Source organism: Macrobrachium rosenbergii, chromosome 3 (genome assembly GCF_040412425.1).
Source record: "Macrobrachium rosenbergii isolate ZJJX-2024 chromosome 3, ASM4041242v1, whole genome shotgun sequence".
Taxonomy (NCBI): domain Eukaryota; kingdom Metazoa; phylum Arthropoda; class Malacostraca; order Decapoda; family Palaemonidae; genus Macrobrachium; species Macrobrachium rosenbergii.
Genome location: NC_089743.1, coordinates 42,217,416 through 42,361,594, shown reverse-complemented (window position 1 = coordinate 42,361,594; position 144,179 = coordinate 42,217,416). Strand labels below are relative to the sequence as shown.

Genomic DNA, 144,179 nt, shown 5'->3' with positions numbered 1-144,179 from the left:
GATGTAAAATGGGTAAAATACATACAAGATGAAGATGGGGAAATTTGATCTGAAGAAAAAAAGATATTGGAATGATGGAGGTAGTGTTTAAAACACCTGAATGAAGAAAATGAGCATGAACTGGAGGATATGAGCACAACAGAGGGACCATAATGTTACATCGGCCCCATGGATGATGAAAAATAAAGCCCAAGGACTATCTGCAATAACAAGTAACTTAATAAAAGCATGAGCTTGCTAAAATATAATAATGAAAACCTAATAAAGGAATAAATAGGACCAGAAGAGTGGGGAAGAGAGCCTTAGTATAATGGTAAATAATGTGGAAATCATACAGGATTTTACTACTTGAGAATGCTAAGTAAAGACTGAAAAATGTGCTGGGAGAAAGATTGAAAACAATTCTTATGATCAACAGCTCTTAGTTTGGTTTCATGCCAGAGGCTGACAACAGAAGCAGTCTTTATAATGGCACAAATACATGGAATGTAATACACAAAGAGAAAGATATTTTACCAATAATGTGTTTTAAAATGGCATTTGATAGAGTAAAAAGCTAAATAATCAAATGTGCATTTCAAAGACAGAGGGTGCCAGAAAGATTCTGGCTAGTTACCTTTAGTTACCTTACTCTAACACAACACCAGATCTAGAGTGAAGGCAGTGGCAAGTGTATCAGAACCGGCTACAGAATAATGATCCCCTGGAAGTTGCTTTATGTAGACGGCTTAATGCTAGTTGAAGAATCTGAGGAAAAGTTAGCAGAGAGATTTAAAAGGTGGGAAAGTGGAATAGATATGAATGAAAATCAATATACACAAAATAAAACTTATAAGACTGGCAGAGAAGCAGAGGTAAAAAGTACAATACTGTAAATAAAAAAAACCACATCATGGTTTTGAGAATGATATAGGGAGAACTCAGAACTATGTACCAAATGTAACAAATGGTGGTCAGAATTGCAAAACTATATGGATTACAAGATTTTCAGTAAGTGAAACACATTACAAGACAAATGGGAGAGAGTGGGGAGTTGCAGACACTGCTGTGACAGATGGGGACACACTGGAATGTGGAGCCAGATTTGAGAGAACAGTGGCTAAGAAAGCAGCGGCAGCATAAACAGAAAAAGATAGCTCTATTACTGAGAAATAAAAATCTTCCATTAATAGAGTGAAAAAACTTACAAAGAGTACATAAGACAGCAGAAACTGAGAACTGACAAGGAAAATGGGGAAGATTTTGAAAAGATTTTGAACAGATGCAACCAAAGGCTGTCAAGATCCGTGGCCGAAGGAGTGGAAAGACTGTAAAACAAATGATGGATTTGTGGAGATGTGGTACCGAGAGGCTGGAAAAATACTGAAATCTGGACACGTCATAAGAAGGGCTGAGAAACAGTTGGTCAAAAAAGTAGTACACATGGAAGTACCTGAATGAGGACCCGTATTAAGAACCAAACAAATTCTTCTCACCTGTCTCCTCCTATTCTTCATTCTCCTTCCCTTCCTATATCTCCATATCACCTTCTTCTTCCACCTTAGCTTTTTTTCTTTCTTCTCTTCCTCTGAATCTTTCTCTCTTCCTCTGAATCTTTCTCCTCCTTTTCTTCTCTGATAAGGAAGTAAATTTCAATCTATTTCTTTAAATACCCTGATTATCTATAGAGAACAGATGCTACTTTTTATGATGTTTTTGTGGTTATAACTGTAAAGCATGCTTTTACCATCCCCAGGCCTATTCCGTACATTAAATCTCATCTATTTATGTAGGAACTTTGTAAATGATATTCTGCATTTTGAATTACTGCATTAGCATGAGTAAATCTGACAGGGAACAAGTGGCCCTCTTCAAACTGAGGTACTAAATAGGTTTCTCTAGCCCCTCAATTGGTAACTCTAGCTATGCCATTGGATTATGGTGACTAGAGAGGCAACAGGAGAATGTACAATCCAGGAAGTGACCATGTGGATGCAGTGGGAAAGTGTAGGAGTGAACTCAGAACGTATGGAATGTAACAGATGGTGTCCAATGGAATGCTACAGACTACAAAATATAAAGTGGAATAAGGGATTTTCAGTGGCCAAGACAAGTGAGTGGATAACTATGTTAATATGGAAGAACTGGTCTTAGAAGAGGTAGAACATTTCTATTACTTTACAGACATACCAGGCTGTGAAGTAAATACGGAGAGGCTAGTAAAAAATTTCACTGCAGCCTGAATAAAAGTGGAAGAGTCAAATGGAGCAGAAACATGGACACTTGAAAATGAAAGTTTTTAAGTAGTGTGACTACAAAATGCTAAGATTCATTCTAAAGTGTGGTGAGAAGATCATATTAAAAATGAGGAAGTTGCAGAAAGATGTGCGTGGTGTTCAGTGCCTAAAAATCAGAGCCAGAGCTACAAGACTGAGATGGTCTAGACAAGAAATGAGGTGTATGAAGAACAGTTAACCAGACAAATATTAAATATATCAGTAAAAGTATGAATAGCCACCAAGAGAGCTCTCCAAGATCATGGAGAAATGATAAACATGAAAACCCAAACCAGATGGAAATTCAAACATGAAGTACATTTGACATACAATGCAGAGGACCCATTTCACAAGTACTGTATCCCCACAATGTGAAAATCGCACTAGTTGTTGATGACTGTTGTCCATTACATTTTTCTCTGTACAAATGTAATAATCTCTTCAAACTCCTTGTGTCTCACCTCCTATTAAATGTTTCCATACACACTGGTCAACTCTTCAATGGTGGGATCCCTGCTGCTGCTTAACAGATCACATGTTCTCTTGGTGGTTCCGCAGGAGTACCGTCAATCAGCAATATTATCTGCAAATAATATCATGAAAAGTTTACCCCCATCACATAATTTCTCAATTTAAACAACTCACAACAGACTATAGCAGCTATTTGGAATAAAAAATTTTAAAATTGTGTATGACAAATTATGCAGTCATGTTGTAAAGTTATATGACAAACATAATTGCTAAAATACACTGGACTTTTGCAAACATAGGTAAAGAAAAGTAGAATGATGACAAAGAAAAACTGGGTTTGCTGTGACCAAAATTTTTTAATTATACAGTTAAAAAATTACATTTTTATGATAAAATAAAGTTTTATATATACTTACCAAGTAATTACATTGCTATAAGTTTCACTCACTCGGCAGCTAAAATTTTTGAAATTTGTGGGTTGCACTATTTTGTTTTGGGTAGGTGACTAGACCCCGCCCACTTTCAGGGAAAGAGAGGAACTAGCAAAAGAGCTTCAATTTGTTTATGTCCTTACGTTCATGAGAGGGGAGGAGGGCGGGCTCCAATCATGTAATTACTTGGTAAGTATATAAAAAACCTTATCATAAAAATGTCATTTTTATGTAACTTACCAAGTAATTACATTGCTGATTCCCACAATGACAGGAGGTGGGATGCATGTGCATATCTACCACAAAACATTAGGAATGGTAATGAATTTGAGAACAGAAAAAATTGCTAGCATTAATATAATGTGTGTTGTTTTCTTACCTGATAAGAAAGCTACTGCAGGAAGACACTGCCTCTGGTTGGTGCTCATCTTATCGTATAGTGGCGCGGCGGTATAGCCGTGGGTCACCTACTATTTCAGTGGATACCGTACTTTGCAGCAAAGGACAATTCTGATTGCTAACAAAGATTAAAATGTTGCCCCTGCCATGGGTGCAATACAGAAAATACAACCAAAAAAGACGTCACCTTAACCACAAAAAGATTAAAACCACCACCCAACCATAACAGAACTGGAGGGTACTCTGGGTACACAGTATCCCCAGGCTCTCCCCTAAAAAACTCAACACCCTTATTTCAAGGCAAAGAAACAAAAGGAAGGAATGCTTCCTACGCTTCCTCCCCCAACACACCGCCAGCCACCGAAAACAGACCCAATGTACTGCAATTGTCATATATTGTCTCAATCTCCTTTAAATAATGTGATGCAAACACAGACTTGCACTTCCAAAAAGTAGCTTGTAATATAGAATGCCAATGAAGTGGCTAAAGCTCTTATCTCATGAGCTTCCAGCATCATCTCCAATCAAGGAATGAGCTTCCAACATGAGGTCTCTGAGGAAGAATGCCAGGGCATTCTTTGACAGTGGACGTGAGGGTTCTTAACCAAGCACCATAAGGCACTAGACCGTCCAAGCACTCCCTCTGTTCTGTGAAGGTAATACTTCAGAGCCCTCACAGGACACAAACCCCTCTCTTTTTCACCTGGACCTAGAACTTCTGACAAACTTTTAATGATAAAAGAACGAGGCCAAGACTTAGACAGTGACTCATTTTTGGCTAGAAAGCCCAAGGAAAAGGAGCAGACAGCATTTCCTTGGGAGAAGCCCAATCTTCTATCTACAGTGTGGGTCTCACTAACCCATTTTGCTGTTGCCAAGGCTACTAGAAAAAGGGTCTTTCTAGTCAAGTGCCTTAACGAAATTGAGTGCATGGGCTCAAATCGAGGGCCAGACAGCCATTTAAGAACCACATCTAGGTTCCAAGGTACTACTGCTACCTCCTTCTTTCTCATGGTGTCACACAATCTAATGAGATCCAACAAGTCCTGATTAGAGGAAAGATCCACTCCCCTGTGTCGGAAGACAGAGCTTAACATAGCCCACTAACTCTTGATAGTCGAAGTAGATAGGCTCCTATCGGTTTTCAGATACGGCAGAAAATACACTATATTTCCACTACAGATGTCTTAGAAGACGAAATTTTGTGCCTTCTGCACCATGCTCGAAATATCGCCCACTTAGCCTGATGTACTCTGTCAGAGGACTGCCATCTGAACTTGGCAATAGCTTGTGAAGCTGATCTTGAAAACCCTTTCTTTCTAAGGAATTTCCTGATAGTTTGTATCCTGTCAGGGCCAGAGTACACAACCCCTGATGAAACTGCCAGAAGTGGGACTGTTTGAGTAGATGAGGTTTCTGAGGTAGCAGTCTTGGAAAGTCTGCCAGAAGGTCAAGAAGGTTTGGAAACCTCCTTTGTTGGCAAAAACAGAGCTACTAATATCACTGACACATTCTGATGAACTTGAAATTTGTTTTTTACCTGCCTCACCATATTAAGAGGTGGGAAGGCATAGAGGTGCTTGTCCGACCAGTCCTGAAAAGTTAAGTATACCTTAGTTTAACCAGACCACTGAGCTGATTAACAGCTCTCCTAGGACTGGCCTGAAGGATTAGACTTATTTTACGTGGTTAACAACCAACTGGTTACCTAGCAACAGGACCTACAGCTTATTGTGGGATCCGAACCACATTATACCGAGAAATGAATTTCTGTCACCAGAAATAAATTCCTCTAATTCTTCGCTGGCCGGCTGGAGACTTAAACTCGGGCCCAGCAGAGTGTTAGCCAAGAACTCTACCGACTCATCCAACGAGGAACTACCCATGGCATCTGTTGCCCATGCCAACGGATCTGGGACTGGCAAACAAAACAGCGAAAGGTTCCTGGAAGTAGCAAACAGATCTAAGAAAAGGTTCCTGGAAGTAGCGAACAGATCTAAGGTTGGTGTCCCCCACAACTTCCATAGATCCAAGCATACCTGAGGATTAAGGGTCCACTCCATGGGTAACACCTGCTTCTGACGGCTCAATTCATCCGCCAGAACTTTGGCCTTCCCTTGAATGAAATGTGTCAGAAGTTTGGTGTGATTGTGGGTCGCCCAAAGAAGAAGTTCTCTTGCCATTTCATAAAGGGAGAACGAGTGCATTCCCCCTTGATTCTTGATTTATGACAGGGCAGTTGTGCTGTACGAATGGACTACAACTGTCTTGTTGCACATTTCTGACTTGAAAAACTGCAGACCTAGATGGACCACTTTCAGCTCTTTGGCATTTACATGCCAATTCCTTTGCTCTGGGGACCATGTCCCGGAGACTTCCTTGCTCCCTAGCAAACTAGATCCGACGTGTCTGAGTAGAAGTCTAGGTTGGGGCTCAGAGGAAGGAGGGACTTCCCTTCCGACAATCTTTCTTCTAAGCTCCACCAGAGCAGGTCTTCCTTTATCTCATGGGTCACGTGGAACACGAATGTTTCTGGTTGAATCTTCCTGTCCCAGCTGATCCTTAAGGAAAACTGTAGCAGTCTCATATAAAGTCTGCCTAGGAGAATGAACTGTTCTACGGATGATAACATCCCCAGAAGGCTCATCCATTCGTTGGCGGAGCAGTGATCGAAAAGAAGAAACTTGTTCACTGTCCTCAGACAAGACTCTACTCTTTTCGGGGATGGAGAAACCCAAAAACTCCTTGAGTCTATCATCATCCCTAAATAGAGAATCCATTGAGAAGGATTCAGCTGGGATTTCTGTAAGTTGATCATCAAGCCCAGATCCTGGGCCAAGAGAAGGGTCCTTTGAAGGTCCTCTGAACACTTTTCCCTCGATTGGGCCTGAAGGAGCCAATTGTCTAGTTAGAGGGAGATCTTGATTCCCATCAGATGGAGCCATTTCGTGAGAGAAGGGAGAATTCTGGTAAAAACTTGCAGTGCCGTCAAGAGACCGAAGCACAGGGCACAGAAATGGAACACCCTGTTCCCGTATACAAACCTTAAAAATTTCCTTGAGTCTAGATGTATAGGGACATGGAAGTATGCATCCTGCATATATATGGATGTCATCCAGTCTCCCTGGCGAATGGTGACAGGATGGTTCGGTTTGTCTCCATCCTGAACTTTGTCTTCTGTACAAAGACATTCAGGGCGCTGACATCCAGGACGGGCCTCCAGCCGCCTGACACCTTGGGCACCACAAACAAAAGGTTGTAGAATCCTGGGGAGTAAACATTCTTGACTAATTCTATGCACATTCTTGACTAATTCTATCGTACCCTTCCTGAGCAGGGACAAAACTTCCTCTGAGAGGGCCAAAGACCTCTTTGAGCCTTCAGAGTAGGCTGTCAATACTACTGGCATGCTGACCAAAGGAGGCTTTTCTTTGAAAGGGATGGTGTAACCCTCCCTCAGGATGCTGACAATCCAAGGCTCTGCCCCTTTCTCTCTCCATCTCTCCCAGATGAGAAGGAGTCTGGCTCCTACTGGAATTCGGAGAATGTAGTTCTCACTTGTGGGAGGAAGTTCTTGTTGAAGGTTTCTTGATGGATATTGAGACGAACCTGCCACTAGATTGGGATCTAGAGTGAGATCTCTGCCTGCTGCCACGAAAGGGACGCATCTACAATTTTCAGTGGTGAGACTGTCCTGGAGGCAAGAATGGACGTCTCTTTAGGTCGCCTAGAGGACTGGGTTAAAAGATCCAGTGTGCTCTTCTTCTGAAGATCTGATGATATCTCCAGAACTGCGGCCTGTGGGAACAAATGGTGATGGTCCAGAGGGGAAAATAGAAGTGCTGACTTCTGCGAGGGAGTAACTCCCTTAGAGGTGTAAGAACACCACAGTTCCCTCTCCTTAAGAACTCCCATTGTATAATGGAAAGCCAACTCTTGGGAGCCATCCCTGATCCCTTTATCAATACATGAGAGTACCCCCAGCCAGTCAGATGCACTATCTGTATTGGAGGCCAAGTCTACACCTTTATGCTTGAAGACTGATCCCAGCATAGCTCTATAGCCCTTAATAGTCAATGGAGAGTGTCCTTTGGAAGTCTTGAGAAAGAGAAGGAAGTCCTCTGTTTGGCTTACAGTGGTTTTAGCAGACAAGATGTTATTGCTGCTGCACCACCTGCGAAAGATAGCCCACTTGGCCTGGTAGACTCGGCTGGTAGACTTACGTCTACATCTAGAAATAGCTTCCACAGCTTGCTTTGAAAAGCCCTTCGCTCTGACGAGTCTCTGAATAGTCTGAAGCCTGTCAGAGTTAGAGCAGATAGTCCTTGATGGAACTTCCAAAGATGAGGCTGTTGGAGAAGATGTGGACTTTGAGGCAGTAACCTTGGGAAGTCCACAAGAAGCTTGAGAAGGTCAGAGAACCATTCTTTGGGAGGCCAAAAGGGCGCCATCAGGGTCATCGATACATTTCTGTGACTCCTCAATTTGTTGAGAACCCCCCACCCCCAACCCCCACCATGTTGAATGGCAGAGAGGTGCAGAGGTCCAGGTTCGACCAGTCTATCAGCATTGTGTCTGTTGTCCATGCCTGAGGATCCAGGACTGGCAAACAAAATAGAGGAAGACAGTAATTCTTCAATGTGGCGAACAGGTCCACTGGTAGCCTGCCCCACAACTTCCAGAGGCTGTCGCAGACACTGGAGTGCAAGGTCCACTTTGTCGGAAGGACCTAGCCCCGTTGATTTAATCCATCTGGTGAGACGTTCATCTTCCTGTGGATGAATCTGGTGATAAGTCTGACCTGATTCTGATCTGCTAAAATTAGCAGCTCCTTTGCTCTCTGACAAAGGGAGAACAAGTGGGTTCCGTCCTGATTCTTGATACAGGACAGAGCCGTGGTGTTGTCGGAATGCACCACCATGGTTCTGTTTGCTACTTCTTTTGCAAAGTGCTTCAGGCCAAGGTGAATGGCAAATACAGTAAAGCCACCATATTCATGGGGAATGCATACCACAACCCCCCACGAATAGCTAAAATCCGTGAATACTTAAAACCCTTCTAAAAACACTTAGAACTGCCTATTTTGATAGTTCAAAAAAAAAAAAACTCTAAAAATGCTTATACAGGTATTATCTTACGATGGGGGTTAGGTTCCAAAAAACCCATAGTTTGTTGGAAAAAATGTATCTCGAATATAGCCTAGCCTACACTAGGGTATTCAGTACCATGTACTGTATACATTTTATGGTAGCCTAGCCCACACTATAAAGTATACTTTATACATTGGCCTATACGGTATAGTAATTATTAATATCAGCTAATTCTGGACGTTCATGCAGATTGACTTATGATAATTCAGTACAAAGAGAAATTGAATAACAAACAAGAATTAGCTTAGCCTACGGTATGGTACATCGTATCCATACAGTATATGACAGCCTAGCCTACATTATACTGTACTCTATACAGTATTCATATATTAATATCGTATTATACAAACATCAACATAACGAATATGCATCTTTTCCATGGATCTTTTAAATTGTTATGCTTTACTTCACTGTATCCAATAATACTGTATATACAGTAATACCCTGAACTTGCGCAATTCGAGTTTCGTGAATTCACAGACACACAAACTTTTCATTGGAACCTAACTAATTATCATATACAAGTTTTTCACAGACATGCGAACATTTGCAAATACTGTACTGAGAAACCCTGCAAAAGTGTTTATGTTTAATTCTTTATGTAATTTATAAGTTTTCCAGCTTTAATGTGTAAATTAAATAACATTACTGAGATGAGAGAATTTTTATGGTACATGTATATGTTTATTTGTTTTGTATGATAAATAAAGTTTTTACCTAATAATAGGTACTAATTTTCAAATATCAATAAGATTAAATAATAATAATAATAATAATAATAATAATAATAATAATAATAATAATAATAATAACAATAATAATATAACTGTAATTACAAAATTCGTATGTGATACGTATTTTAAACAAACAAATACTTTTCCCTCATCTTCTGTAAGAAGCTTGAAGGCAAAAGTTGTCAGACATGTCACTTTAACATGACAAGAAGGGGTAGTGTTGCTGATTAGTGGTCAAAGGTTTCTTGTAATTCTCTCTCTCTCTCTCTCTCTCTCTCTCTCTCTCTCTCTCTCTCTCTCTCTCTCTCTCTCTCTCTCTCTCTCTCTCTCTCTCTCTGTGTCCATAATAATTCATAAAAAATTTCACTCTCTTAAGTAAGGACAACTGTCAGATCTTAAAAACTATTGAGGCTAGAGGGCTGCAAATTGGTACGTTGATCATCCACCATCCAATCATCAAACATACCAAACTGCAGCCCTCTAGCCTCCGTGGTTTTTATTTTATTTAAGGTTAAAGTTAGTCATCCCTCCCCGTCTCTCTCTCGTTCATAGTTAGCGCAACCTACTTATTACTGTTTCTCTGTATGTCTTTAACTGTACAGTAGATAATTTTAAATTGATCTGATTTTACCTGTACTGTTTACAAACTGTAAATGCACCGTTCTATAACATAGAGCATTTCAGAACAAAGAGAAAGAGACAGAATAAAGAAGTTTTTAAAAACGAGGTTGATAAGACTTCTAAAAATAGATCGGTGGAATGAGAGGAGAGAGAAACAGTCTACTAATCTTCACACTCCTATATTCTTATGTTAACCATTTATTTCTTTTTTTAAGGGTAATGTATTAAGCTAACTTTTAAATGAAATTACAGTAACTTTAATTTCACTTAAAAGTTAGTTTAATACTGAATTTCCATCTTTTGATATCTAACATAAGAGTGACTTTCTCTCTCTCTCTCTCCCTGCCTCAGTAATAATTCATAAATAATTCAACTTGATATTTCAAGTAAGGACAATATCTCTATCTCTCTCTCTCTCTCTTGTGTTATTCTCTCAGTCTCTGTAATAAATGATAAATAATTTCACTCTCTTAAGTAAGGACAACCCTTATCTCTCTCTCTCTCTCTCTCTCTCTCTCTCTCTCTCTCTCTCTCTCTCTCTCTCTCTCTCTCTCTCTCTCTCTCTCTCTCTCTCTCTCTCACAGTTAGCACTCACACATTTTACAACTTATTATTTCTCTGTACGTCTTTACCTGTACAGTAGATAGTTTAAATTAAGCTAACTGTTAAATGAAATTAGAGTAACTTTAATTTCATTTAAAAGTTAGTTTAATACTGGACTTCCAACTTTTGATATCTAACATAAGAATAACTTCTCGCTCTCTCTCTCTCTCTCCCTCATGTTGTTCGCTCTTTCTCCGTAATAATTCATAAATAATTTAACTTGATATTTCAAGTAAGGACAATATCTCTCTCTCTCTCTCTCTCTCTCTCTCTCTCTCTCTCTCTCTCTCTCTCTCTCTCTCTCTCTCTCTCTCTCTCTCATGTTATTCGCTGTCTCCGTAATAACAGATACATATTTCACTCTCTTAAGTAAGGACAACCTCTCTCTCTCTCTCTCTCTCTCTCTCTCTCTCTCTCTCTCTCTCTCTCTCTCTCTCTCTCTTTTGTTCATGGTTAGCGCTCACACATTTTTACAACTTATTATTTCTCTGTACTCTTTACCTGTACAGTAGATAGTTTAAATTGATCTAATTTTACCTGTACCGTCTACAAAGTGTAAATGCGCTAGTGTGGCAAATATGTTCTAAAATATAGTTACAATAACTAATAGTTGTATTAGTCAAAATAAAAAACACTGTTTGTTCATGAAAAAGCATTTCAGAACAAAGAGAAAGAGATGCAGAATAAAGAAGTTATTAAAAAGAGGTTGAGGAGACTTCTAAAAATAGGTAAAGAAAGGTCAGTCAGAAGGGGAGAGTGACTGAAATTCTCTTCCAACTCTATTTTTACGTCAACCATTTATTTCTTTTTTTAAGGGTAATTTATTAAGCTAACTTTTAAATGAAATTACAGTAACTTTAATTTCATTAAAAGTTAACTTAATAATTTTGGAGCAAGATTAGGGTCATATTTAGTGTTTAAACTTTAGAAATAAGCATTTATTAGCATTTTTATAGACCATGCCAAACTTACGTGAAAATTCACTTTGCACAAGGGGTTCTGGACCCTAACCTCGCGTAAGTTCGGGGTATGGCTGTATTCTTATATTGTTTTTGTACTATCAATTGCGATCATAGCGATCAATGTTTTGGTTTGGAAATCCATTACGCGGTAAGTTTACTTCGCCGTTGCTTCTAGTTAGTGTAAATGAATCTCTAGATATATAACTTAAATATGTCTCGTTGTGAAATTAATTTAGCTATTTTTTTCTTTAATAGATGACGTTGGCTGTTTGGGGACACGTTTGTTTCGTGTAAAAAAAATCAAGATTCCATTTGCTACTTTCACTTGATTTCATCATAATACAAGCTTTACGTATTTATCTTTTATCGGCATGAAAACAGCAGTAATATGTGCTCTTTCATGCCCAGTAGTTTTGATTAAAAAACTTTCTCTCCAATTTTATTTATAGTACAGTTCCATCCATGTTGCTGATGCATGATAATTTATAGTCATTAGCAGCTTGAACATTGTTTTCTCAGCTTCAGCTACAACTTGCATGCTTAAATTTAGCAGTATATTTCCTTGCCAATCTTTTATCCATAGCAAATAAGGGTACTGTATAATGTAAAAATATATCAGTCCTATTCTACTTAACATCATTTGTAACATAACTACGGTAACTGTTAATTGCCGTACAAAGGTTGAAATAGAAAGCAAAACAGCTGTTGTTATCCGATTCGGTTATCAGCAAAACAACAGTTTCTCATTCGGTTGTTTACGGCTGTATGCATTTACACAAGAATATAACATTACTAACAATACTTTTATCATTCTCTTTTACTTTTTTTAACTAGAATATGGGATAAAGAGATGGAGGAAAAGAAGTGGGTCTATTGCAATTTGATCTCTCTCTTGCTACCTGATTATGCTCTGCTGCCTGCGCCAGCGGGAAATTTAAAAATATTTTCTAAATATTGTCGTATCGGTATAATTGCTTAGCCCATCACAAAATCGAATTATTGTAAGGCGAATTATCGTAACTCAAGCACTACCTGGGTACTAGAGTATTTTAATAGTTTTATCACAGAAAGTGCATTTAGTCAAGAAAATTATATGAAAATACAATAACTAGTGAATATTTCTCAGTGACAAATACCGCGAATGGGCGAATTTTCCACGAATATTGTGTATATACATTCCATAGAGAAATCCGCGAGTCGGTGAGTCAGTGAATCATGAGAGCGCGAATACAGGGGGGGGGGGTTTATGAGTGCTGGGAAAGGGAACAGGTTGTAAAGCTGAATGACTCGGATTAGGAGACACGACAGAAATTACAGGAACATCAGATGAAGATTTAGAAGAATGCTGACTAGCTAAAGATTTGTCACTCCTAGCATTGGCTTTCCTAATTCTGTCTTTTTCCAATCCTCCACTGTATGGTCCCAGTCAACGTATTCAGCACAAGTAAGATCTATTGGGCACACTTGGCCCTTACTACTAGCACACACAGAATGTAAATCGTATTTGGCAGAAGTCAATCTTGTACTGCAGTCTTTGCTGCAATAACGAGTGCTCAAAGTACTAGCATCAGACACTGTCAAAGTAAGCGACAACAAAGTCCAAACAAGAGTCAGAATTTGGTAAACTGTCCAAATTAAACCAACCTGACTAAATAAATGACGAAAGGCAATCAAAAGAATCCAAAATACTCCACCAATCTTCTTGGGAAAATAACTAGTAAAGCCTATGAAAATCCAAATTACTATAGCTGCTGCTCACAACCTTCGTCAAAAGCCAGCAAAAATAAATTGAACTTTCTTGCTATGTTGTTCCTCTTCTTACCCGAAAGTGGGCGGGGCTAGCTACTTACACCAAAATAAACAAAAGAATCACTACTGCGAATTTTTAAATTTTTGCTGCTGGTTATTAGAAATTATTAGCTGTGTAATTACTTGGTAAGTTACTTACAGTATATAAAAATAAAGCATTTCAAAATTTCAACAGTATCCAGTGATAACAAAGATATGCAATTTACAGCATTTTTTTATAGCCTAACCCATCAAAAGTGGCCTAGTATTAACTTACCAAAGCCTAAACAGCATGCCTATGTCTAACTAAACTACTACAGATAATATCCTAAACTATGAGCCTTGGATTGGTGTACAATGATACAGCAATAGTCTAATTATTGTTCCCTACAACTTGAGTGACTTTGGGACTGGATAATGTAAAATGAAGGCATAGGCTTAGTATAAGTTAAGGTTAGGCTACGCTCAATCAGTTAGTTTAGTTTTTTATATCCAGGTATTGTAAAAATGACAAACATCTATTTTAATGAATTTATAGCTGTTTCTTCTTGAAGGAAATTGCTGCAGATGCTCACTAACAGTTTACCATTTCTTTTTTAGCCCTTCTTACTCCAGAATGGCATCTTCAACACTGCTGAGACATCAGAGGATAATTGCACATGCTTGATGTGACTTTCTATCAAAGATGAAATGTTATAGCATAGTTGAAACTATGAATTATCCTGAATATCAAAAATGACATTTTTATAATAAAATAAAGTTTAATATATACTTACCAAATAATTACATAGCCATAGTTTCTACTTTACGCGGCAGCTCAAAATTCAAAATTTGCGGTAGCGCTCTTTTGTTTTGGGTGTAGGTATAATGCCCCGCCCATTTTCGGGGAAGAATAGGTACAACGTAGCTAAAGAGCTCAGTTTGTTTATGCTCTATGTCCATGAGAGTGGAGGAGGGAGGGCTCTGATCATGTAATTATTTGTTAAGTATATATAAAACTTTATTTTATTAATAAAAATCACAATTTTTTAAAGTAAATTGTATTTTTCCTAACTATACTGGATAAAATTAACCTACACCACCATAAAATTTTAACCAAAACCATAAAATATTGATTGGTGACACTCGCAACTCAGTGTTCACCAGACTTCCCAAGAAGTGCAACTATCCTTATTCAAGGAGAGCGGATAGAGGAAAAAGAAGGCAATCCTCCTATCCTTCATCCCCCAGTACCATGCCAGCCGAGAAGAACATACAAAAAGTACTGCATTTTTTGTATACCATTTCAGTATCCTTTAGGTAGAGCATGGCAAACACTGACTTGCACCTCCAATATGTTGTTTGCAAGATTGAACAGAGAGACAGATTACGTCTGAAAGCCAAGGACATTGCCACTACTCTTATTTCATGAGCCTTTACTTTACATAAGGGTGGTAAATCATCTTGAATTCCTGAATGTGCTTCCGAAATCACGGATCTTAAAAAGAATGTTAATGCATTCTTGGACAAAGGATGGCTGGGGTCTTTCACAGAACACCAACGATTTGAGGCAGAACCTCTAAGGCTTTTGGTTCTTTCAAGGTATACTCTCAAGGTTCTTACAGGACAGAGGGCTTTCTCTTGATTGGATGGACCGAGTACTTCGGACAGGCTCTTGATTGAAAAGGAATGAGGCCAAGGGTTAGTCGGGTCCTCATTCTCGACCAAAAACTCCAAATTCAGCGAGTATATAGCGTTGCCTTGGGAAAAGCCTACCCTTTTATCGATGGCATGTAGCTCACTAGCTTTCCTGGCTGTAGCTAGTGCCATCAAGAGTAAGGTCTTCTTTGTCAGATTCCTAAGTGACGATGATTCCCAAGGTTCAAACGGAGGTCCTGACAGCCATTAAAGGACCACGTCCAAGTTCCAAGCGACTTCCGAAGGTTTTGCTTGCTTACTAGTATTAAAATGCTTCATTAAATCATTGGTTTGAAGACAGGTCTACACCTCTATATTTAAATACAGTACTAAACTAAACATCACTCTGTAACCCTTGATGGTAGATGTTGCAAGTCCTTTCGAGGTTCTAAGATGTAACAGAAAATCTGCGATCAGGGCTACAAATGTCTGAGAAGAGGAGATATTTTGCTCCCGGCACCACTTCAAAAAAACTGTCCACTTGGCTTGGTAGACTGCAGCAGAAGATAGTTGCCTACACTTAGCAATAGCCTCTACAGCCTTCCTTGAAAATCCTTTCGCTCTGACAAGCTCCATGACAGTCTGAAGCCTGTTAGAGTGAGAGTGGATAACCCTCGATGGAATCAGTGAAAGTGTGGCTGTTTGAGAAGATTTCTTTTGGGAAGTCTGTCAGAGGACTTAGGAGATGGGGGAACCACTCTCTGTGTGGCCAAAAGGGAGAGACTAAGGTCATCGACACATTGGTGTGTGTGTTGAACTTCTTCAATACGTCCCTCACCACGCTGAAGGGAGGGAAGGCGTAAAGGCGGAGATCGGACCAGTCCTGCAGCATGGCATCCGTCGTCCAAGCTTGTGGATCCAGAGCCATGAACAATACAGAGGAAGACAATGGTACCTCGACATCGCAAACAGGTCTATCGACTGCCTTTCCCCATGGCTTCCACAGGTTGGTGCACACCTGTGGATTGAGTGTCCACTCCATCGGTAGAGCCTGTTTGCCACAACTCAATTCATCTGCCAGGACGTTCATTCTCCCCTGAATGAAGCGGGTCACCAATTGGGTCTCATTGCTTCGTGCCCATAGAAGAAATTCCTTGGTCGCTTCGTAGAGCGAAAAAGAATGAGTCCCTCCTTGGTTCTTGATATAAGCCAGGGCAGTCATGCTGTATGAATGGACCACCACTGTCTTGTTGAAGGTCTATGTTGCAAATGTTGAAGGGCAAGATGAATCGCCTTTAATTCTTTTACACTGATGTGGAGGTTTCTTTCAGTTGGAGACCACTTTCCTGAAACCTCCATACCGTTGAGAAGGGCTCCCCAGCCCAGATCCGAAGCGCCTAAGTATAACATTAGGTAGGGGCTCATTGGAGCCAGAGATTGTCCTGCCGCAAATCTGTCCTTCACTAGCTACCACCAAAGGTCCTCTTTGATCTGGGGAGTGATGTTGAAGACGAACGAATCCGGGAACGACTTCCTTTGCCAATTGGCCTTGAGGTAAAATTGCAGTACTCTTGTGCATAGCCTGCCTAATGGAACAAACTTCTCTATGGAAGAGAGGGTTCCCAGGAGACTCATCCATTTGTTGGCTGAGCAGGAGGGGCAAGTTACGAAGTCTTGGACTTTTCTGAGACAATTTAGGATCCTTTGTTGGGACAGAAAAGCCTGAAAAATCAGAGAATCTATCACTATCCCCAAATATAGAATAGACTGAGTCGGGACTAGCTGAGACTTCTTGAAGTTTATTAAAAGACCTAGATCTTGAGCAAGACGAAGTGTTTTCTGCAGATCCTCCATGCACTGAGATCTCGAGGGGGAGCATAGGAGCCAGTCGTCCAGGTACAGATGTTTTTCCCCATGAGATGTAGCCATTTTGCTTGGAGAGCGAGTACCCCAGTGAAAACTTGAGGGGCCATGGGTAGTCCGAAGCACAGTACCTGAAACTGGAAGACTGTCCTGGAACATGAATCTCAGATACTGTACTTCCTGGAATCTGGGTGAAGTGAAACGTGGAAGTACACATCTTATATGATCGATCGTAACCATCCAGTCTCCCTGGTGGATGGCTGACAATACCGACTGACTTGTCTCCATTTTGAACTTCATTGTTTGAACGAAGAGGTTCAAGGCACTGACATCCAGGACAGGTCTCCATCTTCCCAATGATTTGGGAACCACAAAGAGGCGGTTGTAAAACCCTCTGTGTTTACATCTATGACTACTTCCACGGCTTTCTTCTCTATAGGGCTGACACTTCCCAAGATAGGGCTGAAAACCTCTCTGAGCCTACCGAGTGGGCTGTTAAGCTGATGGGAGAGGTTACTAAGTGAATTTTCTCCCTGAAAGGGATTGCATAGCCCTCTTTCAAGACCTTCAGCACCCACAGCTCCACAATCCTGTTCTTCCACTCAGTCCAGAAATGAAAAAATCTTGCTCCCACTGGAACACAGAGGACAGACGACTCACTTACGAGGTGCTGGCTTGTTAACATGTTTCTTGGCTGGTCTGGAAGTTCGGAGGTTGGCTCTAGGTCAGGACTGGAAATGACCTCTAGGACTTCGAAAGGCTTGTTGTTGCAGAGGCGACAACGTCCTCGCAGACGTGGTAGTTGCAGTGGCTCATGCAGGGAACCTAGGCCTTTTGGTGGATTGAGCGAGAGGGTCCTGCATCGATTTCTTCTGAAGCTCTACTGAAACATGTTCCAGGGTGTCCTGTGGGAATAAACTGTTCTTGTCCAGGGGGACATAAAGAAGAGAAGAACACTGAGATGGGGGTGACGCCCTTTGCCATAAACAAGCACCACAGGTCTCGTTTCTTAAGGACTCCTGTTGCAAAGATGGTTGCCAGCTCTAGTGCGCCATCTTTTACAGCTCTATCAGCACAAGCCAGAACTACCAGCCAATCCGATGCGAAGTTTTCTTGAAGAGTTGTACAGTCTTCTATTTTCTTAGCTAGAGCCCCAACCATCCAATTCAGAAAACTGAAGACTTCAAAGACTTTAAAGATGTCTTTAATTAGATGGCCAACTCCGAAGCAGTGAAGGAATTCTGGCCAAAGAGAAAGTGGAACGACACAAAGCATCTATGATATTGGAAAAGTCCCCTTGGGAGGAGGCAGAAACTCCCAAGGACAGAGCTTATCCAGTTGCATATGACAGATACTTCTGCCCTATCAAGTGAGAGGGCGGCGAACAGAAAACCGCTTTCCCAGCATCTCTCTTTTCTGCTAACCATGCATCCCTATGGGCATATGCTTTCTTTGAAGATGAAGAGAGAACCATACGTGGAAGTCTGGCAGTACCTGGAGGTTGTCGCATCAAGAAAGCCGACCCTGGAGACAAAGGTACGGCCGGAGAGAAGAACGAGGGGTAGCAGATCAGGAAATATCTGAGCAGCGCCGAGTAGTTCGATGTAGGTTTCTCCTCTTCTACTGGTTCCTCGACGAGGAAGCAGGTGATCCTGGAGGGTCCGTGTGCACTTGCACTACCAGGGAGCTGGCTCTTGAAGAAGACTCAAAACTTTGTCAAGTCTGAGCTGAAAGGGCGCCAACGAAGGATCTTGGGCAACTGAAGGAAATTCACCTGAAGAATCAGGTACTGGAAGCTCCCCTTGCGGGACCCTGTAGATGCTGGAAGTTGTGTGAACTTCAAGGGGAGTGCCCACAGACACTGGACGCATGGACACTGGGTGCCCACTCGCTGTCAGAGCAGATCCTGAGTCTTTCGAGGCCACTGCGCTCTTAGTGGACACTTGGCGCCCAAATGATGGGCGCTCGGCAATTTGACATTCAAACACAGAGTGATCATATACGGGATCTTCCAAGTCGGAATGATTGGATACTGGGCGCCCACGAATTGGAAAAGCAGACACTGAACGCTCATGCGATGGGCACTCGGACGAAGTGCACTCATACGATGGGCGCTCAAGGGATGAGAGCTCGGACATTAAACGATCTTCTAGTTGGCGCTTACACACAACACTATCAGACTCTGGGTGCTGGGACACTTTGCGCCGACGAACTGGGCTTGCAAACACTCTTTTGAGGTTGGAATGCACTTTCACCACTGAATGGGTGTGAGAATCTTTCACTGGCGACTCCCAAAAACCACACGATGGGAGAGGGCTACGTTCCCTCTCTAAAGCTCGCTTACGAGACGGGGGCAAATCTGTTTCCAAGGAAGCGCCCGGCATTTTCAATGGCCTAGAAACTTTTGTAAAATGACCACTGCGCTTCTTGGTTGTGGGAGGGTCTGAATCACTAGATGATAGGGCAAGTACATCCATTCGTATGCCTTTCCAATGGCGATCCTCCGCAGCCTGGGATTGGCGGACAACAGGCTTGGATGAGGTGATGACTGCTCGTGAGCAAACCCCACCGACCTCCCTTGGAATGCCAGTTTGCTTCCTCCCAGATGAGCAAAGGGAGTTTAGCAGGGACCTTGGTCTAGGAGCATCGGTGGGACGAACTGCACTCAACACTACACTGTTAAATTTGTCCATCGGGACCTTCACAGAATTCCCAACCTGGGAAACAGTATTCACAAGCAAATTACATTTTTGATCTACCCGTGCTTCTAGGTTGGCAATGGCATTGGATTCAGCAGAATGGGAGCTAGGTAACGGAAAGACAGGAAAAGCTGGAGGACTGGACATGGGAGAAAAGGCCGTCACAGGTGTTGAAGGGATAGGCAGAACAGCAATATCAACTCCTGGAGAATGCACGGTACTAGCGGAAGCCTTAGCTTGAGCCTTAGTTGTAGCTTTCCTCAGTCGGTCATGCTGTGATTTATCTAAGTGTGTCTGTAAGGTTTTCCACTTCCCCTTATCCCAGTCCTTACATTCCTCACAATTAAGCTCCGGAGAGCAAATTTGCTCCCTGAAAGAACTACATACGGTATGAGAGTCATATTCTGCAGAAGTGAGTCTAGTTTTGCAGCAATACCTAATGCTAGACAAACTAGAGTCAGGCATAACAAGTCTAAAGTTGAATCGGGAAGGTCACAATCGAAAAAATATTCCAGAATTCTAGCTAAGCTAAATAGCTGCGCTACCAAAAGCAAAGAGTACTTCACCAAAAGACGATCTCCAACATCCGATGAAAACAAATCAAGAGCTGCTAATAACCAGTGTTAAGTCATTAGCCGGCAGAAACGAATTGAGCTCTTTAACTACAGTGTACCTATTCTTCCCCGAAAGTGGGCGGGGCAGTATATCTACACCCAAAACAAAAGAGCACTACCATGAATTCTGCATTCTGAGCTGCTGCGTAAAGTAGAAACTATAGCTATGTAATTATTTGGTATGTTACTTATATAAAAACAGTAGACTATATCTGAATGTATGCAGACCCAAAACTCTTAAGACTATCATTCTTAGGAGGCATGAATTATTATTATTATATTTAGATGAATCCTATTCATATGGAACAAGCTCACAGGGGCCATTGACTTGAAATTCAAGCTTCCAAAGAATATGATGTTTATTTCAAAAAGTATACCTTAGTTTAACCAGACCACTGAGCTGATTAACAGCTCTCCTAGGGCTGGCCCGAAGGATTAGACTAAGAATTCACAGAAGATAATAGGAAATACAAAGGAGATCAATACCTAGATAAAAATGTAATCTTAAATATCAAACTTAACAGGGTTTTTCTGTATTTGGACGTGTTTAGAAAACAAAGATTACTTAGAAAACAATTTCAAATGTGTTACAAGGTATTTAAGTAAGCATATACTATTTTTTTATGAATTATGGCATCATAGGTCTGGTTAGCTTGGGGGGGAGGCTGTGGCTAGTGCATCCCTAGTCAGGTAGAACCCAGGGTCCCTAGGTTAGGTCAGGTAAGGTTAGGATGCATCCTTGTCTTTCACCAAAGGAATTACAGACTGGGTGGGTCAGGTACGACCCAGAATCCTGGACAAGGTTTGGTTACGGAGTTTTTGTATTCCCTAACCCCAGGGGAAAACTGAAGACTACTACTGTGGCCTAGTTCCCTCTATACTGGACCCACGACGAGAGACCTCTCTGGCGTGGCGTTTAAAGATCTGCCCTGTTGCCAATTTTACAAAACAACAACTTGACAGGTGCGTGACAGACCTTTGAATGTCTTCGAGACAAACCCTGGGGCTATAATTATAAGATTATAGGGGTTTTTTCATTTCCAGGTTTTTTAATCTCCTTCCTATTCTGCCCTGCTTAGGATTTGTCTTCAGTACATTTCTTCTCCACAGCCTATGCACGATAACATATCTTTCTTATTATTTGCAAAGATTTGCCGTTCTATGTATAGCCCATTTATAAATATTTAAAGATGGTGTCTATCCATAGCTGTGAGATGACCACGAATGACTTGTAAGTCAGTGTCAAGGTCACTCTACACTTCAGTCAGGCCAAAACTTTGTTCCCATATCATATTCAAGCAATATTCAGTCATTGTTTCCAATCAATTATTTTGTCAATTTTATATACAGTATATGTATATGTATATATATATATATATATATATATATATATATATATATATATATATATATATATATATATATATATATATATATATATATATATATATATATATAGTTATTATTGCAAAAACAACTTTTCTAAATACTGATAATTAATGTTAAAGAGGACATGAGAGATATCTTATTTACTTTGTAAAATGGTTAGGTGGCATATGATATTTTGTTCTTCCAACAAAGAGGGAGAGAGAGATCTGTTTGTATACGATTGTTTATTTTCTCACTCGTCCAACTTACCCAGTCTCATGCTTTATTTCATATATCCTTGCATAATAATTTATTCTTTACCTATGAAATTAAGAAATCAAGATAACTGTAGAAAGGGGAAATGCCTCCAAACATACTGTGACCACTGAAAGTGGCCCCTGGAGACAGTCTTAAGCTACTTATCCGTGGATTTAAACGCACGTGGAGCTGTTTGAAATATTGGCAACAGCACCAAAATGAAATGCCACGTTGACAGAAAATCTGATTCCGTTTCTTGTCATTGCATAAAAAAATGTTATCAATCGTAAACCTATGTAACTGACTTAGAATTCTGAGTAACGAAAAAGATATTTGATATCTGTAATGGGAGAAATGGTTGTTGTTAGAGACTTGGTAGATATGCGGAGATTAAACACACGTGGAGAGGACCCTAACAGCCCCACCCAAGAACTCATTTCATTTTGGTTTTAGTGGCCTGTAGTTGCCGACCAGAATATTTAGCACCTTTAGCTTATGATTTTGTTTATTTTTGTCTTTTGTTTAGCCTGTGTTAATGATATTTACCATGTTTCATTTATGCCTTTAGCCTACATTCATCCCCATGGGACTGGTACTAATCATGGCATCCATTTTTCATGTAAAATGAGCTACTGAACCAGAGGAGCATAGTAGTTGTCTTCAGTTTCAGCCCAAAATTTCCCAATTCCCCATTATGGTACCCCATTAGGATAGGCCTATAGTTAGACTATGGTGGGGTAGGCCTAGTAAGGGGTTAACCATCCATTTCTGGGGATAATACACGCCAAATTCGACATAATCACAACAACAGAGTAAAAGGAAAATCAAATTATACATCCGAACTTGATTACAGAATAGGCCTACCATCAATTTTAATGCTCAGCCTTAAGCCTACTGTTACAAAACTGTGTTTCTGTTGAAATCAATTATGCCAGTTTATTTAATAACCTAGGTCTAATTAAATTACTATACCGACCTAAGCGCGTTAATCAAAATCAAATGAACCGTATCAAGCTGGAGCACCTTAACAATGAGATGTAAACATAGGCCTAGCCTATTCGTATAGCAAAAACATATGGCTCCTACATAGGCCTATTTACCCTAAATAATTATATTAACATAACTTAGAACACATCTTTATCCTTAATAATAAATGTTCTCAATGTTCACAAAAGCTGACATGATAAAATATTTACCTTAGTCGAGCCGACAAGTCAACTCCACTTTAAGCTGTCAAATGATAAACATAAAAGTTTAAAACGTGGTTAAGTGTTTAACCGTAAAACAGAAACAGTTCTGGAGATGCGTTTCTTGTGGATATTTTTTAAGATTGTCGTCATTAAATATGCTTTTACGTCTAATGTCGAAGTAAAATTTCATTAATTTTATTAAAAATATATTATTTTGCTTATTTTATATCTTAAATGCCCGGTAATTATGATTATTCAGTACATCAGCACTGTTTTACCTGATGAGATAACATAGGACTACACTAAACAGTTCTCTATTCATACTGCAGAGTTAATTCCTTGTGTTTATTTCTATCAGTTCGTTAAATATATATGTCCCCTACACCAGTTTTATGAACAATTTATAGCCAAACTTTCCGTCAGGTTGTCTTCTTTCTTTTCAGCGATACTTAGTTACGGGAATACAACTGCATAATAATTATCATAACAAACAGTTTCTTCTTTTTTTCCTCCAATTCTACCAGGAAGGTCACTGAGAGTATCAGTCACTGAGGGATTTAACTTCATATTTGATGGGATTACACTAGTATTCTTTTGTTAGCTAAGTTTACGATCCACCTCTGTCCTTAAACACATGCAGGCCGTCATGTTTAGTTGGAGATTAGTCAAACCGTCCAAAAAGTGAAAAAATATGTAAGCTACTGAACAGCTCAGACACTAATATACAGTAATATATTTTGACTTTAAACTATAGTTATAGTGAAAGAGAAACGCAACCTAGTTTTAATGCAGGGTTTTACATGAACCTGAAAAGGGAGAGAGGGCGTCATGGGTTGTATTAGAACGATAAGAAAATGTCCATAATGTAAACGATGAGGAATAACATAAACCAACAAATTAATATTAACAACTTCCTTAACTATTTTTATATTTAATATCTTTTTTATATAAATTCTGGTATTTCCATACTCAAAACTTACTCGTTTGTCGTTCATTACATGCAAGGTTTTAAATCGGTGGTATTTCGTCTGCTTACCTTCAGTCATGATTTTATCTCATTCATTTTTATTTTCTCTATATCATTCATAACGATTTTTCCCAGTTAGTGCATTGAGCAGGACCCACAATTTTATCACCTTTTAAGTATCTACTCGTTCACGGCGAGAGGAATATCCATACTTACAAAATGAGGTCAAAACTTTGGTCAAAGTGAAAAGACTGTCTTGAAAACACCTAAATAACACCTACCAAAGTTTAAGCTTTCATGTGGATCGCAAATTGTATTGAGGAGTTATGTTTCGTTTCAATGGTCAGATACTCTAAGCAGATTTAATTGGGCACTAGATAACGTGAGTCTATTGCAAAGGTCATGGAACCTAGATCAAATTGACCGTATCTTTTTGGTTGCTATTTTCAAAAAGAATAGTCCTTATCCTTTACGGTTGGTAGGAACCTAACGAACTCTATTCCATTTGCCTGTATACAAGGGCTTTATGTACATTCTCTTAATATTTAATAATGACAGATATCGAAAACAAAAATAGGTTTATTATATGTTGAAACTTTAACTATGATTATTAACTGTTAGCATTAGACCTACGCACAGTGAACTATAAGCCTACTCAAAATTACAAAAAAAAAAAAAAATCCAGCATCACATCACAAAGATCTCAACAGTAATAAACACTCATTCATGGATACTCGTACACAAGATCATTAACGACAGTCTTAGCTCAATTACTCAGCAACATTAAAATGAACCACCGGTCTAGGTTCCATTAATACTTTCAGCACCTCGTTTTGATTTTTTTCCTAATTAATGATTAAAATAATTTTTGAAAATCTTTCAGAAGAAATCTGGTTACAAGATGAACTTGTATGACTGGTACCTGTGGGACATCAGCATTCTGTAGTCTGTGATGCAGATGATAATTTTTCTGAAAATGAAGTTGGATGCACCTTAGTTCTCGTCCAAGTACTTTTTCATGGTTTCCGGGTTCCATTTGTTTTAGTCAGAGGATAAAGATACACAGAGAATGTACGCGCGCGCGTGCGTGTGTGTGTGTTTTCGCAGAGTGTATTTTGATAGAGCTTGATTTCAGCCACTCATTTTCAGTGACGTGAAAAAAAAGTTAAGGGACAATATTGAACAATAAGAGCTATAGTGTTCACCACTCATATAAAATCCTTACAAAATTTTCTTAAAGCTTCCAACCCTCCCCCTAACCAACAAATATACAGTATTTAAAAACTGCCAAGAGAATCTAGTTTGTTTACAATGCTCACCGGAACTTGATAATTTTCCTTTGAAATAAGAGTATAATGTTACTTTCTTCTTATTACCATATTCAGCTTACAACAGTCGCTAGCTCAAGATGGGATGATACGATAAAATCATAGAAATATATATTTATACTACAAGCAGACTGAAAAGGCCTTTTGTTTAGATTCTACCAAAGACTTTGGGTGAAGTAAACACGTATGCAAAGAATTCTCTTATATTTTAATATAAAACAAGCACTGTGTTCACAGGCAGAGAAATGTTATCTCCCAAATATTAAGTTTCTCTTGAACATACATTTGTAATACAATCACTGTATGAAAACTCTTTAAATTTTCATTTCATAAAGTCTTAAGACAGCTATCACAAACAATGGTCATGCACAGGCACAGACACACAATCATAACAGCACTTTTTTGAAATCCTAAAAATACTTAATTCTTAAATAACAGCAAATAACCAATCTGTTTCTTTCTATTTTCTTTTTTGTTAAATCACGGCTCAGATTGACTTACACCAACACAGATTTTTTTTTTTAAAATAAGGTTGCCTTAACCTAAGAACCTTAGCAACAGTACACGTGGTTGATTTCATGCTTTTAACATCTAAACAAGCCAAGAGAATAATGAAATTAAGAGAAATTAATAAATCTTTCTGCCTTTTGTTTCCTCCAGTACAGTATCGTAGTTCAGTGGACTGGGTGACTGCTCAGTCTCCCTAATTATGGCTTATTTTGCAGCATTTTTCATCCCCATAACCAAATGCTACTTTTTGCTAGTCGACCTCACACTCCGGCCTTAAACTGAAGGAATCGTCAGGACTTTCGTCGACGCTTATCCCTTCCTCTTCAAACATCAGGATCTCGGGGACAGTAAGGCGGTAGTGGTATGGGTTGATGCAGACCTCGCCCTCTGCAGGCGTGCACTCTTCAAGAGGCTGCAGCTGTTTGGGATCACTCAAGTACGGCCAGCGAAATATCTTGCACGAGACGACGTGAAGAGGCCACCCTTGGCCTAGGATTCGAACGCAGCCTGAATGTCTCTGTGGAGTGACGATGCAATTGGACTGTAGCTTGGCATTTAAGTTGTTCGTTCTCACCAGCCTGAGCAAGGCTTCGGCAGTTGCCTTCGTCTTCACCAGGCTCTTGATACCATAAGTGGCCCAAGATTCGCTCACTTCGTCTTGGGTATAAGTCAGGAGTTCCCGTTTCACCGAAGAGAAACAGGAGGACAACGATGCTTGGAAACGTGACATTTTCTGAAGGATTTCTGAGTAACTCGGCAGGTTAATGGCACCAGCGCTCTACTATTAAGACGGCCAAATGAGGCTGACGGGCAGACGTTGACAGAAATAACTATCGAGGCAAATCGCACGTTTTACGAGTTTCTTGCTTTTTTGTGGACCCAACGATTCACTATACCAACAACTTAATCCAAAACTATCATTGGAAACTAGTTGTTCAGTTCCTCCAGTAGCTTGCTAAAAGACTGAATTTTCACATTAAATTAGCGAAGAAGAACTATCACTCTAACACAGTGGTTCTTAAACTTTTTTGCCTTGCGCCCCCCTCTGCATTACGTATAGATCCCACCCCCACCCCTGAAATTTTTGCCAAATATAAACTATAAACAATATGTTGCCTGTTTGCTTATATGAGTATATGGATGAATGGTAGATTTTTGTTTCACTGCTGTTAAATTTTTTATAAGTATGCACTGTATTATATTTCAATTCATAAATAAAATTTGAATTGGAAATTTACTTATATTTTGAATTTTTGGCATGTTTTGAGATAATAATTATAAAACTTATGGAAGCAGCGATAATGTTTTTGGCAATTTTGCAATTAACATCACAAATTAAAAAAATAATAGGCACCTTCTGGTAACCCTGCTTGCGCCCCCCAGTTTAAGAATCACTGCTCTAACAGATCTTTAAAGTGCAACGAAAGCTAAATCTGACTCAAGAACTTTGCCATGAGGAGTACTACAAACCGATGTTCTTAGGCCAGCACCATTTCGTATATAGAAACCATAGAATGAAACAAAACATGAAGTAAAGTTTTAAGTTTTCCCTTAGATGATATATCACAGTTTTACCTAGTTGTGGACAATGGTGGAGGTAATGAAGTACATAAAGAATTGAATGAACAAAAAGACTGAAGGTAAATGAAGATTAAACAGAATGCAGTAGAAAAAACTAAATGAAGATTGATATTAAACATTAAAAGTAAATGACATAGGGTTGCAAATACTAAAAACATTGAGAAATAGATCACATATTAAATGTAGTGAAAGCAGTACATTGTCACTTAAGAAATGTAAAGAAATGCAGAATAAATATACATAGGTTAAAAATGTTTGTGTACATAATTAAGAAATTATAAGACTATACTACTGTACTACTCAAGAAACTGCAGGGTTTAATTAACAAAGCAGCCTAATTATTAATTAATTCCCACAGGATGTAATTATGCTAGAACATAACTCTTTTGGTTAACCAATAAAGCGAGAACTGAATATAAAATGCTCATTATTTGAATAACAACGAATATCGTAATAAAGAAGAGAGAATATATGCAATATAACTGACGTATAACAGAATATCATAGACACAAACAGTAGATACCTCCAAAAAAAAAAAAAATGAATAAAAAAATTTAGTACACAAAGCATCGCCCATTTGAATCGCGAACATGCGGAGGTCGACTATGCTATCGTGTCCACAATGAATGACAACAGACAGAACACGGCCATTGAAACGAATTATTCCTCAAGTGGTCTGTAACGGTCTTTCGCCAATTGTGAAAAGAATTTATCTTTTAAGGTTATAACGAAGTAGAAACGCTTTGGCTGGCTTTTTGTTTTTTTGTTTTTGTTGGGTGCAGAGTACTTATATTAGGATAAAGACTGTAGTACTATAGATTTTCGCTTTTATTTTTTTCATTCAGAAACTGTTTTTAGCAATTTTTTTTTACCAGGGATTTGACAATAACCAGAGTGGAGTCGTACCTAGTAGGAAGTAGTAGTAATAATAATAATAATAATAATAATAATAATAATAATAATAATAATAATAATAATAATAATAATAATAATAATAATATGCATCTTTAATTTTTAGCCTTATATTTTAAAATTATAATAATTATATTTCACACTTTCATTTTTCGTTTTGTGATTTTGGAGGAAATCAGTTTTTATGTTGTTTCTCAATTTTTTTATTTATAACTGAAATGCAACAGATAGAGGCGAACTACAAATGCTAAATCTGAGCAGTGAAATGAATAATAATAATAATAGAGTTATGTATCCTTAATATGACCATATTACATACATAGATACATGTATAAATATATATATATATATATATATATATATATATATATATATATATATATATATATATATATATATATATACATATATATATCTAATAATAGGAGCCCATAAAAACCTTAAAAGGTAGAAAGTTATTGCTGTATTTCAGAGACCAAACTGTCTCCTCTACTGGCAAGTACTTGCCAGTAGAGGGAGACAGTTTGGTCTCTGAAATATAGCAATAACTTTCTACCTTTTGGCGTTTTTATGGGTTCTTATTATTAGATGGATTTCTGTTTTAACAGAAAATATTTAATATATATATATATATATATATATATATATATATATATATATATATATATATATATTAAGAAGGGATGAAGCAGTGAAAAATATGAGGTAAAGTAATTATTTTAAATAAAATAATCTAAGGTAAATGATCTTTAGAAAGTAGGCTAAAAATATAATAAAAGGTGTAAAACAAAAAAGATAACAGGAGCAAAAACCTACAAACCACAGGCGATTGCACGTACTCCTGGTCTTTGGACCAGGTCGCAGTTTAAAATCAATTTTAACTTGTGTGTGTATTTGTTCGTATGTACAAGCAAGTATTAAAACATGATATAAAATATAAACTAAGTTTACTCTAAGGCATTCTCAGGCAAAGTACATGCAGCAGAAAACGATTACAAAGACGACTCAGATTTACAAAAATCCCATCTGCAAGGTTAAAGGAATTTGAAACATTATTTTACACATACAAAGGCCATCACACTTTGGGCTGACCCTTTCCAGATGAGGAACAGCCGTCCTGAATTAACCAAGGTACTGGATTAACTAAGGAGTGGCCAGGGGAATTAGCAAGAATCACTTATAATCTTTAGTTTCTCTTTCAAATCTCCTTGGGCAAGCTAAGGGTATCAGGGCAAAGAAGGGTATATAGACCTAGGCTTAGAGCAATATTTTCTTTGTAAGCAGTATTAGGGTGTGTGCACAAATGCTCAAACACACACACACCCATATAAGCGAATACCAAGGGAAAATGACAGGCAGAATTTCAGTACCAAGCTCTTTCACCTGTTTATTCACAAATGAGACAGTTGAAAAGACGGTTACGAGGTAAACAAAAAGAACAAGAATGCCAGATGGTTAATTCTCAAAGGGTAATAAACAAAAAGATAATAAAGGATAATCCGGGATCAAGCGGTCGCAAACTAAAATCATAGACCTAACAGTAAGAGATACGGAAGCTTAGCCATACGGAATCCAAAAACATGTATAAAACTGAATACCAGGTGGTTAATTGTCAAAGGGTTATAAGCAAAAAGATAACATACACACATTATGTATATATATATATATAAAAACAAAATCCACGAAGGAAAGAGAAACACTGGAGTGCGGCGAGGCCTTTCGAGTGGCGTCCTTTACTTACCAGTCTAAAGAAATATAAAAGTAAGTTTACAATACAATCCACATCACGAAAGCTGATAAGTCGAACAGTTTTGTAATTTTAGATAAAGCTGACTACATACCACGTATGCAAGCCCTACTGGATGATGATACGACTTACAAAAAACTAACAAAAAATCCCCTTGATCAAGTCATAAAAAATTTCAATAGCAGAGAAAAAAGTCCTTAAAGATATAAAAGAACTAATAGGTCATTTGTCAGTAAAATTTCTCTCGTTACCTTACTTGTACGGATTAGTAAAAACACAAAGAAAATAATCCTATGCGGTCTATTATCAGTACTGTTGGCTCAATATCATATAAACTTTCGAAATAAATTACCAAGCTCTTGTCCCCGTTACTTGGAACGATCTCCGATTCTCACGTATATAATTGTCTAGATTTAGTTGATAAATTAAACAAAATCACTTTTTGCCCCACTGATAAATTCGTTAGTTTTGATGTTTGTTCTCTTTTTACTAAAGTCCCTATAGATTCTATTTTAGAGTATCTTAGTAATGAACTAATCCATCATGAACTACCTCTACCTGTAAGTCATATTATTTCACTCACTAGGTTGTGTATTTGTAATTGTAAGTTTATATTCAATGGTAAATTTTACCAACAAATATTTGATATGGCAATGGGCAACCCTTTATCCCCACTCCTCTTAAACTTGTATATGGGATTCTTTGAAAAACGATGTTTACCTAATATCATTTATACTCCTTTAAAGTGGTATAGATGTGTTGACGATATTTTAGCTGTTTTTGCTGGTATTGATGTAAATAATTTACTCTCTAATTTGAATAACCAGGTACCAGCCATTAAGTTTACTTTAGAATTAGAAAAAGACAATTGCCTCCCTTTCTTAGATGTTTTAATACATAGAGAACCATTTCAATGCAAATTCAGTATTTATAGGAAACCAACCAACTACTTAACTTATATTCATTTTTATTCAGGCCATCACCTTAACATCAAAATTTTAATTTTTTCTTCCATGTTTTTATGAGCTTTGCTCATTATCAGTCCCCAGTATTTGGATCAAGAAATTAAATACATAAGAAAAATAGGGACAGATTTATGTTATCCTTCACATATAATAATAATAATAATAATAGATATCTGTTATAATAAAGTCTACAAAAAGCTTAACAGTGAAAGTAACATGATGAAAGAAACCCCTAAGAACATTCTTAGCTTGCCTTATTTTAGTGGTTTTGAAAAGAAATTCATAGTTAAAATCTTTCAATGTCAACCTCGATTTTTCCTATAATAACACGCTAAAAGGAATGTTAATAAAAAAAATAGCCATAAAGAAAGCAAATAACATATAATATATAAAATTCCATGTTTGGACTGCCCCTCTTTTTATATTGGTCAATCTAGCAAAGTTTTAGATGTATGTATTAAGCAACATAAATATTCAGTCAAAACTGAACAAACATCCAATGCTATATTCATTCATTCAAGTGAAAACTCTCACAGGATAAATTGGACTGAAAGTTCAGTGATTGCCAGATTGAAAGACTTCTCTTCAAGCAATCTTTTGGAGTCTGCTATCATACAGCTTATTTCCAGCTGTAATTTTAACCTTAGCCCTGACATGTACAGTATTATTTGGACCCCTGTATTAGAAAAATGTTCAAGAATGACCTAAAAGATAAAATCACTGACTTAATTACAAATTAGTTACCTTATATATATATTCTATGCATTCGTATGTTTAATATAATTTTTTATTTGTAAAAATGTTCATCTTGTGAAAACTTATTATTTACAAAAAAGAGAATTATTTTGTTGTACTAACATTTTTTGGTGGTCAGTCACCCCCGTGTATAATAATCTTTTAGTTGTCCTTTCCCTGCTTCTGAGCGGTTGATCCTAATCCTTTGTAAAATCTCTTAAATATTTAACTGTGTTTTGATAGTTCTGCTAATTCTTCAATTGTGTTGGATTCCAGGTACATATCTTTCTCTTTGTAATCCCCATCTGTCATTTGCATGAGCTTTCTTTGTAAACTTATTTTTATATTTATTCAGTCTGCTCAGTAAAGGACGCCAGTCGAAAGGCCTCACAGCTCCAGTGTTTCTCTTTTCTTTGTGGATTTGGTCTTTATTCATATATTCATCACGTTCCATAGTTTCGTGATTCAGTTATACAGACATACACACACACACACACACACACATATATATATATATATATATATATATATATATATATATATATATATATATATCAGTCAACTGGGTATTAAATTGTTTATTACTTGAGCGTAGGTATACATGGCAGAGTGGACAGAAACGTATGTTCGACCTTGAACGCTGTGACCCGCACTCTGAGCTATTCATGTTTGTTGACGGACAAACAAATGCACAATGATGAAATATATATCGGCGGAAAGGCCAGAAAATTCTACACATGACTATTTACATGAGAGTCTTGACATATTAAGAAATGCAGTACATGACGTGATTGATGAGAAAATGAAGAGACATCTGACGTCTTTACAAGTACTCCTCCCCAAAGACAATAATTACAAAGGTAATGATTGGAAGACACCTGAAAAAAAAAATCAATCACAGAATCGTTTTGGGAGCAGGAGCCAGCCCCGAGTTCTTGATACTGGCAGACGTGGGGCGGTTTTGACTGCTGAGTCGCCCGGAGGCTTAGCCGAGCGGATGACTTCCTTAGTGCGGCCCTTGGGACATCCTCGACCCCGTTTCAGGATGGCGACGGGATCATCTGCGGCCATGTTTTGTGGAGGAATTCTGGGGCACCTGCCGGTTCCCTCCCGAGTTTCACTGTCTAACAGGAAAGCTGGTTTCAGCTGGTCAACAGAAACCCAGTCTTCACGCCTGTGGACGTTGATGAGATAGGCCTTGGATGATCTGCTGATGACATGGTATGGGCCCCTGTATGGTCTGGTCAAGGGTGGGCAGTGGGCGTCGATCCTGATGAAGAAGTGGGTGCAGGCATCCAGACCCCCAGGGCTGTAGACTTGGGTCCTGTCCGTGAAAGTCTTTCGGCAGGGTGAGAACTTCTGTGCCACTTCCCTCAGCCTTGGAAGGGAAGTATCTTCGTCGTTTGGCGCCATGGGGAAGAACTCTCCTAGAATGGCTAGTGTTTCGCCGTAGACTTTCTCTGTGGGAGATACGCCGCCATCTGCCCTTGGTGCAGTGCGGAGACCCAGCAGGACCCAGGGGAGCTGGGTCTTTCAATTGTTGTTGATACAGCGTGCCATCAGAGCTGCCTTCAACGAATGGTGGGTCCTTTCCACCATGCCGTTGGCTGCGGGGTTATATGCTGTCATACTGTGGAGAGTTGTCCCTATCAGGCATGCCAGGGTGACCCAGAGCTCCGACAAGAATGCCGGGCCCCTGTCTGTAGTTATGTTGTCAGACACACCGAAGCAGCTGATCCAACTCGACAGGAGGGTCTCTGCACAGGCACTCACTGATGCTTCCGTCATTGGGGTTGCTTCCGGCCACCGTGTGGAACGGTCTATGACTGTCAGGAGTCATCTGGTGTCCCCTGATTGCGGCAGAGGACCTGTAAGGTGTCAAAGAAACGAGCAGGTAAAAGTTACTGCTACTTTATTACAGATCCAGGCAGTTTATATAGCGGCCGACTGACGCCGCCCGCGAGAGACAATGGAATTGACTGTGACCTGAGGTCGAAACAATAAACAATAATATGCAGTGAACGAGTACAAATTACAATACAAAACATACAGAACTACAATATGGATACAGTCTTGATGCCTGTGAATGAAGAAACATGTGATACACAATGTGTGACATTTGTATAAATACGCATAAAGTAAAAATGATTAAAAATGCGTGACCTGGCACGTTTTAGGCGTGACTAATTGAGCTTGAAGAAAATGGGAAGTCACCAAAGAAAACATGCTCAGCGGAGACTTAATTAATGGCGCCGCCGAAACACTACGCTGGCACCGATGTGGTGACTTTACAGACCTATGATGTCTATATGGATGTGAATGAAGCACCGACGTGGTTGAGGGAATTCTCTGATGCCTGATTCCGTGAGCCAGGTGACTTTACTTGTTTGGCACGGTATGCAGTTCTTTGCCCACTGCCAAACATCCTTTTTGATACCCTGCCACATGAACTTCTCTGTCATCAGACGTGCCGTTGTTCGGCCTGATGGGTGGGACAGACCGTGGATGACATGGAACGCTTGCTTTCTCCTGGATGCGGGGATCAGGGGACGTGGGCAGCTCATGCTGGTGTCACAGAGAAGTGTTGAACTAGATCCTCCTATTGGCACGTCTTCCCATTTCAGTGTGGTGAGTGCTGTGCAGTAGGCTGCTGTTTCCGGGTCTGTCGCCTGTTCCTTCGCCAGGTCCTCATAGTCTATGCTGAGGTGGATGGAATTTATTTTGACCCCTGATAGGGAGTCGGCTACTGGGTTCTTCCTGCCGGGGACGTAGCTAATGGTGCAGCCGAACTTGGAGATAGTGGCCAAGTGCCGCTGCTGCCTTGCAGACCATGCGTCTCCTGCCTTCGTGAATGCATGTACTAAAGGCGTGTGGTCTGTGAAGATGGTAAAAGGGGTGCCGTCCAAGAGGTACTTGAAGTGCTGCATGGCTTGGTAGATTGCCAGCAGCTCCCTGTTGGAAGTGCTGTAGCAGGTCTCCTGCTGTGTTAACTTGTGACTGAAGAAGGCCAACAGGCTTGGGGAGCCTTCTAACACCTGCTCCAGCACTGCCCCGCAAGCGATGTTGCTGGCGTCTGTGGTAAGTCTCAGGGAGGTGGTGGGGTCATGATGTGTCAATGTGGTAGCTTTGGCGAGGGCTGCCTTTGTCTGCTTGAATGCCTGTTGTTGCGGAGCTGCCCACGCCAGTGCTTTCGGCTTCCCCTTCAGGACTGCAGTCAGGGGATACATGATGCGGGCGATGTTTGGTATGAAGCGGCGGTAGTAGCTGACCATGCTGAGGAACTCCTGTAGGGACTTGATGGTTTTTGGCATTGGGAACTTCTTTACTGCGTCCACCTTGGAGGCCATGGGGTGGACACCTGCCGGGGAGATCTCATGGCACAGAAAGTCCACCTTTTCTGCTCTAAAGGTACACTTGTTGAACCTGATGACCAAACTGTTCTCCTGCAGGCGTTTCAGCATGGCCAGGACGTGGCGCAGGTGTTCCTCCAGGGACCTGGAGAAAATCAGGATATTGTCTACGTAGCAAACGCAGAAAGGTAGGTCCCCCAAGATGGTGTCCATAAGGTGTTGGAATGTAGCCCTGGCGTTCCTGAGGCCTAAGGTGGAGTAGGAGAAGGTATACGTTCTGAACAGCGTGATGATGGCTGTCTTTGGAACGTTGTCGGGGTGCACTGGTACCTGAAAATAAGACTTGAGTAAATCCATTTTTGTAAATACTTTGGCCCCATGCAGGGCGCCTGTTAGGTCCTGCATGTTCAGCAAGGGATAGTGGTCCGGTGTCGTTGCTAGGTTCAGCCGACGACAGTCCCCACAGGGCCTCCAGGAACCATCTGGTTTCTTTACTATGTGGATGGGAGATGCCCACGGGCTCGATGCCTTCCTGCAGATACCCATACGTTCCATCTCGGCTAAGGCCTGTTTAGTGTCTTGGAGTTTTTTGGGTGGCAAGCGCCGGAATTTTGCTTGTGTTGGCGGGCCTGTCGTGGTGATATGGTGATGGATGCCGTGTTTGGCCTGGGCTCCCGGCAACTGACGCAGCTCTGGCTGGGATCGGCAGGTTCCGGTATCCAGCAGGCGTTTTCAGCGGACATCTACCAGAAGTCCGTGGTGTGCGAGGAAATCAGCGCCCAGGAGAGGGAACTTGACGTCCGCGATGACGAAGGGCCAATCATATTTACGGCCCAGGATGGATATTCTGCAGGTCACAGTTCCGTAGCAGTGGGTGATGGGGCTTCCATTTGCGGGCACCAGTGCAGTTGCGGCACTGGATATGGGTTGTAGTCCTCTCTCGACGGCGGAAACACCTATTACATCGCCCCGGTGTCTACCAGCATCTGTCGCTTTGATATGGTGTCATGGATGAAGAATCCTACTGGTCGGGAGTCTTTAAGGTTTGCGGCCACTGCTGTTACTTGTGGCCGCTTTTCTCGTTTTTTTGTGAAAGAACAGGGGGCTCTGCAACTTCTGGTGGCACTTCCAAACCTCCGATGGAAGTAACACCAGGCTGGATTCGTTCACGTCCTCTGCTGCTGTGGCAGCGCTTTCTTCCTGTACACCATGTTCATGTCCTTTGCCTTGTCTTCTTCTGTTACCAGGTTACGGGATGCAGGTGTTGCGGCATGTTTGGAGGCCTTGTGGAATCTGTGTGCGACGTTCACAAATTCGCCCATTGAAAGGGCATCCGCATCCATGATTTGCCCCCTCACCTCCTGCGGAAGACGCCTCAGGAATATTTCTCTCGACATGCTGATCTCCTTCCTCCAACCGTCTGCATTGACGCCCGCCAGCATCAGGAGACCCCGGGGTTCATCCCAGGTGTCCCTGGGTGATGCGTCCCCCTAGGGCTGGGTGTCGAGGGCGCGTTGGGCTCTCTCTGGGACGGGCATGGATTATGTTTCGATGAGCGTGTCTCGCAGGTCTCTGTACTTGACTTTGCCTAGCTGCGAGTCCAACCATGGGGTGATTTTGTTGAAGACCTCCTCCAGAAGCATTGTCATGGTTATGTCCGCCTTGGTCTCCTCGTCTGTAATAATTGCCACCCGGAAATGGACATCTGCCTGCAGAAACTAGGATGCCATGTTTTGTTGCGAGAACGGAGGGAGTTTTATTGCCTGGCTTATTGCTGCCTTCAAAGGCGAGAGAGGGATGCAGAGGCACTGTGCACCCTCGGAATGACTTTCTACCTCAGTGTCTGACATTCTTCCTCACACCTAAACATCAAGTATGCACCGTATTTAGTCCGTTAATGGTGTTTGGGGCTCGTCAGAAGTCAAAACTATACGCTGTGTGGTTCTGTTAATGACTTCTGAGTATGGTCAACGTGAATCGTAAATGGTGGGGCCATACCGTTTGAGCACGCCAGAATGTACCTGAAGGGGTACGCCGTAATTAGTCTGTTAGTGGCGTGGGTGTTCTCAGAGGGAGGAGCTCTCAGAGGCCTAGACTTTCAGAGGCCTAGCTTTCAGAGGTGGTTCTGTTAAAGGCTCTCTGAAGGTAAAGCAGCCGTAGTAGGTCCATTGATGGTGAAGCCAAAACCGCTGTGTATACATGGCAGAGTGCGGGCGGGAAAGTGGTGTTCGACCTCCAAACGCCGTGACCCACACTCTGAGCAATACGTGTTTGTTGACAGACAAACAAATGGCAATTTTGAGAGACATAATAAATGTACAGTGATGAAATACATATTGGCAGAAAGGCCAGAAAATTCTACACGTGACTATTTACATGAGAGTCTTGACATATTAAGAAATGCAATACATGACGTGATTGATGCGAAAATGAAGAGACGTCTTTACAATATATATATATATATATATATATATATATATATATATATATATATATATATATATATATATATAATTTATATATATACATATATATATATTATATATATATATATATATATATATATATATATATATATATATATATATATATATATATATTTATATATATTATATATATATATATATATATATATATATATATATATATATATATGTATATATATATATATATATATATATATATATATATATATATATATATATATATATCTCAAAGGAATTGCACGGTGAACGTTAACCTCATTGTTCTGATTGTAAGTTATTCCCAAGGTATAGTGTAATTCGATATGAGGGCATTGTGGTATAATTAATATCTGCGAGATATAAAAGACATTTGCGTAGGTGAAATGACATATACTGTATATAATAAAATTCATATTCATCATACGAAAACTAATCTATCACAGTTAAAACCAGCTGGGTTAAATGAGCGCACGCAGACAGGAAAGATTGTCTGATATTAATGACAACCAGACTTTTAATCCCGAGTTTTATATCTCGTGCACGAGTTTTAAAACTTGACACTCCAACCGCGGCATCATATGTCATGTCTCATGACTTTGGAATGTACCGGTAAAGTCAAATGGACCCCGGCTGGGTGTGGGAGAGGCACTAATCCTTGCCAAGCTTGCCAGAAATGAAACTATTTCCAGTGAAAGTATGAATCTGGTTTTAGGTAGCATTTAAGTAATTAACTTATATTAAAGTTTAATGTGTTATGTGATGTTATAAGTTTGGATTATTGCATCGAGGGATAGAGTAATTAACAATAAGTAGAAAAAGCTTGTGGTAACTTGAGTCTAGCTATTCGTTGGTCCGTTGGGACGAACCAACCTTAGGCAGCTTTTAAGTAACTTCTATCAACTTTAAGAGAACTATGAGTGTTACATGATGTCATAAGTTTAGATTAATGGGTAGAAGTATAAAGTAATTAAAATAAATAGAAAAAAGACCCATGGTAACTGCAGTCTAGACGTCCGTTGATTGGGTGGGACGAACCAACCAGGAACTCGTACCCCGTGAGGCGCGTCAGTTCAAAAACGTAAACAAACCATCCCCTAACATCACAGCATCCTCATGGCGGGTAACTTCACCAAAAGCTGGTCCTTTTTCGGCCCCAGGAGACCGCGCAGCGACGAATACCTCGGCCAGCACTATCAGCCAGGCACGCCCTCGAGTCGCATCAACCTACAGCAGCGTTTCGGCGACCAGGGCGTCCAAAATCGGCCTTGGAGGAGAGGACCTTTACCACCTCCGCCCACACGACCCAACGGGTGCGTCAGCTATCGGAAACGAGTTATAAAGCCGTGCATGACGTCAGATTGATAGTAGTTTCGTAGTAGTGGGGTTTAAATGGTGACGCTATGGTTAAATATAGGGATGACTTTGTACGTCGATCTTATTCATTCAGGAATTGTTCTGTAGGGAAGGGAAGTGGTTAGGGAGTGCTGTAGGACTGAAATGGGGTTTGATTAGGACATCGTACTGGTTGTAACCCATAGGCTAGTGATGTCCTTCACATACAGTACTGTTATACTCTATCCTATAGGAAAGTATTCCTAAAAGCACGTGTACTTTAAACTGATCCGTATTTAAGCTAGGTAACAACCCTATTAATGTTAGCTACATGCTAAGGTTGCATATTAGGACATAATTCATAGGCTAGTGGACTACATTCAAGGTAGGCTATGCTGTTAGGTTAACCATGGCATATTTTGGCAGTGATTTAAATTACCCTAGTGTCTTTTTTTTTTTACAACCAACTTGTACCCTGTTCAGATACCAGGAAAGTGTGATGAATTTCATTTCAACTACATCAATAAAATTTGAAAGCTGTTGACAATGCCTAAAGGTTAATTAATATTTTTTGTTTATTCAATTTTATTAGCTGTAGGCTAGATCTTGAAATCTGCTCAGTCTAAAGCATGGTCCCCCATTATTGAAATTGTGAATGAAGACGATTAAAAATCAAAATGAATATGTTCCCAAATTACTGTAAACTATTTCTATTTGAAAGTACCGATTTCTTTAACACTTTTTTGAATTGACTAAAATGTACATGAAATTTAACATTCATGAACAGATATAAACCTTCATAAGCTGCACCTTTCAATTTGTGTCTTGGAGAGACTGATAGTTGGTGTAATTGACATCTTCAACTGACTAAGGCTTTCCAGTGGACTCATTTCTTGAATTAGCAAGGGTTTGCCAGGTGTGTGAGAGAGGAATTTATAATAATTTTTTTTTCAAATAAGGATTTTGTAAATTTCAATTAAATCTAATTTGCTGAAGTGTTATTAGTCTTAAGCCGGGTACGCACATGCGCACAAAACCACGTAATGCAAGAGATTCTTGTTGCAAATTCACCAGTGTGGACGAGACCTCAAGCCTGAGCAACGAGCAGGAGGTGTGCGTTGAGCGCGTTTCACTCTGTTCCACCAATTGTCGGTTTTTGTCCGTCGCATCAAAGGACTGTTACACAACACGCTACGAAATATGTGTACGGGACCCGTTTTGGACGTGTATCAACTGGCTACACAGTCTGCTTAACTCGCTGACACCTCTGAAATTCGGAAGTAATGATCACGCATTAGTCTGATCCCTTCTGTGAAACTATGTGAAGCCCACCAATGGCTGAGTGGAGTGACGAAGAAGTCCTTCAGTTTATAAATTATTATGAAGAGGTGACTGTACTGTGGTATGCAAAACACCCATGCCATTTTAATAAAATATGTCACAATGATACATGGATACAGATAGCCCAGAAAACAGGGAAATCAGTGGAGGAACACAAGAGAAAGATGACCTCCTTGTTATCTTCTATGAGAAGGGAGAAGGCCAAGATGAAGAAGAGTATTGGAACAGGGAAAGGCAGCTACTTGTATGTTATTGGCCATTGTCAGTAAAACAGACTGACTGACTGCTCACGGTGGAACAAAGTAAAATTACATGCTTGACGCGTTGCAGTTACCTCCTCAACATGTTGACACCATGCAACAATTATTTACGTAACACTGTTATGATACAGTTGCCCTGCTCACAAGTGTGTACCCGGCTTTATACTTTTCACACTTGACTCCATAATCAAGCTCTTTTAGTTTGGGAACAAGCTTAATTGTATGCCTCTGGACTGTGTACTCTGTGCGTGTTGTAACAAGGGAACGTTATTAGGTGAGGCAGGTTCCAAATCAGTTTCTGGGAATTTTGCTTGATCAGGCGAGCATTTGATTTTCTCAAGAACTTACATTATAAAATGGTTTTGGGTCTGGTGTCCCTTCTCTTAAATCTGAGTCTCTGAATAATGCCCCCTTGGTATTATAAACAACTTAAGGAATTTGTGACTTGTATGCATGTTTTGTTAAATGTTAAGAGGAAAGCAAGGCATTCCAGATCATTTATTTAGTCTGGGAACAAGACAGGACCCAGAGCAGACCCCTGTGGCACTCTTGATGTAACCCTCATTCAGTCTGATTTGCCTCTCCTTATCTTTGCAAACTTCACCCTCCCTGTTATGAAAGCCTTAATCCATTGGAAAGTTTTACCTCTCACTCTGTAAGCTTGTAATTTTTTCATTAGTCTTTCATGTAATGTATCAAAGCCTTTTGGCAGTTAAAGTAGTTCACATCAACAGTTGTTGGTTGGTCCATAGCTAAGTCTTTGTGTGTGTAAATTTATAAAATAATAATTTTTTATTGCAGCTAATTGTTTTTGGCTCTGATGAACCTAGTTATACATTGTATTTCATTTATTTACAGGCATTCAAGCTCTGTATATGACAGATTAGGAGAAAGACAAATCCCCCGCTTTGCTAGTTTTGATTTCAATCGACTAGGGGGGATTCATAGTCACTATGCCAATGTTGAGGAGTGTAAACCAACTAGTGATGGCAACATAAAAGATGGCAAATCTCCACGTGCCTCCACGCTTCCCAGGCGCCCCCTCAGAGATTTGTCTTTCTTGAACAGTCTGCAAGATAACGTTTCGCAATTGAAGCCACAGACGAGTAAATTGCTTCAAGAGAGCGGGAAGAAGATGAACCGAGCAATTCAGGGCGTTAGGACTTCCTTATCTTCTTTTACCCAGGTTAGAGGTTGTAAACATATCATTTGAATGTTTATTTGTGCTTTCTGAACTATAAGCACAAATTTTTGAAGAATATTCTGTTCTATGTAATTCCCAGTTAGTTATTCTTTTCATGCATGATCAGTTTACTTTTTGCTCTTTCACAATCATCATGGCGATGGCTATTAATGTGTCAGCCTGTAAGTACTGTAAAAGTTTTTTCACTGAAATTTTGCTTTATTTATTTTCATTGGAGTACTGTACCTTGAACAGACTGACTGTAGAGAAAAAGCTCATGCTGTATATGTTATAGGGCACTATTTATGGAAAAAGCTTCTTGGGTTCTTGTAAACATGTTTTTGAAGCTTCCATGTGTATTTCATGGTAGTGTGTTTGCCTAGTATTTTTTGGTACAGCACTGCAAGACTTAGTTTTGATATTGCATACTGTGATAAATTCTGTTAGAAGTGTGCTTATTTAAAAATTTTAAATCTGAATATTTTTGGGTCATTACCTTTTGGGTTGTTATGGAAAATATTCTTTGAGAATTTCCTTTTGTAGGTGATAGATATGCATGGTTTGTGGGATATTTTGACAGCATCAGTACCATGACTTATTTTAAGATGTAGAATTTTTCCATGATATAATGAGATTTGGTGTCTGTTCTTTCTTTAAATCTTCAGCTGAAAACCTTTATGGATAGAGTCAACAGACTATAAACCCAAGAGGGCACCAAAGAGAAAATTAATGTTAACAGAGAATGTTTGAGGACTAGTCTAGGGTAGGTCTTCTGTGATACCATCCATGAGTAGATTTAAGGCTTAAAGTTTTAAATACCAAAGCTACAGCCATGAAGCACATGTAAGACGAACATACAATACAAAGAAAAACTTTCTATCTCCTAACAGATACAACATAGCCTGATTTTCTTATCCAGGTCAGTCAGTCAGGGGTATCACCATGGCCAGTGCCTGATTAGCCATGTAGTTAAAAATTAGAGTGCTAAATTAGAATTTCATGCATTCCTGCAAGCCACATGTTCTTTGCATGAGGAAACGGAACTGTATTTTGACTTTCTTCATGTGTGTATTGCATTTGTAAAGTATTTTTTTATACTTCCTGACAGCTGTTCCGCAGTTCAACACGACGTCGTTACAAACTGGATGGGGGAACGCCAACACGCACTCCTCGGCGTACCCCAAATCATCCTCAAAGACAAACTCCTGGTAAACTGTATTCTCCCTTTGATGTCAGTACACCACGGACACCTCACAGCTATCACAGAGGACCAAAGCGTTTACAAGGAGCAACTCCCCGCAGGTAAGATTATTATTTCATTGACAGTTGTCAGCTATATGTGTCTTGATGTTGAAATACTCTTCATGTAACTAAAATTGTTTGGTAAGATACAGTATTTATGGAAGAATACTAGTTATAATTTTACATACACTTACACAAGTAAATGTTTAATTTTTGGGTTCTTTTGGACACACTACTGACCCAGTAAATTTCATAATTATGCTACTATTTCCTCTGGTAAAATGCAGCTTTCATTTCATTTGCTGATATATAGATGTCATTATAAGTTCTCATGAAATTGTTGATACAGTATTTGAGTAGCTGAATAGATGATCACTGTTTTGAACTTTGTGGTTGTAAGTTTAGACGATGTTCTGATAAAACATACTGTCATATAGGAGTATTTTTAGTGCTAGCTGGTCCAGTTATTGAAGCTTGTCAACACTATAGTTACGAGTACTTAGCGTTGACATGAAGGGGTATACCAGCCCACTCATCTGGTTGTGCCATTAGTTTGTCCTCAGCCATCTTCAAGGCAGCACATATCTGCTGCTGCTCTGCTCTGCACTCTTGGAACTTTACTTTAGTTGCCCTGGTGTTAAGGTGACACAGTGTTATGCATGAGCCCTTTTCATGCCAAGTTCTAACTGGAAGCAGACTCAGCCTAGGATAAATTAATGTTGAACTTCTTGCAAACAGAGGTTGAGATAGCAGTGGAAAATAAGCATTTTGATAGTCGAGTCACTTTCCCACCTTGCATTGTTCTTTAAGATGCCTTTTGTTCCTTCTGAGGCCACAGCAACCAGGCCATTGTGGGGGATGAGCCAGGCCTCTTCTGAACCCCAGTCATGAGCTTACCAGAAAAGACCAGGTTTCTTTCCAGACCTTTCAATCTGCCTTCCAAGTGCTAACCTGGAAATCAGGTAAGGGGAAAGAAGGGATAGGATATGCTGAGGTAGGCAGTTCCTTTTTGCAGCCAAGAGTTGGGGGATTTCTGTCATGTCATTGAGAACCTTAATAGTAATAAGGGGATGGGCTGAAAACTGCATTCAGCCCTCGTATTTAAGATAATCAGCCTTTCAGAAGAGCACTGATGCTGAGTTTTAGACAACCAAGGACATTTATGACTGTGCACAAAGCAAGACCCTTTCACTTCATTGTGATCTTTTGGTCTTATATTTATTTCTTTTTCTGAAGATGTACCCTAAAGTCGTGAACAGTCTTTCCAAAAGTGTTATATGAGAATCTTTTAAAACCACCACATGTTCCTCTAAAGACATCTGACTGCTTGCAAGAGAAACAGCAGCCATGGTTATGCCAAGGTACAGGCTCGATCATGGCAATGAACTGGGTCATGTATGTGACTGATCAGTACCAGCATAGATGTGGCCATGCTTCTGATTATGGTTCATACCTAATGCAGCCAGTAATAGTATACTTGCTGTTATTTAGTCAAAGATTGCTTTGATTTTAGACAGGTTGATAAAGACCTGTAAGTTTAAGGAAGAAGCCTCATCTCAAATGTTAAATTCAGTAAAGATATCAGGAGTGGAAACGAAAGCTGCTCTGAAGTCCAGTAGACAGTATAACTTACTGGGTCTTGAAGAGGAAAGATTCAGAATGTGCGAGGAAGTGCAAGTTAATATAAATTTAAAATCCTTCAATAACTTAAGGAAATTGGAGCATTTAATGTTTCCATGAAGATAATAGATATTCAAATTAAGATTAACGTGGAAAATGTGATTGGTTTCAAGCTGATATTTTTCTCTATAAATTATGGTACACATCAAATTAATTTTTTATTTACAGAGTTTATGGGAGTCAAAATTCTGCCCTGACTCGAACTCCTCAGCACCCTCCCAGGGCTCCTCCAGATGCTTACCAGTGGACTCAGTTTCACTCTCCCTCTCAGAAATTCGGGCATGATGTTGTCTCTGCAAGACAAGGTATCAATGATTTTCACCACGTAGGTAACAGCATTGTCAGCAGTGCACCAGGAAGATGGGCGCAGTTTCGTTAAGCCTGTAACGAAACAAGTGTGGTCTTAAATCACTAGATTTACTTTGATACTTCGCTGGTGAATAAAACTACTGTATAGGTAGCTTTTATTCATTATGGATGTACTCTACATATTATAAAATGGAGACATGTTGAATACTGCATTTGTTAAGGATATTTTGGTCACAGCATACAGTACTGTTAAATTTTTAATCTTCACAGTAGTGGTCCTCCCACTAAGTGTCAAACTATATATATTAAGTTAATGAATCTAGCATCTCTTTATGTGATTCCATTCTAACACTTGGAATTAGGTTATTTATACTTTTTAAATGTGGCTTTAGAGTAACTTGTTTTCTGTAGATATTTTACTGAAATTGTTTTTCAGTCTACCTGTAAGTTCCTATATTTTGTGCAGCTTTTTGCTTGTTTGCATCAGAACTGAATAGTGTACCTTGTGGTGTTCAAGTCATTGAAAAATACTTTTATGCTTGGGTTTATTGTGCGCTGTGATTTCACAGTATTTTCGAGGTGAAGGAGATCTCTGATTTTAAGTTTTAAAGACGTTATGTGGCATATGAGAAGCTAGTTCTCATGGCCTATAACAAATCTCATTCTATTTTAAGTCATGTTAATCATATACCAGTATTCATATTTGTACCTGACAGTACTATTTTGTACAAGAATGTAACCATCCTGACATTGAGGAATCATTGGATTTTGTTTTGTAATTACTTGGAGGGGTGTGTTTGGTCCAAGTCATAGTACCTGATGAATTGTTAGAATATCGGATTCTCAATACCAGTATTAAAATTTTAAGTCTTGTACAAATTCACTTGAAAAATCTTTCAGATTTTGTTGCTATCCATTATTGAGTTCTCATTCAGAGTTTGTAATTAGAGCTACAAATAATACAATATTCACTTAACATCATCATCTTCAATAATATTTTTACATTAATTTTCCTTCTGTGGGGTTAGACATGTAATGTTCTCTCTCCACTCTCTTATCTAGTGCATTTCCTGAAGTCCCTTCTGGTCCAGCCCCACTCAACAGTTTTCTTGTCCTTCATATTGGTCTGCAACTTGTTGCTCCTCTTCACTTTCATCACATGCCCATACAATTTCTGTCTTAGTGTCCAGTTTATTTCCTATCACCTGAATTCCACAGCTGTCTGCAACTTCGTAATTTGTGATATGATCTCCAAATGCCCTAGCCATGAGTATCATTTAAATCTTTTCCACTTTTTATTAGTGCCCATCTATGCCGAACAATATCCTGCCTAGAGTACTATGTACAAGTATTGTACATGTGGCTAAATTTTTGCTCTTTACTTTTTTTTTTGCTCTTTACTATTGGGATGCTCATAATTACCAGAATCCACATCATCACTTCTGTTCATACTCTTGTTTTTACTACAATCTCCACAATTCATTATGTTGCCAAGGTAACAGAGATGTTTTACCTCCCTGAGGACTGCCTTTCCACCACATTATTATTAATAAGATCAGAGGTGCATTTCTAGACTTGGAGCTTATCTGGAGACTTTGTTCATAAGTAAAAGGTAGAACCTATTGCAGCTGGAGCCAATACAAAGATTCTTCAGCTTCACCTAGTGTGCTGCACGAGGCACTCTGTAAGTGGTATCTTCCGTTGGGGCTTTTTACCTCTTAACCGTAAGGTTCATGTACTCATGCATTTTATTACAATTTATATACATTTTTTTACAATTTGCAATACTGCACACAGCACTCCTTGTGACACCATGTTAAATAGGTAGTACAGTATTGCAGTCACCCAAACAGAATCTACAGGGGTCACTTTTTTTTCTTTGCTTTCTTGTTAGTCATTGTAGCCTCTATCTTCTCTATTCTAGTGTTCCATCTTCTGGATACTTCAAAAACCTCTTCAGATTTTGCTGTTAAGGCCAGGCTATCTATCAAGCCACGCCCAGAGACCTCCCTTTCTGCACTGAATTCAGTTTCCTCCATTACTGTGATAACACAGCAGGGAACAGACAGCAGAAGTATAAGAATCTTGGTAGAATTCATGCATGGTATATGGGAAGCTGGTTTCCCTGTAGAAGTTTTTGTTGAACTGAATTTTTTTTTGGTGGAAGTAATAACTTCAAAGGAAACTGATTTTTTAGTTTCAACCAAGTTCTTATGCAGATTTCTTTAATCTTGAGGCTGGCCCTCTTAGGGTATCAGGATTCATTTTGTACTGTATATGGAATCTTAGAAAATGTGGGAGTCTGGCAAGGAAAAACATTCTTTCACAATGTTTTTTATGTATATATTGGTACAGTATATATAAAAGTTGAAAAACAACATACTGTACTTCCAATAGTGAGATTTTTTAATCTTCAGCTACATATTTCATTAACTAGAACATAAGCTTACAATTACATGGCTTTATTCCTTTACATGTTAGGGATTAGATTAATGCTTTTTTATATCATTATATATCTGTGCTGCTATTTCACAAGTTCATTGTAACTCTGTGTAAAGAAGTTTGATGTTTTTTGAGAGGGATTAAGGGCATTTTAGTCATAGCAGAATGATTATGTTATGTCATTGGATCTTTATAATATTTTAATTATAGTATAGTTTCTCATGTAACTCACTAGATTTAAGAGTTCGTATTGTATATGATACACTGCCACTTGTATAAAGAATATAGTTTTAGAACTGCTTCAAGATTGGGTGTTGTTGATCTTCACATTGATTACTAGGTTTTTTGCCTCGGAGAGTTTCTTTGAAATTTGTGAAGTACAAAATGACATCCTGTGAAAGACATAATGTGAGAATTGAAATACAGTAGCATAGTTTTCTTTACAGGGTAGTTGCTCAATTCTTTAAAGGAAAACCTGTCTTCCATGAATGTATCCATTGTAATAACAGTAAAACTTAGTTGTAGCTGCTGGTGCTTTCATGAGGTTTCCCCTGTAGGAGGGTAGTGCTGTCAGCGTACATTTTCAGTGCACTGTAGGCATTATCTGAGGTTCTTTTTAGCATCCCTTTGGCCCTTGCTGCAACCCCTTTCATTCCTTTGATTGTACCTCTGTTCTTATACTCTCTTCCATCTTACCAGTCTCTCCTCACAATTGTTTCATAGTGCAGCTGTGAGGTTTTCCTCCTGTTACACCTTTAAAACTCCTTTACTCCTATTGCCCTGTCAGCAGTAAATGACCTTATAGGTCCCATTGGGTGGCCTTTGGCCTAAATTTTATATTCCAATTCAAATTCATTAGGTTTCAAAGCAATGTCCCCCCCTTTTTTTTTTTTATTTTGCAGGTCTCTAAGTAGAGGTTCTTTCATCTTGGCTTTAATTTTTTTTATGCAGAGTTTGATTTGGTTAGCTTTTAGGCTTCTCATGCTGAAATGAGTCTGAGGAATATATGAATTTTTACCTTTTAGCTTTTATGCTGAAATGATTCTGAGGACTATATGAATTTTTACCGTGAGAGGTAATGGGTTACTGTACATATATATGTTTTATTTTAGCATACAGCTTATGATAATTGCTGCTATATGTCATGTAATGGTATTCTACTTAAATTTTTATGCTGTATGATGGTTATTGGAGGCTTTAGTGTCACTTTTTTAAGGGTTAAGGAACACAGGGTTTGGTGTTGTATATGTATGTATACCATGTGTATATAAGGGAATAGTAGTTTGGGATTTAAAATAGTTATGTGCTTGATATTGTTTCTTATGAACTTCCTAGTATTTTCCTACACTGTTGGCCTTCTCAAAATGCTTTCAGTCTCTGTCCACTTATTAAATCTCTTTTGGAAATGTAAGTACAGTACATAATGAGAGAGGAAATGCCCAGTAACTACTGATTGAGTAATTATTGATAAGCTTATTTGGTGAAGGCAAGAACTGTGCCCATTGCATTAAAACTTTTATATGCCTTTAGCAATAGGATAATTGAATGCTTAATTTTCAAGGTGACAAATGATTTCACTTGCAATAAGGCAGCCTTATTTGTAAACCTCTGCTGTATACATCAAATTTCAGGGAAACCTGTACCCTTTTTATTATATTAGATATTTTTATTCATATATCCATATCACTTTGTATATAGCGAGTATGATCAAGCAGCAGGTCTCCATATTCATGTCTGCCCCCTTGACAAACTAAGAACTGCATTCCTGAATTGCCTTTGGAAATTATAGATTGTTGATTCTCTGCAGCTTGATTTTTTAAATATTCAGGCAATGTGGTAATTTCACTTAAAATGTAGAGGGAGGCATGAAAGAAACTCTTGAGGGCAGCTGGAAAGCATGTTGAGAAATAATTAATTTTTTCATTGTCAGCAGCTCATTCTCTCTAAATCCGTGAAACCAAAGTATACCGAGTTTAATGTTCTTTTTCTACATATTTACCAGAAAAGTGAAACATTAGTTTCCAGTTTAAATAGGCAATAGACTGCCATTTTGATGGTATAATTTTTTGGCCATAAATTGTCTGTATCACAGAAATTCAGAAGAATATGTCAGAACAGTTTGATTTCCTAAAGTTTTTTTTTTTTATACTGTAGAGTGTAGAGGATAAATATTGACAGGTAGAGGGATGTTGTATTTTATAATTTAGTATTGCAATGAATTGTGTGATAATGTTATGAATGAACATTTCATTCCCTGTGGTTTTCTTCCTAATTATGTTTTGTATGAAGCTTTGTGCCTATAACTTTTTTTTTTCATCACTCCTGCTTTGAAGTTTATGTTTTTAACCATGCTTGTAATGCAAGTACTTGTGCTTGAAAGTTTATCAAACAGACTACATGATTCTGAAGTTTCTCTAAATCAAGCAAAAGTCCACTAAATTATGATTTTTTTTAACCAGAACTTTTTGATTAAATTGTACAACATTTTTTTCTGCAAAATATATTCTTAATACAAAGAAGAAAGCATTACATTTTAAAACATTAACAGCAAAAACTTATTGCAGCGTAATGTATTTCTGTTTTTTTAAGACATTTTTATCAGGCATGTCAAAGGAAAATATGAAGGACAAAAATAGGTAAAACTAAAGGCGAAAAGAATGAACATATACTCAGTATTGCTGGTCCCTTAGTATTTTGGCTTCTTAATGTTTTCTTGCTACTGATTAGGTTTGAAAAGAACTTAGTCAGAGACTTGTATTCTGTTTGCTCTCTGGATAATGTACCTTTCTTGATAAATTCATGGGATTTTTGTACTAGATTTAGTGTGCCACCAAAGATTACTCATTAGCTTTTGATTATGAGAATCATGATTATTTTCCAATAAAGTCCCTGTATGAATCATAAGGTTGCATTCAGAATTTAAGTGTTTTCACATTTTTTAAATTTTTGTGGATAATCTTTCAGGGAAAAACAAGTCAACTTGAGGAAAAGATACCATTTTGGCAGATTTAATGTTTGCATTATTCCTTTGTCTGTCTATTTCTCTTGAGATTTAGTTATATAAATTACCTGATATGATGTTTGACGCAAAGATAATTGGATATTTATTCCGATGTTTATTTCATTTCTTGTCATTGAAATATTAGGCTGTTGTCGTAAATGATTTACAGATCTAGAGTTAAGTTTAATGTATGTTTTATTCAGCTCTCTTGTTTTAAGTGTATTTCAAGACTTTCATCTGTGAACTGAAATAAGAAAATCCTATTTACAATTATTCAGAAACTTTTACTGACCTTTATTATCTTTTGAAGTGATAAAGATATCAAATAGGTATCATTGATCAATGACCACCGTAGGGAGATAGTGCCATCAGTGCACCTCAAGCGGTACACTCTAGGCATTACTTAAGGTTTTTGCAGCGTCCCATCAGCCCCAAGCTGTAATCCCTTTCATTCCCTTTACTGTACCTCCTTTCATATTGTCTTTCTACCATCGTACTTTCCACCTTCTAACAATTGTTTCATAGTGCAACAGTGAGTTTCCATTCTGTTACACCTTTAAAACCTTTTTACTCAATTTCCCTTTCAGCACTGAATGACCTTACAGGTCCCAGTTCTTGGCCTTTGGCCTAAATTTTACATTCCATTCCATTCCATAGTCCCACTCAGGTCACATTTCCAGGGGATTTGAATTAATGAAGTATTTTTAACAAGACTCAGAATAGGGCATTCCAGACACACATGGTCATCTGATGTCAACGCACACAGATCCAATAACTTGTGAAAGATGCAACATCCCAATAACAATCAAACATCTTGATTGACTGTCCCAGATGGCAGCATGAAAGAAATACTTTACAAAATAATCAATAAAAGATATTCTAGCTGAAGGTAATAACTTTTCAATTAATAATATTCTCTTAAACAAAATTAAATTAATAAATAAAATAGAATTTTCCCCCTTTTTTCCTCTATTTTTTTTATTTTAATTTTTTTTCTATATGTATTCCCCCCGCCCCTTTTTTTCCCAGCCCGAAAAGAAACCTAAAAGGGTTCAGAGGTCTGGTTAAACAAATCATTTATAACTAACAAATCCATGGGATTTGAATGTAAACAAAAAGCTGCCTGTGTCTGTTGTCTAGCATTCAAAAGGCATGTAAATTATACTATATGAAGCTGCTGAATTCTGAAAGCATTACATGATGATATTCAAGGTCATTCCAATGCACAGCACTTCTTAACCAATCCACATTTAAAGAACTTACTGATTGTTTTTTCAGACCATTGGACTGGAACAGTCTCCACAAGGATGTTGTGCAATGCATTACTACCCTAAAGCAATTCTCCTTGTCTTTTAATGATAATTGACTTACATTTTTATCTATTTATTCATTAGTTTTTCAATTTATTTTTTTTTTTTAATACCTGATATCTTTCTGTATTTCTTATACCTTCTGTTATTTCTTTCAAATGAACATCATATTCTTTGGAAGCTTGAATTTGAAGTCAGTGGCCTCTTTGGACTTGTTCCAAATGAATGGGGTTCATCTTCTGAATAAAGATGATAATAAAATAAACAAACAAACTTGTCACCCAAGGTAGTGATTTTAGTAGTGCGGTAGTTTACACTAACTTGATACCTTGTGATTACCAAACAGTTGGCCCCTGGTGCTGAAAGTGATGCCTACATGGAAGACTTTCCTATGTTTTACTCTGCATCAAAGCTACAAGATATCCAGGTTATAGATATGCTATAATAAAAGTTGATATACTGTATGGGGTTTCTTTGCGTTAGTTCTCAGAGGAGAAGGGTCATGAAGTTCTGTAATTGATCTAGTAATGTGAGGGAACATTTGGCCTATGAGCCAAACTAACAATTTGGGCCAATTTTGTTATTAGCATAAATTGTACAATGCTTTGGCTGAAAATATGACTAAATTACTAAGAAAAGGATCCACTTCAATAACCCTGTAGGAGGGTAGCGCCATCAGTACACCTGACGTGTGTACTGTATGCATTACATAAGGTTCATTGAAGTGTCCCTTCAGCCCATAGCTGTAACTCACTTTCATTTCTTATACTGTATCTCCCCTTTCTTACTTTCATTCTTCCATCTTACTTTCCACACTCGCCTAACAATTGCTTCATGGTGCAACTGTGAAGCTTTCCTCCTTTTACACCTCTAAAACCTTTCTCTCAATTTCCCTTTCAGCGCTGAATAACCTCTTAGATCCCAGTGCTTGGCCTTTGGCCCCAATTTTATATTCCATTCCATTCCAGTTCAACTAGGTGGTGGTAATAGGTCTATGTTTGTTATTATATGAAGCAACTGTATTATTAACAATGTGATTCAGCACTGTGAATCTGGCTTTGTTTTTAAAATCCTCAAATGGATCTTTTCAAGTTAACAAGTAAAAAATGCGCCAAAGCTTCTTTGGTGCAATCGAGTTTTCTGTACAGCATATAAACCTGTATGAAACTCTCAGCCACGGCCCATTAAGCCCTCAGCTGCGGCCCATGAAACTTTCAGCCACGGCCCAGTGATGGCCTGTGTTGTTGGCACCTATAGCAATGCCAGACACATGATCATGGCTAGCTTTAACCTTAAATAAAATAAAAACTAATGAGGCTTGAGGGCTGCAATCTGGTATTTTTGATGATTGGAGGGTGGATAATCAACATACCAATTTGCAGCCCTCTAGCCTTTGTAGTTTTGAAGATCTGAGGGCGGACACAAAAAATGCGGATGGGCAGACAAATAGCCATCTCAATAGTTTTCTTTTACAGAAAACTAAAAACTGAAGTACTGTTCACTAAAGGGCTATTTGACAGAAATTTTAATCATGCATAACAGTTCTCCAGTTGTAGCTAGAATGAATCAGTTTAATGAATTATTGCCATCCCCACACTCCTTGGAGTGTGGGGATGGCAAAAAAATTCCTGATTTCCAAGAACTTTCAAATATCGTCCTCAGTCTGAATTTAGAAATTGGTAGTCAGTTAAAAAAAATACATAATGAAATGAGGGATTGTAATAATAAAGAATGCTAGAGTCCTGTACCTTAAATAATTGTATATGCACCTAAATATTGCCCACATACCACAAGTATTTTTTTTCAAAATTCCTATTATGTTTTAATGTGACATAGGTATAATATTTGAGCCTAACCTGAACTTGATTTCATATAGCATTATACATAAAGAGTAAATACAAAGAACATCAGAATAAAATTGGTTTCTCTTTTCAGCTGGTAGAAGTTCTTTATTGCTGACCCTTGTAATAAAGAGAATAAAATAAAATGAAAATTTGAAATATAACTGAAGAAACGACACGAACTCAGTCAAATTACTAACACGTGGAATGCTGAAGATACCCTTGGAGTTAGGCTATCAATTTTTGTAAGTAGAAATCAGGACTAAAAATTGATTTAATGAGGCATTTCGACATCACTGAATCATCCAATTTCTCTCTCTCCCACTGAATTGTTTTATACTTTCCTTTTACTTCTCGTAATTCAACCACAAAAGAATGCGACAATAAAAGTAGGGAATCCAAATTAGCCATAATTTTCCAGCTCAAAATTATCTCCACTCACCAGAACATCCCCCCACCCTCTGTCCCCCTGCCATTCCTGGGAATATGAAATTTCCTTCATATCTGTGTTCCAGTATCTTACTGGAATCGGGAGGAAGAGGTTGCATTTCCTTGTCAGTGAAGCTCATCCTATCTGGGAATCTGCGTCAGATAATTAAGACTGCTGTTTTTCCTTTCATTTATTCATCGAACATTTATTGAAAGTACATCTTCATAGTTATGATCACATCACTACGATGTTCTTGTTGTGCTTAGGATTACTTTACTTTAAGATTATTTTAAATCATTCGATAAGAGCTTTTTAAATTCATTTTTAGTCTCAGTGTTCAGTCGTTTCTTAGGCCTATGAAAAAACAAGCACGTTTCATGGCGTCAAATTTAGTGGTTTTGGTCTTCACCAATCTCTCAAAGTTGTGAATCTCATTTCTTAATGATAATGTGACAATGTTATACGGCATGTATGAACCTTTGTGTAGATAGTATACGTTGCTTTTTCAAAAGAATATTTTTAGATATGAAATCATGCATGTACAGGAAGAGGAAGAGACAGATACTGATAGGAACTAAAGTTGAGAGGATATTAACAAAGTTCGTTACTTGATAAACCTTATGTCTTTTTTATTAAATTAGTCTCATTAAGTGAAAGATAGATAAGAGACTATTGTAATGAATGTATTAGTACCCTTGTATGGTTGCCGGGGAATCTGAATGCCTAAAAATAGTGAGAGTTGACTTTTTAAAATCCTCATGCACATATACAAGCACCAAGTAATCTATATATGAGTTTTATTACAATTAGTAAAATGCTCTTTATAGAATGAGAATAGTCTTGCTTATATGTAATGTTATTATCTTAATACAACAATTCTAAATTATTTATTATTTGACTGATTCTTTCCCAAGTTCAGTAGAAAATTATATGAAGTGAGGTCTTTCACACTATGGAATAATTATAGTATTTTGTAATTTACTTAAATTTGTATATATTTATGTATTAATTTCATACTTTTTTTTTCTAATAACTGATCACTTCATTCTGTATTTCCTGTCACCTTTTGTTACTTTCAAATGAACCACATTCTTTGGAAGCCTGAATTTCAAGTCACTGTCCCCTGTGGACTTTTTCCATATGTATAGGGTTCATCTTTTGAATAATAATAATAATAATAACTGTTACCCACTAGTGCCATTCGCTTGCTAATCGTATAAAAATGGAGTTTTAAATCTCTCTCAGGCATAGCGTCCTTACTTTTACAAAATTTAACTGAAAATGAGGTATCCAGGTAACTTTACGAGCATATACGAACACCACATAGGCCTAGAAGGATTCCTCGCGGGAAATCTCACAGAAGGAAGGATACTTCAAGAAAAACTTATGCCGGAATTGGAAATATACGACGCTTCAGCCACGATGGATGAAATGCCGCCGACTAGGCCTACAAATTCTACCAAAGAAGAACAGAACTGGACTATGGTGGGTCAGAGCACCATGGCTACCATCATCGAATGCCAGAGGTCGCCAGGTTGGTGGAAGTGGGCGGGTGGGGTCATCGGAGCCGTTGGGTTTACGGGCGTTTTCGTGAGCTGTATGGCCATCGTTCTTACCCGCCGGGCGCAGAAGATGAAGACCATCGTCAACTCGGCGCTTGTGTGGCAGGTAGGCCTATGAGTTTGCTGGGGGCACGCCTCAGAGTGACGTCATAATTTTCTGTGTGATTAAAAATGTTTTATGTAGTTTACTGATTGATTAACACGCCTTTTATGATGGTTATCATCTGTGTTTAGTTTTTGTTTGTTTCATATAAATTTATATATGTAGTTTACTGATTGATTAACACGCCTTTTATGATGGTTATCATCTGTGTTTAGTTTTTTTGTTTGTTCCATATAAATTTATATATATATATATATATATATATATATATATATATATATATATATATATATATATAATATATATATGTATATATATATACACATATATATATATATATATATATATATATATATATATATATATTATATATATATATATCTATTAGATATTATATATATATATATATTATTTGAAAATGAAAATCACATATATAATACCCAAGTGTCTGTTCTAATTAGATATTGAAAAAGATATTTAGCCTACCATTCATAAAGGTACATTTGAAAATGAAAATACCACACGTACCATAAATGACTCTTTCTGAAGTGTCCTGTTCTGTAGAATTCATTATTTATACCGAAAAAAGGGTTCCATATAGCCTACCATTCATAAAGGTCTACCTGTTCTCTATGTGCCACTACTTCTACGCGTCAGTTATCGTGGGTAGGTGTCTTCCAGATGCCACTTTCCGTATCCATATGTTGTCTAATTATTTTTTTATTTCTTTATTTAATTTGCTTAATTCTTAAGCTTGTTTCAGTTTGAAGAATAGGCCGAAATTATCCAAAACATCTTTTTTTCTTGGCTGAATGCCTTTAAAAACTTTTTTTTTTTTTCAGGCATTCGAAATATAAGTTTGTAAAGTCTGCAGGATTGTTTCTCGCTGTTTAATCAGACGCGTCCTCGTCTTGGGAGTATTTGTAAAGTCACCAATTCGGCGCCAGGATAGTGTTTCGGCGGCGCCATTAATTAAGTCTCCAGCACCTTGGTGACACGATCCGCCTAAAACGTGCCAGGTCACGCATTTTAAGCTTTATGGTATTTATCGACTGCATGTTTCTTCATTCAGCAACGCTATATTGTGTCTCTGTATGTTTCAGGCTCGTCCCTGTATAGGGCGTCTTTCCATTGTCTACGGCCCGGCCTGTTCTCAATATGTGCCACGGGATCTTCTAAACAGGGCGTCAGATTATCAGATGGTACAAATGGTGTCTTCTATTGGGAGCTGTATGTATTACACTTCTTTCTAAGGCTAGGATACAGAGCCTGATTGTTATATCAGACCAGGCACTGTATCTTTAAAGACAGCACTTTGTCTGATTACTTTTTTATTTCTTTATTTAATTTGATAGAACAATTCTTAAGCTTGTTTCAGCTTTGAAGAATAGTTCAGAGTGGCAATGGCCACCAACTCAAAACATCTTTTTTAGTTGCCCTCTTTAACTACCACCATCATCCTCCTCAACTCTCTCTCTCCCCTCTCTAAGGCCCTATTCACATCATCTCTGTCTTATTCCAACTAAACTCTCTACCACTAAGAATCTCTCTCACCTTGGTTTAAAGGGTTGGACAACCCCACCTGCAATGTTTCTCTATTTTTTTCTTTAAAAACTCAAACTACATATTTTGCCCCCTCCCACTACAGATTCCTTCCTCCAATAAATCAATTAATTGGGAAATTTTGAGTTTTTAATGGGTAACTATTGCCAACACAAGAGTTGGCTTAATACAATACAAATATAAAGTTTACCACTTTTATGTGTTTTTTCTTTTTGTAAATGCGAATGAGTCTATGCCCATAAGACCAAGCTTACGAAACCTCCTTTTTTCCGTGTAATGAATACTGCTTATCTATTACACTTTGCAGATGGTGACTTAATAATAGTCCCAAGAGATTGAAATGCCTCAAAGTTGGCACATACTTTTACTAAATGCTCAAACGCAAAAGAAATCTCACGTAATAGATTTATAGTTGGTGCAAGTTCCTAGTTCCTGGGTCCTTATACCTAAGCGATCACTCCACAAACTGTACAAACACAGCTGTTAGGTGCAAAGCTATTTAACTGTAAACAGTTTTATAGTAGTTTATAGCTTTTCTCTTTCGTATTGTTAATCCCTTTTTCCAAATGACCTGGCTTCGCTCGTCGTTTACTGTTAATCTCTTTTCCAAGTATATGATGTTTCTCTCTTTTAAAATTCTTTTTAGTCGTCTTTAGCTTTACTTTCTGTAAGACTTCACTAAACTGAGTGTTTGTTGTATTTTTTAATTTTACCTTCTTCTGCAATAAATACTTAAAAATAATTCGTTGCAAGTTTACTCTTTAAAGTTTTAATTCATCATCACTTATAATCACTTAAGTTTCGAATTGCCCCCAAAAAAGTTAAGGTGATGTTACTAAGCTTTTGTTTTTACAGAATAAAATGTAATCTCTACTCTACTTTTTAACCCCTACCCATCCTTTTACTGTTCCTGTTATTAGGGTTGCCTATGTTATTGGCTTTAACAACGAGCGCTTCCCAGGTTAACATAAATGTGAACTTTCAAGGCTAGGTCTGTGGGTTCCCCAAATTTTCTGTTAAGGGATTGCACAGTCTCTAAAGTGCAGCATTTTTTTTTTTTTTTTTTTTTTTTTTTTTTTATCATCTTCTTCAGCTATGTACCGCGTAGTTTGCACATCCTGGTCGTCCGTCCTCTTGGGCGTGAGTGACGATGTGCAGAAGATAATGGCGATAGTTCCCTCCGTCGTGTGCGCAGTCTTGACGTCCACCTGCGCTCTTTACAAGGCCTACACGAAACATCCTTTCATCCTGAACTGCGCCTACGGAAGTGAGCCGCCTGTGAAGGCGCCTCCGTTCTTTAAGGTGAGGTTCTCTCTCTCTCTCTCAGACACACATACATACAATATAAGTACTCTCTCTCTCTCTCTCAGACACACATACAATATAAGTACTCTCTCTCTCTCTCTCTCTCTCTCTCTCTCTCTCTCTCTCTCTCTCTCTCTCTCTCAGTATACGTCTACTAACGGCTTCCTCCTTATTGTACAAATAACTACTGTTTGAAATATCTAACTTTGTCTTTATAAACCTTTTAGTCTACCAGCTAAAGGACATGCGATATAGGTCTAAGTCCAATAGGTCTATGTTTCCAGGGTCATACCATTTACTGCTGCTCCTATTTCACAACAGGCCAATCGAAAAAGAGTATAATTTCTCTGTAGAAAGTTCACCCAAGATCCTTAGAGTCATTACAAAAAGCCCTTATAGTGCTTTTATAGTGATCAGCTTAATATCTTGCATTTCACAGCTCTTCCTGTTGGAACAAGGAGCAATAGGCCCGTTTTCATGTCAGGTATTTCTTTGCATTTCACAGTTCTCTGTTAGGGCTAGGTGCAGTAGGCCTAATTTCATGTTGTAAGATATTTTCTTGCATTTTCATAGCTCTGTTTGTTGGAGCTAGGTGCAATAGGCCTATTTTCATATCGTCAGGTATTTCTTTGCATTTCACAACTCTGCCTGTTGGGACTAAGTACAATAGGCCTATTTTGATGTTGTCATGTATTTTCTTGCATTTTCACAGCTCTGCTTGTTGTGACCAGGTGCAATAGGCCTATTTTCATGTTGTCATGCATTTTATTGCATTTTCACGGCTCTGCCTGTTGGGACTAAGCGCAACAGGCCTATTTTCATGTCCTTAGGTACTTTCTTGCATTCCACAGTTATGCCTGATCGTCATTCCCGTAGCCAGCGAAGCCGGGACCCTGTTGCTCTACGCCTACATCGTCTACGTGTCCTCAAACGAAAAGCCGAAGAACGGCCTGGACGTCAAGGTAGGTCATTGCCCAACTTTTCTTTTAAATGGTACCAATTTGTCCCAAAGACTGGATTTGGCTTTCTTTTTTTGTATTTTGTTTCATAACTGGAGGTTACGATTATTGAGTTTTGTGTTAGAAGAAGGTATATTGCATCTAAACTGATACTATTGTGAAGGTGAATATTTATTTCTGCTCAAAATGTTTAGATAATGTAAGATGTGTCTAAATAAATACACTGACGAAGTCGAGCTTCTGGAAAAATGACTGGCCGATTTAACATTGGTCGTTCAACGTAGGGGAGTAGTGCTTCAGCGCACCCCACGCTGTGTATTGTAGGCATTGCTAATTGTTATTTGCAGCGTTCCTTTTGCCTCTAGCTGCAACCCCTTCCATTCCTTTAACTGTACCCCCTGTTTATGTTCTCTTTCTTCCATGTTACTTTCCACCAACTTCTAACAATTGTTTCATAGTTCCTCCTGTTGCACCTTTAGAGCCTTTTTACTCTTAATTTCCCTTTCAGCGGTGAATGACCTCGTCATAGGTCCAAGCGCTTGGCAATAAACCTAAATTCTATATCTAAACATTGGTCGTTGTAGGACTAATATCTATGTGACTAGCTTACGCCAAACATTCATAGAACACCAGTGCCCTTCGGTTTTAGCAAGAGAGGCAGACGTCACAGAAACGTTACTTTTATTCCCACAGGGAAACCATAAGCGCCGACGCAACTTCAACCTAGTCACAGCCAGAGCTGGCCTGATCCAGTCTCTAATCATGGCCGTCTTCTGCGTCCATCCAGCTGTGGTGTCGGCCATGCAGACGCACATGGTCAGAGTCGACGTCTCGGTAGTCATCATTCGAATCTCGACTCACGTCACCCAGGGCATCATAGGACCTGTTCTGATGTTCTTCCTGTCGTCAGAGCTCAGGAAATGCGCTTCGGAGCTGTTTCCCTTCAGAGGGTTCAGCCAGGAAGGAGCCAAGTCTCTGTTCTCCAAAGAACTGTACAGTCGCTTCTTTCATCGCTACAGAGACGGGGTGATCAATCAGGTTTCCCCTGTGACTTCTGGACAGGATTTTTGATGAGATAAGGAGCCAGTGTTCTTGAAAATGGTTAATCTCTGATTAAAATCATATTTGCCCCTATCTTAGGTCTAGTACATGCTATGATCACTAATCAGTCATTGAAAATTATCAAAATAATAATATTATTATTCAGAGGATGAACCCTACTCATATGGATCAAGCCCACAGGGGCCATTGACTTGAAATTCAAGCTTCCAAAGAACATGGAGTTCGTATGAAAGAAGCAAAAGAAAGTAACAGGAAATACAGAGAGAAGAGATCAGTTATTAGTAAAGAAAAAATAAAGTAACAAATAAATAAATAAATAGATAAAAATGTAATTTGCTTATATTTTTGTCTATTTATTATTTTGTTACCTTATTTTTTCTTTTCTTATAACGTTTCTTCTGCTTTATCTCCTGTTACATTCTGTTGCTTCTCTCATATGAACACCATGTTCTTTGGGAGCTTCAATTTCAAGTCAATGGCCCCTGTGGGCTTGATCCATATGAATAGGGTTCATCTTCTGAATAGTAAAAAAAATAATAATATTATTATTTAATCTTTCGTAGCTGATTTAAGTACACAAAGCAAATCAAATATATCAATAAAACCCAAAACATATTATTGAAGCATAAACAGGTGATTACGACTAGAAGTTTGCATATATTTGGCATCTTGTGAAGCTAGATATTTGTGCAAAGGTATTCTTGAAAGGAAATCATCCAAAATATTAATATTTATGATTAAAAAAACAGCCAGCAGTATCTTGTGAGGCATTTATTAGAACCTTTATAGCAATAATCTTCTTCATAAATGTATTGGTAATAAAAAAAAGGTGGGTTTACCTAGTTTACAAAATTCATTGCCATAAAGGGAATCCAGTTAATAATCTCCTTTTGAAAACCATGCCAAGATGTTTGGAAGATGTTTAATTAGAAAATGATATAAGAATATTAAAAGATTGTGAAAAATCTATTCCTTGAATAATGAGGACGCCATTTGCTTTTAATTGGACAGATTAGTTCAAAAAGGGAATTGTTTGTATTTCTCAGTTTCATCCCGACGCAAGAAGGAAGGAAAATGACAATCTTCTTATAAAAGTGAACAGCAGAAGGATAAACAGGTGATATAGATAGATTGCGTATGTTAAATCTGTAATGTGTTTTTGTGAAATGGGTTCTGTATTTAATATTTGTCTTCTAAGAAACAGTTACTGGCTGTTTGGATATTAATTATATCTATCTGTCTATGTGTGTGTATATATAAATGTATATATATACACATGCACACACACACACACATATATATATATAATTGTGTGTGTGTGTATATATATATATATATATATATATATATATATATATATATAGATATATATATATATATATATATATATATATATATATATATATATATATATATATATATATATATATATATATATATATATATATACAATTCTTGCATGTATTTATAAGTGACTGCATACGTACACATACCATACATATTATTTTGGGAATGAAGTTGGATTTAGGAAACAAATTATTTTTAAAAATCCACTTTGACAATGATACTGTGGACAGATAGACTTAAGGGTAATTTTCACTGAAAAGAAAATTATCCATAGGTACAAAAAAAATCAATTATAATCATGATCAGAAGTTCTTACTGTATATCTCTGTGTACACATCTGAGTATATTCTGTGTATTGTGTAGAACCACTATGTAGCTGTTTGTAAATGACATAAACACCTGCCAGTTATTGCAAAGTTGAATTAATTACTTCTCACGTTTTAATTTTTTTTAAGCGATCCCGACTGGGGATTAAGTTGAGAAGATTTTTTTCAAAGACCTTACTTAAACAATTGTGGTTTTAGAGCGAGGTATCACTGATTTTTTTTACAATGAATTATTTCAGTGACTTCATTATTCAGGAAATAGTTGTCAACCATTCTTCAGTTCCTCTCGAAAATTGTTTTATAACGTTAGCTTGTGTTCTGATTATTTTGAAGTATATTAGTAACATCTGTAAGTTTTTGTCTTGAAACAGATGTATACTTAAAGTTTGATTGTCAGTGACCCGTGAGGTTTCTCACCTTTTTCCAATTCTCTCTCTCTCTCTCTCTCTCTCTCTCTCTCTCTCTCTCTCGAGAGAGAGAGAGAGAGAGAGAGAGAGAGAGAGAGAGAGAGAGAGTCATATATGTCTGTGTACAGTATGTAGAATATATGTACACATATATATGTATATATACAGTATGTATAATATATATACATATATATACTATATATATATATATAGATATATATATATATATATATATATATATATATATATATATATATATATATATATATATATGCATTGTGCATATATATATGTTATACAGTATATTTCAGTTTATATAGGCCTAAGCAGTATATAAACCTGCTTGACCGTATTAATCAATGTTTTATCGAAAAATCAATTTAAACATAAATACAAGTCATTATTCCAATCGGAAAAGACAAGTTTTGGACAAATTTTGGAATTATGGTTGAGAAAAAGTTTTAGAATTATCGAAATTGCCTTCATCAGGACATCAATTTAGCCAACCTGAAAAAACTATTATTTCATAATACTTGAAGGAGACCCAATGTCCGCCATTAAACGATGTAATGGGCACACACAATTTGGTGAAATTGATGCAGCAGTTGAGAAGAAACTTTCCGTCCGGGAAAAGCTGATAACCTCATTATGGAACCACTTTAACTACATATAATAGACGCTATGTGCACATTTGTATGATTCGCGTAGGCCTAAGGTTATGTATGCCTTAGCCCTACTCACATGAGGTTAAGCTACCGAGTGGGTTAGCTTAAACCTCATTCCCAACCCATTATGCATGGGTATGGATCTCTCTACTAGAAGATGGGGGTTTCTTCATTTGTTCTTCATGTGTGTATATATATATATATATATATATATATATATATATATATATATATATATATATATATATATATATATATATATATATCTTCTTCTTCTTCTTTTACTTTTAACGTGCTTTTATTCCCATTTTTGCATGGGGTAAGCACGATGCCTTCTTTTGAAGGACTTTTGATTTGGCTTTGGGGTAGACCTGTGGTCTCGATCGGCTGCCCTGCCTGACATCGCTTAGACCCCGGCACGTATGTTTCATGTATCATACCCGACCCAACGCCCTTTCTTCCCAGCAGCGGGAAGTTATTGCGGGTATGGCGAGAGTTCGAGACGTGTGAGATGTTTGTTGTGTTTTTAGAAGGTGTTGTAGTGGCTTTGTTTTGTGCGTGTATTTAGTCTGTAACATCCATTTGCTTTTAAGCAAACCTATCCGTTGATTACATATATAATCCCGGATGTCTACACGGATAGCAAAGTGTCTGCCTCTCTGATCAGTCGGTTTATGGTTTGAACCGCGCCACAGACCTCTGAAGTCCGAAGCTGCTGCTGTAACCGACTGAGCCAACGAGGCTCTATATATATATATATATATATATATATATATATATATATATATATATATATATATATATATATATATATATATATATATATATGTATGTATATATATATATATATATATATATATATATATATATATATATGTATGTATGTATACATACGTATAACTGAGTCACGAAAATATGAAACTTGATGATTATGTAAATAAAGACAAAATCCACGAAGGAAAGAGAAACATGGAGTGCTGCAAGGTCTTTCGACTTGTCCTTTACTTAGCTAAGTAAAGGACGACAAGTCGAAAGGCCTCACAGCACTCCAATGTTTCTCTTTCCTTCGTGGATTTGTCTTTATATATATACATATATATATGTATATATATATATACATATATATATATATATATATGTATATATATATATATATATATATATATATATATATATATATATATATATATATATATATATATATATATATATATATATATATATATATATATATATATATATATATATATATATATATATTGTCGTGCCCCATTTCTTTCCTCTTTATAAGGGCATGACATCTAAGGTAATGTATCCGGGGTAGCGGCGTGGTAATTATTGTAAGTAGGAACAAGTGATTCTTTAAAACAGCTATTTAAATTCCAAAAGACTTACGGTTAAGGGAAAATGATCAATTGTTCCCGTTTCTTCTTTTATTTTGCACTTTTATTCTTACAGTTTCCACCCTATAGTTTCTACTGGTTCGAGACTTTGAATACGGGATTGAGAGACTTAACGCATTTGATTAAGGGGACTAATGTTCTGAGAGTCAATAGCCACTACACACTTGTTTGCTTTCTGTCTTTCTGTTTCTTTTCTGCTTCCCCTCACTTCGGAGTAGTTCTCTCACTCTCTCCTTCCACTCTTGTCGACTCTTCTTAGACTCTCTCCTTTTTCTCTGTCTTCTTATGTTCGCTGTTACCCCTTGTGTCATCCATGACGTCATAATCCGGGCAGGTAGTTCTTCGTTGGAGGGGTGGGTAGAGCTGTCGCCTAGCACGCTGTTGGCCCAGCGTTCGACTCTCCTACCGGCTAATGAAGAATTAGAGGAATTAATTTCTGGTGATAGAAATTCATTTCTCGTCACAATGTGGTTCAGATCCCACAATAAACTGTAGGTCCCGTTGCTAGGTAACCAGTTGGTTCTTAGCCACTTAAAATAAATCTAATCCTTCGGGCCAGCCCTAGGTGAGCTGTTAATCAGCTCAGTGTTCTGGTTAAACTAAGATATGCTTACTTATTCTGGGCAGGTACTGTTTTCCTGAGGCACCTCTTCCATTTGCTTCATTCCAACTCTTGGAGGTGTGTTTTAAAAAATTCCTGTTGATCATTGGGTATTTTGCTCCTTGTAGGACGTCCTTAGGTCTCTGGCACTGATGGCATTTGATTAGCCAAAATATCTAGGCCTGGCCTGTGGGAGTGGGTTATTTCTCTGGACTCTCCCTTGAAGGCAAGGGGGTGAGGGGTGTTTTCTCACGCCTTATACTAACCATATGTTTACAGGCCCTCCCCTCAGAGATCTTGTGGATTTTGAAGGCATGGCCAAATGCGATTTCTCTTAGTGCCTCGTTAGTACTTGTGTGTTCTTGAAGTTGCGGTTGGCAACTTGTTTTGACAGGCGGGGAGATTTATGTGATTTTATGGGGTCCTTTTCTACAGACCCCATGAAATAGGATATTTCCACTTTGAAAAAATACATTTTCTCTGTTCTCTTAATGCATATATATGTATATATATATATATATATATATATATATATATATATATATATATATATATATATATATATATATATATATATATACATACACACACACACACATATATTTTCACGTATTTATAAAATTCGTCCGTTCAGTCCGTTAGCTAGGAAATAAAATTTAATGGCAGCTGGAGGAGACTCCACTAAAGGGGGGGGAACTTATGTAGGCCTACCCTGACATCACCTGATTTGGGGGGAACCATAGCGACCTCTTAGCCCCATCATTGTACGATTTTTTGGGGGGTAGAAAGCCTTTAGGGACAAAAAGACCAGTCAGGGCCGTGATTAGGCTGCTATGCTGACCCTTAAGAGACTTGGCTATAAGGCCTATTACTTTTCGAACTGCCTGCACACATGCACTCCATCACAGGCTGCAAAAGCATCAGGTCGGTGCGGTCTCCTTTTCCCTTCACACTGGCAAGGATTTCGAGACTCCTGCAGCTGAAATTCGTCTTTTGCAAGCGAGCTCCATGCACAGATGAAATAAGGTACGTCTCGAAGTTGCAATCTACTGCCAGTTATCTTTTTCTTCTCGTGAATTTCTCTCCATTTTCAGTATTTCCAACTTTTCATTCTCCTAAAACAAAGCCCCTTTGTTCGATCAGCCTAGCAAACACATTTGGCCCTCATGACTTGTCCCAAGCTTAAATTAGATTAATTCAGTGATAATAATTAGAGCATTCCCACCACAGTGTTACCATGTGGTAATCAAATCTAATTGATCAATTCCTCCATCGTGCATTATGGAGGAACGCGGTTATTGCATTTGACGACGTCTTGTGTGTGTGAGAGAGAGAGAGAGAAAACAACGAACAACGACGTCTTGTGTGTGTGTGTGTGTGTGAGAGAGAGAGAGAGAGAGAGAGAACAACGGCGTACGTGATTGGTGAATGATATCGTTAGAGAGTGTAGTTTTCTTTTGTTTACGTTTTGATGGTCCGTGAGGTTTCGTGTTTCGTTGTTTTGGGAGTGCGCGGAACTGTGATCGTGATCGTGGCGAGAGTCTTGACAGAGATATTGTGCAAAAAGGACGGTTTTCCCAGTAGTTGATCGGAGTTTGGTTGTTTTTTTTATGTTCAGTTTGTGTGATTTGGTGTTTGGAGGCTTTGTGGTTGGAGTATTTGTACTTTGGGCGTGTTTCGGGTTTTGGGCTGTTTTGGTTGCGTGATCGGTGTCGTGTAATAGCCTGGTTGTTTTTTTCAGCTGCGTTCCTAGTGAGGTGAGTTTGAATCTTCGTGGTTGAGTCTTTTTGAGTCTTGTTTTGGGTCGTGGTTGTGTGCTTGTTGGTTTGTGGTTTTCTTGGTTGTGGACTGCTGTTGTTGGTGGTGAGCGTTGGCATCATCGGCGGTTGTGGTGACTCCGTGACCTCCTCCTGCTTTGGCAAAAGTTCCCGTCCGGAATTCGTAGGCCTAGCCTAGTACGAGGTGAGTGTATGTGTTGTTTTTTGTTAGTGTGAGTGTGTGGTTGTGAAATCCCGCCACAGCATAAGTAATTTCATGTGAGAGAAAGTTGAATTTTAACCTGGAATTCTCTTCCAGAATCCTGTTATCTGGCTCTTCGAGCAGTCTGCCCCTACCTTGTGAACCAAAGTAGCCTTAGACATTTAACTGCCATCCAGCCACGTGCAAGAGTCTTCTGAATAAGCAGTCCACGGGCACTAAACACAGTTCCCCTGTTCAAATCAAGTTGCATTAGCCACCAAAAATCGCTCAATCAGTCCACAGTAAAGTTATTAGTGTGTCGAGCTATTTCAGGGCATTAGCCCTTTCAGATTCAGCTATTTACTATGTATTGTCTAGCTTTTATTGCACATTGTATGTGCTTGCCTGCTGCTCAGTCAGCCCTTTCATATTAATTTCCTGATTGCTCAGTTTGTAAATAAATTCAGTTTAAAGCATTTACTGGTTATTTTTCAACAAGGCAACCTCCACTTCTCTGTTTACTTAGATGTGATATCAAGGTAAGTCAGTTTGTTCATTACATTTATTGTGTATGTTCTGAGCGCTATGTGTTGGCCCTTAAGGCAGTGACAAGAAAAATCCATTTTCATTCTTCCAACTGGCCTCAGAATATAACAATATAACTATATATATATATATATATTTATATATATATATATATATATATATATATATATATATATATATATATATATATATATATATATATATATATATATATATATATATATATATATATATATATATATATATATATATATATATATATATATACACACACACATACACACATATATATATAATATATATATATATATATATATATATATATATATATATATATATATATATATATATATATATATATATATATATATATATATATATATATAGCCCACTGTAGATAGTACTAAAGTTTCTTTGTCTTTAACTTTTCAGTGGTCATAAACTACACTAACCCTGTAAGGGGTTAGTGCTATTACTGCATCTCACGCGTTGCACTGTAGGCACTACTTGAGGTTCTTTGAAGGGTCCCTTCAGCCCCTAGCTGCAACCACTTTCATTCCTTTTATTGTACCTCCGGTCATATTCTCTTTCTTCCGTCTTACTTTCCTCAAACCTCTCATTGCAAATGTTTCATAGTGCAACTGCGAGGTTTTCCTCCTGTTACAACTTTCAAACCCTTTTATTCTCGATTTCCCTTTCAGCGCTGAATGACCTCAAAGAGAGAGAGAGAGAAGAAATTACTTAGCAAGAGAAAGTTAAGTTGCAGAGCACTTTCATATACTTGTAGAACTGGTATATTGTATATAAGTGTTGTTCCAGTATCAAAATACAATTAGACTGCTGATTCATTTCACGCTTGCAAATAGTATTTCTTTTCTTGTGTGTACGCCATATTTAATTATATATACAATACACACACACACACACATATATATATATATATATATGTATATATAAAGTATATATGTGAGTGTGTGTAAACACACACACATACATATAATATATATATATATATATATATATATATATATATATATATATATATATATATATATATATATATATATATATATATATATATATATATATATATATATATATATATATATATGTATATATATATATATATATATATATATATATATATATATATATATATATATATATATATATATATGTATATATATATACAAGCGTTTGAAATTAGAGCCCCCTTCCATAGAACAAATGGAAAGTTATGAAGTTTTCTGCTATAGCCTATCTCCAAGTACATTATTTTAAGTTTCTGTTAAGCTATTTTTCATTTTACATTTCTTGTATTTTCAGACTGAGTGATGGAGTTAGATACAGCCATGGCTAACGACTCTGAGGAAATCAGATGGATTGACCAAATCCGGGCTATAACCTTAAGAGAGGCCAGGGATGCTGGCGCATCCTTCATTTCACGTTCCTGGATAGCTAAATACATTAAAAGAGATGAATCCTTTGTTAAAAGAAACTGGAACAAAAATCTATATGACTGTCATCGTGAAAAGAGTGAGAATCTTGGAAGGCCTGAAGTCCTTTCTCAGGAGTCAAAAGACATCATAGCCGAGGCAGTGGGTAGACCGAGAAAGTATTTACGTAAATTGGCGCTTGAACTAGAAACAAAAAGGGGAAAGAAGAGAAGTTATAGTGCTGTATGTCGTGAGTTGAAAAAATCTGGTATCAAGCCATTTCATGTTATCAGCAAGCCCAACATCACTCAGCAACAGAGAGAAGACCGTGCATGGTTTTGTGGTTCATTTCTTAAAGACTGGGATGAAGCTGACTTTCTCCATGTTGCCACATCAGATGAATTCTTCATTTACACAGTCGGGAAGCCAAATCATAAAAATGACATCATTTGGGCTGCAAAGTTTGATGATATCAGCGATGACGTGCGCTATCGCCAAGTTGTGAAATTTCCTGAATGTTTTGGAATTTTTCTCTGCTTCACAGCCAGACGGTTAATGTGGATCATCAAAGAAAAAGGACAGTCATGGAATGGCGAATACTTCAGCAAAACTGTGCTTACTGGTGGAGTATTTCCTTTCCTCAAAGATCCTGAAAATGTGTTATCTGTTGAAGAAGTCACATTTTTGCATGATAAGGCACCATGTTTCAAGGCTCTTCAGACACAGGAGTTGCTTCGAAACAGTGGTATCGATTTCTTCTCGTCAAGTGAATTTCCAGGTAGCTCCCCTGACCTTAATGTGTGTGAAAACATTGGTAGTATCTTAAAGGATCGTGTTGAAGCGTGCACAGTGAACTGTGATGGTATACCAAGCCTCGACGACGTGCGAAGAGAGGTGACTGAAGTGCTCAGGGAAATGGAGTTTGAGTCTCAGCGTTTTTGTGATTTGCTGAAATCATACCTCTCAAGAATGCAGGCTGTGGTACAGGCAGATGGAGGCCATACAAAATATTAAATACTCAGAGAGAAACTTAAATAAATACCTGTTCTGAATTACTTTTGTTTTTGTCCATATCAATTTTAGTTTATGCTGTAGAGGGGGGGCCTCTCTGAAATTTATATAATATATATATATATATATATATATATATATATATATATATATATATATATATATATATATATATATATATATATATATATATATATATATATATGTGTGTGTGTGTGTGTGTGTGTGTGTGTGTGTGTGTGTGGATGGATCTGTGCGTGTCTAGGTATAGGTAATTAGTAAGCTCGGAGTCTATCATCATTAAAACTATGTCTCTTTCACTAACACCAAATTCCTCCCAGATAAAAATAAAAATCCGATTAACAGAATGACTGATGCCCAGCTAGTAATCTCTCATGATAAGATAACGAAGCAAGTGTTATTTATCATAGATATAGAGGGATTTATCAGCAACTGAGCAGAAGCTGATTTTAATGCTCAGTTTTTCGTTTTACCCAAAACTGTATTTGTTTAAAAACCCTTCACTTATGTAACTGATATTGTAGCATGTTTATTATTATTTATTATAATTTTTTTGTAAATGTAACGTGTTTTCTTGTATCCTGAGCCTTAAAGTATTTTGGTGGGTTTAAGTATTATTTGACTATAAAGTTAACAATTATCTCTGCAAAAAAAAAAATGGACGTATTTATCTCTTATCATTTAGTAACAGACTTAGATCCAGATTTCTATTTTGGCTTGTTTATGCATCTGCCTGTTAATTTAAATAGTCCTCCATTTCTCTTTCTTATTTTTGCCTGTCTACGAACAATCGAGATTTTGAAGGAACGCTCTGTTATATGTATGCATTCAGTATCCGAACTACAGTTAATTCTGATATTTTAACAGTTTTTTGTGGATTATTATTAACCAATTATAGTTATTTTCTTGACTGACTGTTACAATCATAAATGCGTTATTCACTGCTGAGTAGACAGATTGTAAAATAATGCTGATTCAATTATTCATTACAAATAAATTGTACAAAATTCTGCACTGCAAACTGATGAGAGTATAGAAATTTATATTATGTTAACATAACTTACGAAAAGTCTTACAGATTGTTTCCCAAGAATTCTCGTATGGAGAACTGTATAACGCTTTAGTTCCTTGACAAAATGTATACGTGTATTCATATGTATGTATACTCATGCTGAAATGACAGTCGTAATACACAATCTCCTCTAACCTCTGATAAGGAATATTAGACTCATTATCACAAGCACTTTCCCTTGCAAAGTCTTTCCTTCGTAATATTTCATTATTTTTGACAAAATATTTGCTAATGACAAACTCTGTATCAGCTTCAGGTTTTATTTGTCCAAATTTAATGAAGATGCAAAGGAGAGGAAAAGTGTTATTGCAAAGCTTTGAAATTTACACGGGAAAAAATGTTGCAGTAATACAATACGTTTGTGAACTTAGTAGGCTATCGTCTATATTTTTATAACTTTATCACTTCAGTTTATCTTCCCTGTTTCCCATTTAGTTTTTCCTTTCCATTCTCTATTTTTTCTTTCCAGTTTAGCTTCGATTATACCTCTCTCCCTCTTGAACTTTTCTATTCTACATATACGGTATTTTTACTTCGTATAAGATCAAAGACGTCCAAGTTGCTTACAAGCGTTAAAAGATCTAAATCTGGGTATGTGTTCGCGTAGACTTTTTGTAAGCTTGCTTTTCCTCTTGTTAACCTTCTCGCTTGTCTTGGAGACGAGAATTATATGAAAATAATCTTCAAGATGACGCTAATCACAACAATGACAATATCTGCGTAAGCCAAGCCTTTGGCGAGGAAGATGCAAAGAAAAAATTAATCGATAAACAAAGTAATGCTCGCGCGTCACGTCTATATTCGAAAGGTCACTGCACAGTGACCAAGCAGAATTGCGACCCACCTGACGAATGGATTATTATTATTATTATTATTATTATTATTATTATTATTATTATTATTAAAGACGATCAATAGTAACATGATACATAGACTATTCTTCGTATGGTTATTTATGGACATTACATTAAATAGTAACATTCGAAAAGGCCAATAGTACTGTATATCAACGATTAGGCCTATGCTTAAACAGCTATACTAATGGTTAGCAAGAGAGAGAGAGAGAGAAGCATTGTTATTCTTTATCAACCTTGAAAACATCCCTAGAGATGCATGGTCAGGTGCTATGGTGGCCTTCTGCGAGTCACAATGATAGATAGGATGAAACGTGACATATACAGTAGACCCACTGCATAACACTTTTCCTATGTAATTCTTTCAGCATTCAAGAAAATTCTCTAAGGTGCATTTCAAGGAACATATAAAACGCATTCGATCTCAAAGTGGGTTACGTAACGGTGACATATCGGGACTTGAGGTTAAAAGTTTTGTGAATCGTACGTCTGTGCGCCCTTGAGCCAAGGCTTGGCTGGGCTACAAATCTTCGACGCCTGGGTCTGGAGATGTTTATCTTCCTGCAGACTTTATACTGTGATACAGTGTTGTTTCGCGCTTATTTTTAATTCATCTGTAATATATCAGCGTTTACCTGAGTTGTTAAGGATATGTTGTGTTATTTACAGTGTGTTATCAGTGAATAAGATGGAGCAAGGCTGAGCAAGTTCCTTTAAATAGCTTATTTGCTGTCAGAACCAACTCACTAAGGTAAGGTGTTGACGATGTTACAACGTAAATAGGACTGACTTCGATACGTCTATTTAAAAGATATTTGCATATTCAGTGTGTCCACTAGTTTATTTATTTTGGAATTTCGTAACTTGAAGAATGACAAACTGAATCCTAGTTTTATTTAAAAGCTCTTAAAATAAATTTCCTTTTAGTCTGACTAAACTAGTAAGAAGTTCACTGCTAAAATCAGGTTATTTACATCGAGAAATCTTCGCTCAGGAGATTCTTCAACAAATCTTTATTTCAAATCCTCTTCGTGAGTTCAAGAATCATAGAGACTTTAGAATACATTTATATTTTTTTTTTTATTTCACTTCCATATCATGGTTTGTATTTTGTATGAAAGCAAAGAAATTCCTTCTTCCTTGGAATAAGAACAAATATAAAAAAAAAATATCGTTGCAGTCTTGATTTGCTCCACGAAAAATGACCTCTTCCGGCGTCTCGTTACGTAACAGCCATTTTTAACAGCATCAGGCACTTTTGGCAAAACAATCGTGAATGTAAAAGTAAGACTGCAGATTTGGCTGTTTAGTTTAATGTTAACTGACATTTCCGTCTTATTATACTCTCTCTCTCTCTCTCTCTCTCTCTCTCTCTCTCTCTCTCTCTCTCTCATACGCACGCACAGGCAGCCTAATTCACCGACCAGTTTTATGCTTACATGAAACGGGGATAATACAAGATTACACTACGAAGGATTTAGGAAACCGCCCATACCACCCACCCTCGCCTTCGTACTATCCGCCTCTGGAAAGATGGGAGATTATAGGTATCAGGAAAAAGCGGAAGCCAGGAGATAACTCCAAGGTTCTGCAGTTGAGGGAAGGAAACTGAATAATTATCGATTGTAAAGAGGTACAGAAACAGAAATTCAGTTTTGGGTGCGACGTCACGGAGCTCAACAGAGAGTTCTTTTTATACCCGACAGAAGGTTTAGGAAAGAAAGGCTTATGATTTACAAAGAAAGATTTGGGCTGGTAATGGCTTCATGTTTATGGTGGTTAGCACTTAATAAAGAATAAAATAGATATGTATGTTGCTTAAATTTTTAGAAAAATAACACTATATATTGCTTATTTTCTACGTTACTAATAGAGTGTCACCAGTCATGATTACTTTTGCACATTGTCACTGATATACTGTGGCCAAAAAACATTTTGCGTATAATAAAGGCATCGCTCTCTCTTTCTCACTCTAGTCTGAACGTAAACGACAGAAGTATTCACCCGTTTACGATCGACAATAATAATTCTGAGAGTATAAAATCCGTTCTTGATTTGTGTTATGAAATAACTTATGATCTGAATTACAATGATTTAATTTAAGCTTGAAACAAAGTTTGTAATTATTTTTTCAGTTATTACAATTAATTGTAAATATTAAAATCAGTACTTAGGTTATTTGACTTATGTGCAGTTTTGAACATTACGAGAGAGGGAGAGAGCAAAAAGATATTTTTCACAAAAAAAGACTAAACAAAGAATGATAAACAGTGTTCCAATCAAAACGATAACTTTCAACTTTATGGGCCTATCTCTCGGCTCAGTGCAATTCTCGTTATTCTAATGAATACTCTTCAGAAGCAATTGCATTGTATTGCAGAGATAAAGTCTCCAAACATTTGTCTAAGGACTCTTTTTGTTTATACAGATGATTTTATCTTCTTATCACTTCATTTTAGTCTCATCTTCGTCACCAAAGCGGATCGAAGGCCACTCGTAAAAGCTTACGACTCTCCAACAGTTCGGCAGATCAATCGAGTTGCTCTATCGATCATTAGACCAAGGCGGAATCTTCCATGCATTTGTGAGGGGTCACTTGGTATACCTGATGATAAATTTCCATTGTTACCTTAGATGAATTTGTTTTAGCATAAAGCTGGCAGTTCCGAGTGTCATGTCAGCGTAGTGAGCGTGATCAATTCGCCTCCATTCAAGATGGCGGCAAAACTAACATTACGAGCGCTATCTAAACGTTGGAAATCTGTCCTGCAAACAGAACCCTGCTCACAAATTTAAACTTTACGTTAAATTGATTTATCTTGGCTTGAAGCTAAGAGTCCAAAAAGTTATGTTAGCATCGCGAGAATGATCAACTCGTCTTCATTTAATATGGCGCCATAAATAACAATATGCGCGCTATCTACCGTCGGAAATCTGTGCTCCAAACACATTCTCACAGATTGCCAGCTGACGGCGTTTTCAGTATGCCAGGCGCTGTCGATCGGCGCTATTGCAGCTATTCTCAAGTCCACGTTATCCCTCGTTGCGCGCACTGCGTGCTGCAGTTACCAACCTTCGTTAAATCCCAAATCACTGTTATTTATTTTTTTGATTAACTGTCGTAACGGTCTAAATAAGTTGTGGTGGGTACATGGTGCTAAAAGTGATGAATTTTTAACAAAATCAGCTGAGTTCCAGCGCTTGTGAATACTCAGGACAAATGCCGAGTTACTTTATGCTTCAGCACTCTCCTTTTTGTAACTGAATCGCTCGTGATAACAGGTGAGTTATTTTTGTGGGGTATAGAGCAGTTTTTGGTGCGCGCGCGAGTGCGTGTCTGTGTGTGGTGTGTGTGTGTGTGTGCATATTATTATTCTAGCAACTTGTCAGGGTGTAAACAATACTGGAGGAACATTGGTTTGTGTGTGTGTATATATATATATATATATATATATATATATATATATATATATATATATATATATATATATATATATATATATATATGAATTGTTTACATCCTGATATATATATATATATATATATATATATATATATATATGTGTATATATATATGATACATTATAATAATGACTATACTTGGGAAAGAGAATCGAGCCAGGAAAAAACCCTTACCGAAATCATATGATTTGGAACCGCCCAGACAGATGATTATGTTAAAATATCAACAGAGACAGTGGCTGGAGGCCACTCTAGTCTTTCCTGTGCATTATCTTCCACAAATCTCCACTCACCTCCAGCTTCCCTTCTCTTAAATCTTATCTAAGTAAGTCAAGGTCAAGATCTAGACCTTGGTCAGGGTCTTCTAACTCCAAAAACTGTGCTCCCAGGTGATTAGTGAAGTTATCACAATTAGGTGGTCATTGGAAATGCTAGTTGTTATAAATGTGGTTCTAAGACTCTGTTTTATGTTTCTGTGGCTGTTTAACTGAAATGTATGGAGTGATATAGGACAAGTAGAAAAAATTATGCAGCTGCAAAGTGTTTATTGGAGACAGAGGAAAGAAGTTGCAGGAGCTGTTAAGTTATATAGCATTTGTGAAAGAGTAAAGTTGAAAATGCGTGGTGATGGAGAAGAAAGGTCACGGAGACTGGTACGTCTCACAGAATTTGTAAGAGGACAAAGTTGAAAATAAATGGTAAAAGAGAAGAGAAGTTGCAGGAACTGGTGAGTCTTACAGGATCTGTAAGAGGATAAAGGTAGCATTGATGGTCAAATAATAGAAATAGTTGATTTTTAAGGGCATTGTGTAGTAAAAGTGATAGCTAATGGTATCACTGCATAAATCTCAGAGTAAGGAGGAATAGAAAATATTTAGGAGGGATGTGATGGGCCTATACCTGGTAGAACTATATAGTAGCTCCGAGGCGGCGACTGCCTTCTAACTTAACTTTTACTACAGTTTTTTGGTTGCTAATTATGAATTTACCTTTAAATTTTGGCGCTCGAGTGTAATTAACCTGTAATTAACCCCTGAAGTCCATCCAACAAGGGGTTTCCATACGCGATCTTCACGAGACTGTTTCGAACGGTTCATATCCCGTCCGGCAAGTGCGATAACTTGTTAACGTATGGGTAACCCCCCCCCACCCCCCGGGCCAGTACTAAACACGGCGAAGGGACATTCCATTTGGCCGACAGCAAACAGATGCACCGCCAGTATCAGAACCCCTAAAAGTGTAGAAAAAATCAGTTGAAAAGGTAAAAACAGGCGCGGAGCTAATATATAGAATTCCTAAACGGAAATTATTTTGTTAAAGTGACAACTGAAAAAAACAAAATCGGTTATATAGATTTCTTAACATGGGAGGATATAGTCTGCTGAAAAGTTGTTTTGATGTTTATTGGTCTATACAAAAGGCGAACGAACAGGTGCCATCATATTCATGAAGCATGTCTGTTTGTGTATGTATGTCCTTCTCTCTCTCTCTCTCTCTCTCTCTCTCTCTCATGCTCGAGGGTATTTGTGTTGTGTATGTGTACTAACACGCTCGCTCGAGTGCTGTGTGTATGTGTGTGTGTGTGTGTACGAGTATGTTCTCTCTCTCACTCTCTCTCTGCTCCTACGTGTTTGTGATATGTATATGAACATGCATACCGGAATAAGTGTTTTAGTTTTGTATGATATGTGTATTAGTTAACTTAAGCCTATTTGTGAGAACTGTCGTTTTATAAACGGTATAAATGTAACGAATAGGACCCATATCATATATATTAACTGTTAGTGTGTGTATGTGTGTGTGTGCGCGCGTGTGTGTGTGTTCGCGTGCGTGTGTGCGCGCGAATCAGCATTCACAAGCTACCACGGGTGGATGTGTACACGAGTGTTGAAAATAACAGGAACGAAAGTTTTCTCGAATATGCAGTCAATAAACACGTACATAATTTTATAAGCATTGATATGAGTGTTTTGCCCTCATTAATAATACCGTTTAAATTCTCCAATTACCTTCTGTTACTTCTTTCAAACGAATGCTATATTCTTTGGAAGCTTGAATTTCAAATTGGGGGGTTTGTTCCATATGAATAGGGTTCAATCTGAATAATAATAATAATAGTAATAATAATGCAGTTAACACCTTGAAATGAGGGTGCTTTTTAGATATCCTGTAATTAATGTAACAAGTAAATACAAAACATTTTAACTGCTCTCCAACAAGCAAAAACTAAAAATAAAAAACTCAAGGGATAATTTGGGACCATCTTTCCTTCACAGACTGCAGGGAAGAAGAGCGCCTGAAAGATGGGGGCCTTCAGCGCCATTCTTTTCGTTTTCATCGGCTGCTGTAGCAACGTCGTTTTCCTCGAACTGTTGGTCAAGTAAGTATCCAGATGAAATTAAAAAAAGAGCCAATGTGTTTTATCAGGATGTTAGAATTTATTAATTACCCCGGGTGAATATCTCTAGTAGCGGATATAGAAAATGGGGATATGCATCTCGGAATTGAAAAGCAATTTGCAATAAAGAACTGTGAACTTAATTCCTATATACCTGTTAAGCAATGTTCTATAAGCAAACAAGCTGTGTAATAATGAAGAATATAATGAAACTATGATTAGTATAATGCAAGCAATGACTGCCATGCTGTCCTTGGAATAATGAGCATATCCCGCACATCAGATAGCAATGAAAAACATCTGAATTAGAAAAAAAATTAGAAATTAAAGATATATATTCGTGCTTTTGACGATGGGGAGAACTGAAGGGCATTCCTGTGTATATAGTGTTGAATATCTGGTTAATTCATTTATCATCTTATTTTCATCGGCAGAGATGAACCGGCTTGCGGAAACATCATCACGTTTTTCCAGTTCCTGTTTATCGCGGTGGAAGGCTTCATAAGCGTCACTAACTTCGGCCAGACGAAAAATGTCATCCCAATCAAGTGAGTGTTTGTTCATTTAATGTCGTTTTAGTGCTCCTAAATTGAAGATAATATTATATTCCGGGGTGATATCGGCTTAGAGTGGACGTTTACAGCAGGCGCGGAGTAATTGTAATTGTAATTTAATTGAAATGTAATTTAATTGAAATGTAATTAATTACACATTTTTAAGCTGATTGTATAGTAATTGTGTTTCTTTTTTACATAATGGTAATTGTAATTGCAATTGAATTTTTTTAATGATAAAGTAACTTTGTATTTACTGTAATTGAGTCACGATATCATAAAATGAATTATGATTACATGATATAAATAGTGCTTTGACAGATTTTTATACCGAACATAGTGAGGAGGCGGGGGGGGGGGGAGGGGGCGGGTGGTGGTGTTTGCTATAAAGTAAACACGTTGTGTGAAAGTTTTTTCTACCGGTTGATTTTCTTAAAGTCTGAGTTTTTGTAATTCAGTTTTGTTTTCTTATAAGCATTATAATTTTCAACACAGTAAAGATACTAGCAATTTGCTTAGGCAAATCATAGGATGAGAAGTATTCATGTTAACGTTAATGTCTGGAGGAGGTCCAAAATAAAAATATGTTTCTTTTGTATTTGTACTAAAGCTTTTACAAGTTATAACTTACAATTGTTGCATAAATTTATTTTAAAAGGAGACCAAACTCACGTGTACGTTCTTTTTTGCAACAATCTGCATTTTGTTTGTTTTTTCCATGGGAGTAGGTGTACGAAATATAATTAATTGCACAACAAATAGAATATATGTATTTGTAACTGAGTAATTATAATTATAATTGTATTTGGGATTTTTCCATCCTTGTAATTTTAGCTGTAATTTTAATTTGATAATAGGACAGGTAATTATAATTGTAAATGTAAGTGACATAAAGCATATGTAATTACTCCAAGCCTGGTTTATAGTGCGCAATGATCATGCGCATATCCAGTACTTGTATCGTTGTACTATATCCCGAATCAAGTGTTGTAAAGTTCTTTTTAATGTCCTTTTAGTGCTCCTAAATAGGAAAAAAATAATGAAGATAATATCAGTGTATTCGGTCATAACTGCTCATCATGGACAATCATAGTGCGCATGCGTCTATCGAGTAGCCTACTTGTGGCGCAGTACTGGTTTTCCAAACAACAGCAATGCATTAGCATTATTATTCGATTCATGTAAACTTTCTCCCTCTCTCTCTCTCTCTTCCCAGGGAATACCTCATCTTGGTCTTCATGTTCTTCACCGTCAACGTCACCAACAACATGGCCTTCGGGTTCAAGATATCCATGCCATTGCACATCATCTTCAGGAGCGTAAGTTGCAAGAAGTCACGTTCTCTCTCGTCTAGACCCACGGCGGTTTGTCATATCTAGTTCGTTTTTAAAAGAATCAAATCTAATTCAATGACTGTTTTAGGTCTGTTGACTTGTCAAAATTTGGTTGACAAATCTATTAGTTCGTTTTTAATTGTATAAAGCCAAATTAGTGACTATTCTAGGTCTGTTGACTTAAATTTTGTAAACTATTTGAGCTAGGCTAATCGAACTTTCTGTAGTCTCATTCAGTAATTGAATATTCACTTATGAAAAATTAAGCTACTACAGCTGTATGTACGTAAACTAAGCATCATTTTATGTATGCATATGTGCAGGTTGTGGAAACAAATTCCTAATTTGCATATATGTAAGTGTACGTATTTAATTTAAATAAATATATATTTTTAGTACATATATGGAAATAAGATTGACAACTTTATGTCATTTTGTCAATCTGTGTGTTTAGCATATGTTTAACTTTTAATTAATCATGTACTTAGCATATGATTAACTATATAATTGAATTCATGACTAATTAATTCTTGTGTAACATACATACATACATAATACATACATACATACATACATACATACATACATACATACATACATACATACATACATACTGTATTTAAGTATGAAATAAAAACAAAGTTAATTACATACTTTCGTAAATATAGATAGACCTAAGTTTCGTGCACGTATACACGATGTATGTATGAATACACGCTTGCACGAAAAGCAGATCAAACACTTATGCAGTAAAAGTCATCCTGACCAGTTTTTTAAAATACTTTCAGGGAGGACTCATAGCGAGCCTGATCATGGGCGTTTTAGTCCTGGGCAGGAAATACACCAGGACGAAGTACGCCTCGGTTCTCATGATCACGCTGGGGACCATCATCTGCACGCTAGCCTCGGCGGAAAACTTGGTAAGAGGGAAAGAAAAACTTAGGTTTCTCCTTTTTTAGTTTTCTGTAAAAGAAAACTTTTGTGCCGGCTTTGTCCGTCCCGTCCGCACTTTTTTCTGTCCGCCCTCAGATCTTAAAAACTACTGAGACTAGAGGGCTGCAAATTGGTATGTCGATCATCCACCTTGCAATCATCTAGCCTCAGCAGTTTTTACTTTATTTAAGGTTAAGTTAGCCATAATCGTGCTTCTGGCAACGATATAGGATAGGCCACTACCGGACCGTGGTTAAAGTTTCATGGGCCGCGGCTCATACAGCATTATACCGAGACCACCGAAAGATAGATCTATTATCGGTGGCCTTGATTATACGCTGTAGGGGCTGTACAGAAAACTCGATTGCGCCGAAGAAACTTCTGCTTATTTTTTACATGTTTTTAGTCTTTTCCAACATGGTGCAGGCCACCTCATAGAATAAGTTATCACAACTACGGTATAAAGCGTTGGTCTGTACTGACCATTTTTGATTCTGTATTGATTTATGGGATTCAGGCCGTCAAGACAAGCACTTGTCTCGTAGGGGGTTAATGCCATCAGAGCGCACCTCACGCGGTGCGCTGGAGGCATGACCTTAGGTTCTTTATAGCGACCCTTCGGCCACTAGCTTCAACCCCTTCCATTCGTTCATATTATCTTTCTTCCAGCTTACTTTCCTTACTCCTCTCCCAACAATTGTTTCAACATTGTCTTTTAATTACAGTTATTATATATCCATAGTGTCGGAATATATTCAGTTTAAGAATGATTTGGTTATCTTTTTATAGCCAATTGTAATATATGAGACAGTCTCCGTTATGTTGACTAGCGTCAGGTGGTTTGCTAAATTAGACCTAGCTGTAGACAGGCCCTCAGTCCGAAATATACAAGTATGCAATCACATACACACGCACACACCGTATCTGTAGTTAAAGTTCCGAAACCACAAATTACGTGAGTATTTTTACATAGGACTCAAGACGAAGTAACAAAGGTACTCGCTCTAAAATGTACATCCCATCTGTGCTGGACTTGGTAGTCCTGTTACTTGACAAAATAATCAACACCACAGAGCTTGTAGGCATGATCTGTTGTTGTAGAGATTAAGCTAACTATAGTAGCGGGGAGAGAGAGAGAGAGAATGTGGTCAAGGCCTAGACATGTGTTACCTATAGTCAGTTGAAAGCGTCAGCAATGGATGGTGTGATCGAGAATATTTATGAGATTCAGCGGAAGAGAGAGAGAGAGAGAGAGAGAGAGAGAGAGAGAGAGAATGTGGTCAAGGCCGAGACACATGTTGTCTATAGTTTAGCTGAATAACGTTAGAAATGGATGAGATGGTCGAAAATATGCATTACTGCTTATTCTCAACTGGCCTTCTAAAGCCTTAAGTTTTCTGGAATTTAACTTCCCGCGTCAGTAGTACTGTACTAGCGTTCCAAGTTCAGTTTCGGTCTTCTCATATCTTTTTTTAATAGTCTCTTTAGCAGGAACATTAGATTTCATATAACTGGATATTGTATAATGTTACAAATGCTGTATGACAGAGCTTGTAAAAACTTGAATTTCTTCAGTACAAGCTAAGTAAATCGTATATGAAATCTTATGAAAAAGGGAAAACAGACCCTACATTTTGTACGTACAAATGTAAACAAACCTAATAAAAGCTTTCGAATTCTTATCACAGGACGATGAAGAGGAAAAAGTGGCCGAGGGAGGTGTGTCCAGCTTCGTCACATGGCTGATGGGAATCGGCATTCTGACCTTCGCGCTCTTCATGTCGGCGAGAATGGGAATATTCCAGGAGCTGCTCTTCACTAAATACGGGAAGCATCCGAGAGAGGCGCTCTTCTATATTGTAAGGATTTTTTTTCTCTCTTTCTTTTACCTTTCTGTTGTTAAAGACATCGCCAATATTTTCGTCACCGTTCCTTGTTTATTTTCTCACACGAAGACTCAAAAGACCTTTAGGCGTATGTGCTGAGGTTCATTTGTCCTTGTGTTAGTGAATTTATTTACACTCTTTTCTGTTTTTATTAAAATGTCATGGTTATCGTGTTAAGAATAATTTTTTTTTTTTTTACATTTATAGAGAGCCATGCTTTACGGAAGTGTAGTAAGAGTCAAATCGCTTAAATCATCAGATTATAAACTTTTTTTTACTAGGCCATCGTAGTCCATATAGTTCCATCTGCTACGGACAGATGCATAAATCTTTGGCTTGTTTATCAATTTTCAGCGGTCGTTAATCGTTCAGTCATTTGCTATACGAAGGGATGAGAATGAAGCAATACGAAAGTGTGCTCAGGTCATTTTGGAATACTACGAAAATGTGCTCAAGCGTCACCATTGTAACAAAGACGTGGTAGATAGACTCTGATATCTGAAAAATAGACAAAGACACCTTTATACTCTCCTCATTTAAAAGCTACGAGTCAGTGCAATAGACGCAGTCTCATGGGCCTAACTTCCTACACAGAAGCACAAGGAGAAGAAGGAGAAGACTTGAAAGGAGAGAAGAGGAAACCCATTGATAAGTTCACCCACTTGAGACGTGACATTTACATTTAGCTTTTAAGCTGATATATGACGTCACCGAATATCAGAAGCAAGAAGATGCTCTTTGCTGATGATAGGACATGATTCTTTCGTGAGCATAAACCCTGATTATGCTCATTCTTGCAGATATATGCAGAGATATCGTAGTGCATTATGAGCAAATATGCAATAGACTATAGTTCTGTGTACACGTGATCGTAGACTTATCGATAGAAATTCCGACTGACGATCACAATGAGGTCATTAGATCTAACGTAGAATTGGCTAACGAACGCATACCAATGAATCACTGAGAGAGAGAGAGAGAGAGAGAGAGAGAGAGAGAGAGAGAGAGAGAGAGAGAGAGAGAGAGAGAGAGAGAGAGAGCCAAAATGGTTTGGAATGTGTTCTTCGGGCAATTACATTACAGTATAATGGTCTAAAGCAGGAGAACCTTAATGTTATTTGTTTACACAGACACGAAGAGTCAAACATACATACATATATATATATATATATATATATATATATATACATATATATATATATTATATATCCATATATACATGTATATATATTATATATATATCCATATATACACTTATATATATATATATATATATATATATATATATATATATATATATATATATATATAACTGAATCACGAAAATATGGAACGTGATGAATATATAAATAAAGATAAAATCCACGAAGGAAACGGAAACACTGGAGTGCTGCGTCTTTTACTTAGCAGTAAAGGACATAAGTGTCGAAAGGCCTCGCAGCACTCCAGTGTTTCGTTTTCTTCGTGGATTTTATCTTTTATATATATATATATATATATATATATATATATATATATATATATATATATATATATATATATATATATATATATATATATATCTCCAAAACACGGAGCCCATCCAGAAGTGAAATGCAGCATAATTACTCTTCTCAGATATGTAAAACAAGTACATGACTATATTCTATCATTTCTCTCGTTATATATGTTACTAAGAATTATTCCAGTCATTAAGATTGATATATGAAATAATTTTATCGTCCAGTCTTAATATATTCTCGACTTACGTAGAAGATTCTGTTTAGTATTTATGTACTCTTATTTATAAATATTTGGTCATTCAGTAGACTGTGCATAACCTCAGTTAGTTATTATTATTATTATTATTATTATTATTATTATTATTATTACTTAGGGAGTGCAGTTTCTCAATCTCTCGAATGAGTTTCTTTGTAGCAGCAGGTAAAAAATTCAGCAGCTGTCCAAAGTTCATTTATTCTTGAACGTTCTGTAGTTCTCCCTACCATTTACAGAAAGGCGGATGAAGCCAGCGATGCAGTTTTGTCATATTTATAGTGTCAAATGGGCTTACAGGGATTTTACTCGATTCTCCTCTGCTCCCAGCCACTAGGGGGAGAACCCCCCCCCCACCATGCTTGACAGCCCAAAATCTCTGTAACCCGCTGGCCGGTATGAATATGGTATATAATTATACCCTGACTTCATTCTTCTGTACATGATAGAGAAAGATACCGAAACGTTGAGGAATAAACGAACTTTGGACAGCTGTTATATATAATTTACCTGCTGCTGCGAAGAGACTCACTCGAGAGATTGAAAAAAATGCAACATACTGTATCAATATAGTAGATTCAACAACATCTGGACGGCTATTATTATTATTATTATTATTATTATTATTATTATTATTATTATTATTATTATTATTATTATTATTATTCCAGCATCTGATGTCCCTCCCTGGCTTCATCCTGACGGCCGGAAGCATCGCTGACCACGCTTCCAGGTTTACGAAATCTGAGCCTCTGATGTTCTTCATCGACATACCCATTCTGTCGGTCCTGCCCAGATTGTGGGTATTCCTCGCTGGCAACGTCGTCACTCAGTATCCTTTGAAATGCCCAAATGAATGATAGGTCAGGAGGTGGATGGGTGTAGCAGGTGTAGTATAGAAATTATTATTGTTATCATTAATATTATTATTATTATTATTAAATTCAAGCTTCCGAAGAATTTGGTGTTCATTTGAAAGAAGTAACAGAAGGTGACAGGAAATACAGAAAGAAGAGATCGGTTATTAGATAAGAAAAAATAAATTAACAAATTAATAAATGGACAGATAGATGTGTAGTTTAGGCTGTCAAGCCAAGCAGCCAACTGGGGCACTTTCGGGTCATTAGCATTGAAGGCAGTGAAAAGAGGGCATTGGAGCGGTTGGACAGCAAGAGACGGAGATCCAGAAGCTAGATTAAGTGAAGTACAAGGATCTGAAGGCAGAACTGGGAGAAAATCCCGTAGTTGTACTAAGAAGTAACAGTTAGAGAGGTTGGATAGCAAAACTGAAGGAACTGGGAATGGAGACAAAGTAAAAGACAAATAAAAAAAATTAAACACGCTCTTATTAAAATGTGCTAAAAAGTAAAGAATAATTTGTGGAGACACACCAGGATTTTCTTACAATTAATCATGTCTACAAAAATAATGCGTGGGTGCCAAACATGGAAGGAAATGCTACAAGAAAAGTTTTATTTTTGTAGAAATGATTAATTGTAAGAAAATCCTGGTATGTCTCTAAAAGTTATTTGTTACTTTTTAGTGCATTTTAATAGAAGCATGTTTTAAAAATGTTTATATACATTTTTTTCACTTTATGCTTTTTAGTTTTGACCGAATTTGTAACCGAGTTATGATTGTAGCTAACGAAAATGAATGTTTTATCCTGTTGAGCCAAAGAAAGTTTGAAAATTCCGTAGTCATTAACTTATTCTACCGAGCCGAAGAAGGTATGAAAAATCCGAAGAGTTTCCTACAAATCCTGAGATACTGGGAGAGGTCGCTGTAGGGTCACTATAGGTTGCTGCTGACCTACTGATCATGTAAGGTTGTATTGTCACCTGGATTGAGGAACCATGCACAATTTCAAGTCCATCAGACGAAGGGAACAGGTCAGAAATTGAGTTTCAAGATTTGGCCCGGACAAACAAACAGAGAAACACAAAAGCAAGCTAAAAAAAAAAAGCTTATCAAAAGTGGGTGCAGCTAGGGACCTAAAGACTCTTCCAACATCCTTTAGTAATGCTTATAGTGCACCACGCGAATTGAACTGATGGGGATCATGAAAATGAAGACTATGAAGAACAATCACTTTCTTTAAGGATGAGGATTTTGACCTCAACAAAAATAAGAATAACAAATGTGCCTCGCTGTCGAACTTCTCAGTTCTATAGGTCCTTTGTTCTCAGACTGTTGGACTGTGGAACAACCTTCCAGAGGATATTGTGCAATTGGAACTTCAAAAGTTCAAGCGAAGATGCAATGCGTTGCTACCCTGATACTATTCTTCTTGCATTTTAATACATTTTTATCTAGTTATCTGTTTATTAATTTATTGTTTCTTTTTTAGTAAGTGGTATCTCTTCTTTCTGTATATCCCTTCACTTCCTCTTACTTCTTCCTAATGAGCACCATATTCTTTGGAAGCTTGAGTTTCAAGTCAATAACCCCTTTGGGTTTGTTCCATATGAATAGATTTCATCTACTGAATAATATATAATAATAATAATAATAATAATAATAATAATAATAATAATAATAATAATAACATCATAGACGACTGTATGGTAAGAGCATCAAGGAAGTAGATACCCTAATCCAGACTGTAAGGATTATATCTGGGGACATCAGGATGGAGTTTGGAATAGAAAAATGCCCCCTGGTCAACATACAAAAAGGCAAAGTAACAAGGACTGAAGGGATAAAGCTACCAGACGGGAATACCATCAAACATACAGATGAGACAGGACACAAATACCTGGGAATAGTAGAAGGAGAGGATATAAAACACCAAGAGATGAAGGACACGATCAGGAAAGAATATATGCAGAGACTTAAGGCGATACTCAAGCCAAAACTCAACGCCGGAAACACGACGAAAGCCATAAACACTTGGGTAGTACCAGTAATCAGATACAGCGCAGGAGTAGTGGAATGGACGAAGGCTGAACTCCGCAGCATAGACCAGAAACCTAGAAAACACATGACAGTACACAAAGCACTACACCCAAGAGTAAATACAAACAAACTATACATAACACAAAAGGAAGGGGGAGAGGGCTACTAAACATAGAGGACTGCGTCAACATCGAGAGCAGAGCACTGGGGCAATATCTGAAAACCAGTGAAGACGAGTGGCTAAGGAATGCATGGGAAGAAGGACTGATAAAATTAGACGAGTGGCTAAGGAATGCATGGGAAGAAGGACTGATAAAATTAGACGAAGACCCAGAAATATACAGAGACAAGAGAATGAAAAACAGAACAGAGGAGTGGCACAACAAACCAGTGCACGGACAGTACATGAGTCAGACAAAAGAAATGGCCAGCCATGAAACATGGCAATGGCTACAAGAAGGAAACAGAAGGAATGCTAACAGCGGCACAAGAGCAGGCCCTAAGAACCAGATACGTCCAAAGAGCAATAGATGAAAATAATATCTCACCCATATGCAGAAGTGCAATATGAAAGATGAGACCATAAACCACATAGCAAGCAAGCGAATGTCCGGCGCCTGCACAGAACCAGTACAAAAAGAGGCATGATTCAGTAGCAAAAGCCCTCCACTGGAGCCTGTGCAAGAAACACCAGCTAGCTTGCAGTAATAAGTGGTACGAACACCAACCTGGGGGAGTGATAGAAAACGATCAGGCAAAGATCCTCTGGGACTATGGTATCAGAACAGATAAGGTAATACGTGCCAATAGACCAGACGTGGCGTTGATTGACAAAATCAAGAAAGTATCACTCATTGATGTGGTAATACCCCATGGGACACCAGAGTAGATAAGAAAGAGAGAGAAAAAATTGATAAGTATTAAGACCTGAAAATCGAAATAAGAAGGATATGGAATATGCCGGTGGAAATTGTACCCATAATCATATGAACACTAAGCGCGATCCCAAGATCCCTGAAAAGGAATCTGGAAAAACTAGATGCCGAAGTAGCTCCAGGACTCATGCAGAAAAGTGTGCCACTAGAAACAGCGCACATAGTGAGAAAAGTGATGGACTCCTAAGGAGGCAGGATGCAACCCAGAACCCCACACTATAAAAACCACCCAGTCAAATAGGATGACTGTGATAGACCCCGCCCCCAAAATAATAATAATAGTAATGTAGGCACTTAGTGCTCTTTTAAATACTAAATGTTTTATTGAAAAAAAAGGTGGGGAAGACATATCAGTTACACATGTGCACAAAAATCTTTGTGTAGTTATAAGAAAATGTTTGTTCTATTTTTATGCTGCGTAGGCTTTGGCTTTCCATTATTGATCTGCATTGCAACGAGAGACTAAAGAACACAGGTGGACGTTTTCAGGTGTACATTGGTCAATTTACATACCAAATTACAGGGTGAAATTTCCTAAGAAAAGGCACATGCTTTTTTTGCACTTATATAATATAATAATAATAATAATAATAATAATAATAATAATAATAATAATAATAATAATAATAATAATAATAATAATAGTATTTATCACAGAGAACCTGTCAGCACAGCTTTTCTTCTGAGCACAAATGGAAGCATATAAACATAAATATAGTTCCTACATTGCAATTTCAATAAAAAACAGATTCATAAAACAAGTGTCACAACAATCTTTATATTGTATATTTAACATAAATAAAAACAAACACAGAAACATACATATTCTAAAGAATGCGAGAATACCCAATTCTTGGCTTGACAATCTAGGCCAGATGTCTGTCAGTCCTCTGGGGAATTACGGGCGACGCCTGGCACCAATACTCTTGTCCTAGATGTCTACCTGGCACCACCATCTGTTTGCAACCAGCAAGTGTCAGCTGTCTTGTGAAACTGCCAAGAATGAAGTCACCTTGCTGCAGTATTTTCTTTTGAATTCTACTTGTAGTTGTATGGAAAAGATTTCATTTCAGGCCGCTCAGGAAAGTGAAGAGCTTTGCTGATGCAACATGCTGCCATCTAGTGGGCTAACCGGGTATTAAAGATAATTTAAGATTAAAAAAAAAAAGGATAAAATTTTTTTATTTAGAGTGTCTTTATCAGACAACACGATTAGGAGAATCAAAATTATTAAAGAATTATGGAAAATAAAACTAAAAGTTATTACAGTTCTTGATTTGTTCTGATCTCAAACAAATGCGGTAGAATGTGTAAAAATGTATGTATGTATATATATATATATATATATATATATATATATATATATATATATATATAATATATTATTACTATTATTACTGAGTAGCTGAAACCAGCTCCTATTGAACAAGCCCACAGGGCCCATTGACTTGAAATTCAAGCTTTCAAAGAATATGGTGTTTATTAGGAAGAAGTAAGAGGAAGTAAAGGGAAATACAGAAAGAAGAGATCCCACTTATTAAAAAATAAAATAAAAATGAATTAATAAACAGATAAAAATGTATTAAAATGCTAGGAGAATAGTACTAGGGTAGTTATGCATTACATTTTCGCTTTAACTTCCGAAGCTCTAATTGCAATATACAGTATATATATATATATATATATATATATATATATATATATATATATATATATATATATATATATATATATATATATATATATATATATATATATATATATATATATATATATATATATATATATATATATATATATATATATATATTAGTGTATGTATAGTTGTTATGCCTACAATAACTTTTTGACATCTTGGTATCTTCCCACTTTTAGACTTTAGGCTTTGCAGTTAGAGGTCACTGAGTCTGTTGTATATATATACAAGATTTTATTATCCCAATAATGTTACGCATTAATTTCCTTAACGAGCATTCAGGTTCCTGTGCGTAAGCTCTGTGTTCCGCCTAACATCCGAATGCAGTTCCCTCACTGTGACTTTGGTGCTGACGCTGAGGAAGTTTGCTTCTCTGGTCTTCTCCATCATCTACTTTCAGAACCCTTTCACCTTCTACCACTGGGTGGGGACCGTCCTCGTCTTCACGGGAACTCTCCTCTTCACGGGGGTCATAGGGCCTGCGGCGGCGCCGTCAGTAGAACAGAAGGAATCAGACGCCAAGCACGACAAGGAAGAATGATGGAGGGTTCTTGGACACTAAAGATTGGTAACATTTTGTGGACAGTACTGCCAATTCAACGATGAAAGACATGACTGCGTGAGAGTGAAGTTTATCATGATTTGTTGTTGATATTTCGCAAAATAAAGTTTATTCTTAATAGAAAGCTGCTTTATTGATGTTTGCAATTCAGCTCCATGGAATTTTAGTCTCTTTATTACGGAAGGTCCTCATGTAGATAAGTTAACGACTCAGTTAAAATGGAGATGGTTTGGACAAGTACGTCCCACAACTCTTGGGAGAATGGTACGTAATAGTGTCAGTTGGCTCCTGTGGGCACCAGAAGAGTTGGAAGACCCAAACTTTAGCTTGGATGACAACTGTGAGAAGGGAAGCTGGAGATGAGTGGAGATTTGTGGGAGATAAACCTCAGGAAAAACCTGAGTTGAGATTGTTATCTTTCTCCTCACCCCCTTAGAAAAAAATGTGGAGTTTCAGAAGTTTTGAGTATGGGGAAACGTGAAAAAATAGAGGCAAAAACAAAGAAAAAACGTTCAAGAATATATGAAATAAACAAACTCCGGTAACGTGCAGTCTAATACCAGACTTTTAGAGCAAACTACCCCACTGGTGTCAATAACGTCCTGAAATTTATAGACAATGTTGAGTACGCAATACTACTGCAACTACTATAGATTTAAGTGAAGCGTTTGATACAGCAATGCCTTCACTTAGGGAGGGCCTTTAACACAAAATCGAAAATTAATTATGTATTAAAAATTGAAGGGTTCCCTTGGACCGACATAAAAAAAAAGACATGAACAAAATATAGGCTAAGGTTTTCCTTATTATAAATAATAAGCAACGGACATAACAGTCACAGAAACAGAAACTAAATTAAAACAAAACTTATACCCCCCAAAAAACTTGCAAAACCTTAATATTAAACTGACAACGAATGATATCACTGAGGTAAGTCACCATGGTGATCCACAAAATTACATTTTGGAAAGAGGTACATAGTCTAATGATAAAAGTTAATAGATAACCACATGATGGGGTCAGAGATAAGCAGCTTAAAGCTTAAATTTAAACGTATGAAAAATGACAGTTATAAATTAATGAAGGAAAGATAAAGGCACAGAGTAAAATCCTTTGAACTCACGATGTCCAGTCTTAAAAATTTGCCCCGAGAACTTAAAGGACAAATGACGGCCGACATGATGGATTCGAAAACAAGCAAAGATGATGGAGTGAGATATAATTTGCTTAATATCAGTTTTTATACTTTTTATCATTTAGTGAAAGACCTTTCGAAACATTTTTTTTACATTTTATATTGTTGTGTTACTTCACACGACCTGTATTTTGTTTGTTCTCAATGGCCAATGGTTTAATTACAGAATACTAACATCGTCAAATCTTTATAGTACCACCTAAAATTAAATTTCATTTTTATAAAATTTTGCACGGAACAGGCACGATAATAAAATCATTCATGATAATATAGTAATTTTAAAATCAAATATAATAATTATATCTACGATTTATAATCCTAATAAAACTCTCAAATAGGCGGTAAAGTAAAATCATAATTTCAAAACGTTTGCTTTGCAGGCCCCAACGCCGATTCCGCCATCCTACCACGCCACCTTGTCGCAATTTCACCGGAGCTCTTGATTAATTCAAAATGAGTAAGGCACATCCTCCCGAGTTGAAAAAGTAAGTGGAAATGAAGGTTTTTTTAAAGTTTATATATTACTGCGAATTTGTTATTGACGGATAACAAGGTTGTATGTTCCTTGGATAGGCCTAGACTGCGCAGCTTGGTGATACTCGCCTTAGTCTTGTAGTTAGCCCGTATTTGGATGTTATTTCAAGTTTGTAATGGCTACATATATATTTTTTTCATGAAATTCCTCGTGGTGTGTGGGTATATGCCCCTCAAGGCCTAGCGTGCTGTCTTGGGCAAAGAGCCTAAAAGTCTTGAGCCGAGATTTTCAAAATTGGTAGTCAAAAATATTTGCATAGCAGTTAATGTAAGGCTATTTGTAAGCAACAGCTCCAGGGAAAACTTTACAATAGTTGCGAGGCCTGATTACCGCCAGTCGTCGACCGGGACAGGTTTCTCATACATAAATACACCTAACCTTTCCTGTAATCCCCGGTCCGAACCTGACCAGATCTTACCTACCTAACCTAACTTCGGGTGACGTGCCCTGACCTGGCCGGGAGGGCTCTGGGCCCTTCAAAAAGGCAGCAAACTTCCCCGGTCAGTGACTGGCGGGAATCAAGCCACGCAACTAATGTAAATTTTTACCAATCAGAGGTTAATTACAGTCGACTGGCAAAAAATAACGGTAAATTGTAGATAAGCAACCAAAATATTAGGCTACAGGAGAAATTTGAAAGGCTTTCTAGTCTAACCCATCCAAGAATGCTACAGTGATGCAATCCACCCACCTGTTCACGATGTTGTTTTGTAATTCAGCTTACGGCTACAAAAAACCACAAAAGACTTACAACCCATAATTGACAACCAAACCGTCGGAGAGCTCTCTACTGCACCACTGTGTTTTCATCCCTCCCGCCTGCATTGTTTACATCTTGCTCCCTCCCTCTGTTTGTCCTATGACGTCGCAGCACGAATGAATACTTTTAAACGTAATGTTTTGCTGTAAAAAATCTTATAAGATTAAACGTACTTTGGTAGAACTAAGTAGTAACTCTGACTTTTTCTACAGGTTTTTGGTTGCTAATTATGGATTTGCCTTCAATTTTTGTTGGACGAATGTAATTAACCTGTAATTAACCCCTGAAGTCCATCCAACAAGGGGTTTCCATACACGATCTGGAGCCGCTGAAAGTCCACGGGACCCTACTTTTGGCACCAAAAAATCGCTATAGAAAACGCGCCCTTTTTAAATAGCTCCCGTTTTGCTTCATGTCGGTAATGAAAAATGTGTTTTTGGTGGTGTTTCCCATAGGGAAAGCAACAGAAAAGTTAATAAAACAGTAAGGGGGACCGTGTTGGGAACCGGGGTTTTGGGTGGGGAGAAGCAAAAGCTGGGGTTTGTGGCGGCCGTAATGTAAAAAATTCGCTAGTTTCTGACCCGTTAGTCTGCATACAAATGTTTGTCCCACTATGCAACAAACATAAGTTGACCTGCTAGTCTAAATACAAAAGATTGTCCTGCTAGGCTACAAACATAAGGCTGACCCGCTAAACTACAGAAGCGAAAGTTGGGTTTCCTGCTTGCCGAAATGTACAGTGTTCGCTATTTTATGACCCGCTAGTCTGTATACAAAAGGTTGTCCCGCTAGGCTACTACTGTAAGGCTGACCCGCCAAAGTATATACGTGATGCTAACCCGCTAATCTACATACATGAGGCTGACCCGTTACACTGCATGTGTGAGGCTGACCCTACCTACATCAGGGGGGGACGGAAAACGCTAGCCTAGGCTATCTGTAGCCTACATAAGAAACCTCAGTTAGGCTATTCCCTACCTCCCTACCTACATTAGAACGGGCGTAAATTTTGTAACGTTGAATTTTTAACATATCTGGTCTGATGTGCACTTCTAAGGGTTGATATTTAGTACTTCTTGTGGTTGTTTCCTGTAAATCTGACTTGTATTTAAGTGTTATGTCATTGTTCAAGTATATATAAAATTTAGGCCAAACGCCAAGTGCTGGGACCTATGTCATTAAATGCTGAAAATAATGATGAAACAATGTTTAGGAGAGGGTGAAATGTAAGAGGGAAGAAAGCTAATGTAAATGGAAGTATAGTAAAAGGAATGGAAGGGGCTGCATCTAGGGCTGAAGGGAAGTTGCAAAGAACCTAAAGTAATGCCTACAGTGTGCTGCATGAGGTGCACAGACAAAACTGCTTTCATACGGGATGTTCCAGCATTGGTCATGTTTTTTATACCAGTATCTAGTTAGTGTATTTTAGTGTCTGGCTCCTCCTGTATTTTTTTCCCTCCTTTTTTTAAAATTTATTTTTCTGCCTTTGTTTTTTGTACCTCAGTTTATTAAAATTTTTCTAAATATTTCTTGTAATACTTTAGGGTGTTTTCCTCATTTGCACATCTTTTCAATTGGGTTCTCTATCATGTACAAATATTCATGCAATCCTTCCCTTTGTCATTTAACGCATGTCCTTGTATTCCCTATTCAGTTCTATAGCTGTATTCTGTTTGAGTTTTTCATCTATCCATCCATAGAAACTTATCTATTTCATCTGTTTCTGTTTTTGTAGGCTCTTTTCAGCTTCATCTGCAGTTTACTTACATGGTAGCATGATTCTCAGATTAAGTTTTATATGATAAAATATACGAGTAATATGACAACTTCACGAGTTACCACTATACGTTTTACCAATTCTGTATAAACTATGGGAAACAGTGAGACTAGAAATTTATATGGAGTTTCCAGTTTTTGGGGTTACAAAATTTTTTGGTTTTGCGCGAGGGAGAGGAAGGAGTGGGTGGGGTTGATGATGATGTTAGGTGTTGTAGCAGGCTGGCTAGTGTTGTTGAAGTTTAACTAGGATAGGAGTTTGTCTTTGAATCTGTGAATGTGATAGGGACACACTTGCCACAGCACCCTTTTTAAGAGAAATGATTACCTTTAGACGAGCAATTCTAGACTTGGGCATTTTTATAAGCTACTGAATATATAAAGTTAATGTTAGTTAGTTACATAGTATACAGTCTGTGGTAGTTGAGGGTCTTGACAGCCTTTTTACTCTTGGCAATAACCCATTACTGAATAAACTTGTTATACACTGCTAAGTTACTGTTTTGATGTTATGCATTGCCCAGACAATTCTCTTAAATTGGGTTAAACTACTTAATGTTCAGGTTAGAAATTGTGGTTTTCGTGCTATCTGTAGGTTATCTTGAATGTTCAGGTATAGCATACAGATGCTCCTTAGAGCATCTGTTGAGGAGTGCTGCAGACTGTTGGGCATGTGAAGCCAGAGACAATTCATAACAAATGGCATACAGAAAGGCCAAGTGGTGCTTGCTAACAGAAGTGGATTTGTGCATGGTTGAAACTAAAAGGCAGAGTGACAACGTAATATTGTACTGTGGTGTCTGCAACAAGAAAGTTTGGTGTAAGGCCAAGGTATTGCATTGCAGAAGGGTGCATATTATACAGGAGATAACGAAGTCCTCGTCCATCCATGCCATCTAAGTGCTGCCAAATCATGAGCAGTGACAGGATTTTGAAAATCACAGCAGAGGAAATTTTCGTGTCTGCTCCAGATCTTATCAGTATGGTTAGTTCCTTGTTGGGCGAGTCGGTGGAGTTCTGGGCTAGCACTCGCTAGGCCCGAGTTCGAGTCTCCGGCCGGCTAATGAAGAATTAGAGGAATTTATTTCTGGTGATAGAAATTCATTTCTCGCTATAATGTGGTTCGGATTCCACAATAAGCTGTAGGTCCCGTTGCTAAATAACCAATTGGTTCTTAGCCACGTAAAATAAGTCTAATCCTTCAGGCCAGCCCTAGGAGAGCTGTTACTCAGCTCAGTGGTCTGGTTAAACTAAGGTATAGCCTAAATGATTGCATCCAGATGTTGACTGAATCCTTGAAACACCACAGATACCCAAGAACCCTTTACAAGTACTTAGCTGCAACAGGCAGAACCTCACAATCTCAAATTTGAAGTTGAGTACTTACCTGCTGTAGGCAGAACCGCACGATCTCAATTTTGAAGTAGATAAGGACTATATTCCAGATAAATCCTGCAAAACCTCTCTTCTGTGTTAATGGAAAATGCCATTTCATTTTGCCAATAGATGATTTGGTGCATGGATGGGACCTTTTTAAGTTGTCAAGAGAGCCATTTCCCTAGTTATTTACCATTTATTTTTATATTCAAAGTAGAGACATGAAGCAATTGCCACACGTTTGTTTTGTTGGGAAAACTGAAAAATACTATTAAGGAGTTCTTAAAGCTGTTAAATATGTGATTCCTCAGTCACAAAGTTCAAAGAATGTGGTAGACGTTGAACATGCTGTATGAAAAACCATTCCATCAGTTCAGGATGTTCTTATTATTTTATAGGGCTCAGTGTATTTAGCAGAAAATAGAGGAAATTGGTCTGGCTGTGTTGCTAATTATATGCATTGCTGTACCTTCCTCACAGGTGCATATAACCCATGATGGAGAGACTTGGAGCATGTGCTGCTACAGATTTACTAAGTAAAATAGTGAATTATATTTGCAGAAAATGATAGGGAATTTGTTGTGAAATCCTGAGACTGAGTATTCAAACAGCCCATCTGTACAAACATTGACATTGAAGGTTGGTATGATGCTCTTAATAATTAAGAGATATGGGAATATATCATTCCATCCTCATTTCAGTTTATTGCTTGAACAAGCTTAAATAATTATGATTTAGTTATTAGCCAACAAACTGCAATTCTAACAAAAACATATGGACCAGCACTAGGACAGGTGAATGAAGTCTGGTAAGAATATGTTGCTGGTAACCTTCCATCCCACCAGTTTCTGTGCTTTCATTTGAAGCCAAAGTAAATTGTGTTACATTGATTATTTAAATAATGGGGTTTTCAAGTTGGTGTTGATTTTTAATCAGGTTTAGTAGGCTGTTAAATGTTATGGGAAAAATTTATTCAGCAACTAAATGAAAAAAATGTTACTGGAAGGAGATTATTAAGCCATCTCATGATATACAGGTATTGCCCTACTTACGATGGGGTTAGGTTCCAAAAAACCCACCGTTTGTTGAAAAAATCATATCTCGAATATGGCCTAGCCTGCACTAGGGTAATCAGTACCATCAATACATATATGGTAGCCTAGCCTACACTACACAGTATACTCTCTACATATACAGTATAGTAATTATTAGTGTCAGGTAATTCTGCAGGTTCAGTGACTTATGATAATTCAGTATAAAGAGAAATTGAATAACAAACAAGGATTAGCCTACACTTTGGTATATCTTATATGATAATTCAGTATAAAGAGAAATTGAATAACAAACAAGGATTAGCCTACACTTTGGTATATCTTATATGATAATTCAGTATAAAGAGAAATTGAATAACAAACAGGGATTAGCCTACACTTTGGTATATCATATATGGTAGCCTAGCCTACTGTACTCATATTTTCGAATATTAACACCTTATTATACAAACATCAAAATAACGAATGTGCATCTTTTCCATGGACCTTTTAAATAGTTATGTTTTACTACACTGTATCCAATTGTATACATTTTCATATTGCTTTTGCATTATAAATTTTGATCATAGCGATAAAATGTTTTGGTTTGAGAATCGATCATGCGGTGTTTATTTCACCGCATTTAACTCAGTTCAGAGCACTTTTCTTACTTCTAGTAAGTGTAAATGAATCTCTAGATACTCTATTCATATGGGACAAGGATATTTTTTGTTATATGAAGTGTTTTTAAGTCGAAATATAACTTAAAACTGTCTCGATGTGAAATTAATTTAGCTATTTTTTCGTCAATAGATGATGTTGGCGGCTGGCCGCTGGGGCATGTTTGTTTTGTGTAAAAAAAAATCAAGATTCCGTTCGCTATTTTCTCTTGATTTCATCATCATACTACGAGCTTATGTATTTATCTTTTATCGGCGTGAAAACAGCAGTAATATGTGTTCTTTCATGCCCAGTAGTTTCGATTAAAATCCTTTTCTCCAATTTATTTATGGCCGAGTTTCCTCCATGTTGCCGATGCACAATAATTTATAGTCATTAGCAGCCTGAACATTGTTTTCTCAGCTTCAGCTACAACTTGCAGCTTAAATTTGCTGTAGCAGTATATTTCTTTGCCGATCTTTTCTCCAAAGTGGATAAGGGTATAATGTAGAAATATATCAGTCCTGTTGTACTTGACATCATTTTTAACATAACTACGGTAATTGTTTAACTGTACGATGGTTGAAATACAAGCAAAACAGTTATCTGATTCGGTTATTAGCAAAACAACAGTTTCTCGTTCAGTTGTTTATGGCTGTACGCATTTTCGCAAGAGTATAAGGTTACCAACAATACTTTTATCATTCTCTTGCTTTTTTTAACTAGAAAATGGAATAAACAGATGGAGGAAAAGAAGTTGGTCTCTTGCTGCCTGATTGTATGCTGTTGCCTGCACCTGCGCGAAATTTAAAAATATTTTCTAAATACTGTATTGTCGTATTGGTATTAATTGCTAACTCCATCGTACCGTAAGACAAATTATCGTAACTCAAGCACTACCTATACAATAAATATTTTGTATTGCAATACACTCCCTGAACACCAGAATTAGCCCTGGTCACTATATCCCCATAATTTTACCCACAATGTGGGTAATTAACTGTCAGTATTACCAACGCTACCGGAAAAATCTTGTCAAATGAATTAACTTGAGGTGCCGTTGACAACGCTGCTGCAAATACCGGCTGACAGAGGCCGACATCCCCAATTGTTATTTGTTCGCTGTGCTGTGTGGGTGCGTCCCACATCAAATGAACTTTGGTCATTTAGCCCTACCCCCATTTAAAGAATTTGGACATCAGATTACAATTTTGGACTGTTTTCAACATTGGTTTATACTTTGATTGGATTTGGAACTTCTCTCCTGGTTTTAACCTTGGATCAGTACTTTAGACTCAATTGGACAAGTCAGACAAGAAGACGTCACCGTCTGCTAGCGCCGCTGCTTCCACTTCGTCTACATCTTCAATGACCGAGGCTTCTACTGCTGGAGATGCTGCCGCTCATCGGTCCTGCATATCTTGCAACCGTAGGATGAGTACCCTCAGACGTGATCGATGTTCTGTTTGTATTTTATGTAGGAAGGTTCAGTGTAGTATCAGTCGGAGATGTGATGAGTATAGGTCTTGGTCAGTAGATCAAATGGAGGATTATTTGAAACAGAAAATCCTTTCCCTCGAAGAGTAAGCATAGGTCTGGATCAGCTGTAGGGTTACAATCAGTAGATGAGAAAGCTTTAGATTCAGAGTTATTCAAGTTGTTAGAGGACATTTTATCATCCAGTATGTCTAGCCTATTTCTAGCCTGATGAGTAAGTTAATAGAAATAGTGATATTAGTAGCCTAGTTGATTCTAATCATTCTTTTTCAGCCCCCCCCTGCCTGTTCCAGAACCAGCCCTAACAGGTGCTCGGGGTCATGGAGAACCGCAAGCCTCGAATGTAGGTTCTGCCAGCCCCCCCGGCACGGAGCAGGCAGTGTTGGCAGCAGATTTCCCCCATTCCCACTCAAGGTGTAAGTTCTGAGGTTGGTGTAGAGTTAGGTAAGAGACAGACGAGTAGGGAAAATAGGATAGGAAGTGGTCAGGAAGAGAAGTGGAAGGTGGAGTCTTTGGGTTCGGGTTCGGTTGGGGTTTCTAGTGTGACGATTTCGTCTTGGATCCATCTTTGGTTTTAAGTTCGTGGTTCGTCGTTTGGATGTGGTTTTGGGTTTGTCAGGTTCTGTAGTGTTGGAGAATGCTCCTTCATCCTCAAAGGTCCTTGTCCTTCGCTGGATGAGTTTGGTTCGTCTTGAGGTGGCGGTAATTCTGGTGACAGGGTTTTCAATTTGGCTCAATATAATGCAGAATTGTTGGGTTTGTCACAGGGTTATAGATTACTAGTTAGGCAATGTTTTCAATTTTGGGTTTTCCAATATTCACGATCACATCTTGAATAATTTTCCTGAGTTTGCCATTGATGTCTGTCAAGATTATCGAGGGGAAACAGAGTAGATCTAACTATGGCCTCTTCTGCTGCTTCTGAGTTTTTCTTTTTTTCTGATTTCTTCTAAGCCCTCTTCCAATGTCTACACAATCTTCTTTATCAGGTCTCTCGTCGGAGTCTTCTCTCGCTCATCTTGTTTTCTTTGCCATTAAGTCAGCAGAGCAAAGAATTTACATTTGTGCAATCCTGTAATGTTGGAGTTTTCAGTGGCTCCCTCTCTCTCTTCGGGGTTGAGGTAAGGTGTACAGCCAACAGATTTACATTAAATGTAAATCTGAACTGGATATTACGGTCTTTGAATTGTGGGAGTGAGACGATGGCAGGCACATGCGCTGAGCTGCTAGATGTTGTCACACGTATTTTGAATTTTTTAACTACACTTCACTAACACAGGGATTGTACACTTCCTCTGCCATAACTGTTTTCGAACAACACAGCTAACTGTTCACATCTAACACATACAGTAAATCCCTGACAAAGCACTTCCCAATTCCTAATTATCAGTCTTCTGGCATCACAACACCGCTGCTATTCTTCTCATGATGCGAGATTTCGCGGGTAGTTATTCTGCATCACTAAATTAAGAACTTTTTTTGCACTCTCGCCTTCTTTGGTGGGGCTGTATTTTTTAGCACCTCACACAGGTCCTGTAGTTTTCTCAGACTTCTGGTCTAGATGCTCCACATGCGGTTGCGGAGTCTTCCACAACTCCGTATTATCTTCCTTTATGTAATGTGTCCACTGCGGTTCTCGTGGATGCTACGGCATTTGGCGTTTCGTCTGAGTCATCGTTGAGTGTATCAGCACCGATGGTGTCCTCAGCCTCTCCTTTTCATTACAGTAGCTGGTAGTTTTCCTTTTTCGGTCCCCATTGGTTCCGCAGCTTGTAGCTTGTCCTGAGAAACACCTTTGAGTACTGGACCAGTTGGTATGTTCTCCACCTGTCCAACATCGGTGGTAGTTGCTCCGATGGGTATTCCGAGTGTGGCTGCTTTCTTTTCTCTCCTTCTTCTACTTCTTTCTCAACTTTTCCTGTGGCTATTTCTGTTCCGCCTCCTAAGGTGTTCAATGTGGGTTCGGCTTTGGTTCTGGGTCATTAGGGGCTTCTTCCTCCCTCTCCCTTAATCAGTGTGACTTCAGCTCCGGATACCTGTCCTGGTGCGGTGTTGGTTCATCTGGCTTTGGGTAGATCGGGTGTTGCGGCCTCTCCACTCACAGCGGTGGGCATTTGTCGCCCAGGTGTTATGTCATTGTCGCTGGGTGGTGCGTTGTTTGCGCAGTCAGGTGCATCTGCCTCAAGAGTTTTGTCATCGGCTTTAGTTGGTACAGGGTTTGCGCAACCGGGTTACAATTGGCTCAAGTATGATGGGGTCAGGTATGTCAGGTGTTGGTCTCGCACATCCTGGTGTAGCGAGTTCCGGGTTATCGGGTGCAGCTCTTGCGAGTGGTCAGTCTGTCTCTTTTCCTGTCCTGGTTCGGTCGGACCAGTCTGACAGAGAATGCTCTTTTGAAGAGGAGGAGCCGGTACCAGATATAGGTTTTTTTTCTCCAGCTAATGAAAGCGAGTATAAGCGGATGGTGGACGTAATCCATTCTCTCTATTTGCAGTCCAGGCTTCTGAGGAACCTACACAACCAAACCAAGCAATGTTTGAATTGTTGTATGCAACTAAACCAGTAGTCTCCCAAACACCAAGTAAACCGGTCTGGTTTGGCAGAGTCGGCGGGTGTTAAGGGACGCGGACTCTTACCTTCTCTTATCGGGTTGGGTAGACAGGATTCAACCTTGCTTCCTAATCGGAAGGGGTTCTTTAGGGTGGTGGGTAACCCTTCTCCTGGTGTCAGAGTTCCTCTCAGTGAATCTGTTGAGGCTCTTCTCTCTCGGGTTCCTTCGTCGAATCGTTTGGTAGCGGTTACATCTTGTGAGGCTTGTATTTTGGAGGACACTTATTACAGCCAGTCTGAGGCTGTGTCCCACTCTTTGTAGGTGTTGTCTGGGTTGATGGGGGTTTCTGAAACAAGTTGGATAGACTCCCTCCAATCCTGTATTGTTTGACATCCTCATCACTTTGGCCGGCTGTACAGCATTCTTTGGCAAGAAGAGGAGGGACTTCTTTTTAAATCTATTTCCGCCTCACTATCGGGACATACATAAGGGGGTTCTGTTGAGGGTGCCTTCTTGCGCTCTGCAACAGTTTTTTTTTTTAGAGAGGAGGATGTCTCCTCCATGGTCAATTTCGTGTTGTCGTCGTCAGCAGTAGCGTCTCAGGAGGCTATGATTCGTGTAGCTGTTCAGGGTTCAGGTGGCCAGTATGACGAACTTTGTTGCTTCTAACTCATGTCTCCGGTGTTGTCAATTATGCATCGTCGAGGGTACAGAATGTTGAAGTATCTAGCCCTTGTCTGATCCTTGCCTCCTCTTTAGAGGAGTTAGTAAGGGCGAGGGACTTCTTATTGAATCTATGCAAGATACTAGGAATTCGTCTAATCTTTGCCAAGAGTTGCCAGGTCCTAACACGGTCTATAACCTTTCAGGGATGAGGATTCTCTCTCTTCCTTTGAGGTTTTTTTCCCAATCCTGGAGAGGATCCAGTCAATCCTTCAGGAAGTAGAGGTGTTCCTGTTCAACAGGGAACAGCCGGTACCAGTTTGGAGAAGCCTCTTAAGGAGAATGTCTTCTCTCTCTCTTTTAATGCCAGGGTCTCGTCTCCGGATGTGTTTTTCTTCAGGTTTGTCTCAGGAATCGCTGGGACTTCCGCAACGAGAACACAGTTATAGTCTGGAGCGATTCTTGCCTGTCGGATCTTCTGTGGTGTTCAGAAGTGCTTCTGTCACCCGGAAGGTCCATCGACTCCCCTCTTCCCGACGTTCATCTGTACTCAGATGCCTCAGATCAAGGTCAGGGTGGAACTTTGGAGGAAACTCAGGCTTCAGGCCTCTGGAGGGATAGGGAATGAGAGGAGTCAATAATTTTCGGAAACTCAGGGCTGTAAAGGAAGCCCTCAGGTGTTTTTCAGTCCTAGTGCGCAACAGAGTAGTGGTGCTGTTTTGCAACATTGTAACTCCGTGTCATATCTGAAAAACCCGGGGAGGATCAAGATCAACAGAACTCAATACTGTAACACACACAGTCCTGAGAAGATGCGAAGAATGGAAGGTGTCTCTTCTTACCCAACTTTTATCGATGAGTCTCAACGTACTGGCCAACTCGTTCAAGTTGCTCTCTTCTGGTATTGGGGGGAGAGTGGACTTTGGCTCAGGAAGTAGTATGTCAGGTTCTCCGGAAGTGGCCAGCATCTGTTCGACTTTTTCGTGACAAGATTAAACCATCGTCTTCCGGTTTATTTCTCCCCAGTGGTGGACCCCATGTTGATAGGCACCGTTGCGACGTTACAAAATTGGAATCGCATACAGGTGTATGCTTTCTGCCATTTGGTCTTATTGATCAGGTAATCAGGAAATTGCAGGAAAGTGTCAAGACATCTATGACTCTAATAGCTCCTTGTTGGGCTTACGCCCTTGGTTTCCGGAACATCGGAACTTCTTGTTAGGAGCTAAACGGAAGTTCCGATGTTCCTTCCCATGCAGTCTTCTCAGACAACCGCTTTTTCACCATTATCATCCAAACCCTCGTGTGCTGAACATAGTTGCAAGGCAACTGCCGAGCGAGCAGCTAGACAGACCGGACTCTCTAAAGCTGTGTCTAGACAGCTTTCTTTCAGCTTGAGAAAGTCAACCTGTAAGCTTTACCAGGTCAGCTGGACAGAGTATAGAAGTTGGTGTCATAAGGAAGGTCATTCCATCTCTAGACCTTCCATAGCCAAAATACAGTAACCAAAAGCAACTGCCCATTTTAAAAGCAGCAAAATAATATACCGCAAAAACATCAGTTCCATATTCACGAGGCAAAAAATTGACCAGGACAAATTGATAAATTGGCAACATACCTAATGGTAGCGTCTCACTTAAAGACAATATCTCATTCATTCAGTGAATTCTGGGTGGTTGTTAAGTACTGATTTTTTTTTTTTTTTTTTTTTTTTTTTTTGCGCCGGGTTGGATAACGTCTTCGCATTTTTTTTGGTTCAGTGCTGATGAATGTATTCATAATATGTCTACCAGTTATACTTCACTTGAAAATCGTGCTAGAGTGGTTCAGCTTCATGAGGAAGGTTATAAAACTGGTGTAATAAGTGCAAAGACCGGTGTGAAACCGAGAACAATCCGAAACATTTTGAAAAAGTACTGCGAGAGTGGCAGTAAGGAGGTACCCAAGGCAGACACCATCCCGGGGAGACCCCCCATCATCAGTGAGAGGGGTTTGAGGGTGTTGGCAAGGGACATATAGACTAATCCGACCCTTACAGCCTGACAACTTAAGGCTGAAAATCCTGAGGCAGTTGCTGGAGCCTCTGTCCAAACCGCTCAAAGGCAGTTGGAAAAAGACTTAAAGTACTCGAAAGTGAAGGCTCGTAGGAAGCCACAGATCACAGCCAAACAAAAGGACAGTTGTTTTTGCATGTTCGTACAAGGCTGGGACATCAGCAATGGAGGAAAGTGCTATGGAGTGATGAGGCTTCGTTCTTTGTTGCTAATACAAAGGGGAAACATGTTTGGCGTAAGGTAACGTCGAACCCACTTAACCCTAAGTACCTTGCCACGAATGTTAAGTTCCCGCCGTATGTTATGGTATGGAGTTGTTTTGGGTATGGGGATAAGGGTTCTCTAGTGTTTTACCCATGAATAAGACTGTTAACAAAGACTCGTATTTCACGATACTGAACGATCATTAGAGGATTCGTTTGAACGCAGCCAGACCTCCATTTTTCAGCAAGACGGAGCTACAGCACATACCGCGAAGCAAAACATTATTTGGCTGAAAGATTGCAGTATTGACTTTATTCCCGACTGGGCAAGGAATTCTCCTGACATTTCGCGCATAGAAAATTTATGGGTAATTATCAAAAGGAAGTTACAGAACGTGGATACGTCTTCCATTGAGAAGTTGTATGCTGAGTTACAGCGACCCTGGGACAACCCTGATGACACACTCCTACAGATATTGGCAGGTTCTGTCCCCAGGCGACTTCAGGAGGTGCACAAACGTCATGGCATGCCTACCAAGTAATAGGGTAGGGGTTGGTGAGTGTTAACCCTGAATTTTATTATAATTACTCGTATTATTTGATTTTTCATGAATATTTACTTTTGCTTAAAATTTTTTTTCTCTCAATTTTCTGAAGTCGTAATTCCTTTTGGCAACTACTGTAGCTGATTTCTTTTTTTCCTTTGGAAAGTCAAGGTTCTTTCATATTTGGCGATTGCTGGCTACCGCTCAACACTTAGCAGTACGGTACATGTAGTTTCCATCTCCCCGAAAATTTCTGGTAGTAAGATCATCATGATTTATGACATTCCTTTAAGATTAAACATCCTGTCTTACCGAATTGGGCTCCTCCGTGGGATTTGTCGGAAGTTCTAACATTAAGACAACTGATTAAGATGTTTTTTCTTATGGCTTTTAACTACAGCTAGAAAGGTGGGCGCGCTTCAGGCAGTTTCTAGGCTGGCTTCCTAGGTGGGAAATATGTATAGTATTGGTCTCTTCTTCCGAAATTTGTGGCGAAGTCGGAGTCGGAGGTTAACCCTCTGCCTCATTCGTTTAGGGTTCTTTATCGGCAAGAGTTCGTTACCGGCAATCCAGCGGAGATGTCCTTATGTTCGGTGCGAGCATTAAAAGTCTATTTATCAAAGGTTGAGAAACTCTGCTCACATCCGTGTATACTTATCGTCTCTCCGGGGAATCCTTCCCGTCTGCTGTCAAAGAATGTGATTAGTTACTTTCTGAGGGAGATGCTTTTCAGGGCTCCTCTTCGTCGTCTTCAGGCTCTGTACTACCCTGAGCGCACAGTATTTGGAGTATGGCCACTTCATCTTCCTTTCTAAGGATTGTTCAGTGTCTTCCATTCTGGAGGTGGCTACTTGAAAGTCCGTCTCAATGTTTACTTCCTTTTACTTAAGAGACGTTAAATTTGCCTCGTCGGAGGGTTATTCCCTTAGTCCGTGCGTAGCGGCTAACTCTGTTATCTAGGGTGCATTCATTTGCTGAGGTGGTATTCTCTTAGTGTGGAGGTTCTTAGGTTAACCAGATAGAGGAATGCCTTTTAGTCTTTAGAATCTTAGGCAGCAGTAATAGTATAATCACATGAACTTAGGTTTAGTACGTTTTTAAGTATCTTAGTCTTTGATAATTTCCTTACGAGAGTCCAAGGGGGTTCTCTAGTAGGCTAGGCTCTTTCATCGGCGCTGAGATACTTCTTAGCTTGTCGATCGTCGGGCCTTATACGTTGGATCAGGGGCTCGGCACACTGCTTCATTCCCCTCCATACATGAGAGGCTCTGAATAGCCACATGGGAGGTTCATTGTACCCCTCCATACATGAGAGGCTCTGAATAGCCACATTGGAGGTTCATTGTACTCCTCCATACATGAGAGGTTTTGAAGAGCCACATGGGAGGTCGACGGACCGAGACAGTACTAACCTGACTGACGATCAAAGTACTCTCTAGAATGTCTCTTCACCGAGAGCATTGATTTACATGGTGAATGTATGACTAAACAGATATCCTATGCAGAGCAGATCAGTGAGCTACCATCTCTGTGGTTGTAAAATGGGGGCGTGCCGCAACCTAGATGGGTCTCCCTCCAGCATGTCTCTTCACCGAAAGCATTGATTGATATGGTGACATAATAGGTTGATAGTGAATTACCTGCTTATTCTCCGTTGACAGGTCGGGCTGAAGTAGATTGATCCCACCTCCATTAAAATTTTGTTAATCGGGCTAATTCAGGGAGTGTATTGCAATATGAAGTTTTCATAATAAAACTAATATTGTAATACCTGAATGATTCCCACCTTCCTCCCCACTTCAGTTTTTGATAGCGAGTGACTCACTTGGGGATGTCGGCCTCTGTCAGCCAGTATTTGCAGCAGCAGCGTCGACAGTACCTCGGGTAACTCATTTGACCAGATTTTTCCGGTAGCGTAGGTAACGCTGACAGTTAATTCAAAGCGGGTAAAATTATGGGGTTATAGTTCGGGCTGGTCAGTGACCAGGGCTAATTCAGGTGTTCAGGTAAGTATTACAATATTAGTTTTATTATGAAAACTTCATTTTTCCAAGTGGGTGACTGCCATTTATAAGTGAACTTGAAGGGAGTTCCTTGTTGTGTCTATCGCATTTATTGCATGTTGTCAAACTAGGCATGCACAGATCATCATCATCATCATGTCTCATCAGTCTTTCTGGCCATGAGTCTGTCACACTCAGCTTGTCTACTCAACTCCTTAGTGCTTGAGTGGATTTCAGTCAAACCTAGTACAAAGGTAGACCATCATGCTTGCATAGATGGACATTAAGGTATAATGTCTGCGTGTGTTAGTTGGTGGCCCTTTTTTTGCCAACTTTGATGTTGCAGTTCCCACAGAAGTGAAGGGATTTCAGACTTGTCACACAGATGTGCATGGAAAAATATCTATCTGATTTCTTATTTACAACGCTGTTGAAGACAGTTTATTAAGGAACATCATTGTTATATCTTGCCAGAAATTAGTGAAGCACAACACTAGAAGAACAGACTGACAAAGATTTTCAATGTGTTTGCTTGCGATGTTAACCTGGATGTGGTATGGAAAGAAATCAAGAACATTTTCATGTAAATTTACTTATTTATTCAACTGTAGTAATGGCAGTTTGGTGTTACCTGTAAAACATTCAAGTTATTTAGCATACAAACATTACTAAGCACTGTGTCTTGGGTGAGCAAAGATTATTAGAATCATGGATAAACAAAAATTACTGGAATAGTATGTCTCTTTGTATTAAGACTTAACCTTGTTGCCATTACAAGGTTGAGTTAAAACAATACAATAGTGTATTTCTAGCATCATCTGCTTCCTGGTCTTATTGTAGAGGTGTGTGTCTGCCTCCACAAACCTGTCATGTTACAAAAGCACTCATAAACCTTAAAAATTCACTATAAACCTAGTTTGTGGCCAATCCCACTTGACTCTGACTCAGGGCCTGGGTATTATTGGGAAGGATCTTCCAAAAGAGGTGCTGTACTTTAATTGGCTCTGGATGTCTGCCACTTTTAAGATGGCTTCCTCTTAGGGTCCTGAACTCTTCTTGAAATTGACTTTCACTTAGTGTCAACATTACACCACTCAACAGTTTTCTCTCTTGCTGAATATTTTTGTGGTGGAAGTCTACTTGCAAAGATATACTCTGGCCTCATCACGAAGCAGCCCCTGAGACCACCTGGTCATATGAGCTAAACACTGTTTCGTCCAAGTCTTCATGTGTAGCCTTCAGCTAATATTTGAGATTCTTTGACTTGGCATCTCCACCACTGCTGGTTGCCTCCTGCTCTCTCAGTGGCATTAGGACAACATTGATTAACTTGGCATACGCCTGGGTCCTGCCTGTGCCATACTCATGCATGATTGCATCATGGGAAACTTCGTCTTCCACATCCAGGACCTTCAGTGTGTGTGCTGCTTTCCTTTTCCCTGGTAATTCTTCTTGGTGACCTCAGGTATTGTGATGTTACACTGACTTCTTAGAGACAAAATGTACATTTGTGTACAGTAATATTAAGTGTAAGGAGCTGCAGCCCTTTGACCTGGAAAAAAAAAAAAAAAAAAAAAAATATAAAGGTGTGGTAAAGATTTCAAACTACAGTACTTAAGAAATTATATAAAGGAGTGGTAAAGATTTCTAACTACAGTACTTTTTTGCCTTCAATGCAGAAGCCTGTATCCTTAATATCAATCATTAACAACTGATGGTAAATATCACATAAAGTAATATTTGATGGTAAATTACATAAAGTTTTATCGAGTTCATTATTGGTTTAATGTATCTTTATACTGTTCTTAAGATGTATAAATCTCTAAGTAAGAATTAAATATTACAAAGTTTTAAGACGTTCATTATTTGTTTAATGTATCTTCGTACTGTTTTTAAGATGTTCACATTTCGAATTAAGAATTTGAATACTTAATACTTTATAGAGGAGGTGGTCAGTTCATGAATAAATGTTTGTGTGGTCATTAAGAATATGCATGACCTCAAAAGTAACTAATGCTATAATTAAATCAAATGTTTATATTCACTTATATACACAGGACATTATCATAAGGTTACTTGCTATAACTTGTGAATACTGAGCATGAAACAACTTTACTGTACATGTTTCTTAAAAGCTTCAACTTATTTCAAGAGACCTATATTATTTATAATGAACACACCTTTGCATGGGGCTAGTCAAAGGGCCCTGAGGTTGCATAAACCTCCACAGAATGAGATGCTATTAAAACAAAGGTAATTAAGAACAAGTGTATTAAACTTACACTGTATAAGCAGTTATTTAAAATAAACAGCAAAGGAAAATATGTTTGAGTGTAACCTATCAAGGAATCTGGACCTAAGACTGGAATGCTTTGATGTAGAGTCCAGTTTTAGGAAATACTGGTTTAATGGTTACCACCATTTGGCATAAGGTTAGTGTGGTAACAGATGACCAATCGGCCACCAATAGAAGAAGAAATGTGACAATCTGTTTTGCATGACAATTTTTATTTAGTTTTCAGATTTTTTAAGATTTTAAGTGCACACACAAAAATATATAATGTATTAAAGTATATTCTAATTTGGTCTGTTTTGCTAAATTCAATTGCTCCTGGTAGTGGTAGTTATTTTGAGTAACAAAAGCAATGGTCATTCAGCCCAAATTGAACATACCTAAACATATAGCCAAGCATTTGTTAATGTAATTTTGTTGATATGTGATCTGTTTTGTAATAATTTAATACACCTTAATCTCAGGTATATGGACAAGCGTGTCTTGACCAAACTCAATGGAGGACGCGTTGTTGAAGGAACACTACGAGGTTTTGACCCTTTCATGAATTTGGTGATTGATGATGGAACAGAGATCCGCAAGACAGGAGAGCGTGTGACAATTGGTGTATCTGTAAGTTTTTTCTTTTTTGTCTGTATTCTTAACCCTTTCATATCTGTATAGTTATCACATCACTGAGGGTACATGAGCCCCGATGTGTTTGGGAGCGCTCGACAGTGCAAAAAAATAATTATTTCTAAAATTCAGCAAAAATAGAAATTTTATGCCAACAACTTTCATTTTGCTGTCCTTTTTTTCTAAATGTTTATATTTTATGGTGGAATAGTCAGAATAAGAGTCCCAGCCCTCTAAATACGAAAAAATGCGAGTTATTTAACGAAAAAAAAAAAATTTCTTTATTTTTATATTTTCGTTCGTAACCCAAAAACTATGAAAGTCAGACGAATGACTTATTTTTTATGAGAAAGCCAACAAAATTCCCTAAATATTGTCGTATGAAACAATGGAAAACGAATAAGTCCAGTTTGTGAAAAAATTGATAGAAAAGAGGGTGAGAAACAGAGCGCTCTGCCCGGCCTATGGTGAGAATTATCGCTAGAAAAAATTTTTTTTTTGAAGAGCCCTATCTCGGTTATTTTTCATAGAAATTACTTTGTAAATATGCGAAAAAGTACAGGAAAAGTTGAAGAATAAAGGGAAAGTCAAGAAAAATGGCTTTGGTAACGGCAACAGTTTCATTTTGACGTTATAAATTGATCGAAACGAAAAAAAAAGTTACCGTTGTCAACATTATTGTTTGTAGCTCAAAAACTATAACAGGCGAATGAATTATTTTTTATGAGAAAACAGTATTGTTCGTAGCTCAAAAACTATAACAGTTAGGCGAATGAATTATTTTTTATGAGAAAGCCAAGAAAATTCTCTAAATATTGACATATAAAACAATGAAAAAGGAATAAATCCAGTTGGTGAAAAATTGATAGAAAAGTGGGTAAGAAACAGAGCGCGCTGCCCGGCATATGGTGAGAATTATCGCTAGACATTTTTTTTGAAGAGCCCTAGGTCAGATTTTTTCATAGAAATTACTTTGTAAATATACAAAAATGTAGAGGAAAGGTTGAGGAATAAAGTGAGAGTCAAGAAAAATGGCTTTGGTAACAGCAACAGTTTCATTTTGATGTTATAAGCTGTTCGATTTAAAAAAAAAATGTTACCGTTGTCAACATTATCGTTTGTAGCTCAAAAGCTATAACAGTTAGGCGGATGAATTATTTTTTATGAGAAAGCCAACAAAATTCTCTAAATATCAATATATATGATAATGAAAAATGAGATTCAGAGCCCTGCCTAAAATCCAGACGTCTCTTATGTGATGCACTAACGCGTTTTCCGCTAGTTTTACCGTAAAAACTTTGCGAAAGCATTTTGGAAACTGTTCTTGATTGACGTCGCTGTATGTAAACAGCCACACGTGTTTACCCAACCTCGTACGCATGGTCTCTGACAGAAGTGTGGCCTGCCAGGCCTGCGTAGGTGGGATCAGCTGATGTCATTGTGAGAATCTTACTACGCCATGGATTTGCGCATGCACAGTAGAGGAACTAAAAAATTTATAGAAAATAGAGGATACGAAACAGAGTGTTTCCTATAATGTAATCCTACATTTTATAAAAAAAAATGTAAGATACGAGAGAGAAACGTGGGTAGGATCAGCTGATTTCATTGTGAGAAATTTACTATGCCGGGATTTGCGCATGCGCAGTATAGGGACTGCTTGCCTGGCGATCGATGCCCGAGTTACGGTCCAAGGTATGCTTTAGCCTATGGAAACCACCAACTGTCTGAAAATAAAAAAATTTACCCTACCACACGTACGAAAAATGTCGGTAAATTTTACGTAAAATTACGTCAGTCAGAAAAGAAGGGGGGTAGGGGGTTATTGCGTAATATTACGTCAATTGGACAGGAAAGGGTTAATTGTGCCAAGTAGTGGGCATTTTAGCCAGAGGGAGTAACTGGAGGCAAAACTATATGTTGGAATAATTGCCTATCATAAGTTATTGGACTAGTGATAAGAAAAAAAAGATTTTTATATAAATTCAGCAGAAGACCTAGACTGTGCTAATTGCAAACACCTGACTGACTTGATTTATAAGATATATAATTTGTTTGCAACTGCAATTTTGCTCTTATTGGTAGCAGTAGTGATCAGCTCTGACACAAACAGCAAAGGAGTTTGAGGTCTCAGAAAAAAACTGTCTTGTGAGGAAATGGTTAGAAGTGGGACCTTGAAAGTTTTGTAAAGGCAGAATGCTTAGGATGTTTGCAGGACACCATGAAGAAAATCAATAACCTACTTATAAGGATGTCTATGAGTTAGCCGTAGGGTGGTTATTATCTAGCCATTGAACCAGAGCAAACTGTGGAAGCTGAGAACTGTAATGTTCATCCTAAGCCTTTTTCCTTTGCAACACATATTTGGATAAATGTCCTTAGATGATGATGGCACCAGATGAAGACGTGTTGTTTGGGAACCTCAGTTTTGCATTTTGCAGTATTGATTTGCTGTCTTCATGCATTATCATAGTATTCTCTTCACAATGAAAGGTGGTTTTCCAGGCATTATGACTGAGAATTTTATACAAGGCAAAATCAGCAACTGTCATTAACTAGAGATTTGGCTGGGAGAGCATTCTGTCTTCTGCCATGGATTGAAAATACTTGGGAATCTAATTTTACTTTTATTTTTTATTTCTATTATTTCTTGCATCCATGGTTTTTTTATGACTACAGTATTTGCATTAGTGTTTTTTCAATGGCCACTGTTGTCATCAATTTTACCAAAGATTGGTTTCAGAAATGAATACACTCATTTACATAATTGAATGGACTAAATTCAGTTACACCCCGTATTGTTTGGTCGTCACATATATAATTAGTAACTTTTTGGCACATTAGAACATTTTGTGTGATTTGTTTTAAAACTTTTTTTTTGTTTTTTCCTTGGGTAGTGGGTAGTTTTGTGTAAGAGATAACATGTGCAGATGTGAGCCACAATATTCTCTCTCACCTTGTCCCAGAAATTTTAATATGTCAAGTTTTGGTTAATGGTAAAAATGCCAAAACGCTGGAAACCTACTAAGGGATTCAGAGCCGATGAAACACGGTCTTTCGGCAATACCTTTTTATCAAAGCATCGGATAAAGGTGAAAGTTGGCAAGTGTATATTTTATAACCCTACCTAATTTTTGCAAGTATTGTTTAGTACCTAAGTTCAATAGTTCTGGCACTTATCAGGGTAAAAGTGTGTTTCCTATGCCAGAGCCATCAAAATGGAAGGTAAGGGTTTTGAAGACAATAGTGACGTTAACCTGTGACGTCATGATGCTCCGCCCACAGTGAAGAAAGTTGACATATGGGGAAAACATCTCTTCATTGTGGCTCTGTCCACTTTCCGATGACATACTCGGTAATTGATATTAGTACCCATCCTAGGTTTCAGCGATATCAGTGATGATTATTCTCAATAATTTTATTATTATTATTATTATTTTTTTTTTTTTAGGTTTCATCGCAACTTCCATAGCAGTTGTTGGAACTAAGGTGTTAGCTTCGAATTCTTCCATTTTCTTGATATTCGTATTGTTTTTACACTACAAATAATTCATCCACATAATGAACCAGTCTATAGCTCATTTGTTAGATCTACACCTATTCAGGGCGGGAATACAAAAAGACAGTCCTTTTTGTTTTACCTCAGGTTTCGACACTATAGCCTTCTATTTGCATCGAGTCAGGAGTGGTCACTAGGAATAGAATTCAAATGAAAAGCAACGATACCTCATTTCCCTCAATAGTTGGAGGTGTCAAGGTCAACGCCATTGTTTTATTTCAGTTAATGTAACCCATTACTATTTTACTTTGTTTTTTTTTTTATATCATACCCTTAAACAGCATTCGTATAGCCTACTGGCTGCAAATAAAAGGTAATGGTAGGAGTCAAGATTTTGAAGGCAAGCTACTATTTACCTACTTAATTTCAATCAAATGTAGCACGATTTATATTGATATGTGTGGAAGGGAAAATATATTGGAATCAGTTTGAATGAGGAACATATTGTTATAATCATTGTGCTTTCATATATATGTTTTAGATGTACAAATAAAACGTCTAACACTACATAATATATTTACAAAATGTCTACATCGTCACTCTCAAGGAAGAGGTCATCATCCCCGTCTTCATCGTCGCTAGTGATGTCAACGATGACTGATTCTCGAATCCCGAATCCACGCTCTCGCGGATAGTGTGTAACAGCTGCTGCCCACACTTCTGGGGTGGCCAAGTAACTATCACCCACTATAGAAATAATTACCTATTCACGCTATAGTAAATCTTGTCACGGGTCTTCTAGCTTGTATACAAAGTGGCAAGCTGTAGCACAAATGCAATCTTGCAACCACGGGGACAATTCCACATCATGCTGGGCTGCTGGCCATTATCGAACTTGTTGAAGCCTAGACTGTAAGCATGTCCATTACCCGCCTACCTGGTGGATGGGCGGAGCCTCGTGACGTCATATTACGTTTTTGTAACGAATTGTTTTAGGATCCTTGTCTGTGATTTTGTCGGTTCCGGCATCGGCGACTTCATTTTACTCTATAAATATCAAAACTATCGAACTTAGGCACTAAATAATACTTGCAAAAATTAGGTAGGGTTATAAAATATACACTTGCCAACTTTCACCTTTGTCCGATGCTTTGATAAAAAGTTTTTGCCGAAAAATCGTGTTTCATCGACTCTGAATCCCATAGTAGGTCTATCCATAATAGTTTTGATTAATGGTAAAAATGCCAAAATGCTGGAAACCTAGATCTATCCATATAAACTCATTTCTGTAAACAGAGGAGTGTGTGGTTATCAAATTTGCTCAAGCAAAAGTATGCATAGCACATGTTTTAGTCAGGAAAAATGTATCCTGGATATTTCATAAAATTTTAAGTTGACATGGTATCTTGAGTGTCAAACAAAATTAATAACTTAAGAAATGCAGTGTCATAGAACTTTTGAAATACAAATTCCTGCTTATGAGGATTAGTAAAATGGTGGTAAGCAGTTTTATTTTTTAAATTAAGCAATTATTACAGCTTTTGATTAAGCTGTGGTACTAGACTTATTTTCCCTATCCATTTCAGGTCATTCGTGGAAGTTCCATCATCATGCTGGAGGCAATGGATCGTATATCTTGAGGGGCTACTCTCCTGGATTGTGAACCAAAGAGGACTTTTATTTTCTTTTCTCGAGGCTTAGTAATAGTTTTGTTTGTCCTGTGAAACTTTAATGCCAATAAATCCCTTTTTCTAACTTCTGTATTTCACACTCCTACATTAAAATATATTGTAGTTGCTCATATGAGAAGTAAAGTTAATGTAGGTGTTGTGAGGTCTTATGTTTGGCTTTGGATCTTCTGTTGAAATGGTCACCTGCTAATGGGTGGGTTATACTGGACGGGCATGATATTTGAGGAAACTATAATAGGTTTTGAGTGAACGTTGGGCTAACTCTTATGAGCATTAATATTGTGTGCCAAACGGTTTGGTTGAATTTAGGAGGAAAAATGTTCATATCACTTCAATGGGCCATCAATGACTTATGGCAACTATACGAGATGAGAGGGAGATCAGTGTGCCTTGAGATTTCATGGGGAAATGAACTGCCTCTGCAGCTCCAGGACGTCTTTTTATTTGCTCATAAGTATACCCAGGGATTGCTGTTGGTTTTACTTCTTTTCTTGTGTGATAGTAGTTCAGCTAAAATTGTAATTTTGCAAAGTAAAGTGCAAAGAAAAAATGTACACCTCACAAAAAGGCACTGCATCTCCCCCCATCTCAGTAAATCTTGTAAATACTTGAAATTATAATAAATATGCTCAGAATTTGTTACTGTTATATTATGTGAGCTGTAATAATTTTACAAAAAAAAAAAAAAATTTTTTGAAAAACACAACTTAGTAAAATTAGCACATTTTTACATGTCTTTGAAAACAGGCCCTGCACAGGGTTGTAAATATTTACTTTCAACTTCCTGTGGAAGGTGGAGACTTTTCCATTGATGTTTTTTTTTTTCTTAAATTTGCCAGCCTTAAAGTTTGCCCCATTTTTTTCTTAAATTTGCCAGCCTTAAAGTTTGCCCCAGTCTGAATGGGTAAAGTACGAACACTGAATGAAGAGCTCATTTTAATGCTTGGAGCAAACATTGTTTTTATAGCATAATTTCATTAATTCATTTATGAATCTGGCAGATGAAAACTGACTGGGCTTTGAACCCAAGTAGAATTGTTGGAATGCTGAGCTTAAGTCTTGTGGTGTGAACAATTGACTTGGAAGCATTTCCCTGGGCTGGGTGGTTAATGTTTTAGAATGTTCACAGAAATGGTAAATGGCAAAACACATACAGTACATGTTCTTCAATAACTGAAAGAGACCGCTGAGCTAGACAGGTTATGTTGACACTAGTGGATGCTTTCTTAACTATGTATGAGTAAAATGCAATATTACTAATATATATACTTGATATTAAAGAGTAAAATACAATATTACTAATATACTTGATATTAGCAAATGGTGTCACAAGAGATGCACAATACTTTATAGCAAATGGTGGAATAGGAGGAGGATGCTTCTGATATGCAGTTTGCATGCATTGGTATGTGATTCTGCATAAATATGTAATATTTTTTCATATAAAAAAAAAAAAAAACATTCATGGCTGCATTGAATGACTACCTGGCACCAATGCTGGGCCATGTGGCCAAAGTGACAATTTATTCATTCAGTGGGATTGTATGGCTGGGACAAATTATGTAGCAACAACCTGGAAAATTGAGAGTGCTTCATATAAGCAGTAATAGTTTGTAATTTGCTTATAAGTAGTTTCTCTACAATATGGTGACATGGTTACTGAGATTCACTTTTGGACTTTGCTTATAAGTAGTTTCTCTACAATATGGTGACATGGTTACTGAGATTCACTTTTGGACTGAGACAAAGCACATCAAATGAGGAAATAAAAATCAATAGGTTTAGAGGCTGGAACATACATTACAGCTAAGGGAATTGGGATAGTCATCTACACCGGCCTTGAGAAAGTAAAATCAACAGTCATGCCCAAGGCAAGCCTATGCCATAGCTATCTTACTGCAAACTTGACACGTCATGTTAATACACTAAACTCCTTAAAAACAGTTGCACATTCTGAAGAACACAATACTTAGCAATTATTGTTTTTATGAGAGAATGTCTTTTCAAAATGAAAAAATTACAAAAATTGATAATTACATGTGTGAATCCATTTCCATTTTTATGATTATACTTTCGACAGGATAGACCAACCTAGTGATGGTTAGGTTATGTTTAAGAAAATTTTGTCTAACGATATTGTGCATTTTTCAAGGTTTTGCTATTGACCTTGTGTGTAAGTCTTAGTCTGTGTGTATACAGTACACACAGTCTTGAAGAATCAAAATAGGGTAAGCAAGCCATAAAGGGTTTGGCTATCCTAGATAGTTGGTACCTATATTCTCTAAAAAAGTGATTTAGCTTATCTCAGACTTTTTACCTGATATAATAATTTCTTGCCACAGACATAAACTACGTATATTGTTCAGAATCCTAACCTTGTGCTGTATACAGTTTTTCCTATTTGAACATAACACTTGTTCCGATGGGAATGCAAACCTACACTTTCATAGATGGATAGTACTCAAAGCACGCTGTGGCTCTCTACTGACTTTAATAAAAACAAAAGCCTATCAGTAGGCCCATGAGTCACCCATGACCCAAGCTTGGTTAGCTCTCCCATTCTGTTCTCAGCTGTCTTGGTATGTGCTTACCCCCTGTACTCAAATAGGTGGGACCCCATTGGGAAGCTGGACCTTTTGGGTGGAAGGAAAGGCCAAATCAAGGACTTACATCATGGGGAATGGTAAAAAAAATATATATATACAGTATTTATTACAAGGTAAGCATGGGGAATGGTAAAAAAAAATATATATATTTATTACAAGATAAGCAGTCAGAAAAATAAATGGTTCATGTATATGTCCTAGCTGGTAACAAATCAAAACAGTACAAGACAGTGGTTCTTAACCTTTTTATCATCACGTCCCCTCTAAGAGTTATTCCTTCCCTCCATGCCCCCTTGCATCTATGAGTAATATTCCCTCCCAGATTTAAAGGAAGATAAAAAACCTCCCAGATTTAAAGGAAGATAAAAAAAAAAAAGAGGAGGACTGCTTCTTAGTGACTCTTGTTAAGAGAATAACGAATATAATTAGAGAATTTTCTATTTTACCCTAGGGTTGCACCCCCCTTGGAAATTGCCGACGTCCCCCAAACTGAGAACCACTGGTATAAGACAAAGATCTGGCAAGCCCATTCTAACCTAAACTAACTCTGGGTGCTGGATCCTACCTGACTTGACCCCCCCAAGCTTTCCTGACCTGGAGCACATGCCGAGTCTCTGACCTGCTTCCACCTCATCTGCGTATCAGATGCCAGATGCCACAGATTCCTTGCATAGACGATTTTTTGTTTTTAAACCAGTTTCCAGCTGGTGCCAGAAGCTTTATCCTGATGTTAAGACCTCGGGTTGTTATGAAAAAAAAAATAAATAAATAAATAAAAAATTTGTCATTGTTCAGGTATATTACAGGAGCAAATCCTGACCAAGGATGTCATGTCTCACCTGGCAAGTTACTCATGACCCTTCTTAATCTATGAATGCTTCCCTTAATTTCTTGATACTGTATATATCAATAATGGCCTTGCTTATACACATGATTAGTTCCTCGTTGGACCAGTTGGTAGATTTCTCGGCTAGCACTCTGCTAGGCCCGAGTTTGAGTCTCTGACCAGCCAATGAAGAATTAGAGGAATTTATTTCTGGTGATATAAATTAATTTCTCGGTATAATGTGGTTCGGATTCCACAATGCAACGGTACTATCAATTATAAATTATAGCTGTCCAATTTATTCAACTGCCTCAGAAACAACTTTAAAATCTCTAGATGCTTTACATCATGAGGGAGTACGTACATGTACAGGAGCCTTCCGCTCATCTCCAACTGTCTCTATCCTAGCAGAGGCAGGCCAACTGCCTCTAAAATATTACAGAGATCTAATTACTTTAAGAAAAGGCTTATCCCTTCAAGCAGGCACATCTGTATCAAATAAATTTCTCAATCAAAATACAAATAATAACCCAAATCAAAACTCATTTACTGAAAAAACTAATCATCTATTGAATTTACATAACCTGATACCCAAATTTACCCAAGAAATAAATCTGATCACACCATGGACACTAAAAAGGGCAAAAATATGCATATATTTATCATATCTTTCAAAGAAATATATGTTCAACACAGAAATGTACCATCAACATGCCATGGAACACATAAGACGGAAGGGTAATCCCTTCATAATCTACACAGATGGATCCAAAAATGAAGCTGGAGTGGGCTCATCAGCCTATTCAAGTGATAAAACTATCCAAATGGGCCTTCCTCTAATATCATCAGTATTTACAGCAGAATTAACAGCCATACAATTGGCTCTCAAAATTATAACAAAAAAAGGAATTCCTTCAGCATTCATATTGAGCGACTCAAGAAGTGCAATTGAAGCAATAGGATCATTTAAATCAAATAATCACCTTGTCCAAAATACCCAACAGGAAATTCATCAGTTAATTACAAACGGCCTTCAAATTCAAATTTGTTGGATCCCAGCCCATGTAGGCATTGAGAGTAATGAGAAAGCAAATAAAGCTGCTAAATTGGCTTGTACAATCCCCCCAAATGCTACGAAAGCCCCCATATCAGACTGGCTAGCATCAGTTAAACCCTTAATTTATAGGGATTGGCAAAATGATTGGACAAATATACCCCCTCAAAACAAACTAAAACAAATTAAGAACGAAGTTAAAAAGTGGCATTCTTCTACCCAAAGGCAAAGAATTAATGAAGTAATTTTAACAAGACTCAGAATAGGACATTCTAAACTCACACATGGTCATCTGATGTCAACTCCGCACACAAACCCAATAACTTGTGAAAGATGTAACATCCCAATAACAATCAAACATATCTTGATTGACTGTCCCAGATGGCATCATGAAAGAAATACTTATTTACAAAATAAATCAATAAAGGATATTCTAGCAGAAGGTAATAACTTTTCAATTAATAATATCATTCTCTTCTTAAACAAAATTAAATTGATAAGTAAAATATAATCTTCCCCCTTTTTTCCCGCCCTTCTTTTTCTTTTTTTTTCTTTCCCTCTTGATTTTTTTTTAAATTCCCCCCCTTTTTTTATTATTTATTTATTTATTTAACTACTTAATTTTTTATGTACTCTTTCCCCCCTTCTTTTCCCAGCCCGAGAAGGACCCTAAAAGAGTTCAGAGGTCTGGTTAAACAAATCATTTATAAGTAACTAACTCCACAATAAGCTGTAGGTCCCGTTGCTAGGTAACCAATGGGTTCTTTGCCACGTAAAATAAGTCTAATCCTTTGGGCCAGCCCTAGGAGAGCTGTTAATCAGTTCAGTGGTCTGGTTAAACTAAGGTATACTTATACACATGATTAGAAATGTGTAACACCTTGAGAGTAAATTTTCACATAGGCTTGAGTTTATATGTATTTTTGTTTTACCTAAAATAAGTAATTTAACATTGCTGAATATGTTGAATTATACTTTTGTTACAATTACCTTGTATGGTTATAATACCTTTGAGAGGGTAGACCAGCCTAGTGATAAGCTGGATCATGTTGTAAAAAATTTTTGAGGTTTTCGCCGTTGACTGCATGTGTCAATCTTACCTTGTGTATACTTTTCAAGAATGAGTTTGATCACCAATTGCAAAGTTTGGCTTTGACACCAGATCTTATAGAGTCTAACCATCCAAGTAGGCTGTGGTTGTAGGCCAATCATGAGCTAGTCCATAGTAGGCTAGATAAAAACTACTAACAAAACAAGCTAAGACATGATGGCTTAGGCACCTATCTGTTACCTTCTTAAAAGTAAACTGTCTTATTCCAGAACTTTTTTCTCTCACAACTTAAATTGTATACAACTTCTTGCCCCTGATGTCAGACCATATACTGTTCAGATTACTTAACTTATGTTTTATGCATATTTTGGTTTCTTGTGCAAAAAACTCACTTGTTTTTCCCTTACTATCTATATCTTAGTAGTGTATTGCACAAAGAGGAATGGAAAGAAATAAATACATATTACAAGTAAGCAGTCAAAAAATGCTTGGTTTCATGTGTAAATACTAGTCAGTAACAAACCACAAAAAATTATGAAGCAGAGAGTTGGCAAGAGCATTACATGGAAACATTTAACCTAACCTAACTCAGGGTGCTGAAGCCTACCTAATTGAGCTCGAGCTTTCCTTGTCTAGAGCACATTGAACAATAAAGATATTACAGGAATGCATCCTGACCAAGGATGCCACGTCCTACCTGGCAAAATGCCCTTGACCCTTCTTGCTCTATGCCAACAGTTAATGCTTTCCTTAATTTCTTGATATGGTGATACCGGTCTTGTGTTTGTACATATGTGATAAGAAATATGTAACAGATGGTGACCCATCACCATTATGGCTACTGCCTGGTTTTCAAAAATTACCATTTGGCTCCTGTATTTATGGTTCAATAACAAACTCAAGCTGATCAAGGATTTTTTTTGTTAATTTTTTTTTGTGACAAGGTTTTTCACATACAATGAATGTGGTAGTCAAGAGTAAATCTTCATGTAGGCTTGAATTGGTAATTATATTTGTGTTTTACTTGAAAAATGTAATTTAAAACTATTAGAATTGTCAATATCTGTGTTGTTACATTTACACTTGTATGGTTATAATACCTTTGACAGAGTAGACCACCCTAGTGATATGTTGGATCATGCTGAAGAGAACTTTGTCTAAAATACAGTACAGTAATGGGTTTTTTTCACAATGTTTACTCTTGATCCCATGTTAGTCTTAGCTTGTGTGTGTGCAGTCTTCCATAATAAGCTAGACATCCAGTTACAAAATCTCACTATGGCACTAGGCCTTGCTTAGTCTAACCATCTATCTACGCCATGGTGACAGGCTAATCAATACTAGTCCATAGTAGGCTAGGCAAAAACTACTAACAAAGCACAGTAAGACATCACAGTTTATGCTATCCCAGATGGTATGGTTGGCACCTATCTCTGTCTTTGTCACCTCTTTATAAGTGAACTATAAGTGAAACTGTCTTATCCAGAACCTTTCCTTGTTCAGAATCCTTACCATGCAATTTATGCAGGTTTTACTATGTGCAAAACACACTTATTTTTCCCTTACTCCTTATATTCAACAATTATAGTGGGACCCCAGTGGAAACTGAGGTTCTTGGCTGCGGAAAGAGCTAAAATGAGTGAACTGCACCAAGGAGAATGGTCAAGAATATTCAAATCACAAGATAGGCAGTATGGTTCAAGAATAAAACCCCAACAGTAACAACCATACAAGTTATAAAGCATGAAGATCTGGCAAGGGCATTAAAGGAAAATATCAAACCTAAACTAACTTAGGATGCTTACCTGACCTGGGGCATAACAAGTTATAGTAATGCATCCTAACCAAGGAAGCCACATCCTACATGGCCAAACACACTAGACTCTTCTTAATCTATGATAGCAGCTGTTGCTTCCCTAAATTTCTTGATATGTACATTATTAGAAATATGCAACATACGCTGAACGAACACCATTTCGGCTACCAACTGGTTTTCAAAAATTACAGTTAGGTTTCTGTATGTGTGGTTCAACAGGATGCTAGCTGACCACAGATCTATTTTTTATTTGGACAAAAGGTTTTTCACATATATGATGAATGTGATGTGATAGGTAAATTTTAAAGTAAGTTTCAAGTGCAAAATAATCTAGTCTTTTGTAAAAAAAAAAAAAAAAAAAGACATTTTTATATTAAGTTTTATATATACCTACCCAGTAATGACATAGCTATTAAGTTTCTTTTAACCGGCAGCTCAAAATTTTGAAATTGCAGGTCACGCTAGTTTGTTTTGGTTATGGCGACATGCCCCGCCCACTTTCGGGTGTAAGAGAAGGTACAACATAGCGAAGAGCTTCAATTTGTTTATGCCCTTATGTCCAACTGAGGGGAGGAGGGTGGGCTCCGATTATGTAATTACTGGGTAAGTATATATAAAACTTTATCTTATTACAATAATGTCATTTTTATACAAGTCACTTAACCAATAATTACATAGCTGACTCCCACACTGAATGGAAGTGGGACTGTTGGACATATCTACCCCAAAACATTATTAATAGTAATGAGTTTGAGAATAGAAATTTGCTAACATTGAATCAGTGTTGTTGAACCTTACCTGATAAGAGAGCTGCTACAGGTAGATACTGCCTCTGCTTGGCACTCATCTTATCCAGTAGAGGCGAGGCGGTAAGCCTTAAGGGCCTACTACTACAGTGGGTGCTTTGTAGCGATGGACTAATTTCCGAGGGCTAGCAAAGTAGAACAAGATGCCCCTGCCAAGGGCGCAGTAACACACAAAATAACCAGAGTAAATAGTTATCATAACCACCAACAATCAAATTAAAAACACCAATACCAAACCGTAAAACCAAAAAACTGGAGGGTACTCCAAGTACATAGTACTTCCAGGCTCCCCAAAACTCAATACCCTAAGCAAGGCAAAGAGATTAAAGAAAGGACATTGCTTTATACGTTTCTCTCCCCAACACCATGCCAGCCGCGTAAAAAGTACTGCATTGATCAAAAGTAGTCTTGATATCCCTTAAATAATGCGATGCAAACACCGACTTGCACTTCCAAAACGTCGCTTGCACAACTGATGTGATGGATAAATTGTGCTTAAATGCTAAAGACGTAGCGACTACTCTTATCTCATGGGGTTTTACCTTGAAAGAGGAGAGCGAGTCTTCGTTCACCATGGAATGTGCTTCGGAAATCAGATTCCTCAGAAAAAATGCCAGGGCATTCTTAGACAAGGGTCTAGAGGGATATTTCACAGAACACCAAAGGCTTCTTGAAGTACCATGAATGTCCTTCGTTCTGTGAAGATAAAACTTAAGGGTTCTGAAGTAAGGGCCCTTACTGGAAGATAAAACTTAAGGGCCCTTACTGGACAGAGAGTTCTTTCTTCTTCAGATGGCCCCACTATCTCGGACAAGTTCTTGACCGTAAAAGAAGGAGGCCATGGATTCGATGGCGATTCATTCTTAGTCAGAAAGTCTAGGGAAAAGGAGCAAACTGCATTTCCCTGAGAAAATCTTATGTTTCTGTCTAAAGCATGGATTTCACTGGACCTCTTAGCGGTGGCCAAGGCAACCAGAAAAAGAGTTTTCCTGGTTAGATCCTTTAAAGAGATAGATTGCATGGGCTCAAAACGTGAACTGGAAAGCCACTTAAGGACCTTGTCTAAGTTCCAGGACAGCAAAGGTTTTTCTTTAAGCTTTGTGGTGTCAAAGAACTTAATAAGGTCAGACAAATCCTAGTTTGACGATAAGTCCATTCCTTTATGGCGGAAAACAGAGCTAAGCATAGCTCTGTATCCTTTAATGGTAGAGGTGGAAAGTCCTTTAGCAGAGAGTAGGCACAGAAGAAAGTCCGCTGTTTCTGCTACAGAGGTCTCAGAAGAGGACACGTTATTTTGTCTGCACTTGGGCCTGAAGATGGACCATTTTGCCTGGTAGACATTATTTGAAGACTCTTCTACACTTCACAATTGCATCTGCAGCCGTTCTTGAAAAGCCCTTCTTTTGGAGCAGTCGCCTAACAGTTTGAACCCTGTTAGGGCCAGAGAAGACAGGTTTTGGTGGAACCGACGGAAGTGAGGTTGCCTGAGAAGTTGTTGCTTCTGTGGCAGCAGTCTCAGGAAGTCCACAAGAAGTTCTATTAGATCTGGGAACCACTCTTTTGCTGGCCAGAAGGGGGCTATCAAGATCATGGAAAGGTTTTGATGAGACATGAATTTGTTGATGACCTGCCTCACTAAACTGAATGGGGGAAAAGCATACAGATCTTTGTTGGACCAATCCTGCAACACTGCATTGGTTGCCCATGCCAAGGGATCTGGAACTGGTGAGCAGAAGAGAGGAAGTTGGTGATTTCTAGAGGAGGCGAAAAAATCTATCATGGGTTTCCCCCAGAGCTTCCACAGATCCAGACAAATCAACGGGTCTAATGTCCATTCTGTGGGAAGGGTCTGCCTTTGACGGCTCAATTTGTCAGCTAGAACGTTGAGTCTTCCCTGGATAAAACGCGTTGTCACTTGAGTGTCGTTCTGGTGTAACCAAAGAAGAAGGTCCCGTGCCACTTCATACAGGGAGAAAGAGTGGGTTCCTCATTTCTTGATGTATGCCAGTGCTGTCGTGTTGTCTGAATGCACTGCTACTGTCCTCCCCCGAATTTCTGAAGTGAAGCACTGTAGGCCCAGACATATCGCCTGTAATCCTTTTACGGTGATGTGCCAGTTTTGCTGTTCCTGAGACCAGGTCCCTGACACTTCTTTTAATCCCAAAAGAGCTCCCCAACCTAGGTTTGATGCGTCTGAAAAGAACCCTAGGCTGGGGTTCAGAGGATGAAGAGATTTCCCTTCTGATAGTCTCTTCCTGGAATTTCACCAACAAAGATCCTCCTTGATTTCCACCGTTATCAGGAACACAAACGAGTCTGGAAACTTTTTCCTGTTCCATCTGGCTCTGAGGAAGAACTGGAGAGGTCTCAGGTGAAGTCTTCTCAGAGTGACGAACTGTTCCATGGATGAGAGGGTACCTAGAAGACTCATCCACTGACTGGCTGAGCAAAATTTTAGATTCAGAAATTCTTCCACTGTCTGGAGACACTTTTCTGTTCTCTTCGGGACTGGAAAAACCTGAAAATCCCGAGAGTTGGTCGTCATCCCTAAATAAGGAATCTCTTGAGAAGGTGTCAGGAAAGACTTGTCCCGATTGACGAGAAGGCCCAATTCTTGAGCCAAGAGAAGAGTTGTGTGAATGTCCTCCGTACATTGAGCTTTCGAGCGGGAAAGTAGTAGCCAGTCGTCTAGATATAGGGAGATCTTTATCCCCATCAAACGAAGCCATTTCGCTAAGGGAGCCAATACCCTGGTGAACACTTGCGGCGCTGTTGAGAGGCCGAAGCAAAGAGCATGAAATTGGAACACCTTGCCCTGAAACACAAACCTGAGGTACTTTCTCGAAGTTGGATGTACAGTACTGGAATGTGAAAGTACGCGTCCTGCATGTCGATGGACGCCATCCATTCTCGCTGGCGAATGGATGCAAGGACCAAATAGTTTGTTTCCATCTTGAATGTTGTCTTTTTGACAAAGACCTTTAGAGCACTTATGTCCAAAACAGGTCTCCAGCCTCCCGATGACTTTGGCACCACAGTTGTAGAATCCTGCAGAATGAATGTCCTCTACTAGCTCTATAGCCTCTTTCTGAACAAGGGACTCCACCTCTAGCAAGAGAGCAGCAAATCTCTCTGAGCCTGGAGAGTAAGCTGTCAATTCGACAGGCTTGCAGATTAGAGGAGGTTTGTTCAAAAAGGGGATAGTGTAGCCCTCCTTCAGGACAGACACTATCCAAGATTCTGCTCCCTTTTGTTCCCACCGTTTCCGAAAGGGAGTAGGTTGCAGCAGAGAAAAAGATCTGGGAAGAAGAGTCGAAGAATCCTTGGGGCGTCTCATAGATTGGGAGAGCAGGTCCTGAGTGTTCTTTTTCTGCAGGTCAGAGGCGATGTTCAGTACTGTAGCCTGTGGAAAAAGATACGTCTTGTCCAAGGGGGAGAACGCCTCTGCGCCGCAAGGCACTTCGGCACCAAATTACAATCATCACTCGAAGAAGATGAAGAGAATTATTGTTCCGGGGTGTCCCAATGACTACACGATGGGTGCGCTGAATCCTTGCTCTTCTTACAAGGAACAGGTTAAGAAATCTCAAACTCCACTACACGCCTTTTCAGTGGGCGTGACTTGTCCACATAGCGCCGTGTGTGCCTGGGACTAAAACCTTCGGAGCTGGAGGACATACAATGAGTGCTCACTTGAAGGCCTTTCCAATGGCCTTTGGTTGCAGTCTGGGATTCGTCAACAGAACCGAGGGGGCGACTGCTCGGGGGCAGACCCCACCGACCTCCCTTAGGCTGCCAGTTTGACTCCTCCCAGGTGCTGGGGAGTATCCCAGGGACCTTGGCCTAGGAGAATTGGCAGGCCGAACAGCCATCTCCTCCACTATCAGTGCACTTGCACTGGGCACCACGGGGTGCTCTGACTCACTTTTGTCCATTAGCACTTCCACAGACGATGCTAATTTAGCGACTGATTGAACAATCAACCCAAAACGAGTGTTGATTTTTGACTCCAAACTGGTGATGGTGTTGGGGTCAGAAACCTGAGAGCCAGGTAAAGGAGAGGGTTGCACAGGTGGAGGAGATGGAATGGGAATGGAAGAAATTACAGGAGCAATTGCATCCGACTTAGCAGATGAATCCTGACTAGCAAAAGCTTTACTAGATTCCCTAGCCATAGCTTTCCTCTTCCTATCTCTAGCTAGTTTTTTGAGATGTGCATCTAAAGCCTTCCACTTCTTAATATCCCAGTCATTACACTCCTCACAATGTAAATCTACTGAACATGTTTGTCCCCTAGAATACAAACGGTGTGCGAGTCATCCTAATACTAGAAATACTAGTGTCAGACATCCTAGAAAAGTCTAATAAAAGTCCAAAAAATGAGCAAAGAGTCATCAACCAATGATCAAAATTCGCCTAACACTATCTTAATTCTGCCGAAAGGCTACAAAAATAAATACTTCACCAATTCCAGATTTTGAACTGCTGCCAACCACTGTCCTTCAACCATAGCCAGCAGAAACAAATTGAAGCTCTTTGCCATGTTGTACCTTCTCTTACACCCGAAGTGGGCGGGGCATGTCGTCATAACCAAAACAAACTAGCCTGACCCGCAATTTCGAAATTTTGAGCTGCCGGTTAAAAGAAACTAATAGCTATGTAATTACTGGGTAACTTACTTATATAAAATTTGACTTTAATATTTGTTAACAATACTGTGTTATATTTGTGTGATTACATTTATATTTGTATAGTTATAATACTTCCGACAGGGTAGACCAGCCCAATGATGTACTGGATCATGCTGGAGAAAATTTTTGTTTCTAAAATAGCAGGCTTTTTAAAAGGTGTTTACTGTTAATCCCATGTGTCAGTCTTAGTTTGTGAGTGCAGTCGTCAAGAATAAGATAGATCTCCAATTGCAAAGTCTGGCTTTGGCACTATATCTTGTATACAGTAGTCTTAACCATTCACATAAGCTATGGTTGTAGGCTGGCCACATTACTACTCCATATTACATTAGGTAAAATCTACTATTAATGTAGGCTAAGCTATTCTGGATAGTTGGTACCTATCTTTGTTACCTAGTCATAGGTGAAACTGTTTTATGTCAGACCTTTTTCTCTGACAGCTTAGGGTAAATATATGGTACTTTTTGGTGGAGACATAAACAATATACAGTATGTGTTTTCTGTAGTTCTTTATTATTTGTGCATAAAACACATATTTTCTCTTCAACCTCTACGTCTAAGAATTATGACTGGATTCCAGTGGGAACTGAGGCTTTTTGGATGGGGGAAAAGCCAAAATGAGTGAATTGCACCAAGGGGAATGGTAAAAAAAAAAAATATGCTATTGTATTACAAGTGAAACAGAAAAATGCATAGTTCTAGTGCATACCCTCAAAATTTCAAAAACAAAATTGGCACAAGCACTATAGAGAAAAAACAAAACCTAACCTAACTAAGGGTGCTCAATCCTAACTGCTTGGACCCCCAAGCTTACTTGACAAGGAGCAACTTAAACTGAAAAGATACAAGAATCCATCCTAATCAAGGATGCCAAATCCTACCTGGTTGGATGTCCTGGATCCTTCTAAATCTATGGCAGCAGTAATTTCCTCCCTTATTTTCTTGACAAGTCAACACTGTTCTAGGGTTTGCACATTTCATATGTAACAGTTGCTGAACCATTGCCTTTAGGGCTACCACCTGTTGTTAGAAAAACTGCAATTAGATTCCTGTATTTGTGGTTCAATAATATATGCAAGTTGATCAAAGGATTTTTCTTTTAATATTTTTTACAAAGTTTTTCCACATACAACAAATGTGAAATTTCAAGATTTAATCTTCATGAAGGTGTCAGTTGGGTAAAAATTTAATTCTCCATTAAAAAAAAGTCACTGAACACTTTTTAAGATTTTGTTTTCTACTTGAAATAAATGTAATTTCTTCATTTCTACAGAAAACTGGCATGACTATTGTTTAAAACTTTATTGTTTTCAATATAGAATCCTTAACACTATGATATAACCACTTGTAACTGAATGTGTCCAGCAAGGATGGAAAACTGGTCAGTTAAAAAATATTAAAGAACTTAATTTGCTTAACATCTACCCAACTACTGTAACATCCTAAAAAAGTAATTTGCACAATGGCTAGCTAGTACACTGAATGCAAGCACCTAAAACTTCTCAAAGGATTCATACAGAACTTTTATCAAGAAAAATATGATCTTATATAATTATAAATCAATCATTGGTACTGTATTCCAGAATTTGGTGCTGACGAGAAAATATATCATATATTAACAAAGCAAAGGATAAAATGATGAAAGAAATGTATGGGCTAGGCTATTTATTATGCTAAAAGTAAAAGACAGGACTAATGCACTGGCATTGCAATTAGCCTGAAAGCTAAGCATATAGCGGTTAGGCTACATGCCTAACTTCAGTTACTGCTGTGTTATAATTCAATATAAAAACTAACAAATAATGTATTTTCAATCCTACTCTGGGTAGATTCAACTTGCAAAACTGATTTAAGTAGACTTCATCATTCATTTTAATACTGCATTTAGGTGAATTATATAAACCCAGAGGTCATAAACAAGGAGGCTCTGGTCTAAAACACAATCTGTGTAAGCAATGCCATCTTTTTAAATGTACAGAAAAACAGCTGGAACACCAAATATTTTGTATCAGAATCTAGAGAAAATTAAACGTCAAAAATGACTGAGATATGATGTTCCATGAAATCTTGTTCCACCTGATGAAGAACTTAATTGCATGTTAAAAAGAAGTTTACTGAAATAGTGTATAGTAATATATTTCGACACATAACTTGATATATATCTCAGTACAATACAGCACTGTGCATGCAAGAACAAAAGCTGCACCATTTTTTTTTTTATTTTGTTCGAAGTTATGCATGGAATAGTTTTACTCAGTTTACTGAATTTATCTATATTTACCCAAAAGGTGTAAACCAAAGACATGTACAGTATACCATTTTATAAATTGTTAAAATTGATAAACCTGAGTATGCAGTGCCAATGAATCTTGAACCTAACCTAACCTGGCCTTTAGTTTAACCTAGATTTCTTAGTCTTAGGTCAGACATTTCCTCGTCATACTACAATAACCTCAATACTTAAGACACTCAAATGCTGGCTTTATTGGGTAATGTTACTGATAATGTGTCTTGAATTAGTTCCTGCTAGGTGCCCTGAATAAAATATAATAATTGAATTCTAGCCAATATAGTGTCAAGATGGTTAGGCCTACAGTAGGCTAGCCTACTGGAGTAGGGGGCACACACTGATTCTATTTTGCATTGTGTTATACAAGAGAAGTATTTATATTTCTTAATACTATCATATTTATAAACTATCTCAACTATCTACCTTCACAGAAATGTATTCTTTGCATTCCCATACACACCCGTATAGTTTATACGCTACAGTTATTAGGCCTACTACCTATAGGCCTATTCTACAGAGCACTTTTACACAATTTATATTCCAATATGTAAGAAAGTTCATTGGTACTGTAAATAGTGCGAAGCGTAACATTAATTGATTTTGTTTATTATTCGTACAGCTTTTCAACGAGCTTATGGGTATGTGTTAATTATGTCTACAAGTGTTAGTCCTCCTGAAATGAATTCTGAGCTATATTGAAGTGGGTATTAGGGAAGTGGGTGGACCACGACGACCATAAATTAAAAGTAAAAAGCTGGTGTTATTCAAAGGGAACAAGATACAAGAAAAGGAAACTCACTCAATTGCTGTCTAGCTTTTGAAAGGAACAGCTTTCCATAAAATCAGGATTTCAGGATGACGATTCAGCAAAACTATTTTCGAGTTAGAGGGGTTCAACCATGATACATATATGTACAGTGGGAAACACCTTATCCTGCACGCTGTGGTACCAAGTCAATAGTTTTTGAGCTTTCAAATGGCAAGTAACAAGACAATTAAAGAAAAAAAAAATTTCCCAACTTCATTCTCGCTAAGTGCTCACTTGCTCTGAAGAGTATGTTAAAACTATAAACAGGCAAAAATAAGTTCTGCCTTAAAACAAACAAGGCTTCGTCAAAGAAATATCACGAGCGTTTAACACCGGGTTTTCTGTATGTGAGATAATGAGGACATTTGGTGAGATCTCTCCGTTCTCTTTCATCAGAATACTCATCCGGTCTGGGTCTTCCATTGTTGTTTCTCAATGTTCTTTGGGCTTTTCCAAAGGTTGGCTTTACTCAATTCCATGTCTACCACTTCACTATTAATTGCTGTCCTTCCCTTTACCATCTCAGTTTTTGACATCTCTCACCTGTTGTTATTCGTTTCTCGTTTACAGTAAAATTGCTTTAGCCAATTAAGAAGAGAAGATGCTAAGATTCTTTCTATCTTACACTGCAACACAAGGATTTTGTCAAGTGTAAAAATTACCTTGGCATGATTTCCGAAGCAAATTCTGGTACCAGCTGCACCTGCACTTATGCATTACAACTCTTCCCTTTATCAAGAAATTTCTTTAGTGCCTCAGTTCAGAGATGGCCACGTGTGTTGTGTGCTAAGTATCAAGTTCGTTCATCTATCTGGGACAGGACGCTCTTGAATTTCCCAAGAAATGTGGTGTCAAGTTACTCTTCTCTCATACTACTGGCAGCTGTTTGTGCACAGGCTAGAATTTGGGCAGAAGCCTGCAATAACTGAGTTCAGTTTAGCAAGAAACCCCAAGTGATTTTGTCGCATTCAAGGGAACTTTGTACTGTAGTAAAAGTTAACAATGGTATCATGCACTGCTCTGACCCACGGCCATCACACCAAGGAGTGGGTATGCTAGTGTTTTTTAGGGGGGAGGGGGTCAGATTATAGCATTTCAAGCCGGATGAGAAATAGAGAGGTCCAAATTTGCCTTGGATTAGATGCACTTTACAATACTGTTTTCACGTTACATTTACTTCTCTGTCTGTTTATGATGCATTGTGTTTCTAGCTGCCACTGTTCTTGCACAATAGCTTTTTTCGTCATTTTCATAATCCTCGTAAAAAAAACCGTTTAGCACTTTGGGCCCCCTGTCTTGGGTATGAGGAGGAATGGGTAGGGGAACCTCCCCCTCCAAGGAAAAAAAAAAATCAGTTAATAAGAAGTCAAAGATGTGAAATGAGGTTGTATATAGAATATCCACCAAAATTAAATTGTATTTTCATACATCTATCATCGTTATGTGGATAAGGTGCACGTACCTCCTTAACTGTCACATTAAAACTGTTGTATTTAAAATTTAACTGAGCAGAAAAAAATCTTTAAAAAGGAGGAGAAAAACCTCAAAAGGTTTCTTCCCACACACCATATATATATATATATATATATATATATATATATATATATATATATATATATATATATATATATATATATAGAAAACTCCTGGAGGCATCAGGGAACTATGCAGTCCCTGAGGCCATGCGTGTTGAAATGCAATGCTACCTAAGCAGGTGGAACACCAGGCAGGTCTCGGGGAAAAACCGCCAAGTTTGTCGTTTTTTGTTACCTTTTTTTTTTTTTTTAACAGGACATCACTGCAGGCATGAAAGGACGAATAGCCATAGCTCAGGCTGATAAAATCACTTAACAGATTCAAAGTATAGATGCTTATAAGTAATCAAAGGATGTCATGCCCTTCAATCCTGTACAGGTGCCAGCAGAAAGACAATATAAGCTAACTTGAAAAACAGATGCTACGATTAAAGTAACAGAATTATTATTAATATTATTATTATTTTGGTCTGTTACAGTCATCCTATTCGACCGGGTGGTTTTTATAGTGTGGGGTTCCGGGTTGCATCCTGCCTCCTTAGGAGTCCATCACTTTACTCACTATGTGCGCTGTTTCTATAGCACTCTTTTCTGCATGAGTACTGGAGCTACTTCGGCACCTACTTTTTCCGGATTCCTTTTCAGGGATCTTAGGATCGTGCCTAGTGTTCCTATGATTATGGGTACAATTTCCACTTCCATATCCTTCTTATTTCGATTTTTAGGTCTTGGTACTTATAATTTTTTTCTCTTTCTTTCTCATCTACTCTGGTATTGTCACATCAGTGAGTGATACTTTCTTCTTGATTTTGCCAATCAACGTCACGTCTGGTCTATTGGCACGTATCACCCTATCTGTTCTGATATCATAGTCCCAGAAGATCTTTGCCTGATCGTTTCCTACCACTCCCTCAGGTTGGTGTTCGTACCACTTATTACTGCAAGCTAGCTGGTGTTTTTTTGCACAGGCTCCAGTGGAGGGCGTTTGCTACTGAATCGTACCTCTTTTTGCACTGGTTCTGTGCAGGCGCCGGACATTCGCTTGCTGTGTGGTTTATGGTCTTGTCTTTCATATTGCACTTCCTGCACATGGGTGAGATGTTATTTCCATCTATTGTTCTTTGGACATATCTAGTTCATAGAGCCTAATCTTGTGCCGCTGTTAGCATTCCTTCTGTTTCCTTCTTGAGTTCTCCCCCTCTGTAGCCATTGCCATGTTTCATGGCTGGCCATTTCTTTTGTCTGTCTCATGTACTGTCCGTGCATTGGCTTGTTGTGCCATTCTTCTGTTCTGTTTTTCATTCTCCTGTCTCTGTATATTTCTGGGTCTTCGTCTACTTTTATCAGTACTTCTTCCCATGCACTCCTTAGCCACTCATCTTCGCTGGTTTTCAGGTGTTGCCCTAGTGCTCTGCTCTCGATGTTGACGCAGTCCTCCATGCTTAGTAGCCCTCTTCCCCTTCCTTTCGTGTTATGTATAGTCTGTCTGTATTTGCTCTTGGGTGTAGTGCTTTGTGTATTGCCACGTGTCTTCTAGTATTCTGGTCTATGCTGCAGAGTTCAGCCCTCGTCCAATCCACACTCCTGCCCTGTATCTGATTACTGTACTGGTCGTGCCCATGTGTTTATGGCCTTCGTTATGTTTCCGGGGTTGAGTTTTGACTTGAGTATCGCCTTAAGTCTCTGTATATATTCTTTCCTGATCGTGTCCTTCATATCTTGGTGTTTTATATCCTCTCCTATTATTCCCAGGTATTTGTATCCTGTCTCATCTATGTGTTTGATGCTATTCCCGTCTGGTAGCTTTATCCCTTCAGTCCTTGTTACTTTGCCTTTTTGTATGTTGACCAAAGCGTATTTTTCTATTCCAAACGACATCCTGATGTCCCCAGACACAATCTTACAGTCCGGGGTAGGGCATCTATTTCCTTGATGCTCTTACCATACAGTTTGATGTCGTCCGTGAACATCAGATGGTTAATTCTGTTGCTTCCTTTCTTGAGTTGGTAAACAGCATCCATATTCTGCAGTACTTTTGTCATGGGAATCATGGCTACTACGAAGAGTAGTGGGGACAGTGAGTCGCCTTGAAAGACCCCTCTCCTGATTGTTAACCTCTGCTAGTCTTATCCCAGAGCTTGTAAGTACGGTATTCCAGTTGCACATTATATTTTTCGGGAAGCTAATGGTGTTTTCCTCTGCCGCATATATTTTCAGGTATTCTATTGGCCACGTGTGCGGTATCATGTCGAAGGCTTTCTTGTAGTCAATCCATGCCATGCTCAGGTTGGTTCTCCTTCTCTTACTATTCTGCATTACCATTTTGTCTATTAGGAGCTGGTCTTTTGTGCCCCTACACTTCCTTCTGCAGCCTGTCTATTGGTGGGGGATGGTGTTGTATCCTCTAGGTAGTTGAATAGCCTTTCACTGATGATACCTGTTAGTAACTTCCACATTACTGGTAGGCAGGTGATAGGCCTGTAGTTACTTGCTATATTTCCCTTGTTCTTGTCTTTCTGTACTGAGGATGTTCTCCCTGTGGTCATCCATTTGGGCACATGGTGGTTTGTGATACAATGTTGGAGTTGTTCTGCTATTCGTGGGTGTAGGGCCTTGAAGTTTTTCAGCCAGTGTCCATTATTATTATTATTATTATTATTATTATTATTATTATTATTATTATTATTATTATTATTATTATTATTATTATTATTCTGAAGATGAACCCTATTCGTATGGAACAAGCCCGCAGGGGCCACTGACTTGAAATTCAAGCTTCCAAAGAATATGGTGTTAATTTGAAAGAAGAAGCAGATAGTAACAGGAATCCAGAAAGAAGAGATGTTATTAGGAAAGAAATAAATTAAGAAATTATAAATAAAGAGATTAAAATGTAAGTAAATTTAAAATACAGGGAAAATTGTTTTAGGGTAGTAATGCATTGCATCTTCGCTTAAACTTCTGAGATTCCAATTGCACAACATCGACAGAAACACTTTAGAAATCCTAGGGCGAAATAATTTCAAGTTTTTAATAGTTTAAATGGGAAAATATAGAATAGTTTTGAAAATCTCAAGTACACTAACTAGCGAGCACGAAAGGGAACGTGTGTTTCCCTTACGTTAACTTATGACTGGACGTACAGACTACACAATGCTCGGACTTACTTTTTTTTATGTAGAATGCATTCAAGGAATCTGTCACAATTTGTATGGGAATCAATTCACCGTTTAAAGTTTGGAAACCATTGTATATACTGTATATATATTTATATATACTGCATATATATTATCTATATTACATTATACACACACACACATATATATATATATATATATATATATATATATATATATATATATATATATATATATATATATATATATATATATATATATATATATATATATATATTTACTCATAATCATAATCAGTAATCCTCAAAGTAAGAGTGACTTTACCAAGGTGTTCAACGTTCAACTTATGTAACTATTTCAAAATCAACTCTGTCAAAGATTTGACATTGCAGTTCCACACCAAATTATAAAGAGATAGAGATGGCAGTATGACTAAATAAGTCTTATACACTTGCTTACAATGGCACACGCCCTAGGGAGGTGTAACCAAAACGCTAGGCCTAATATACATCTGTTTATAAAATACAGGTATGACACATAAGCTAACTGGAAGTGGTGTAGATATATTTAGACTTGTTTCGCTTGTTTAATCTCGGACAAAAGCGACAGGACTACCAATGCAGAGCTTGGACACAAAACGTGGTTGATCCGTTTGAAATCAGGATGTAAACCGTACAGGAAGATCATTCCACTTGTAGCAGTTTAAAGAATGAATCAGGCAGAGACCACTGTCTTGAATGCTTTTTCCCTGGAGTCACTTCCTGCTGAGAAAAATGCTTCTTTAAATAAAAAGTCAGGGAAAGTCGAATTACCCGAGGAACTTTCTGAAGCTATGGTCTAGAGCAGTGGTTCTTAAACTTTTTTGCCTTGCACCCCCCTTCTGCATTATGTATAGATCCCACGGGCCCCCCACCCTGAAATTTTTGCCAACTATAAACTGTAAACAATATGTTGCCTATTTGCTTATATGAATATATGGATGAATGATAGATTTTTGTTTTATTGGTGTTAAGTTTTTTATAAGTATGCACTGTTCTATATTTCAATTCATAAATAAGACTTGAAATGAAAATTGACTTATATTTTGAATTTTTGGCATGTTTTGAGATAATAATCAGAAAACAGAATTTAAAAATAAAAAAATAGGCACTATCTGGCAACCCTGCTTGCGCCCCCCCCTGTAAGCTTCTGGCGCCCCCTTAGGGGGGCGCACCCCCCAGTTTAAGAATCACTGGTCTAGAGGCTCTCTGCTGACTGTTTTGTTCCTGGAAAGAGGATATACGTAGAACAGACGCTGTGTCAACACGAGAGAGAGAGAGAGAGAGAGAGAGAGAGAGAGAGAGAGAGGAAATTGCTAAGTAAATTCGCCAGTCTGTTCTTGTCAAGGCCTGTTACACCTTGGTTGTCATTTGTCATTAAGCTGGCCAGCACAGGCTCTGTGCTTAAGAACCTTCTGAGACCAGCCAGAAAAATAACGTCATTTTTTTCCCCTAGTACCATGTTACATACCCTAAGATCTTTCTAACAATAATATCTACGAAAAACAATGATTTCCAAACCCAAACAAATCTTGAAGTTAAAAAAAAAAATAAAACTAAAATAGTGCCAAAGAGTTGCAGCCTTTCAAAAGGATAATTCCCTGATTGACTTAAAGACTTCTTTGGAGCAGAAGGAATTTCCGAGTGACCTGATAAGGAGTATCTTGCCTTGCTTTGTCAGGCTGCTTATTAGCAACAGTGCCCAGAGACAGGATTTAATTTTTCCCATTCAAATAATTTCTTATTTCTTATTGTGTACTATTGCTGTCTAGTGCTAAGCCGCTTAAATGGCACACTACAGTAAAATTATGGAACAAGAACACTTTTTTTCTGCAATGAACAAAACCTTAACTTACGATTAGTCACGAGATGAAAATATCTATGATAGCGTCTTTGAACCAAAATAAAAATCGGCTTAAAACGGTGGAATAATAAGAAATCTGCAAGGTTTAATATGCTCCTTTTCTCGGAGTCCCAGCGTTCCGAAACGATGACGCAACGGATTCGTTCGTCATCGCTGACGTCATCGATTGCTGATCTTTCCCGGAAGTCCTTCCACTTTATTACCCCAAAAGTTAACCGATTCCCTGACTGCAGAGAAAGTTATATTCGCCAGTCATCTAGCATTTCGTGGAACCGGAAGTATCCTACATGTAGGTGGGCAAAGTTGGAATGTTTATCTCCGCAAATTTAGCAGGAGAAACAACGGTGACGTCATAGCCTGCAACTGTGCATATCGTGCATCATGACGCAGGGTTAGCACGAAGTTTAGCCTAATCCATGGATGACGGTAAGTGAATTTTAAGGCTATGATTAATTTCCTCATTATTATTACTATTATTGGACAAACAACATATCACGATGTGATAAGGGCATCATATTTTTCAATTTTTCGTTACATTTCGAGTGAAGAGCTGTATCTGAAGCCTTCATATAAAAAGATATTTATATGCATATAATGTAGTTTGTACTAATTTTATGAGCTTTATGTATTTGATATAAAACACAAGCATTATATGTATGTGTGAGTGTGTGCATGATGGCTAGGGGTGACATGGCAATGAAATCATTCTGGAAAATCTGTATAAGTCAATCACCAAAATCCCTACTACGATACAGGCTCAAACGTTATGAGATTCTACCCAGGCGGGTAGAGATGCTCTACAAAAAAAAAAAAAAGAGGTTTTCCCCGCAAGACTGCCTTGCAATCTCACTGCCTCTGGGCGCTGAAAGTTCATCACTTCCTTAGGAAAGTGGCGCGGAATATACTAGGAGGGAAATGATTTTGAAAACGGAATTCTGTCAGTTTTTCCCTATTCCCAAAGTTCACATGGAAATTGGGCTTTGATTTCTGGTTCCTAAGCGCTCACTCCACAGACAGCTGCGGCCACACTACACTATTCGCGTGAGGTGCAGAGCTCTTTTTTTTTCTTATTTATTTAACTTGATAGTTTTACTTTATACCCTTTCTCTTTCATATTGTTTACTACATTTTTTTTAACTGAATTCCCTGTTTTTTTTTATTTTTAACGTCTTTAGCTTTACTTTATTTAATAGTACATCAATCTGTTTATTTCAATCCCTGATCATTACCCCTTTCTACAACAAGAAACCCCAAAATGTTAGAGATGTTTCTAAACTCATTATTACCAAATAATGTCAATAAATTTCTTCTTTACTTTTAACCCTCTCCCTTTCAGTATATTTGAACGTTAGGCCTAACGTGGCCCAAAGATTATGGATAAACAGACAATCATATATACTGTACACACACACACACACACACACACACACATATATATATATATATATATATTATATATATATATATATATATATATATATATATATATATATATATATATATATATATATATATATATATATATATATATATATATATATATATATATATATATAAAATGTCCATGACAATGACTGAAGAAATGAGTATAACATCATCATTCACTGGGAATTCGGATGACAAACTTACACGCGGCACTTGTGTGAGTCATTCCTACGCAAGGAAACAGTCCCGTGACGTACACCTCATCATTCAGCGATTTCGACATATAGCCTCTGTCTACACACACGCACAAGCGCAAAAGAGCTTCATTCATAACATCATGACGATGAGTCTACAATGACACGTCACTTCTTAGAAGTCTATGCCTAGGTATGGGATGAGATTTAATGATAAGGGAATTAATTCCCACCGCGGGACCAGGGTGTAGCTCAATGGTAGAGCATTCGACTGCAGATCGAGAGGTCCCCGGTTCAATCCCGGGTGCTCCCTCTTTAACTACTGGTGACGAATTGTTAATTTATTCAAATGACTAACTATTTATACTCTGGTTATAGCCACCGATCTATGTTGGTTAGGCTAATTCCAAAGATCCACGACAGGACAGTCAAGCCAGCCCTTCATGCCTTAACAGCTCCAAGTCTAAATAAACAATATTTATGCGATGAAGAAATAAACCAACGACTTCAAATGTACTTCATGACCTTATCTTTATAAACAGGGTATTCCTTCTGTTATACAACACTCAGATAGGAATTTTGCCAAGATAAAATCCTGGGTTTCCCTTAGTTGAGACACGCTTCGTGACTATCTTCAGAAGAAAATGATTTAGACGCGTATCTTCTGTAAATCACATTATTCAGACAAATATACTGTGTAAAATCAAATTATTCAGACAAATATACTGTGTAAATCACACTCTTTCGACAAATATTGAATAAATCACATTCTTTAGACAAATATACTGTGTACAGTAAATCCCATTATTCAGACAAATATACTGTGTAAATCAAATTATTCAGACAAATATACAGTGTAAATCACATTACTGAGACAAATATTCTGAGTAAATCCCATTATTCAGACAAATATACTGTGTAAATCACGTTATTCAGAAAAATATATCGTGTAAATCAGATTCTTTAGACGAACATAATGCATAAATCACGTTATTTAGACAAATAAATTGTATAAATCACATTGTTTAGACAAATATTCAGTGTAAATCACATTATACTTGTACATTTCGTAACCTAGTCGTATCATCTAAAATATTATAAATAGCCAAGCAAGTCAGTGATTTTTTGCCACAATATTTTCTTAAATCCGCTTACGTATTTCGACCTGAAATATAAGCTATACATACTACAATACCACATTCCTGTAAAATTACGGTGTCCGTAGAATCAAGTAGAAACGACGTAGGCTTACAATATTACACATCCAATTTTTTACAACAGCTACATATTTACAACAAAGCCGCATCAACGTAAGCTACAACAATATAACATAGCCTCTTTATAAAACTGCTGTATTATGAAAACAAAACAGAAACCGCTATCAGGATGTATAAATGACCATGATTTTGCATGCATTAAAACTGCACCAGGTTCCGATGAAATTATAACAGGATGTTCATTCGGCGCCCGCCAGCTGCCACCAGACGGACACAGATATGAGAATAAAGGTTAGATAGCTCAGCACTTTCGATAGAGAGAGAGAGAGAGAGAGAGAGAGAGAGAGAGAGAGAGAGAGAGAGAGAGAGAGAGAGAGAGAGAGAGAGAGTATAGTAAGGTCTACTGTCAGCTTATGACAACTTTTTTGTAGATTACGAATCAGAAGTTAGCTATTTTGTCTTTCAAGACAATTAAACATACATGCGTGTGTGCGTGTGTGTGTGTGTGTGTGTGTGTGTGTGTATATATGTATATATATATATATACATACATATATATATGTATATGTATATATATATATATATATATATATATATATATATATATATATATATATATATATATATATATATATATTGTCACGATGCATACAAAGTACCTGATTATTACACAACTAATCTCAAAATTCAAAAATTTACCTCACTTCAGCCAGATACCTGAACTCTCATAACAACAGGAATTATGACTGAGGTGAAGGTAACAGTGATCCCTTAAAAACTTATTAATCACTTGAAAAAAATCAAACTAAGTTTATCAGAATATGTGTGAGGTATCAACAATTTAACAAGAAATATTCTAGAGTAAAAGGGCATCACTCTATCAAACAACTTTAACTGTTTCCCTGGTCTTAATTCACTTTAGCAAAACTAAAAGAACAAAACATATTTATCACTTTGCCTTATGCACACACAATTAATCCTAGTCACTAGTGGTCAATAAATGAAACACTGTTTTTCTAAAAATATTAAATACAAAAATTTATTTTTAAATTCAAAATTTTTCATTAGAATTCACAATCTGAAAAATTTACTATTACTTGAAAATAACACAAAACTTAATTAATTCTTGAATTAAATTATGAAACAAAACTAATTCACAAAAACTTTATCAGGAATTTAAATTAATCAAGCAAAATTTAAACTACCAAGAATCACGTAAGATTTGAAAAGAAAATCTTAATAAATGAAAAATTAAATTGAGAATGCAATTAAATTACCAAGAAATACTTAAAATGCTACGTAGATAAATGTTACATCACAAACATAAAAAAATGTGAAAATATGAAGAGATTGCAAAGACAAGAACACACAAAAATATACAAAAAATTTATCAGTAATAATTTCACTAAGGCAAAATTTCCTTAATTTATTATACCATGGTATTAATAAATAAAATTCACGTTACCTTACACAAACTTGTGAAAACCTCTGTAAAATCCCTTTGCAGCTGCGCTAATTTCACTAAACACACTTTTTTACCAGGCGCCGTTACAAATGAAATCATTTTACTAAATTCAGATCTCAAAGGTTAATGCTAATGCCAGTGACCACAAGTATACTACGTTAAAAGTAATATTTTTTTAAGAATGAGAGAGAGAGAGAGAGAGAGAGAGAGAGAGAGAGAGAGAGAGAGAGAGAGAGAGAGAGAGAGGGAATCAAACTGATTGGTTTCGGAAATCAAAATGAAACAGATTTCAGAATTCCAGTATCACATGAAACAATTACATGACGTCATTAGGGCATTTTGGTTACGAGATACCAAAAGAGAAATTTCTAGAAGGAAGGCGACATCACTCCCAGCAAACATTTAGAACGCAATCGGGACATGTTACTCTCTCTCTCAAAGCGGCATACGTGATCAGAGCCATGTATGTAACTTTGTGAAATCACTCGTATTCTTTTCGTATGGGACAAGGCTTTTACAGAAATCTTTACACGATCGAAACATACTGCAATCGGCTAATTATGATTGACGTGTTTTATGAATAAGACGAAAAACCGAGTTCATTTCCTGAACGAATTGGCAATTGTTATTCCAAACTGTCTTCATGTTAACCCAAAACAATGTGCTCTCTCTTATCTCAACTGATGACAGTTGAAATGAAACAAGTCTTTGCTGAACACACACACACGTGTTGCTCATGCTATGTTGCTATTAAAATTGTATTTTCAATTCTAAATTATGCTATTAAGTTATTGAAATCATTAGTTCTTTTGAGATCTGATGCCAAACTAAATACAACACTTCAATAATCACTATCATTACACATAACACATGATAAATAAAAGAGTAAATATATCAAAATATTGCATGATATACATATTACAAGGCAACATCATGAAAATATATTGTAATGGCAACAAATTGCCTCTCCATTCTTGTGTTTCACTCCTCATATGTACATTAATCACGTCACATATGTTACTTGTTATTATTTCAGATTCTTTATGCATTTCATTGTATGCATCATTGTACGGCCTTTCCGCCAATATATATATATCTTATATATATCTGCCTTTACATGTTCTGTAACGTATTATATATGTCTTTTTATGCCTGTTAACAAACACAAATTCTGTATGGACGCAGCGGGGGGCCGCAGGTTCCTGCTACCTTTCCATCCACTTTCCGCACTATAAACATATAAAAACCTGTCGAGAACGATAAAGAATCATTCTTTCACTTCAGACTTTTCTTGAACCTCACACTGGTGACCCCAGAGTGACAGGTAGCGCAGTTTTGGCCAAGCCATTCACGGACTAAAATCGGCCGCAGCCTACCATCAGAGAGCCTTTAGCGGACTAATTACAGCGTCAAAGTTTAGGCCTCTGATAGCTAAGCTCCTTCCCTGGTGGAAACCGTGCCATTAACAGACTAATACAGCGTACCCAAAAGGTCACGTTTTGGCACTTTATTCGACCACTTGAACAATCAGCACCATTAACGGACTCAAAACGGTGCATTTTCCCACGTTTTGGTGCATGAGTAGTAAAGATGTCGGAAGCTGAACTTCAATGCGAACCCACGAGTATTGTCTGTATACCACTCTCACCAACAAAGCCAGATGTGGTCAAACTTCCTCCGTTTTCACGGCAGAACACAACATCATGGTTCCTGCGCCAGAAGGGCACTTTTACGTGCTGCGTGTCTCAGATGATGCTATCAAATCTGACGTCACCATGACGGCGCTCCCAGAAGAAGTGTTCAACAGAATCTCCCCCTGGCTCAACGTGCAGCTGGACA

General features: G+C 38.0%; 5 protein-coding genes, 1 long non-coding RNA gene and 1 other non-coding gene across 16 annotated transcripts in view; 4 read left to right on the top strand and 3 right to left on the bottom strand.

Annotated features, from left to right (window-relative positions):
- Positions 1 to 23,155, bottom strand: part of LOC136854668 (uncharacterized) — a 36,443-nt gene extending 13,288 nt beyond the window's left edge. For 2 of the 8 annotated variants that reach the window (XM_067131297.1, XM_067131265.1), the window contains exons 1-3: positions 23,030 to 23,155; positions 2,717 to 2,838; positions 617 to 747 (exon numbers count right to left, since the gene is read on the bottom strand). The gene's annotated coding sequence lies outside the window, so the exon portion shown is untranslated. Of the gene's footprint in view, positions 1 to 616; positions 748 to 1,475; positions 1,614 to 2,716; positions 2,839 to 23,029 lie in introns of all 8 variants that reach the window. The other 6 variants (XM_067131305.1, XM_067131279.1, XM_067131273.1 and 3 more) reach the window with 5 other exon arrangements.
- Positions 23,156 to 26,078: 2,923 nt separating this feature from the next.
- Positions 26,079 to 26,558, bottom strand: LOC136850996 (protein mothers against dpp-like). The gene has a single exon (XM_067124972.1). The coding sequence runs from the start codon at positions 26,556 to 26,558 to the stop codon at positions 26,079 to 26,081; it is 480 nt and encodes a 159-aa protein (XP_066981073.1).
- Positions 26,559 to 38,434: 11,876 nt separating this feature from the next.
- On the top strand, positions 38,435 to 50,646 carry LOC136854663 (uncharacterized). The gene is made up of 4 exons (XM_067131252.1): positions 38,435 to 38,893; positions 41,375 to 41,702; positions 42,808 to 43,001; positions 44,790 to 50,646. The coding sequence occupies exons 1-4, from the start codon at positions 38,697 to 38,699 to the stop codon at positions 44,998 to 45,000; spliced, it is 930 nt and encodes a 309-aa protein (XP_066987353.1). The 5' UTR covers positions 38,435 to 38,696; the 3' UTR covers positions 45,001 to 50,646.
- Positions 50,647 to 56,183: 5,537 nt separating this feature from the next.
- Positions 56,184 to 90,693, top strand: LOC136854638 (UDP-xylose and UDP-N-acetylglucosamine transporter-like). 3 transcript variants are annotated; one of them, XM_067131215.1, is made up of 10 exons: positions 56,184 to 56,285; positions 58,276 to 58,484; positions 59,339 to 59,449; positions 77,895 to 77,998; positions 78,451 to 78,564; positions 79,787 to 79,889; positions 80,693 to 80,824; positions 82,526 to 82,696; positions 85,150 to 85,310; positions 90,290 to 90,693. In XM_067131215.1, exons 4-10 carry the CDS (start codon positions 77,922 to 77,924, stop codon positions 90,546 to 90,548), a joined length of 1,017 nt encoding a protein of 338 aa, XP_066987316.1. In that variant the 5' UTR covers positions 56,184 to 56,285; positions 58,276 to 58,484; positions 59,339 to 59,449; positions 77,895 to 77,921; the 3' UTR covers positions 90,549 to 90,693. The 3 variants fall into 3 exon arrangements, with proteins under 3 accessions (XP_066987316.1, XP_066987312.1, XP_066987304.1); XM_067131211.1 differs by lacking the exons at positions 56,184 to 56,285; positions 58,276 to 58,484; positions 59,339 to 59,449 and adding an exon at positions 72,686 to 72,907; XM_067131203.1 differs by lacking the exons at positions 56,184 to 56,285; positions 58,276 to 58,484; positions 59,339 to 59,449 and adding an exon at positions 74,514 to 75,438.
- Positions 90,694 to 92,094: 1,401 nt separating this feature from the next.
- On the top strand, positions 92,095 to 115,581 carry SNRPG (small nuclear ribonucleoprotein G). The gene is made up of 3 exons (XM_067131230.1): positions 92,095 to 92,249; positions 110,177 to 110,324; positions 115,413 to 115,581. The coding sequence occupies exons 1-3, from the start codon at positions 92,218 to 92,220 to the stop codon at positions 115,464 to 115,466; spliced, it is 234 nt and encodes a 77-aa protein (XP_066987331.1). The 5' UTR covers positions 92,095 to 92,217; the 3' UTR covers positions 115,467 to 115,581.
- On the bottom strand, positions 107,996 to 132,801 carry LOC136854659 (uncharacterized). The gene is made up of 3 exons (XR_010857758.1): positions 131,457 to 132,801; positions 129,249 to 129,387; positions 107,996 to 108,971 (listed from the first exon to the last, which is right to left on the bottom strand). It is a non-coding gene; the product is annotated as an uncharacterized lncRNA (long non-coding RNA).
- Positions 132,802 to 139,894: 7,093 nt separating this feature from the next.
- TRNAC-GCA (transfer RNA cysteine (anticodon GCA)) lies at positions 139,895 to 139,971 on the top strand. The gene has a single exon. It is a non-coding gene; the product is annotated as a tRNA-Cys (tRNA).
- The last annotated feature ends 4,208 nt before the right edge of the window (positions 139,972 to 144,179 follow it).

What these genes read in the sequence shown, in the direction of transcription:
- SNRPG (XM_067131230.1), top strand. Translation starts at nt 92,218, where the DNA reads ATGAGTAAGGCACATCCTCCCGAGTTGAAAAA. An exon ending in CATCCTCCCGAGTTGAAAAA is followed by an intron (nt 92,250 to 110,176) that starts GTAAGTGGAAAT and finishes CCTTAATCTCAG; the next exon opens with GTATATGGACAAGCGTGTCT. An exon ending in GTGTGACAATTGGTGTATCT is followed by an intron (nt 110,325 to 115,412) that starts GTAAGTTTTTTC and finishes TATCCATTTCAG; the next exon opens with GTCATTCGTGGAAGTTCCAT.
- LOC136850996 (XM_067124972.1), bottom strand. Translation starts at nt 26,558, where the DNA reads ATGTCACGTTTCCAAGCATCGTTGTCCTCCTGTTTCTCTTCGGTGAAA.
- LOC136854663 (XM_067131252.1), top strand. Translation starts at nt 38,697, where the DNA reads ATGGCGGGTAACTTCACCAAAAGCTGGTCCTTTTTCGGCCCCAGGAGA. An exon ending in CCGCCCACACGACCCAACGG is followed by an intron (nt 38,894 to 41,374) that starts GTGCGTCAGCTA and finishes ATTTATTTACAG; the next exon opens with GCATTCAAGCTCTGTATATG. An exon ending in CCTTATCTTCTTTTACCCAG is followed by an intron (nt 41,703 to 42,807) that starts GTTAGAGGTTGT and finishes ACTTCCTGACAG; the next exon opens with CTGTTCCGCAGTTCAACACG.
- LOC136854638 (XM_067131215.1), top strand. Translation starts at nt 77,922, where the DNA reads ATGGGGGCCTTCAGCGCCATTCTTTTCGTTTTCATCGGCTGCTGTAGC. An exon ending in TGCACATCATCTTCAGGAGC is followed by an intron (nt 79,890 to 80,692) that starts GTAAGTTGCAAG and finishes AAATACTTTCAG; the next exon opens with GGAGGACTCATAGCGAGCCT. An exon ending in GAGAGGCGCTCTTCTATATT is followed by an intron (nt 82,697 to 85,149) that starts GTAAGGATTTTT and finishes TTATTATTCCAG; the next exon opens with CATCTGATGTCCCTCCCTGG.